General features: G+C 39.3%; 7 protein-coding genes and 5 non-coding genes across 13 annotated transcripts in view; 8 read left to right on the top strand and 4 right to left on the bottom strand.

Moving 5' to 3' along the window:
• Nucleotides 1-3,993: 3,993 nt before the first annotated feature.
• On the bottom strand, nt 3,994-13,896 carry dcun1d1 (DCN1, defective in cullin neddylation 1, domain containing 1 (S. cerevisiae)). The gene is made up of 7 exons (XM_056264058.1): nt 13,803-13,896; nt 12,949-13,162; nt 11,998-12,166; nt 11,782-11,912; nt 11,609-11,691; nt 10,865-10,961; nt 3,994-4,844 (listed from the first exon to the last, which is right to left on the bottom strand). The coding sequence occupies exons 1-7, from the start codon at nt 13,878-13,880 to the stop codon at nt 4,768-4,770; spliced, it is 849 nt and encodes a 282-aa protein (XP_056120033.1). The 5' UTR covers nt 13,881-13,896; the 3' UTR covers nt 3,994-4,767.
• Nucleotides 13,897-16,407: 2,511 nt separating this feature from the next.
• Nucleotides 16,408-33,857, top strand: eif4a2 (eukaryotic translation initiation factor 4A, isoform 2). The gene is made up of 11 exons (XM_056264066.1): nt 16,408-16,508; nt 20,648-20,705; nt 23,920-24,052; nt 24,422-24,561; nt 25,058-25,226; nt 25,444-25,553; nt 26,745-26,888; nt 27,178-27,315; nt 27,558-27,647; nt 33,017-33,096; nt 33,185-33,857. The coding sequence occupies exons 1-11, from the start codon at nt 16,480-16,482 to the stop codon at nt 33,327-33,329; spliced, it is 1,236 nt and encodes a 411-aa protein (XP_056120041.1). The 5' UTR covers nt 16,408-16,479; the 3' UTR covers nt 33,330-33,857.
• Nucleotides 24,887-24,956, top strand: LOC130102540 (small nucleolar RNA SNORD2). Its single transcript, XR_008809229.1, has one exon. It is a non-coding gene; the product is annotated as a small nucleolar RNA SNORD2 (small nucleolar RNA).
• On the top strand, nt 25,266-25,339 carry LOC130102533 (small nucleolar RNA SNORD2). The gene has a single exon (XR_008809228.1). It is a non-coding gene; the product is annotated as a small nucleolar RNA SNORD2 (small nucleolar RNA).
• LOC130102504 (small nucleolar RNA SNORA81) lies at nt 25,591-25,768 on the top strand. The gene has a single exon (XR_008809224.1). It is a non-coding gene; the product is annotated as a small nucleolar RNA SNORA81 (small nucleolar RNA).
• On the top strand, nt 26,914-27,100 carry LOC130102515 (small nucleolar RNA SNORA81). The gene has a single exon (XR_008809226.1). It is a non-coding gene; the product is annotated as a small nucleolar RNA SNORA81 (small nucleolar RNA).
• Nucleotides 27,416-27,487, top strand: LOC130102526 (small nucleolar RNA SNORD2). The gene has a single exon (XR_008809227.1). It is a non-coding gene; the product is annotated as a small nucleolar RNA SNORD2 (small nucleolar RNA).
• A 2,305-nt stretch (nt 33,858-36,162) lies between the features above and the next one.
• On the bottom strand, nt 36,163-37,599 carry b3gnt5b (UDP-GlcNAc:betaGal beta-1,3-N-acetylglucosaminyltransferase 5b). The gene has a single exon (XM_056264072.1). It carries the CDS (start codon nt 37,391-37,393, stop codon nt 36,263-36,265), a length of 1,131 nt encoding a protein of 376 aa, XP_056120047.1. The 5' UTR covers nt 37,394-37,599; the 3' UTR covers nt 36,163-36,262.
• Nucleotides 37,600-58,989: 21,390 nt separating this feature from the next.
• tbl1xr1b (TBL1X/Y related 1b) lies at nt 58,990-87,860 on the bottom strand. The gene is made up of 16 exons (XM_056264077.1): nt 87,599-87,860; nt 85,486-85,554; nt 83,355-83,455; nt 74,531-74,676; nt 74,234-74,444; nt 71,413-71,545; nt 70,234-70,375; nt 70,039-70,102; nt 69,861-69,958; nt 69,709-69,769; nt 67,470-67,591; nt 66,313-66,387; nt 66,070-66,197; nt 65,780-65,945; nt 63,884-63,985; nt 58,990-59,795 (listed from the first exon to the last, which is right to left on the bottom strand). The coding sequence occupies exons 3-16, from the start codon at nt 83,410-83,412 to the stop codon at nt 59,769-59,771; spliced, it is 1,533 nt and encodes a 510-aa protein (XP_056120052.1). The 5' UTR covers nt 83,413-83,455; nt 85,486-85,554; nt 87,599-87,860; the 3' UTR covers nt 58,990-59,768.
• An 18,666-nt stretch (nt 87,861-106,526) lies between these two features.
• On the top strand, nt 106,527-109,787 carry kcnmb2 (potassium large conductance calcium-activated channel, subfamily M, beta member 2). The gene is made up of 4 exons (XM_056266776.1): nt 106,527-106,620; nt 106,782-106,952; nt 107,061-107,256; nt 109,287-109,787. Exons 1-4 carry the CDS (start codon nt 106,574-106,576, stop codon nt 109,569-109,571), a joined length of 699 nt encoding a protein of 232 aa, XP_056122751.1. The 5' UTR covers nt 106,527-106,573; the 3' UTR covers nt 109,572-109,787.
• Nucleotides 109,788-113,596: 3,809 nt separating this feature from the next.
• kcnmb3 (potassium calcium-activated channel subfamily M regulatory beta subunit 3) lies at nt 113,597-120,330 on the bottom strand. Of its 2 annotated transcripts, none has more exons than XM_056264105.1 (5): nt 120,243-120,330; nt 117,691-117,903; nt 115,095-115,269; nt 114,218-114,244; nt 113,597-114,038 (listed from the first exon to the last, which is right to left on the bottom strand). In XM_056264105.1, exons 1-5 carry the CDS (start codon nt 120,266-120,268, stop codon nt 113,664-113,666), a joined length of 816 nt encoding a protein of 271 aa, XP_056120080.1. In that variant the 5' UTR covers nt 120,269-120,330; the 3' UTR covers nt 113,597-113,663. The 2 variants fall into 2 exon arrangements, with proteins under 2 accessions (XP_056120080.1, XP_056120073.1); XM_056264098.1 differs by lacking the exon at nt 120,243-120,330 and adding an exon at nt 119,649-119,905.
• A 2,366-nt stretch (nt 120,331-122,696) lies between these two features.
• The window catches only part of mfsd8l2 (major facilitator superfamily domain containing 8-like 2), a 20,443-nt gene continuing 9,740 nt past the window's right edge, over nt 122,697-133,399 (top strand). Inside the window, exons 1-7 of the mRNA XM_056264089.1 lie at nt 122,697-122,901; nt 123,077-123,262; nt 123,383-123,445; nt 125,744-125,863; nt 125,931-126,010; nt 130,305-130,602; nt 130,854-130,927. Of these exons, the coding sequence (XP_056120064.1) occupies nt 122,826-122,901; nt 123,077-123,262; nt 123,383-123,445; nt 125,744-125,863; nt 125,931-126,010; nt 130,305-130,602; nt 130,854-130,927 (897 nt within the window). The 5' untranslated portion in view covers nt 122,697-122,825. The remainder of the gene's footprint in view (nt 122,902-123,076; nt 123,263-123,382; nt 123,446-125,743; nt 125,864-125,930; nt 126,011-130,304; nt 130,603-130,853; nt 130,928-133,399) is intronic.

Below are 133,399 nucleotides of genomic sequence, written 5' to 3' on the forward strand. Positions count from 1 at the left end.
TTGGTGAAAAAAATAGTGATGGCAAAATGAGGCTTCCTGAACCACTGAGTCTGAGACCTCACAGCCAAGGGGGTAATCCATCAGCCGGAAGTTGAAGCCTCGCGGGAGCCGCCATTGTAGCAGACCATCACCTGCTGTTAGCATCCCATTGACTCCCATTCATTTTGGTGTCACTTTGACAGCGAATAACTTTACATCTGAGGCGTCCAAAGAATTCATTTGTCCATTATTAATTTCTAAAGAAACACGACAATGTATAAAATCTTCCATTACTTTGTATCTTACGTTATAGCACCGTAGAAGCCGTTTTTTTTTTAAATAGGCTAAAGATTGCGTCATAACCACGGGACTTTCTGTCGCACAATAGAGACATTACCGTATAGACAGGAGGAGAAGCTCGCAGGGAATCTTTAACTGTCTATGAGGCAATCAGGAGGACATGGAGGCACAAAGTCAAGGTAGAAGCCCATAGATAGAGAGTCTATAAAAGCAATGGGACAAAATATTTCAACAACGTTTTTGAGGAATTAGGTGATTCAGATTTGTCTTGGCACAGCTAAGGTTTTCAACTGCCAGACTGTCGTCACGCTTTGAGCCTGCGCAGTCGCTCAGACATCAGACAGGAAGTGCAATAATCGGGCTTCAAGCAAGGGCTTGAAAAATCTTCAAAAATCTTCAAAGGCTTCAAAAATCCATCGACCGGAAGTTGAAGCCGGCTGGGTGCCGCCATGTTGTAGCAGAACTTCACTTGCGTTAGCATTTCCATTGACTCCCATTCATTTTGGCGTCACTTTGACAGCGAATAACTTTAAATCTGAGGCGTTTAAAGACTCCATTTGTCCATTATTTATTTCTAAAGAAACACGACAATGTATAAAGTGCTCCATTACCTTCTATGTTACATTAAGGCCCCGTAGAAACAGATTTAGTAAAAATAGGCTAACGATTGCGTCATAACCACTCGACTCTCTGTCGCGCTGTACAGAAGTTACCGTACAGACAGGAGGAGAAGCTCGCAGGCAATCGGGGGGACGTCCCGTCAAGGGAGAAGCCCATAGATAATGAGTCCATAAAAGCAACGGAATACTTACTCCTTACTTACTCCAAAGAACTCTTTGCTCAAGTTCCCTGTCTCTGCAAGATTAACGTTGGCGATTTTCAAGCACAGCTACTAGAAGATTAACGTCTGTAAGACAGGTTGCTCACGTCATCAAGCTTAGTTTGAGTCGGTTTGAGTCTGCGCGTCAGGAACGGAAGTGCTCAAAAATCGCTAAAAATGGGCTTCAACTGTCTCAACTGAGTTCCAATGAGATGGCTCTGTCCACTTCTTATACTGTCTATGGCTTCAAGTCTTCTCCGTTGAAATCAATGGGGTCGCTCTGTCCATTTCTTTTACTGTCTATGCTCACAGCCCATTGCTTCACCCAAAGGTTCATTACTGGAAGCTTCATTCAGCATTGCTCACTAGTGACACCTAGCTACTGTACAAAAAAGTAACAGCCAAAGTAATTAATTCTGAACCAATGACCTGAGCAGATGACATATGATGTCCGTACACAGACAGGGGAGGATCTCCTCTTTCTTGCTGGCAAATCCAAAAGGGCAATCCAAAACAAAAAGCAGTCCAGTCCAGATCCAAAAATCCAAAGCAATCCAAATAATGTTATCTAATTAATATAACAAGACTATAATATAGCTACTATAATTATTAATAACAATATACTATAAGTATTCTAACCTGATATAATGTAATACAGCCCTAACACATATATGACACAATAACAACAATGCGAGATTTCTCTAACTCTCTGACACTACTCCTGCAACACCCAGAAGGTGGCGCGAGTTTCGGACCCCCTTTATCCGGAAGCGACACTCAGGCCCTGTCCCAAATGGAACCCTAAGCACTCGCGGTCTTCCTCTGAGTCCGCACTTTCGCGACGTAACGCCGCTTTGAATGTCGGGAAGAAGTCTGCTGTGGAGTCCGCATCAGCGTGGGCTCGGCAAAAGTGCGCATCAAGGGCGCAAATCGACCGCAGAGGGGGCGCTCGCGAGCACCCTTCTGAGATCTAAAAATGACAAATGGGACACACTGCGGTCTCACGGACTTAACGGACACGCGCACGCGGCAGCCATTGTAAGTCCACAAGACCGAAAGAGCACATGAAGTGTGCCATTTGGGATTGGGCCGTTTTCGCACAAACCGAGGCCTCGTTTGTCATTAGTCACGTGATTTTCACGTTAACAACACAAGCCTCGAATCGCGGCTTCATCTGGCACGCCCATTTTTTCTCGACACAAGCTCCGACGCCTCGGTTCAAATGTCACATCACTACCACAGTTGGAGCAATCATTAGAAAATGGAAGAAGCTAAACATGACTGTCAATCTCCCTCGGACTGGGGCTCCATGCAAGATCTCACCTCGTGGGGTCTCTATGATCCTAAGAAAGGTGAGAAATCAGCCCAGAACTACACGGGAGGAGCTGGTCAATGACCTGAAAAGAGCTGGGACCGCCGTTTCCAAGGTTACTGTTGGTAATACACTAAGACGTCATGGTTTGAAATCATGCATGGCACGGAAGGTTCCCCTGCTTAAACCAGCACATGTCAAGGCCCGTCTTGAGTTTGCCAATGACCATTTGGATGATCCAGAGGAGTCATGGGAGAAAGTCATGTGGTCAGATGAGACCAAAATAGAACTTTTTGGTCATAATTCCATTCGCCGTGTTTGGAGGAAGAAGAATGATGAGTACCATCCCAAGAACACCATCCCTACTGTGAAGCATAGGGGTGGTAGCATCATGCTTTGGGGGTGTTTTTCTGCACATGGGACAGGGCGACTGCACTGTATTAAGGAGAGGATGACCGGGGCCATGTATTGCGAGATTTTGGGGAACAACCTCCTTCCCTCAGTTAGAGCATTGAAGATGGGTCGAGGCTGGGTCTTCCAACATGACAATGACCCGAAGCACACAGCCAGGATAACCAAGGAGTGGCTCTGTAAGAAGCATATCAAGGTTCTGGCGTGGCCTAGCCAGTCTCCAGACCTAAACCCAATAGAGAATCTTTGGAGGGAGCTCAAACTCCGTGTTTCTCAGCGACAGCCCAGAAACCTGACTGATCTAGAGAAGATCTGTGTGGAGGAGTGGGCCAAAATCCCTCCTGCAGTGTGTGCAAACCTGGTGAAAAACTACACAGGAAACGTTTGACCTCTGTAATTGCAAGGCTCCTGTACCAAATATTAACATTGATTTTCTCAGGTGTTCAAATACTTATTTGCAGCTGTATCATACAAATAAATAGTTAAAAAATCATACATTGTGATTACTGGATATTTTTTTTTAGATTATGTCTCTCACAGTGGACATGCACCTATGATGACAATTTCAGACCCCTCCATGATTTCCAAGTGGGAGAACTTGCAAAATAGCAGGGTGTTCAAATACTTATCTTCCTCACTGTATATAGTCAAACATAAAACAGGTGAAAAAATGTATGAAACAAAAATTATATTTTAAAAAGTGATGTCCAGAGGGGATCTTTGTTTTTAACGACCCTACATTTTATTAGGCCTGACATCACTGTTGACCACTGCTGTATGTGTTATATGTTTTAATGTGATCTTAATACCTAAATACTTTACAAACCCATACACACATGACATATCAAAATAGACACCAATTTAAATCCAGAAATGAGGGCGAGTAAACAGTGTTTTTTGACCTGTATGACTTTCTTTCTTATAAAAGAAAATAAATGACTTTTAATGTTTTTTAATCCATAAAATGAAAGTCAGTTTGGTTACCAACATTCTTTAGAAAAATCTTTTGTTTTAGGGTTAGAAATAAGTCCACAAAAGAATGAAAGCCATACATGTTTTAAACAAAATGAGTGTCAGATGAGTTTTTTTAAGAACTATCTAAGCAATTCAAGGAACGTTAAAGGGAGTTAGGTTGTGTAAAAACATTCGCTGACAACCAGACACAAAAAAATATTTTCAAGGCCATCTGACTTTATTCATCAACTATAACCTGATTTTATTGTATGGATTATGTGACTTATCAAAGTGCTGAATGAACTGCAAACACAGCATATCAATACATCAAATGGAGTCATTAATCAAGAACAACTGAGGTAATGTTCAAATTAATATTATTTCTAGGATTGTAAAATATAATATTCTCAGTTATTATGACCTATCGATTTAATCAAAACCAAACAAGCAAAGTGAAATCACTGTCTGGATATCAACAGAAAAAGTACATTAAGTCACAATAAAACACAAAAAGAAAGCAAATGTGACTGGCTCTCAAGACACCAGCTACTCTGTTTTATAAAAAATAGAGAGAGAACAATCAAAGAACGTTAACGTATAATTTTCATAAAAACCAATTGGAAAGAAACAAACATTCAAAGCAAGAATGCACGTGGAGTATTAAAATGACGATTTTTGACTTTTCCTAACTGTATCTGTGACAGCTTGTTCGACAAACTGCTTCCTCTGGATGAGACCGCTGAAGTCCCAGAGATTGAATAAGATCCTGTATGAAGTCGAAACAAAACAACAAAAATGGCCCCAAAAGATAAAAGCCCAAACCACCATTAGATGACTGAAGAGAAAAGATGCCTTTAATGTCTCTGGTTTGTATAAATGTCTCAGTCCTGAGGGCTTGGAAAAGGCAATGCAGATCTCAGTTCAGTCCTCTGTGCTCCGCAGAAGCTGTTTGTTTTCTGTGAGGTCCAGACGGCCCTCAGAAGGAATGTACTTATACAGCTGTACTTTTGGTGCCAATGTACGGCCGCGCAAACTCCACAAAATCATCAATAAGAACTGGCCATGCTCCTACAAAAAATGGGAAAAATCAGACATATCATTAATAGGAGATTCATATTCATTTGAATTTCTCTCACATGATTAAGATTAGGATTAAAAGAAGCCATAATTATAACACTTTGTCCCCTGGTTTCACAGACAAGGCTTAAAGGGATACTCCACCGTTTTTTCATATTAAACTGTTATTCCCTTAACTAAGACGAGTTGATACATACCTCTGCGTGCACTAAATCGCTCCGTCTTGCGGCGAAACTTTGATAGCACTTAGCTTAGCCCAGTTCATTCATTACGATTCCAAGCAGAGAAGCAACCTCCACGTTTTCCCTATTTACCGTAATACCTCAAATAAAGACCGGTATTCAAATAAACGCCGGGCCTCTGATAGTGGCCGGGGGCGTGGTCAACGCGGACAAATAAAGGCCGGTCTCAAATTAAGGCCGGGGAAAAATTAGTGTACACTCAAAGACGGACTCGCTCAGCGGTTGTCATATCACAACTATTCAGTGTTTTTAACCACATGTTTATTTTAGGTTTCAGACATTTAAATAGATATGATTTATAGCAAAACAATACATTTATAGTTTGTAAAATACACAATGGTGTCTATGGAAGCAGCAATAACAATCCATTCAAATATATTTGGCGACGTGTTTTATTCATATCAGATACACAGTGTAAGTAACTATAAAGTTTACTCTATTCTTCTCCCAGTTCACCGGCCACTTACTTTCATGTATTTCGGGAGAAACTGAAGAATTCACGCGCTGTAACGTAACAAATCCAACAGACAGGAATCTCTGAACTGCGGTGCCCATCTCACGTTACAGATCAAGATAATTTATAAAGGGTTTTAAACGACAAAACAAACTCACTTACATTTGAGGATTTGAGAGTCAGAATAGAAGATAGTTGATGACATGGTAAGCAAGTTTGTTAATATTTAGAAATAAAAGCGCTACATCTGTCATACAGCGCTATTTTGGCTGTGGTGAACACGTGCCAAGCATGACGCGTCACCATGGAAACTTGGCTGGCGGGCGGGCGGGGATCGCGAATTAGAAATAAAGGCCTGCCTCTAATAAAAGCCTGCTTCAAATAAAAGCCGGCTACCATCTGCAGTTCATGTAAATAAAGGCCCCGGTCTTTATTTGAGGAATTACGGTAAATACAGTTACACGTGTAGTGTAACTCGACCAAGAATGGTGACACAAAATAAAACGTTGCGCTTTTCTAAGCGTGTAAAATGAATAACTATAATGTATGGCGGAATACCATAGCAAGTGCTTGGGAGTACTTCGACTCAGCGCATATATATCTATGGACTCGGCGCAGTAATATCATCATTCCGGAGATGGGGGAGAGGATTTTTTTTAGAAGAGTAATGATATTACTGCGCCGAGTCCAGATATATATGCGCCTTTAAAGAGATAGTTCACCCAAAAATTAAAATTCTGTCATTATTTATTCACCCTCATGTCGTTCCAAACCCGTAAGACTTTTGTTCGTCTTCAAAACACAAACGAAGATATTTTTTATAAAATCTGAGAGCTTTCAGTCCCTTCATTGACAGTCTACGCAACTACCACTTTGACGGTTCAGAAAGTTCATAAAGAGATCGTGAAACTAATCCATATGAATTGAGCAGTTTAGCCAAATTTTCTGATGAGACTCGATCACTTTATATGACGAACAGATTGAATTTAGGCTTTTATTCACATATAAACATTGATCAGCAATCATAAACAGAAGCTTAACCGAAACTGCTTGACGTGCGAAAACAAACGTCTTGCAGAAGCTCAAACGTGCTGCGTAACATGAGAATGAACCTCATTGGTTCTTGCAGAAGCTCGAACGTGCTGCGTAACACGAGAATGAACCTCATTGGTTCTTGCAGAAGCTCAAACGTGCTGCGTAACACGAGAATGAACCTCATTGGTTCTTGCTGAAGCTCAAACGTGCTGCGTAACACGAGAATGAACCTCATTGGTTCTTGCTGAAGCTCAAACGTGCTGCGTAACACGAGAATGAACCTCATTGGTTCTTGATAAAGCTCAAACGTGCTGCGTAACACGAGAATGAACCTCATTGGTTCTTGATAAAGCTCAAACGTGCTGCGTAACATGAGAATGAACCTCATTGGTTCTTGATAAAGCTCAAACGTGCTGCGTAACATGAGAATGAACCTCATTGGTTCTTGCTGAAGCTCAAACGTGCTGCGTAACACGAGAATGAACCTCATTGGTTCTTGCTGAAGCTCAAACGTGCTGCGTAACACGAGAATGAACCTCATTGGTTCTTGCTGAAGCTCAAACGTGCTGCGTAACACGAGAATGAACCTCATTGGTTCTTGCAGAAGCTCAAACGTGCTGCGTAACACAAGAGAATGAACCTCATTGGTTCTTGCTGAAGCTCAAACGTGCTGCGTAACACAAGAGAATGAACCTCATTGGTTCTTGCTTAAGCTCAAACGTGCTGCGTAACACGAGAATGAACCTCATTGGTTCTTGCTGAAGCTCAAACGTGCAGTGTAACACAAGAGGATGAGCCTCATTGGTTCTTGCTGAAGCTCAAACGTGCTGTGTAACACGAGAATGAACCTCATTGGTTCTTGCAGAAGCTCAAACGTGCTGTGTAACACGAGAATGAACCTCATTGGTTCTTGCAGAAGCTTAAACGTGCTGTGTAACACAAGAGAATGAACCTCATTGGTTCTTGCTGAAGCTCAAACGTGCAGTGTAACACAAGAGAATGAACCTCATTGGTTCTTGCTGAAGCTCAAACGTGCTGCGTAACATGAGAATGAACCTCATTGGTTCTTGCAGAAGCTCAAACGTGCTGCGTAACACGAGAATGAACCTCATTGGTTCTTGATGAAGCTCAAACGTGCTGCGTAACACGAGAATGAACCTCATTGGTTCTTGCTGAACCTCAAACGTGCTGCGTAACACAAGAGAATGAACCTCATTGGTTCTTGCTGAAGCTCAAACATGCAGCGTAACAAGAGAATGAACCTCATTGGTTCTTGCTGAAGCTCAAACGTGCAGTGTAACACAAGAGGATGAGCCTCATTGGTTCTTGCTGAAGCTCAAACGTGCTGTGTAACACGAGAATTAACCTCATTGTTTCTTGCAGAAGCTCAAACGTGCTGCGTAACACGAGAATGAACCTAATTGGTTCTTGCTGAAGCTCAAACGTGCAGTGTAACACAAGAGGATGAGCCTCATTGGTTCTTGCTGAAGCTCAAACGTGCTGTGTAACACGAGAATGAACCTCATTGGTTCTTGCTGAAGCTCAAACGTGCTGCGTAACACGAGAATGAACCTCATTGGTTCTTGCTGAAGCTCAAACGTGCAGTGTAACACAAGAGGATGAGCCTCATTGGTTCTTGCTGAAGCTCAAACGTGCTGTGTAACACGAGAATGAACCTCATTGGTTCTTGCTGAAGCTCAAACGTGCTGTGTAACACGAGAATGAACCTCATTGGTTCTTGCAGAAGCTCAAACGTGCTGTGTAACACGAGAATGAACCTCATTGGTTCTTGCAGAAGCTCAAACGTGCTGTGTAACACAAGAGAATGAACCTCATTGGTTCTTGCTGAAGCTCAAACGTGCAGTGTAACACAAGAGAATGAACCTCATTGGTTCTTGCAGAAGCTCAAACGTGCTGCGTAACATGAGAATGAACCTCATTGGTTCTTGCTGAAGCTCAAACGTGCTGCGTAACACGAGAATGAACCTCATTGTTTCTTGCTGAAGCTCAAACGTGCAGCGTAACAAGAGAATGAACCTCATTGGTTCTTGCAGAAGCTCAAACGTGCTGTGTAACACGAGAATGAACCTCATTGGTTCTTGCAGAAGCTCAAACGTGCTGTGTAACACGAGAATGAACCTCATTGGTTCTTGCAGAAGCTCAAACGTGCTGCGTAACAAGAATGAACCTCATTGGTTCTTGCAGAAGCTCAAACGTGCTGCGTAACACGAGAATTAACCTCATTGGTTCTTGCAGAAGCTCAAACGTGCTGTGTAACACAAGAGAATGAACCTCATTGGTTCTTGCTGAGGCTCAAACGTGCTGCGTAACATGAGAATGAACCTCATTGGTTCTTGATGAAGCTCAAACGTGCTGCGTAACACAAGAGAATGAACCTCATTGGTTCTTGCTGAAGCTCAAACGTGCTGCGTAACATGAGAATGAACCTCATTGGTTCTTGATGAAGCTCAAACGTGCTGCGTAACACAAGAGAATGAACCTCATTGGTTCTTGCTGAAGCTCAAACGTGCTGCGTAACACGAGAATGAACCTCATTGGTTCTTGATGAAGCTCAAACGTGCTGCGGAACAAAAGAGAATGAACCTCATTGGTTCTTGCTGAAGCTCAAACGTGCTGCGTAACAAAAGAGAATGAACCTCATTGGTTCTTGCAGAAGCTCAAACGTGCTGCGTAACATGAGAATGAACCTCATTGGTTCTTGCTGAAGCTCAAACGTCCTGCGTAACACAAGAGAATGAACCTCATTGGTTCTTGCAGAAGCTCAAACGTGCTGCGTAACACGAGAATGAACCTCATTGGTTCTTGATGAAGCTCAAACGTGCTGCGTAACACGAGAATGAACCTCATTGGTTCTTGCAGAAGCTCAAACGTGCTGCGTAACACGAGAATGAACCTCATTGGTTCTTGCAGAAGCTCAAACGTGCTGCGTAACACGAGAATGAACCTCATTGGTTCTTGCAGAAGCTCAAACGTCCTGCGTAACACAAGAGAATGAACCTCATTGGTTCTTGCAGAAGCTCAAACGTGCTGCGTAACACGAGAATGAACCTCATTGGTTCTTGATGAAGCTCAAACGTCCTGCGTAACACAAGAGAATGAACCTCATTGGTTCTTGCAGAAGCTCAAACGTGCTGCGTAACACGAGAATGAACCTCATTGGTTCTTGATGAAGCTCAAACGTGCTGCGTAACACGAGAATGAACCTCATTGGTTCTTGATGAAGCTCAAACGTGCTGCGTAACATGAGAATGAACCTCATTGGTTCTTGCAGAAGCTCAAACGTGCTGCGTAACATGAGAATGTACCTCATTGGTTCTTGCAGAAGCTCAAACGTGCTGCGTAACACGAGAATGAACCTCATTGGTTCTTGCTGAAGCTCAAACGTGCTGCGTAACACGAGAATGAACCTCATTGGTTCTTGCAGAAGCTCAAACGTGCTGCGTAACACGAGAATGAACCTCATTGGTTCTTGCAGAAGCTCAAACGTGCTGCGTAACACGAGAATGAACCTCATTGGTTCTTGATGAAGCTCAAACGTGCTGCGTAACACGAGAATGAACCTCATTGGTTCTTGATGAAGCTCAAACGTGCTGCGTAACACGAGAATGAACCTCATTGGTTCTTGCTGAAGCTCAAACGTGCTGCGTAACACGAGAATGAACCTCATTGGTTCTTGCAGAAGCTCAAACGTGCTGCGTAACACGAGAATGAACCTCATTGGTTCTTGCAGAAGCTCAAACGTGCTGCGTAACACAAGAATTAACCTCATTGGTTCTTGCAGAAGCTCAAACGTGCTGTGTAACACAAGAATGAACCTCATTGGTTCTTGCAGAAGCTCAAACGTGCTGCGTAACACAAGAATGAACCTCATTGGTTCTTGCAGAAGCTCAAACGTGCTGCGTAACACAAAAATGAACCTCATTGGTTTTTGCTGAAGCTTAAAATAGCATTTTTGGGTGAACTATCTCTCTGAGCCCAGTCCCAGATTAAGTCCCAGATGTTTAAACTGTTTTAACTAAAAGCAACTTGCACTGACATTTCTTAAAATATGTCAGTGCAATTGTTTTGTCTCAAGATCCACACCAGTAATGTTTATTTCTAAGGCATGTTTATAACAGCTACTTAAATGCCCTCACTGAACTAAGGCCTAATCCTAGCTTAATATAAGCCCTGTCTGTGAAACCAGGCCTGTGAATGTAAACTAGTTATCCAAACAAAAGAAAACAGAGATTAAATTAGTGAAAAAAGTTCCAACTAACCCTCCTCATCATAGTTTGACATATCGTCTGTGATCATCGTGCTGAAATCTAACAAAAGGTTCCATGTGTCTTTGGGAATGGATCGCTTATGATGCTCCTGCAAATTGAAAAGCAAAGCACACAAAGAGTTATCATCCAGTTTTTAGTGATTAAACACATTTTATTTTTTTACTAGTAAAGGCTGGAATACACTACACAAATTTTGCCCAGATCTTTGCCCCTATTTTCAGTCTGGACGTGTCAATGGTAGTTGCTGGAAGTCAGAGCCAGTCTGTCTATTTTTGGCAGTCAAGAGTTGAAAGATTTCACAGAAAATTGCATAGTTTTTTTATCTTCAGACTATACATATCGTTTTCAATTGTCTTGTGTCTCCTAGCAATGCAGCGCATGTTTTGTGAGTTTGTTGTGGTGGGAACGACTTGAAAGTCTGGCAGTGTGTGATGCCTTGTGTTTTAAAATCTGTTCAGATAATAAAAGTCGAGTACTGTATTCTAGCCTTTAGACACAATCACAGATGAAACTTTTTTTGTCTAACAATGAATTAATTAATAAATCAAGGTATAATTAAGGAATGTCATTATTGAAATATCCTAATGAACATCATCGTTGTCAATCATTGTTGTGATTTTAGTGCAAGACTATCTATCTAGACTATTTTATTTTTTTAGTTTGGTGATGCCAGTGGGGCAAAAAAATTTCAGGTTTATAAAGTCAACTTACAGCCAGGAACAGAACGATACTCACCAATAAAAATTTGTTCCATAGATCTAGAAATTTAAAACGCCCAGCCAATATTAAATTCCAGTATGCAATTGCCATTTCTAGGTCTAGAGAAAAACAAAACAATAAAACTGAAAAAACACTAGATAACTATGCAAAAAATTAAAGTAACAAATGAGAATGAACCCAAAACATGCCTAAGCCCTTTTGTCCTGGATTCTTAGCAAAGTTGAATGTGAACTGATAGAAGTCTTTAAATTTCCCTTGGTCCTTCAACTCTTGCTCCATCCTAGGCAGCTGTGCTTTGAGTTTCTCTATGCTGTCACACCTTGACAAGACAATGACAAAGTCAATTGATGCAGTGAATGGTAAAAATGATTTAGAGAACATTGATGTGATAAAAAAAGAAATACCCTTGCTCAGCCATTCCCTCCATGAATTCTTGTTTGGAGAACTCGCATTGTGTTGCTGCCCGAAACTTCCAAGCGATTAGCAGTACACTTACACTGGCTGGATCAAGTCCCAAGTCATCACAGAACTGCTGGATTCCATCTATACCGATCTTGTTGTCATCTTGAGGGTCTGTAAAAACGAATACAAGATTAAATACAATACTATATTTACACACGCACAAGTTTGAAAAGTCTCTAAAATTAACTGGTTTCTGTTAAAATGTAATTTATTACCGTAATCAAAGCTGAATTTTCAGCATCATTACCCCAGTCTTCAATGTCACATGATCCTTCAGAAATCATTCTGAGATAATTTCTTATTACCATCAATGTTTTCTGCATATATATATATATATATATATATATATATATATATATATATATATATATATATTTGTAATTTTTGGGGAAATCATGATACAGTGCCATTTTAAATTAAGTAAGTTTTATTCATCAAAGGTTTATATAATTGATTAAAAAATGACAGTAAAGACATTTATGAAATCAATAGATGTTACAAAAAATTTTTGAAATAAATGCTCTTCTTTTGAACTTTCTATTCATCAAATACTGAAAAAAAAAATCAGTTTTCACAAAAATATTAAGCAGCACAATTGTGTTTAATATTGACAATAATAAGAAATGTTTCTTAATCATCAAATCAGCATATTAGAATGATTTCTGAAGGATCATGTGATACTGAAGTGTGAAGACTGACAAATCCAGCTTTGACATCGCAGGAATAAATTACATTTAAAAATAAATTACAAAAGAAACCACTTCATTTAAATTATATTTTTCTAAATATGTAATAATATTTAACAGTATTACTGTTTTTACTGTATTCTTAATCACATAAATGCAGCCTTGGTGATATTAAGAGGCTTTATTCAGAAACATATAAATGCTCACCTCTGTACCGATTGTAGAGCTGTTCTAACTTTTTCCGGTCTAGTGTTCCCTTTAGATTCTGTACGTAGAGGTCAGGATTTTGGAAAAAGTTGTCTGTAGCAACGTCTAGTTTCCAATCATTTTGAGACAAACAATTCAAAGCTGTTTTCTCATTTGACTGGGTAAAGATCATGAACTGGCGAACTTTATCCTTCTGAGAGGATTTCAGCTTGTTCTGTAATAGGGGTAAAGGAGAAGCATAAAGGTAGATTCAGTTAGTTAGATTTTGTATATTAACAGTGAGTAAAACAGCACCATATACTTGTGTACAAACACAATCAGAATCAATGTCACAGTGGCATATGGATCACACATGGCTTATCTTCCCCAACACTTCTATATTTTATCGAGGGTATATAAATAATTTATTTGCTCTACTGACAAGTGTATATAAATACATATATACATATATATACCACGAACACTTCCACGAAAACGCTTGTCTGCTTAACTGCTTTTAAGCAGAATTCCACACTGTTTGCACAAGGTTTGTAAGCGATTAAAAAACTAATAATCCTTTACTGTGGTCCACCAGTCCGGCTTCTCGTTTATTACATGATCTTGACATCCCTGCTGTCCAACAGCTTTGACCTCGCTAGCTTCAAAGCTACCTGCTCTGCAGAGCTGTCTAAAAATTAATTCATCAATAAACCAACTCTCCTGCAAGGTACATTTAAAGGAATGTCGGCGTCAAAATATCATAGTAACTAAACGGGATTCGTAGCAGCGGCTTATAGGTATTTTGTGACTGTAACGCAAAATAGTAAAATAATAGTTTTTTGATTTTTGTATTTTTTTTTTTTTTTTACATTTACCATGTTTGTGATTTCCAGACTCCCTCTTCCGCTATCCCTCTCTACCCCGCAACTACTTCCACTCATGCGCAGTGACATTTGTACCGCAGTCAGCTGTTCGCCATAGAGACACCGCATTGGGTCAGACACCAAATACTGCTTTCATAATCAGAAATCTGCAGAAGTTAAACATAACATCCACTGATGTGAACTGTAATATTATATACAGGCCTAGATAAATAAACAGATTATTTGATATTGTTCTCTAAATAGGCTACTGAACTAAATTCTGAACTTTACTTTCTTTCTTTCTTTCTTTCTTTCTTTCTTTCTTTCTTTCTTTCTTTCTTTCTTTCTTTCCTTTTTTTTTGGAGATATCAGAAATATTAGATTTCATTTTTTGCATTAAAAACATTTACATTTTAAATTAGTTTGAACTTTAATCATTTTGATTTCCATATTTGGAAAAGTTATTAAAAATGAATACAATGTAAAAAAGTAATGAAAGTTTCTATAGTGGCTACATATTTCGATGACTATATTAGTCTTTGTGAGTGCTTAAGCTATACATTTAAATCAGTTTATTCACACATGCAAATATGACCCATCAATCTATGACATATGAAGATTTGTAAAAAAATCTATATTATCCACTAACAAACTGGAAAGGTTTGAAACCTGTGTGTTTCAAGTTTCAGCATTTAAATGTTTCTAATTACTGTTTTCCAAATAACACAAACTATATTACCCAAAACATATTTATCCATAGGCCTATATTTAAATATGGTATGTTCTGGTGACTATAGTTTGTGTTATTTGGAAAACAATACAAATACAAACAATACAAAGTACAATCTGAGCTAAATAACAGTCATATGTTTAAAAATTGTGGAGCAATAATGACCAGTTGGTTGATTTTTTTTTAATCACATCATATGGAACCATTGGTTTATCCCCCTTTTTCCCCACTTCTCTGTTTGGTGGAGTTAAAATAATCCATAAAAGGATGCTTGAATGCAAATTTTCAGCATACAGAGACATTTACAAGTGAAAAATAGGCTATTAAAGTTTTAAAATGGTTCTAGTCAGTTGTTCTATGCATTTGGAGAGAAAAAAATAAAAGGAAAAAAATAATACAAAGAGGACTAAAATAAATAGTTTACTCAAAATTAAAATTGTGTCACAATTTCTCATCCTCTTATGTTTTCCAAAACTTTTCATACAATGAACCGTGAACGTGAATGGTGACTGCGGTTGTTAGTTCCAAAACCCTCCTTTTGTGTCCCACGGAAAAAAAAGAAATTCATACAGGTTTGGAAAATTTTAGGGGGAAATGAATAAATTATCCTCCTGAGACCCAGAAAAAAAAAGTTTTTTGAATTTAGTTTTTTTCCATGTCATCACACTGTTTAGAGCACAATAAACAAATGGTAAAAAAACACATATATAAAATAATATTTTATTCATACGTTATGCTATGTCCTCTGTAGTGGACGCCAGGACTAAGTTGTTTAAAAAATAAAATGACATGAAATTATATGTATAGGCAAAAGCAATGGGATTTTTTTTCAATCACCAATAAATTTTGGGGTTTCAGGATTTTATCAACCAAAATTTGTATAAAGATTATTCTCAACTATGTTATGAAAGAAATAATGGAATGAATTGATACACCATTTTACTTTTTGCAATATGTGGGTAAAATGGCCATAAATTAATATTCCCATTCAATGCAATGTATCTACACACTGTATCTAATTTGCACATTAATGTGTTCTTGGAGCAACATTTAATGAAAAAATAAGTGTAATAATTGGAGTAATAATTGGCAACATTTTAATAATAATATCTAATATTTCATAGGAATATTGATGTATAATTTATTTCCATATTCACTTGTTGTGTCTCCCAGAATGCCTGATAAACATGATTTTAGTCCTGATGTCCTCTACAGTGGACACGTTTGAAATCAATGCCCTGTTCTGTAACAGAAAGTAATTTTTTTATTTGAAACCCCTTAACATTTTCCTGAGATGTTGTTTTATGAAATACAATTTGAAAAAGTAGTCCAATTTAAATATAATTACAATATATTATCATATTTCCATAAGAATGCTACATTTGATCACTAATTTAATGTCAGACATTTTTAAAGACCAAGGAGAAGTTGTTTTCATGGTGAAACCTCCAAACATTTGGTATCTCTCAAAAGTCCTGAATGTGCTCTTTACAGGACACCCAGGTTGTGTCATGTGACATGTATGATGTCAGAGAAATTAACTAAAATATAATGTCCACTACAGTGGACAAAAGTCTATTCTTGGGTCCCAGGAGGATATGACAGAACTTTAATTTTAGAGTGAACTATCCCTTTAAGTCAGTCCCATTTTAAGACCAGAAATGTGGAGACCCCGTAGCGACTCTACTACACCCTATCAATGGTGCAATATCCTTGCGCTTCTCCATATAGTCCCCAATAAACTTCGACATAACACAGATAAACACTTCGAATATTAACACCTATTTAACTCGAATTACCTCTAATGTCGGCGTAAATAAAAAATGTAAATGACGTGTAGCTGATTTAGGGTTCTTACAGTTTCACTGTAAATGTATAAAAGAGGTTCCGGGTAGATAAAATAGCCAGAGATTCACATGATCTTCCTTTCTGAGTGAGTGCCGAAGTCGCGAACGGACCATGTCTAGCGGTTCTGCTGATTACAACAGGTAAACCCCTTATCACACATAGCCTTTATGCATGTTATGTTAATAAATGTGTAAATTGTTAAAATAGAGAGGCTTCGAGCTGGTTATAGCGCTGGTGCTGTGAATTTTAACACGACCCGTGTGATATTAAACAGGCCGCACAGCAAACTAACGTATATCGCCTATGCTACTGTGTGTATTCTCACGTATTGAGTGTTCAGTTCACGTGATTAAAATGGTTATTAATCACACTTAATTGTTGAAGTGTGTATGTATATATTTATATAAGTGCCGTTATTAAGGATCAAAACGACTAACCTTAGCTAGGCTTCACACCCACCCTGAAATCTAACGCGTGGCCTCCATGCTTGAGGCCTTGGGTTCACACTGCCTTCAATTCCTTAAAGGGATACTTCAGCTCTGGGAACATGAATGTGTATTTAATATTGGTCATTTATATAGTAGAAATGTGAAATTATTTTTGAATTTGGAGTTTTCTAGACTGAGAAAAGCCAGAAAATGTATTTTTGACTCATGTGTATGAAAGACAACAACTCCCAGAATGCACTTGGTTTGCTGCCCTTACGAGGCCACTCCCAAACCACGCCTACCGGTTACAGGCGGCAGTATCCGAAAAGTTTGATCCAACTAGGCTTGCTTTGTTACATCGTGACTCTATAAATCGTGAATTAGATACATTTCCATCGAAATGGTGTTAAGTTGCGTTGTACCGGGATGTACAAACAAAACCAGGAAAGGACAAGAAGTAAGTTTCCATCATTTTCCGATAAAACATTTAGAGCGATGTAAACAATGGCTGCGGGCTATCAACCACCCGAAGTTTGGCGAGGACACCGATATGGAAAACCTGAAAACCCGTAGGATTTGCAGTCGCCATTTCAAGCAGGAAGACTACGAAACGAATGTCCTTGGAATTAAGAGAACCACTCTGAAGGACACCGCAATCCCGTCGATATTCAGATTTCCAGATGACGAACAGCCTGGGCCTTCTGGTACTAAACGCATTCGCCTAGAGGTAAGACTCGCTAATACTCGACTCTGTTTCTGATCACACAGTAGCCTACATATAGTGTTGTAGTTGTTAGCAGTAAAACAGGAAAGTTAGCAAAGTGACGTTAGATAGATAATTACATATTAGTTGACTGTTATCAAAGTAAAGCCACAGTTCTGTAAAACTGTGTTAGTCTATTTATGCTAACGTTACCACACAAGCAAGTTGCTGTATGTTTGGAGATGACTGCAGAAACAGATACATTTGCGAGATGAACCCCTGATGTAGTGCAGACTAGAACAAAATAGTGTTAATTAATGTAAGCTTAAAAATAAAATTGACACTTATGTCGGTCAGAAATCTCAATATGTATATGTTAGAGGTATTTCCTTTTTATTTGGGCAACGAAAAAACCTGCATTGTTTTCACTTCAGAATAACTTTAGTTTATTGAAATATTATGTAACGTTATTGAACTTGTCATTTCAGACTCCAATTGCGTCTGCTGCGTTAGTGTCGTTGGAAGAAGAAGAAAAAATCCTGCTGACCTCAACTCCGGTCAAATTTCCGGTCTCAGTCCAAGAACAATTTGTAAGTTTTTGAATAACCAACATACTTCACATCATATTCTTTCTAAATGAATTCTAAAGCAACTGTATGACTTTTTTTTTTTTAATCTTTTTTTTTTTAAAGTCACCATGCCTAAGTACACCTGGGGGCCTCAATACCACCATCAGCAGCATTGAAGCTTTAGGTGAAAATGATGAAAGCTATCAACCTGGGTCAACCTTCACCCTCACATCAACATCATCATCATCAGATGATGAAGGTGAAAAGGACTGGAATGAAAAGAAGATAATTGTCAATGAGTCAAGCCTCATGTCACTCTTCAAATTTTGCCAGATGTGCGGGAATACAATTTCGTCAAAGACTATTGTTGACGTTGGTGCACAGAGGAAGGTAGATTGGACATGTCTTGGGGGCCATACTGGGACCTGGAAATCTTCCCGTGATGTTAGGGGAATGCCAGAGGTGAACCTCCTTGCAGCAGCAGCTGTTCTGTTCAGAGGGGGCACATACATATTTATTTTCGCCTTTGTTTATATTCTGCAGGACATTTTTTGTTTTGTATCTCCTTATTTATTTTAATAATGTACCTTTGACTATGGCAGCAGAATAATTTTTGTGTGAATATTAATAAAAAAAAATTCTTCATCTTACCCTATACTCCTGTGTACACTCAATTTCTATATTATAGACTTGTGGAGGGAGGCTGAATGGTTACTGTCACTGATTTTGCTGTAATTACTTACTGTACACAAACTACCTGGATTATTTCCCTTCTTGGAATTTATTTTGGATTAAAAAAGTTAGCCTAATGAATATTACACAATTTAGACTTTCACATTAAAAAGATTATTCAAGGCAGGACCATGTAGTATAATAGGCAAACACATTCTCTAATGTATCAACTCTAAAGGTTTTTAACAAGAACCACAACCAATGTGAGTTATAAGTTTTAATTGAAAAAATAAATAAATAATAAATCACTTTTACACTCAAAGTTCTTCCAGAGCTTCAGCAGTTTCTATATAGCCACTGTATTGCCCGTCAGGAGCTGGATATCTTCGTCTGATGTCCTGAACAACACAGGTTGGCAAAACAATACGATAGCCTTTCCCCAGTCTCTCGCCTTGCAGGACCCATTCCATGAAGTGACGGTAGGCTGTTAGACGATATTGTCTACAAAACAGTAAACACAACGTTAGCAATGCAAACTATTTTCAAATACAGTATAATTGCTAACGATGTAAATATAACAACAATAGCTCAGCTGACTAACGTTACGTGGGAAGCACGTTGTGATAATACCTGCCTGGTGTCCAAACTCTGTAAGTTATATGTCGTCATAGTAACAAAAAGTAAAAAAACAAAATACTCACTTTACACTTAGCCGTCCGTTTGTCCCTGTGGGCTTTGGCTGGCGTTTCCAATTTATTTTCGGGATCCTGAAATAGGTTTCCAGGACCCCCCTGTCCATATGTGGTTGAAAACTAGGGTGCTCAGTTACGCATGCCGTTTCATCAGCGGATTCAGCGATCTCTTCCAAAAGAAAATGGCATCGCTGAAATTCGCGACAGCAAGGACTCTCTCTCTGATAACATAGGCGCACATCGAGAGCACTGACACCACCAGTCCGCCCCAGCTCGAGTCTGCCCGGGCTCTTCCTCCTGACCGCCAAGCAGGTCTTGCTGCTCTGCTGCAGCAGCTGCTCCGACCGCCTCTTGTTCCTCTATCAACCGCAACTGTTCATCACTGTATTGCGGTTCATACAGGTAGCCGCGAGCATCCGATTCTCTCAAAATATCTTCGAAATCCCCTTCTGCCATTTCTACTTCAAAACTACCTTCCGCCATTGTGATTAATCAAACTTTCTCCACAGAGCAAGAGCCTGTTAGCTTAGCTACAGAAAGATGGCTGACACTATGTTTACGTTCTGTGAGTGAGATCCCGCCCAATATGGGCGTGGTGAAAACATGCGGAACTAGCTGCTCAAACCTGCTGTAGTTTTAAGCCTCTGACCAAAAAATCCTCCGATGACGCAAAATGACGATTTTTGCGTCATCGGAGGATTTTTTCCAGATTAAAAATACATAAATCTCTCATCTCAGGGGGATATGAAGGGGGGAAGCACGGTAATTCGAAAATACTACTGGTTTTCTACTGATACAAAGCTTAATGCTAAATCCTGAAGTAACCCTTTAACATTTTGTCATACGAATCTGTAATGTCGAATGTATTTGTTTTAGCCATTTTATTATCACAATATCAGGAGGTACATAATTGGTAACGCACAACAATTATGGGCTGCTCTTGACGCATTAAAGCTGACGAGTACGGTACTGTAAATAAGACCAAATTTGGGCGTACCTTTTAAGGTAGACCATGAACAAGTCGTTATCACGGAAAACAACCGATTATTCTCTAAAGTAACGTTAGTTATGTATCGTATTGACCGTTAACGGCGAGCCACGTGACGTTTTTGGAACGTGCGCTCAGCGGCGCGCGCGTCTCGTGGAGGTTCGAGTTGTTCAATACTTTCAGCTTCAGTAACCGCTGATAATAATCCAAGTTGTCTTTTCTTTTAGCTCACGAGACCGAGACCATGATGGGCCTGCAGGAATGGAGCCTGATGGTATCATCGAGGTTTGTATAATTTAGTGAAGTCTGGAGGGGTGGGTAAATATCTGGGCTGGCTAATATAAAGCTTTTGAACTAATCGATAACATTTTGCTGCCTTCAAGGGGGGTATGTAGTTCAGCCCAAAAAGAAAATGGTCATAAATTACTCCTGTCATTTCAAACCCATAAGAATTCTTCTAAACAACGATATTTTAATCAAATCTTGAGATTTCTGTTTCTCCATTGAAAGTCCGAAACTGACACTTTTCAAAATGTTCAAAAAGACACCATAGAAGTAATGCAAAATAGAGCGGTTTAATCCGGTCAGAGGAGAAACATTAGCGGCTTTCACACCGGAGGAACCTTTTCATAGGTCCAGGAACTAATGGCGGAAGTACCCACTTTATGACACGTTCCCACCGCAGGAACTGGGAACGAATTTATAGGAACGTCTTTTGGGGGAACTGAATTAGCTCCTACTTCAGAGTAGGGTCAAACCCAGCACTATAGGAACTACCATTGATGTAACTGTATGCTGATTTGTCAAACGTATGCCATACGAAACGGTACCCGCCATTTTTAAAAAGCTAATGTTAACTGCGTTTACCTGTCACCTTTGTCTGTGCAGTTGTGTTCTTGTCTCAGCCTCGATGATATGTAGCACCGCAAGTTGGAGATTTCGTCTCTTAGCTCTCCTTTTCGCTCTTTCCATCACATTACTTGTATGTCTACATTCTATCTCTGTTATCACGAAACACACCACAAAAACACAGCTCTGATCATGACGTCCCGCATCCTCCAGTAGATGTTGTTAAATGCCAAGCTTGTGACGTTTCTGTCCACTGGCCTACGTCACCTCAAGAGTTCCTACTGGCGATCCGAATGCAACCAGGAAAATGGCCCTAGGGGAACATTTAGTTCCTGGGGAACTGCCCTGGTGGCTAGTTCCTATAACTATCTGCTGCGAAAGCCTCTATTGTTGTGACTCTATGAAGTTTTGTTTTTCCCACAACATCTACATTTTCTCTTGCCGTTACATACAAATAACCATTTGATGCATATTGTATGTATTTTACACAAACAGCATTTATTTGACCCAAATTCCAGAATTGTCAGCAAGCTCTCTAGTTTCGAATGGGACACTGCATTTTATTTAAAAGGTTAGTTCACCCACAAATGAAAATTCTGTCAGTAATTACTCACCCTCATGTTGTTCCAAACCCGTAAGACTTTCGTTCATCTTCGGAACACAAATTAAGATTATTTTTATTTTTTTATGAAATCTGAGAGTTGTCTTACTCCCTCATGGGCTGCTAGGTAATTGCATCTGCCGGCCCTGAAAAGTTTAGTAAAGACATTGTTAAAATAGTCCAGGTGACTACAGTGGCTCAACCTTAACAGGGTTTTTTCTGGCTCAAAATGAGGCGGAGGTGGTAAAATTGTAACAGTAGGCGGGTCCGGGGGCATGCCCCCCGGGAGAAAATTTTGTACATTTTAAAGATAAATTCATTAATCTGGTGCACTTTGAGTCACTCAAATCTGTTGTTAAAAATAAATAATAATCCACCTGCCAACCACCCATATTCTTTGATTTAGATATCTACATCTGATCATCACATTACACAATTAAGCATGATAATATGGTAACATATCACACAATTAACATTTATTTAAATTAAAAGTTCTTTTTTTGGCAAAATTACATTTTCTTTATAGCCTAAACAGAGGCTTTAGCCTACTCCCTTTAAACTTATTGTCAATGTTTCATTTTTGAAAACACTCTTATCGGAATAATTTTTTGTACCTTTATAAAGGGCATTTTCCCCCTAATTTTATTTAATGTATGCTCTAAATTTCATTTAAAATTTTTACATTTCATCAATACATTCAATTAAAATAATAAGACACTAGGCTGTTACCAGTCAAATTAAATAATTTACATTGAAAAATTATAACTATTAAATGAGATTATTTTGAATAATTTGAATATACACGGAATGTTGAAAAGAATGATACGTTGAAACTAAACCGCCAGTAGGAGGCAGCAGGCGGCCGTCTTAATTGAGTCATTAATGTAAATGATTCGTTCAAACGGCTGATCGATTCAGAATGAGGCGGTTTAATAATGGGCAATTGAATCTTTGACTCAAGCGATTAGTTCAAAACGCTGAATGATTCAGTAATGAATCATGGATGAGTGTTGCTGTGAGACGCGATATGGTTCTGTTGTTTGGAACTCTTTTCGCTGCTAAAACAGAACAAAAACAGTCTAAAAATGTAAGTAACTTAATTTTAACTATTTGTTTATTGAACTGTTATGAAATTAATATCTCGGTTTCAATCGTGATGGCATTCAGGAAAACAGCACTCTGGTCGTGTGTAGCCTATATATTGTTTCTTAACTATAATTAATGTTATAAATAATTGCGCGAGACTCAACAGCGCAACTTTGTTACCGTCCGTACATTAGGTACCATGATGGGAGTTCCGTGTCTTTATTACACTCATTTAGCTGTCATCCACCCTTGATTGAATGGAATGTTTTTATTACTCGGCCGGCTCGACCCGCGGATTATGATCCGTGCAGCACTATCGCCAAACTACACTGTTAGAGAATGGACAAGCGGGAATCGCGACAGAACGGTCACGGTGGAAAAAGTGTATGAGCACGTGACTGTCTGTCCGAGTTTTGTCGAGAGGCGGAGGCGGCATGAAATTTGACGGAGGCGGCCGCCTCATAATTGTCTATGCAGGAAAAACCCTGCTTAAGTTAATCAAGTGACGAGAATACTTTTTGTACTATTCAACTATTCATTTTCTTCCGTGTGGGCCTTTGACGCGAGTTCACGAGAGCGCAACGACGCATGCACGTAATGCACCGTAATTTCAGACACCGCCTAAAGCACTTGAATGCAACTGACTCATAATTATGACTTCTGGGTAGTAGGGACATTTCTGCAAGAACGTAATGTCAGCAAATATCCTGCTTGTTCCCATTTAAGACTTGTGACCAATTCTTTAATGACCCTGGCCTAAAACAGAAAGTGGGGTCTTAAAGAAAATCCCACTTGTAATCACAATATTGAGGTGCTTTTCATGTGCTCCTATTGTTTAATGTGAATTTTTAAAGGCAGCATATTGCGCCTGTCCTTTCAGGTTACAGTAGGGACAGTGAGCTGTTGGCCTCTTTAGATGTGTGTAATGGCTCAAACTGAAATATCCTTCACATTATTTTACAGAGCAACTGGAACGAGATTACGGACAATTTTGATGACATGAGCCTGAAGGAAACTCTTCTCCGTGGAATTTACGCCTATGGTTTTGAGAAACCCTCGGCAATCCAGCAGAGAGCTATAATCCCTTGCATAAAAGGTACAAACAAGTCCATGAGAATCAATTACACTTGACATTTGCTTAACATGCTTTTTCAAAAAACATTACAATTTGTGTATTGCTCATCTCTTTGTGGTCTAGACCAGTGGTTTTCAAACATGTCCTGTGGACCCCCACCACTGCACTTTTTTTTCTCTCTCTCCCTCCATGTAGCACACCTGATTCAACTCGCCATCTCTATAGTAGAGACTGCAAGACTTGAATCGGGTGTGTCCGATGAGGAAGACAGTGGTGGGGGGTCCCCAGGACAGGTTTAAGAGGCACTGGTCTAGTAGTCAAATTCTAGTGTGCTCAATTGGTGCGTTATGCATTCGTGTGAATCCTTTATATATTTTTTTTCTCCATTAGGTTATGATGTTATCGCTCAAGCCCAGTCAGGGACTGGTAAAACTGCCACGTTTGCCATTTCCATCCTACAGCAGCTGGAGATTGAGCAGAAAGAAACTCAGGCTCTGGTCCTGGCACCAACCCGAGAGCTCGCTCAGCAGGTATGCTGTACCTGAGGTCACCATAAACTTAAGTGTGTCTCAGACCAAGGCGGCATATTCTGGCAGTAGCCCGATTCAAGGTACACTTTTGCTGTTCTTCCTGATACAAAAATCATGAAATGTGGGTTTTTTTATTATTTTAAATTGCACAAATTGATGAACTATTCGGCAGGAAGTATTTTTCTAGCTAGTGCTTCAGTCAGAATAATTCATCAATCTTTCTGTAATGGCCAGGGGTGTTTACTGTAAGTGGTTGGAAATGAGATTTTTAGTTAATGTTGTTAGACTGCCAGGGGATTTCACTGGGAACAAGCTATGGACAAAAGCATGAGATGATGCTATTTCATCTTTCGGGACTGACCTGTTATGGAGATGACCTTTTCAACTGATCATACTTGTCCACTGTTTGGCATTGTTGGTGCACACTGACTGACCTCAGTACAGATATTAAGCGTTTATTTTATTTAAACCCCATCCGTTTTTGTCCACTCGCTAGATTCAGAAGGTTATCCTGGCCTTGGGTGACTACATGGGCGCTTCTTGCCATGCCTGCATTGGAGGCACCAACGTGCGGAACGAAATGCAGAAACTCCAGGCGGAGGCTCCGCACATCGTCGTTGGCACGCCAGGACGAGTGTTTGACATGCTGAACAGGAGGTACCTGTGTAAGTAGCAAATGCTAATTAGGCTAAAACATGCGTGATGTATGAAGTGATGCTTACCATCTTTCGGGACTGACCTATTATGGAGATATTTACAACTTTACAACTGATCATACATTTCACCAACATGGTTGTGAGCCATGTAATGCTTTTATTAAAAGTTTGAATCGCAGAGACAAAAGTTTATTCTTTTCTTCTTTTTTTTTTTTTACATCAACAGCTCCCAAATGGATCAAGATGTTTGTTCTTGATGAAGCAGATGAAATGCTGAGCCGTGGTTTCAAGGATCAAATCTATGAGATTTTCCAGAAATTAAGCACAAACATACAAGTAAGTCAATGCCCTGATGCCCGACTCTGAATGGAGTTCTTCCGCTCAAAAGAACTGTGCTGAAATTGCAGAGTCCAGGTTCTCCTGGTGTATGCAATGATGCTAGCAGAGTATCATGTGGAAGAAGAGCAGTAGCCCTGCGCCGGAAATGAAACTGAGTCGGACCTCTTTCTTAATGTCCAGTGGCTTATGTTTCAAGGTCCAGTGCGACAATACATGCATTTGCAACTGGAAATCATATTAATTTTTTTTTTTTTTTACCACCATGTTGAAAATAATTTTTCTTTATTGCTGATAATAAAATGTACCCATTACCAATTATATTAACCCTCTGGGGTCCTTCGGCCCAAATGGACCCGAAGCATTTAAATATATATATTTTTAAATCATAGCTTAATCGGAACGGTCCGAAATTTGGTGACTTTGTTGGTACTTGGTATATGAACACCCAAAAAAATTGGGGACAGGATTTGAATAGTCTTAAGTGGTTGTAAAAAAAAAAGGCACACTCAGGACCTTCAGGTCCCGCATAGGAAATGAATGGGAAATTGGCAAAAATGTGAAAATACAGAGTTTTTTGTGCGTACAATCTACAAATCAGCCACGATCCAGAAAAAAAGCACACAAGAGTGAAGGGGTGAATCTATAAAACATCAAGAGTGCAAAACAGACACATCCACACACACACACACACACTTTTATACACATACACACTAATAAATTCAGATTACATATGGGTTTTGAATTTTTAAAATGCGCATTTTGTCCACCAGATGGCATCCATCTCATTTCAAAAATTGCTTTCATGAGGCCTAGGCTTGACTCTAAAATGAAATACAGCTTTAAAAAAAAAAAAATCTATCATATTCAATGGGGAAAAAATGGGTCATAATTATTGCATTAATATTAATTATAAATCATTTTTATTTTTGAAATTCTCAAAACACCAAAAAAGAAAAGAGAAAATATTATAAAAAAACAAGTAAAAAAAAAATGATTTTTAAAAAAAATAAATATTAATCCCACCCTTCTGGCCCATTTGGACCCGAAGGTCCTGAGTGTGACTCTGAAATGAAGGACCCCAGGGGGTTAAATGCAGAATAATCTTTCATTTGTTTTGTAATTTATTGCACTGTACTGTGTAGTTTTTTTTTTTTTGTTCATGCTATAACTGCTTGCTTGTGTTGTCAGGTTGTGCTGCTTTCGGCCACCATGCCTGCTGATGTGCTGGAGGTGACCACCAAGTTCATGCGTGAACCTGTTCGCATCCTGGTGAAAAAGGAGGAGCTGACTTTGGAGGGTATTAAGCAGTTTTACATCAATGTAGAACGAGAGGTGAGGCACTGGTTGTCTCTAATGTCCCTTCTTTTAAAAAGCACCATGCTAAAATCACCAGCTCAAGGCCTTCGGGTCTCGCTCTGGTGTTCATGCTAGTACTGGTTAATCACAAAGAAGGTAGAGCAAAAGCACACGGTCGGAAATGAGTCTAGGAAGGACCTCTTTCTTAATGTCCGGTGTCCAAGGTCTCGAGATTTTGTGCCATACACATCATGAACCTCAGGATATTGATGTAGGTTATTCCTTGCACTGTTGCTCTGCTAATGTTAATTCACTACTCCTGTAGGAGTGGAAGTTGGACACACTGTGTGACCTCTACGAGACTCTTACGATCACCCAGGCTGTTATCTTCTTGAACACGAGAAGAAAGGTTGACTGGCTGACAGAGAAGATGCATGCTAGAGATTTCACTGTGTCTGCTCTGGTAGGTCCAAGAAGTACATCCACATATTATGTGCTAATCAAATGCAGTTAATTGTAGGCCAGTGATTTGAGCTAAAAGACATTGTTTAATGCTGGATGAAGTATGAAATGATGTTCATCATCTTTCGGGACTGACCTCTTATGGAGACATTTTTAAACACAACTGATCATACTTATCCAGATCTTGTAACAAGCATGGCATTTATGCTGGCTCGTCCAAGTTACAGTCTTTGTGTCTTCCAGCATGGAGACATGGATCAGAAGGAGCGAGACATAATCATGAGAGAGTTCAGGTCTGGCTCCAGCAGAGTGCTCATAACCACAGATTTGCTGGTGAGTAGGCCTTTTATTTTCACAATTTCTCGTTTGTCAATCTAAGCTTCATGAATTTTGTATACTGGAGTTATTAAAGTATGGTTATGTAAAGATATGATCGGGGCTTGACATTAAGCCTTTTCATGTGCTCGACATTCGTACAAGTAAATCTGTCATTCACTTGTCCGAGTAAAAAAAAAGTTGCTTGTCCGAAAAAATGTAAATATTGTAAATTTATTCTGAAGCAATATTCTCATCAGTGTTCAATCAGCTTTGATATATTTAAATCTACATATTGTCATATATGCACCTTTAAAGGGCATTCCCCCCAATCGTATTAAATGTATGCTTCATCTTGCATTTTTAGTTCCTAAATTTGATCAATTAATTCAATTAGAATACAACACTATAGGGTTGTTACCCTAGGTAGGGCTGATCTAATTAAATCATTTACACTGAAAAATTACAACGGCCTTAAATAATTTAATGTTAAAGGTGCTCTATGTAACTTTTCTACTAAAATGAATCCTTTTTTTATTGCCTGTGTGTGAAGGGGTTGTAATCACACATTTAAATGATCCACTTGTCGAGTTTTGCTATTACCTCTGAAGGCCAGTATTCCTATTTCTATGTGAAGTCTCCGGGTCGGATTTACTGCGAAATCCAACGGATGTGATGTGCATGTGCGCTCCCGAGCCTCTCTCCTTATATACAGTCTATTGTAGACGGTCAGGCAGTTACGTCCGGTTAAAGGCGCTCGTTTTTCAGCTTATATCTCAGTCAACCTTTGATCAATATTCCCAAGACTCTAATCGTTCGTAGTGCTGGACGGGGCCTTTCGAACGAGCCCACCCCCGAGGTCCAACTCGCCCGGCTCCCCGAGTTATAGCCGTTCGAAATCGGGGGTCCCAGCGAACGGCGATCCGGTAGGGGGCGTTCCCCTGGGACCTCCTCCCCCGAATTTGAGCTCTCTGGGTCTTTGCGTTCCAGAGATACGAGCGATTTTCTTCTGAGATCGTGACGTCACCGGCGTCCGCAATTTTGCAGCGCACCCGATGGTTTTCTGCTAATACAGGGTATCCGCGGGGTCTTGAAAAGTATTAAAAGGTGATAAATCAATTTTGGGAAAATTAAGACCCTTAAAAAGTATTAAGTCTTATCACGGCTTTATAAAGTCTTAAATTTTGAAAGTATTTTTTCTAGGGATGCACCGAATATTCGGCCGCCGAAAATAGCCCAAAAGTGCATTTTCGGTTTTCGGCCGAAAGACTTTTATCACCGAAACAATACGGCCGAAATGTTGTGATGACGCAAACAGAAACCGCGACCTGCACGTGCTTGTCTGAAGCAACATGTCTGCGGTGTGAACGAATTTCAGTATATCTGAACATGATCTGAACCCGCGAGGAGACGGAAGCCTTGTTTATACTTTCGCCCGCCTCCGCAGCGCGAGTCTCCACAGTCTCTCCAAACGGTCGAGGCGTTTATACTTGACGCGCTCGCTGTTGTACTATTCTTTGAAACGACAGGGGACGACTCAAGTAACTGTCCTCTAACCATCAGGAATCGGTGAGAAGAAGAAAGATAAACACGTGACAATGTTTATTTTTTAGTACCACCACCAATAGAAAAATAATCATGTAAAACCCAGTAAACCCTGAGATTATTACTTGTGACATTACAACAAAATATGTATAGGAATATGTATTAAATTAACGCTCTCTTAAATATTTTCAAATTTCACTAAACATATTTCATTAAGTTTCGTGTACATTTGTATTAAACATGGACCTTTGTCCATTAAAATGGCTTTTTATGCTAGTGTATGCTCATTTTTAAAATGTAATCAACTAATTTAGACGTGCAAACTGGGTGCTGGTGTGATGAGAAGTTCGTGCTCGGCTTTGTTTTTATGAGAGAACATTTCATTTTAAAACCTTTCTGCAGGCCAGCAGATTATTATTTAATGTACACATGAGTGGGGTCAAGTTAAACATTTTAGTTTGAATTTTATTTTATACTGTGCATTGTGCTAAATAAATATTTGCATAATTTGTAATTGATTTATTCTTTGAAAATGTTAATTTATGCAATTACAATGCCTTTATTTTAGTAAAGTTTGTACGCAGTCATAACCATAAATGCAATGGTACTTATAATTGGCATAATTTCTTTGGGTGTTTCGGTTTTCGTTTTTTCGGCCTTGGGTTCCTCTTTTTCGGTTTTCGGTTTCGGCCAAGAATTTTCATTTCGGTGCATCCCTAATTTTTTTCTGAATTAGCTGTCCAACAGTTTGAGTCCCATGTCCGCATGATTGTTGTTGAGGGTGGAGCAAAGTTTTGTTTTGTTTTTTAATAAACTTTGCTTTGATTTACTATACCAGCCTATTTTTTTTTTTTTTTTTTTTTTTTTTATCAGAGTGGTCTATAGTCTTTATCACAAACTAAAACTGTTAAGTTAAAAGTATCACTGATGTAAATGGTTACAGCTTGAAGTGGCGGTGAGGTATTAAAAAATATTGAGAAGGTCTTAAAAGTCTTGAAAAGGTTATTAAAATTAACTTTAAGATTCCTGCATATACCCTGTAATATCTCCGCGAAAACACCACCAAAAACTATGGAACTTATATGGTTCTTTTCAGCTCAACTAGATGGTCCCAACGAGCTCGGTGCTTGCCGAATTCGTCTAGTATTCGCCGAGATATTTGCTTAACCTGTTAACCGTCACCAGTGCGTGGGCGCTCTGAAGCGTTTTTTTTTTAAATAGTTCAAAGTTACTATCATATTTAATGTGACTAACTTGACAAACTATACATCATTAAAACGATATAAGACTCAAGTTTCAGTATTTGACCACTATTGTATTCTGTGAAACTTATAGTGACAGTTATGTCTTAATTTGTGTCAGGAGTTATGAAATACAAAAATGAGTCGTTACCTTTAATATGAATTATGAGCGTCAGCTGCTCTCATTCAGAAAAAAACTCCCGTGCGATCGTCATGACAGCGATTCACAAAACAACGTCCCTCAGGGCTTTTAGCTCAAACATGTGCAGATTTGGAGAAATATTGATAGATTCTCATAGGTTTACATCAGACTTCTATAGACAGGAATAATATTTATTGAATTTATACCCAAATGCGCCGATGTAATCATTTTGAGCGCTGTATACTCTGATGTACAGTTGTGTTATCCATTCATACTGAAGTCTGAGGGCGCTGTTTGCACAGTAAAGTCCATATATGGATCACATGAAGAAGAGCCATAATCATGTGACATTCAGGAAGTCCTGACACATAAACAAAGCTATCCGAGATCGCTGTAAAGTGCAGATAAAGATGTTTTGAAGACAATAAACATGATTGCAATGATATTTGATTTACCTGTGTTCTTCGAGTCATGTCAGGTATTTTCATAATAATAGATTATATGTATAATGTAATGCTAATCGAGATAGACTTTCAAATTGTGCAGAATACAATAAAATAATATATTTTCTATCTGATTTTTTTATCTGAAGCCAAATCAGATTACAGAAAGTTATTTAAAACACTCGACTTGCGCTATAAAGTAAGTTGGAGCACAAACATAGTTTTATTCTCATAAATTGTCGTGTATTGATGGTGTGCTAAGCTAACATGCTAGCTAGTACTGAGCACCTGCTACCTAACTTCGATGTAATTTTTATGATTTTTTTTTCTAAATAAGAATGCTTACTGAAATGTTTCGTTTTTCAAAAAGGCCATTTGATACAGTTTCACTGTGAAGTGAGAACTTTTATAAAATAAATGAGGGATTGAAACAGTGTGAATTGCTAGTCGTTAGTGATTATAATGCAGACAAAAGAAAAGCATATTTAGAGCAATAAACAGGCTGGAGAGGTGTGAATATGTGCAGGGGAGCCTGAGACTGAATGGGACTCGTTTTTGCATCACAAAACAATAGAGGCAATAGACTGAATAGATGCTTATAAGATGACAATAAACACCAGTCTAATCAAAATAAAGTCATATGACATGATCTTGAAAAACATTGAACTAAATACAGAGTTTTAGACTTATCATCTTCAGATTTTAAATATAACATGGTTAGACATGTGGCTTTAGCTGCAGTGCATTTCTAGATTGCTACAATGCCAACTTCAATTTTATTTTCATGAAGATGTTTCATAAAAATAAATGTATAATAACTTTACAAAACTTTGAAGCTATTTATAACTATTTTTTTTCATTATGACAATAATTAATTCTACATTTACAATAAACTTCCAGGTGTCAGCTTTCAAATGAGATCTTACTTGTGCTTTTAGTACAAAGGGTTCATGAACTGTATCTGTTTCAGTTTGGGAATGCCATATCTGGGGATTTTTCAAAAATGGGCTTGAAGCTTAACAGGTTAATAGACGGTATTGTCTATGAGTTCGAGCGCTCTTGTAAAATTTGGTTGCAATCTGAAACATCACCGCTAGAGGCCGCTAAAAGTTACGTAGAGCACCTTTAAGATGGTTTTAAATATTTTTGAATAAACGAATAAGAAACGTTGGAAAGAATGATATTTTTAAACATGAATCAATGAAACATGGTTGAGTGTTGCTGTGAGATGAGTTACAGTTTTCATGACTGGTGTCTGAAATCAATCTCACGTTTTCAATCGTAATGTTATTCAGGAAAACACAATCCCCAATCCATTCACTTGAAGGCTGGAACGAATGTTATTTACTGAGTTTCTTTGTGCGCTTTGCTCATTTGTTTTCATTTCTCCTCGAGAGGCTGCGTGAGCCTCGGCAGCGCAACTTTGCCACCGTCAGTAATAGGCTACACTTAATATCCAGATCCACTATCGATCGCAACTTACAATAAATGTGTTAAAAACAGAATTATTCTCGTTTTAGTGATTCCCTAGAAGATATGTATATAAATACACTTTTTTTTCTTTTTTCTTTTTTGCCCTTTTAATCGAGCTACTTGTCCGGTCGGGCAAGTAAAATTCTCTTTACGATAACGCTCATAGACACTCGCCCACATTTGCAGCCTCATGCTGTAAATTAGTGGGTGCATTTATTACTCTTGTGTTTTGCCTACCTCCACCATTTTACGCAAGTGCGAGAAGTGCCTATGTGATGAGTGATGTCAGAGAAACGTCAGTAGGCTGTGATCTATTGTGGTCTATTACTGCATCGATGCAACAATTAATTTCAACACCCCTATTACACAGTGATTAATGAAACTACTTGTATGGACAAGTCAAGTGTTCCGTAATGAACATTGAGCAATGTTGCCGTCAACGGAAAAAAAGTTGCCCTGTGTATCATCACCTATAGACTTAAACCTTCAATTAAGAGTTTTGTGCATCTGAAATATTTAGTAATCCTAAAATCTGTTCCATAGGCTCGTGGAATTGATGTTCAACAAGTTTCTCTTGTCATCAACTATGACTTGCCAACAAATAGAGAGAATTACATCCATAGGTGAGTAAACCTGCAGGTGTTGAGATGTTTCTCTCTGGCTGCATTAATGCATTTAATGTTGTTTCTTTCGCTGTAATCGTTCCCTCAGGATTGGCCGTGGAGGTCGCTTTGGCAGAAAAGGCGTAGCCATCAATTTCGTGACTGAAGAAGACAAAAGGATTCTTCGAGACATTGAGACGTTTTACAACACAACTGTTGAGGAGATGCCCATGAACGTCGCCGACCTGATTTAAACTTGGGAGATTTGAATGCAGGGATAGCTGTTGAATGATCACTTCCATTTACGCTTATTTTATCGGAAGACAAAACTTACGAATTCGATACGTGACATTGACACTCTGTGTGGACGGTTGTAGACTCCAACCATATCAGTATTTACTGGTGGTGGCGTTTACAAAACATGGGTTCTTTACATGTGTTCTTTTTCAGGTATTTTTTCCCTAGTACGCTTAAAATGTATGTATTAGATGTTCTTCATCATTTAGTAATTTACTTGTGGACTAAAAGATACAAATGCTGCATTAAGTCTGCTAATTATGTTATTCTAACATATGTGTGCTGTTTAACTGTTCTTCACCTACCTTTTTTAGTAATATAAAGTTTTTTTTGTTTTGTTCTGTGGAATGTATTAATTTAAATGTATATTGTTTATCAAGTAGTTTTTGTGAAGTCCTCTTCAAAGGTGGGTCTCAACGCCTTCACTTGATATTCCATAAAGTGTTTGGCCCATTTTGACAATAAAGAGGATGATTTATTCTGTCCATGAATCGTTGTTCCATGTCTTTTGAGCTAGTTAAACATCTCGCACAGAATCTTGAGATCACTGCTATTTTGAACCTCATTTCTGCTTGGATTAATAGTGGTGCGGGGATGACGTCCCTCCATCGATATGATCGGATGATAATCCCTCCATCACTCTATAGAGGGCTGCTCAACACAAAGATCCACAATCTGTCCCTGAGATGAGATATGTGGAAGCCCGGGAAGTCCACACCTACATTCACTTCCTCATTTGTGGTCGGCTATTTTGGTTAAGTAGGCCTGGTTTCCTGTCAACATGCTTTCGGTTATAAGTTCCAACATGCTCTGAACACTTTCTCAGTCTTTAGGTTTGGAATTGGGGCAGAGCCAAACATGTTCTTGTTGGCCAAAATCCAGAAAGGCGTAAGCATTTTAGCACTTCCAGTTCCATCGTCTCGAAGACTGAAAGAGTTGTCATGAGACTGCGTTGTATGTCCTCCATTTAACTTTTTAATTCTGCTGATTGTATTTAGGCTTAAACTCATAGAAGTTGTTTATTGGTCAAGATTATCATTTTCTGCAATCCAAAAGAAAAAACTATTGGGTTTTTGTGATTGGGTGTATAAAAATACTGTTGGCAATGTATATCTGCATACATCACTCACCTGATAATAATGGGATTTACATTTCTTCAGGAAGTCTTTTGTTCAAGCTGAAACACATCCTGTTGAACACATTTGAATAGCAAATCCGCCCATTTTCCATCTGTGGTTACAGACATGCCGCAAGTCTTGAGTTTTAAGCAAAAGTAGTCCACTACTAGAAGGACAGAAAATTATCTCTGAAATATGAAAAGCATGCATGCAATCAAAACTTACTGTGTTGACACTGACTTTGCCTGCCGCTCACCTCATTCAAATCAAATGCCAGGATTCAGATGGATTGCCCGGATTCATGTTTGCTTGAGGGATTGCAATCAATCTAAATCCATTAATCTTGAAAGGATCCGTTACATACACACCATGATCCCTGCCCGGGATGCAAATATTGTCATTGATAACTATTAACAGTAACACCCCTTATGTGTAATCTGAATTTTACACCAATCCCTTAGTGCCAAAAAATAAACTAAATATTTATACAAGCTGCCCTAGAACACATGAAATAAGCAGCACAGTAATATATTCTGCTCCCTGTAAAGTATGCATAACCACACGTTGGACAAGTAACTGTTTAATGATTAGCAGAAGAATGATGCATGGGAGGACAGACTGGCATCAACCTCAAGAGAGCATAATGTGGCATGATGGAAAGTTTTAGGGGGATTTCTAAGACACTCATGTTGTATAACATCACGTGCGTCTTAGTGCGAGTGAATCACTCGTTTTTATGTCCTGACGAAGCACTTATACTGGGAGGGTCACATCAGGAAAACATCTGTCTGTGATCACAATGCTTTTTTTGTTTTTTGAATGAGACATGCAATTCATTAAATGCAGTCGAGTGTATTAACTTTGTAATCCACTGTTACAACAGAAACTAAATAAAAAAAAACTAGTCGTGAGTAAAACGTGTCACGACAAGTAAAAAAAAAAAAAATGTAACAGACAAATGTATGCAGACAGTTAAGGCAGACGCCTAAGACACAGCGACAGGAAGGACAGAAGATAGTGAGAATGAAATTCACTGTAGAACTTAAAGCACCTGGACCCACACCAGACACTCCCCGCTACTTTTGATGCAGAGACCCCTGATCTGTTCAGGGACTCAATCCATTCTGTTCATCAAATGTCTGTGAAACTTGGTCAGTTTATGTCTGTTGTTGTTGAATATTTTTATGTTCATATTTGCATGTTAAAAAACTAGCTGGAAATAAAAGCATTTGAAATTGAGAGAACATTTTTTTTTTTTTCTGTTTTCAATTAGTCCTGCAACAGACTGGCTATTCATTCAGGCCAGGGATGAAAAAACCCTACAACCCAAAGAATTATAATACTCAACCCATAAAATATTAAATATCTTTATTAGATATTAGATGTCAAATGGACCAATGGAACAGATATATATATATATATACACACACAGGCAGAGTGAAACAACACATATGGATGAAAGCTAAATTAATTTTAATTGCAAGTACCTACAAAAATGCTGAACAGTTTACAGGTAGGGCTTCTGATGACTTTGAGTATAAATATTTAAATATGATATACGTTGCAACACTGTGCTTTCGTTTAATCTTAATTTTCCACTAGTTCATGTTAATTTTAGAAAATTACTTCACCCAACCCCCCCAAACCCCCACCACAAACTTCCTTAACTGACTGGTCCTGTGAAGTACAGCACACAGTTTCTATAGTAACCTGACCACAACATCAGTGCACTTGTTACAAAAGGGTTCTTTTTACTTTTACTTAATGTCATGTTAAAAAAGAGCTGCCTTACATGGGTAAGAATTTGAAATAAACGGTACACATAGGAGCCTCACTTTCATGACAGTGCAGTAGAGCCTCCGAATCAGTCCTGAGGACACCTTAACAACTTCGGCTTCTGTTACACGCTTCCACATTTCACGAATATCGCTGACGTGTCCATGTGAGGTCATCATCTGGTTGTAGATACAACTATGATAAGAAGCTTTTCCTTCTCCCGAGAAGAACAAGTGATCCTTAGGAGAAATGTCCATCACTTTAGCACAGATTCCAAGAAAGACGTCATCAATGTGAAAGGAAGCGTTCATGGTGAGTGAAGCTTGATAGATTCTGGTAGCTACGTCTCTGGAAAGGACATACCCAGATCCAGGGGTGTAATCTGGGTAAGACACCCACGGGTACATGTCCCGGGACACGTAGTATTTGCTCTCTTTGTCTCGGACGGGTGGCGAACCGCGGTGCACCCTTCCTATCCAAAGGTCTTTGGCGTTCCTGCGGCCGATCCCTTGCAAGTAGCGAATTAAGTTGGGAATGTGGACAAAGACGTCGTCGTCTGCAGACATGAGGAACTGGGAATGGTGGCAGTAGTTTTCTTTCCAGCCAAGCTGCAAAAGGAGCTTCAGAGTAAGGTTGTGGAAGGTGTCTTTAAAGTCCTGCTGGATGAGGTCATGATATCTTTGGTCCTCAAAGAACAGTCGCTTCTTAAGTTTGCTTCTGTACTCTGGTTCGGGATGGAGGCCGAGAGCAAACAGCACCCTCACAGTAACACCCAGCGTTCTCTCAATGTACGTCTCATTTCCCCAAGTAGAGCGAATGGCCTGTCTTCTTTCAAAGTTCTCAGAGGAGCTTTTCACAAAGAGCAGGAGCAGAATGTCTTTCTCATCACACTTCCTCTCGTGGTTTATGAGGTATCTGTACTTTAGGGCGTCTTCGGGGTTGACTCTTAAGCTTGCGTTAATGAACGTGAAGCTATTGAGAAGGTGGCGGTAAGAGAAAGACACTACGTGGCTTACAATGTCATTGTCAATTTTCTCCCAGTACACCATGAACAGTAAAGCACTAAAGCACACTGGGATTAGCCGTAGTTGGTATTTTTTGAATCTAGGCATTTTGAGAAACATCATGACTTTGGCTCCAGTTCCGATTCATGAGAGTCATGATGGCCTTCAAAACGTGTCCAAGTCTGGGTTGGAAATCTGAGAAGTAGTTGGATACTGTGATCGCTCAGCTGCCACTGACGTTGAAGCCCTCGTCATGACAAAAGATCAATGAGGTTCGCCCAGTGTGATTGTGGAAGTCTGTAAAAGAAACGTACATGATCAGCTGACTTTCCCTGTACAAGGATGACCAAAATCCCTATTCGGACGGGATTAGTTTTACAAAGGTAGATGAAGTAATGATATTTTACCACAGGACGTCAATGATAATAACGGTCAATTCACACGGGAGAAGATATCTCAGTAAAACTAGCAGTGGAAGGGGTAACGGTCCGGTCGAACGATGTATTAATTAAAAATTAGATCGGATTATGTTGGTAATAGGCACTTAGCTAACGCCAAAATAAGTTGTGTGCCTCTAACAAGTGCTTTCGACCTTCTTTTTGATCTGTATGGTATGTGGAAAACACTTGAGTCAAATGAATGCTTTTTCAAGCGCCTCCATACTTGAAAAACCGAGGAAAACTACTTTTAAACAGGAAATGACGGAATATTTACGTACATATTTACAGCGGGTCTATTCGCACGGGATTAATTTTTCCGGACCTTTTTACAGAAGCTAAAAGTCACCGTAATCTTTACTGACATTGTCCGTAATGTTTACTGAGATGGCACATTCGGATGGGACTAAACTCACTGAGAAGCTCTGGGAATAATTACTTTACCCCACCTCTCCATGGTAAACTAATAGGGAATAAATAGGGATCAAGACGAATAGGGATACAGACGAGACGACAAAGTGGCCGTGATCAATTACAAGAATATCCCAGATGCCTGAACATTCCGTGATGCGTCTCAACTTGCACTGTGGGCAAGTTGAGCCACGTCACAGGGTGTTCAAATACTACTTCTTGTTTTACACCAAATATTACCGTTTTAATCATTACTAGGACATATTGTAATGTCATATAGCTAAACATTATTAAAAATGAATGGGTCTTAAATATGAAAAATAATGTAGAGTAAAAGTCCTGTATAAGAAGATATTTATGAGGGGAAAAAAAGTATTTTCTGTACCATGTTGCTTTGGACCCTATTGACTTATTATATGGACAAAAACATTATTCACAATATATTCTTTCATGTTCCACAGAAGACAGAAAGTCAAAATAATTTGGAAATACATCAGGGTGAGTAAATGACGGAATATTTTTTTGCCAAAACTATCCGTATAAAACTGGCATTGACAAAATGACCGTCGCCTATCCTTAAGTTTCTACCATTAGACATGCCTTCTGCTAAGAATATTCAGATCAGTACAGTTTAACATACTGATTATATAGTATATTAAACTGATTATATTGATTATATATAGCCTAATCAATTATACATAATCTTGGAAAATCAGAAAGAGGAAAAACAGAAACTGAAGAGAGAGAAAAACTTTTTTTTACATGCAAATCCATCACAGTGGTGCTACACAAAGCATTGTCCTTCAACTTTCAGCGGTCATTGGATGCGTTTCATTCAAAGTGAATGGTTTAGCAAGCTTTGGTGGTTATTTCTAATGCATGCCATTTCGAAAAATCCTGTTTTGCATGAATCTAGTCTATCCAACTGTCAACCAAGCAAGGTTTGTTGCAAAAGCCAAGCTCTAAACCCCGACATGTAGCAATCCATATGTCAATCTTTGCTACATTTGAGTAACATGAGAGTAGTCTTGAGTAACCTTTCCATTGAATTGGCAAGTCTATGCTTGCAAGATTTTGCCAGTGTTTGACCTGATGGAAAGAGCAACTACAAAAAGAAGCAGTAGTTACAAATAATAGAAGAATAAATATGAACAACTACTAATAAAAATGCAAATATAATGCAAAGTAAATGCAAATGTGAAGAGAAAAACAGGTATGGCGGCATGGATGAGTATACATGTATTTAAAATATGTAGCCTATTTGAAATACAAAATACTGTTTTGCATTTTGTATTTTAAATATGAAAAAAAATCAAATGTAATGTGTATTGAAAGAAATACATTTAAGTTTAGTATTCTTGTATTTTCAAAATACTTTATTATGGACCTCTTTATTAGGCTGCTGATTTCTTGTATCAACTAGTTCAGGCCCCTAAAAACCCCAACTTTAATGCACATGAACTGCTGCTCTAGGACTTCATCTAGCATTGGGTGAGTGTGCATTTTCAGGATTAAGAAATAAGATAAGGAGAGGATTCAGAATAGGTTTCAGCCTATAGTGATCCTTCACTGAATGGCCAATTTCACATGAATATTTTCAAAATACAAAATATTATATTTATATTCAAATAAAAATAAAAAATGTCCACATCGTTTTTGGTATTTTATTTTTGATCATTTTTAAGTGAGATATTTTGTATCTTTATTTTAAAAACATTTTCATGTATTTATGCCCGTCTCTGTTTTCTGTGAAACAGAAGCAATGTCTTCTCTTTGCGCAGATTCAGAGGTAGTTCAGAACAAGGCAATTTAAAATTGCAGACTATTAAAATGAAAAGAGAAGTGTCAATTGAAGAATGCTTCAGATCCCACCGAATGGTCATTACTGTATATCTCAGTAACTCTGGAAACCCTGGTTCAGATACACAACTTTAACAAGCTTAACTACCAGCATTCACAGCAACAAGATGTTAAAAACAGGATAGGTCACCCAACATTTTTTTAATTTAGGAATGATTTAGTTACCCTAATGTAAACAAAAACAGTTCTTCAAAATGTATTTTGTGTTCCACAGAAGACAGCCATACAGGTTTGAGTAAATGATAGAATAAATATCATTTTGGTGAACCATTCCTTAAATGGGAAATTGACAAGTTACACAACAATTTCGTTGAAAAATGGTGGAAAAAAAAAGGTTAATGCTAAGAACAGGTATAACTTTTAAACAAGAATCATTTTAACTCAAGTGCTCACAGTATATTCACCTGATTTATTGGGTAAAAATGAGAACATAGCACTCTGCCTCATCTATTTTAAACACGAAGTTGTTAATGTAATTCTGGTATCTGAACGCTCATGTCAGTCACATGCAGTGGCCACAAAAAAATATCAGGACACAACATAAAATGCGTAATATTTGCATAAATAACTAAATGTCAAACCAAGTAGCAACTGCAAACATATAGCCTAATGCTGGACCTTTTCCTCAGAACAACCTGCTTCTTTTCTGAGGCTCTGATCTCTTTTTTATTTACAAAGGTTGACTTTTAAGCAAGTGGTTAGTGGATATGAAGTAAGATCTCCTCACGTTCAGCAGAAAGTGTAAAAAACACCCAATTGTCTTCTCTTTGAACAGTAACGTTAACTGTGTTTTATCCGTTTAGACCTTTTTAAAAGTTTGTGTGTGTGTGTGTGTGTGTGTGTGTGTGTGTGTGTGTGTGTGTGTGTGTGTGTGTGTGTGTGTGTGAAATGGTTTAGCTGCTAAATTAAAAGCGTGTTTGTGCTTTATTTCAGTTTTATGTTAGGTTTGACGCGCCATATAATAAGGAATATCACAAGGTAAATGATGACTAATGACAAATTTGTTATTCGGCAAATTATATTTTAAAACAAAACAAAAAATTAAATCATAGAGCATAAGGACTTACCAGGTCGGTTGAGCAGAACGCTGTCCTGGTTTGCTCGTTGACAAACTGTTGCTCTGAGGGAGTTGTCGTAAAGTGATCTTACCACCAGGAGGAATGAGTGTGTTTAAGAAAAGGACACTCCCGAATGTGTTTAAATAAATGTTAAAGGGGACGCGCCACGCGCGTGAAAATAGGCCTACATATTTTGTGTAAAGGCTACAGTTGATCAGTAGTCTCTAACGTTAGTTGATACTGCTCTGAAGCCCTTACACACACAGTAATGCTACATTTGCTTTTATATGGCATATAAAAGCATTTATACTATATGGCATACATATTTCATAGAATTAATAACGTTACCCCTGCAGCAACATATTTTTTAAAATAATTTATTGATAACAAATAATAATCCTTCCGCCAAGTTATTCAGAAAACTTTAGCAGAATGAACACAGAGATGCAACTGATGTAATTAGGTCAGGTGTTAAAACGGGACTAATTATTTAAAACTGAACTTTTAAATGTTAAAGGACGATCGTAATGGACCTTTTTCCACAGACTGTGATGACGCGTTGTAACGGTCATCAGCATCGTAAATCCTCCAAAGTTTTTTTATATTTTCAAATGACAAAAAAATAGTTAACGCTGCTGTGAGGGTGTTTCTTCTAATCGCAGCGGCTGTGGGAGTGACGGTAAAATTGACATCTTTCTCTCTTCCGACTCACATTTTTCTATATATTGTTTCGGCTTACATTTAACCCTCTCTTCACGATTTGTTTTTCTCAATGAAATGATTTGTACTAGGCCTATATTTTAGTTCGATAATGTTTTTATTTAATATTTTGTATTTTTAGGGGATTTTATGGTAGCCTACTTAATTATATTTATGCAGTAGGTAACCTATCCATTTATTAACTTTTTTGAGCATGGACCTGAAAATAAAATTTCCAACTTAAACTGTTTTAAATCTTAAAAGCGCTGAGACAGACTTACGTTTGGTCTCTTTTTAAAGACGGCACTTGGTAGATTATTGGTAGACCCACACATTTTTCCAAAATGGCCGACGGTCGGCAGCGTCTGGCAGATCCAGGTGCGTTTGTGCGCACTAAACCTGTGATTTATCAAACTTCCGATGGCCTAACAATCGTGGAAGATGAACTGTTAAACTTTCTCCTGATTAAGTTGAGAACTCTTGACCAAGATAACATCATTAAGTTGGTTAAATCTAGCTTCAGTCAACAACGCATTGAAGACTCGAAGGCTGTGATGGCAGAGTTGTTTCCTGACAACAAACGCTGGTTCTCCCATAGGGGAGAGAAGAAAGATGAACTGTACATCAAAATGTGCCTGGCTGTCTTCAAAGAGAATGTGGAGTTGCCTAGATTTGTCTCGCACTACATTGACGAACTGCCTCCCGTCTCATTCAAGCATGTGGATGTTTCTGCGCTACTGGGGCAGATTATGCAACTAAACGGCGACATTGAACTTTTGCGGATGTCAATCACCTCGCAGGCGACTGCTTGTGAAAAACTGCTGGGGATATCAGACTCCCTTACCCAACGACTGGCGGCGGTGGAAAATCCTAAAATCAGTGGGGTGGTGAGCAGTGGGAGTGCTGATTTCCCCACTGCAGGACAGCCGGCAGTGTCTACTCCTCGTTGGCCTGACGACGAGGATCCACGGCGTAACAAAGATCCACGACCAAGTAGGCCTGTGGCTCAGATGGAGATGGATATGCCAGAGGATATTTTTCCTATGGACAAAATTCCACAGCGGGAGGGACCCCAGAGATGCTCACAAGTCTCTGAGCTAGAGTCCAAGTCAAGTCTCAAGTCTCTGAGCTAGAGTCCAAGTCAAGTCTCAAGTCTCTGAGCTAGAGTCCAAGTCAAGTCTCAAGTCTCTGAGCTAGAGTCCAAGTCAAGTCTCAAGTCTCTTGTGGTTATAAGTGTTGCATCACGTACAGCGACCCATCCAGGTTGCTTAGAACACTGCATAGCTTTATATAAGGAATTCAAAGCTTGTAATATGTTAGGTTACACTTTATTTCGATAGTCCACTTTAGACATTCTACTAACCATGTACATTTTCAACTACATGTCAACTAACTCTCATTAGAGTATTAGTAGACTGTAGTAGACTGTCAGGTTATGATGTGGGTTCGGGTTTGGAGAACAAGTTGACTTGTAGTTGCCAAGTTACTTATAGTCAGTAGAATATCTGTTGGGGAACCAACAAAACAAGATATTATAATATATAATTAGCAGATATTAAGCAGACAGCCTACTAATACTCTAATGAGAGTTAGTTGACATGCAGCTGCAAAGTTACTTATAGTTAGTAGAATGTATAAAGTGGACTATCAAAATAAAGTGGTACCATATGTTATTATGACTCCTTTATCTATTAGCATACAGTATCAGCTTTGATTTTGGTATATAATCAGTGTAAACAGGCTATTGCAACATGACAAAAACACCAAGAATGCTTTACTTTTAGTTAATTTCTTTATTTTGCCTTGTAGCTTGAACATACCAAGACATAAGACCAAATATAGAAAATGATATAACTCGCAACACTAAAATTGACACACTCCTATTTAGTGCAAAACATCAGTGTAGCTAAATGCAATTAAACTATTGCATCCAAATGAAATTTAACACTACAGTGCACTTCCAAAACATTAAAATGCTCAAAATCTTTAGTGTAAATGTGAAGCAACTGACCAACTTATGGCATGTAACTTGTTAAGAACAAAATGTTTAGAAATAAAAAAATCCAAAGGGTGAGATCAGACTGGTTAACCTTCTCTTCTCTCAACACACTAGGTATGGGCCACAAAACATTTCTGGCTTCTTCTGGCTGCACTGCCTATGCAACTAATCATAGCTTATATACTGTAAGTCAACACATCCCAGACTCTCAAACCAGTGTAACGTTATAACTAAATGAAACAGTAACGTTACATGATCAACAATAAACCTGTTTGTAGACAACGGGGCACGTAAATGATTAACGTTACGTTAATCGACCACCACACGTTTGGCAATTAAACAAACGCTCATTCATATTTCATAAGGAAGACAGTCGGAGTTAACCTCTCGTAACGTTAGGTAGCTAAAGCAATAAGCAAGCTAACGGTAGATGGTCAATGCTGAGCTAAACATGTTTACTCACCTCTCAGGGTGCGGTTTCAGATGCCTGATAAAATTAGATGTGGTTGAGCCAGAATCTTTTATCGTGATACTGCATATTTTGTATTGAGCGCTTCTTTTGAGCGCGTCTTGTTTGAAGTTTTTGAACCCAAAGCTAACGATGAATGGCACAGCAGCGGCCGGTGGAGTCAAACTTTTTGTTTTCTATCCTCTTATGTGCGGTCGCGCGCGCGCTGCCAGCAATAGGCCACGTAGTACGTGGTTACGTAGGCAGGTTATAGGTAACGGAGGGAGGGGGATAACAGCGAGCTCATCAGACGTTTCCTAAAAATAAACATTGTTCACGAGTCCCGCAGCTCGAGTCCGAGTCGAGTCTGAAGTCTTTCGAGGACGAGTCTCAAGTCGAGTCTGAAGTCACTGTGTGTGGGACTTAAGTCGCACTCGAGTCCGAGTCTCAAACTCGAGTCCCCATCTCTGGGACCAACTAGAGGAGCATCAGCCTTGTTGACCTCTGCATGCGAGGAGGAAACTGCCCAGGTAACGGCTAAGAAAAATAGTTGGAGTACTGTGGTGAAAAAGGGCCGCAAACGGTCTGTAAAAATTTATGAAGGGAAACATACACGAAAGATGACTGGTACTGGGACCGCGGTGATAAACAACGATGATCTGTCAACTGTGGGCACGAAGATGGTCAGTGTCTTTGCCACTAAATTTAACGCGAACCTTGAAGCTGATACTCTGCGTCTCTTTCTTCAAGAGCAGATGAAGCGTGAGGTGAAGTGTAGGAAAATAGACATCCCTAACAGCAGATTCAGCTCCTTCTGTGTTACAGCAGAATGGAATGAGTGGAAGGAAATGTATAACCCTGTGTTTTGGCCTGCTGGGTCAGTCATCCGACGTTACTTCGAGCCCCGACGTGCCAAAGGGGTAGGCGGGGCGAATCTACCCAAGTCAACCGGAGAGCAGGTGCTCTCCCATGGAGCACACACGGGTCCGTCGGTCCCTTCACCGATTGCGCGAACCAGCGACTCCGCTGGGATTGACAAAAGTGCATAAATGCGTGTGGTGTCCTACAACTCTCGTGGCCTCCGAGTTGGTCACACGGCAGCTGACAAGGCCAGGCGCCTTGTTGTTGACACTTTGCTGGGTGACAGTGATGTGCTGTGCATTCAGGAGAGCTGGCTGGCCAAACAAGACTTGGACAAACTAAATGTCTTGCACCCCGACTTCCATGGTGCTGGTGAATCAACTACTGACCTCAGCACCAAGATCGTAAAAGGTAGGATTGCTGGAGGTGTGGCGATCTTGTGGAATGTAAAATTTGACTCTATGGTGAAAGTTGTGCGTCTCAACGTGGACTGGGCCATTGGCTTAGAATTTAATTTCAATGGAAAGATTTTTATTATTCTTAATGTATATAGCCTACACCATATCAATCATATGATCATGTGGATGAGTATGTTAGCAGGCTTGCTTGTATTCAGTCTTTCATCGAAGACAACAGCTCAACATGTATCTATGTCTTAGGTGATTTTAATGCTGACTTGGCAGACAGCAAGTCTTTTTTTTATAAATATATGTTGAGATTTTCCAAAGATAGTAACCTTGTTATCTCCAGTAAAACCTTTCTGCCTGATACTAGTTATACATACATTAGTGAAGCTTGGAATACCACTTCATGGCTAGACCATGTTTTATCTACTGCTGATGCTCATGCCTCCTTACAAAGCATTGAGATTTGTTATGGATTAGCTACCACTGACCACATTCCTATAGCTATGGTGATGAATGTGCAAAATGTCCCCAAGGTAGTTAAAAATGAAGAGGCTTATGAGGCCAAAATAAATTGGGGAAAACTATCTGAGGGTGATGTTCTTAAATACTGTTTTAATTCTGATGCTGCTGTGAGTAAATTGCAGCTACCTATGACTGCCATTTGGTGCACCGATATGAATTGTGGGGACACTTCTCACAGGAATGGTTTATGTGATATGTATAATGACATATTGAAAGCCTTAATTGAGGCTAGTGGGTCCCTATTCACGCAGACCAGGAAAACCAGGAATATAAAGCCTGGGTGGAATAATTTTGTGGCAAACCATCATGCTGAAGCCAATATGGCTTACAAAGCCTGGGTTTTAGCTGGGCGGCCCAGACAGGGACCTGAGCTTGAGCATAAAAAGAAAATGAATGCCAAATATAAATATGCATTGCGGTATATAACTAAGCATGAGCAGGCGCTAAGTGCTTCCTCAATGGCTGACTACTTGCTTAAAAATAACATAACTAATTTCTGGAATGAGGTGAAAACCCTTAATAGAACTAAGACCGCTCTCCCATGTAACATTGAGGGGGTGACTGCACCAGAGGACATTGTTGACCTCTGGAGGCATCATTATTCAGCGTTATTCAACTGTATAAAGAGTGAGCCTTATGATGTTGGTGTGATAGATGACAAATATATCTATTTTCATCCAAACGAAGTTGTTAAGGCCATAGGGCAACTTGCTGACAGAAAAGCTTGTGGCATGGATAACATTACATCTGAGCACCTAAAGCTAGCTGGCCCCAGGTTAGCAGTGCTACTGTCTATTTGTTTCTCTGGGCTGCATGGTGTGCCATGGAATATTGCCTGATTCCCTGATGTCAGTCATTCTGGTTCCAGTAATCAAGGACAAAGCTGGTAAGGTTGGTAGTATTGATAATTATAGACCGATAGCCCTTGCCAGCATTATCTCAAAAGTTCTTGAAAGTTTAATTCTTGACAAAATAAGTGACTGTATATCCACCACTGATAATCAGTTCGGCTTTAAGCCCAAACATATAACTGACCAATGTATCTATGCACTGAAAGAGGTTGTTGAGGCATATAGAAGTCAGGGCTCTACTATGCTTTTAGGTTTTATTGATGCGTCCAAGGCGTTTGACCGCATTAATCATTTTAAATTGTTTAATAAACTCATGCACAGGGATGTCCCCAGCAGCCTGGTACGAATCTTAGCCTTTTGGTACTCTAACCAAAGTGTGCGGGTTAAATGGGGGAACACTCTATCTACATTTTTTTATGTTAGTAATGGGGTAAGGCAGGGGGGGATTTTATCTCCAGCCTTATTTAATGCCTACATGGATGACCTGTCCAGGCACTTGGGGACATGCCAAACCGGCTGTATGGTTGGAGAAATGTTGATTAATCATTTCTTGTATGCAGACGACTTAGTCATTCAATCGCCTAGCAGCAGTGGGTTCCAACAGCTACTTAATATCTGTTCTGATTATGGGGTAGAATTTGATATTGAATATAATGCAAAGAAAAGTGTGGTTATGATATGTAGCACAAGAGATGATTTAAACATTAAATTCCCTTCTTTCTATCTATCTGGAGAGGAGCTGGGAGTAGCTAATACCACAAAATATCTGGGGCACATCCTAACAGATACACTGGAGGATGATGCTGATATGAGCAGACAAAGGAGAGTGCTATATGTCCAAGCCAACATGCTGGCTAGAAAATTCCATCATTGCACTACAGATGTCAAAATCAACCTGTTTCGAACTTACTGCTCACCTCTTTACACAGCTCCTCTCTGGGTTAGATATAAGAAGAAGAGCCTGCTGAAGCTAAAAGTAGCCTATAATGACTGTCTCAGGATTCTCTTGAAGAAACCAAGAAGTACCAGGGCAAGCCAGCTGTTCTGTAGGCTGGGTTTGACTACTTTCATGGCCTTGGTGAGAAATCTAACTTTCAAGTTTATGAACAGGCTGGACCGATCCATGAATGAGCTTATTGTTCAGATAGTAGATCCAAGTCGTAGCTCTGTGAGGTACATGTCAAAAATATGGGATCACTGGTATTTGTGCCTTCATTAGCTCTATTCTTCTGTTGTTGCTGTATATAATGTGCATATATGAATGTGTGATGTTTTTATTGATCTGTGTTCAGTATTGTCTTCTGTGGGCCTTGAGCCTGTAATAAAACAAATAATTGATGAAGTGAAAAAAAAGTTTTAAAAAGTGAACTTAAAAAAGTTACAAATATTTACGTTTTTGTTTTGGTTATGAAAAATGCACAAAAATTCAATTTTCAATTTTTATATGAAATATATTTTCCAAAGCACGTTTTACTCAAAAAATGTTAGAAAATCAAAGCCATAAATCTGAACAAGTTGTGTTTCAAATTTGAGGTTGATATCTAAAAAAGAAAGAAAGAAAAAAAAGCTCTTGAAAAAAATATTTTGTTTGGACGCAGTACCAAAACTTTCCACTAGATGAAATTCATTTCCCATTAATTACCAATGCGGTGTGACTATTTTTTTCAGGACCATTACGTTTTCGAATCATGTTCATGTTTGTGTGTGTTTGTTTTCACAGAGCAAGTGCCAAAACTACATTTCCCATGCTGTACAGAAAATGCAAATCAGAGAGTCAAAAAAAAAAAAAAAAAATCACCATGCACCAATCTCTCTAAGCTTGAAGCTCAATAAACTTGAAATATATTGTTTTTATATCAACATTTGTAAATGAGAAGTTTTATATTTCTCCATCATTTTTAATCATTTTAATTAATTAAAAAAAATGCTGTTCGCAATGCCTCATGGGTTTGTAGTTTTTCCCTTCGTTGTACCTTTGTCTTTTGGTCCAATTTTCAACAAAAAAAAACTAGTTTTGCTTCAAATCAAACTTTGTAGTGATTAACCTCGTAGCAGATAGGCTTAGTTCATGGCTTATAACTCTTTTTCAAATCACTATGGGAAAAATACTTCCAGAAGCAGAGCCGCAGAGAAAGCGACTACATCTGTTCTAAACCACTGGCTTCTTGGACTTTATTGCTTCAATAGCCAGCAAACATGAATGTTGCCCTTACATTCCCATATTGTTCCCATTTGTTTTTTTGTTGGGGGGGGGGGGGGGGGGCTAAATAACATTCTAGGTTCCCAGAACGTTGCAGGGAGGTGTCTTTGTATCCTAAAGAAAACCTAAACAGAACTATCTCTAATGGTTATTATTATTATTTTTTTAATAACCACAAACTAACCTTTCTAGATGTTACAGGGTGGGATTTTTTTTGTAACAACCAAAGAGAAGCTACACTTACACGTTCCTGAATGGTTATTTTTAGGTTTTCTTTTAATAACAATAAACTAACATGCACTCCCCAGAACGTTAAAAAGAATGGTTATTTTTATGTTTTTGTTTTTATAACCATAAAAAAACTATGTATATCACTTTTTTCATTCTGACCCAGCTACTCACAGACTGAAGAAACATTTAAAGTCTAAATAATTCATTAAATAATACATTGATTTGTAACATTTTGTTTTGAACAAAGTGTCTTGCTTGTGCTGTTTTGTGTTTCAGCACCCTCTGTGAGCAAGACATTCATATTAGTATAGGCCTGTTATATATGGTTAGCCTATATTACTATATATTATGTATATAAAGGTAAAATTCAAACATCTGAGAAACACAATGAAAATCTGGAATTTGTTTTCAACCTAGAATTTAAAAACAAAAACCAAAGTCGACATAAAATGTAGATTCTCTGCACTACGCAGTTCCCTTTCGAAGGGAACTCAACAATACGTCATCGACGTTATGGGGAACGCCTCAGGCGTGACAGGTGTCTGAAATCAAGTATCAACTCACAGCAATCATGTTGACCGGCGACAGCCCGTGCATCATCAGCTCGAATGATGAGCGCGCAACCTGGATGTATAAAAAGGGTGCCTTGAAACCGTGACAACATCTTTTCGTCTTCAGGGACTGTTTGTCTGTTTTTTTGAGTAGTCAACAAAAAGAAAATGAAGCGTGCAGAGAAGGGGAAAAATACTTTCCGCAAGTGTGCCGACCCGTGTCCTAGATATTTGACACCGGAGGATTCACACGATCTGTGCGTTTTCTGCCTGGGAGAAGAGCACGCGCGGGGAGTTCTCGAGGGAGCTTCCTGCGCAAACTGTCAGCGGTTTTCTCTGAAAACGCTCCGTTCTCGTCTGTCCCACTTCTCGAGGGAAGTGGGCGCGGCATCTGAACCCCGCGGTTTTGGTCCCCGCGGTTTTGGTCCTGCTCGGGCTGAGGCTCGGCGGCGCTTGAGCTCGTGGGGCTCTCAGATGGAGCTGGCAGATCAGCTGGAGAGGGGCGTTAACCTCACGGATGATCTGCCAGCTGACGAGGATGAGTTACAGGTCGATGTAGAAGAGGTTCTTTCTCTTTCTGATGGGTCTGTAACTGGTTCTCTTCAGGTCGGGCAGGAGGTGGGTGTTGATGATGATAGTTTGGTTGAGACCGAACCATCTCAGCCCTCCTGCCCAGTGTACGCTGAGCTGGTGGATGTTATGGGGCGCGCCACCGACAGATTGCAGCTGCAATGGAGGCGCGTCCGGGAGGAACCTGTTCGTGGTATTTTGGACGATCGGTTCCTCCCCACCCGTAAGCCACCGGCTCGGACGAGCCTTCCATTCCTTCCCGATCTCCACTCTGAGATCGAGAAGGCATGGAAGAACCCGTTCTCCGCGCGTCTCTATCTACATCAGCGAGCTAGTTTCGCTGCTGTGGAGGGAGCCGCGGAGCACGGGTATGTGTCGATGCCGCCAGTTGACGAGACGTTGGCTAACTATCTCGCCTCTGGTCGGTCGTCTTCACTAGAAGCTCCGACCCTGCCATCCAAGCCGCTCAGGACAACTTCGCGCTTGAATGGCAGAGCGTACACGGCAGCAGGTCAGGCGGGTGCGGTTCTGCACACCCTCGCGGTCCTTCAGGCCTACCAGGCCGACCTGCTGCGGGACCTCGATCAGGGGGCCGGCCTGTCCCCTGACGCGGTCGCGGAGCTGCGCCGCACCACGGATTTGACTCTCCGGGCCACCAAGCAGTCTGCGGTTTCCATCGGTCGTGCGATGACTGCTATGGTGGCCACGGAGAGGCATCTGTGGCTCAACCAGGCTGACATGGGGGAATAATAAAAAAAAAATTCTCCTCGATTCGCCGGTTTCGCCTTCCGAGCTTTTCGGACCTTCTGTCGAGACAGTGGTCGATAAGTTCAGGGAGGCGAGGGCGCGCTCTGCGGCGTTTAAGAGCTGCATACCGCGGAGGTCCTCGGCCCAGCCCAGGCAGGCGGGAGGGCCTGGTCCGTCGTGGTCTGAGGATCACAGACGGACCCAGAAGGCCAGTGTCGCTTCCCGTGCACCCCCTCCTCCTAGCAGGGGGAGCAGGGCGCGCAGGAGGCGTAACTCCCGCGGGAGGCAGGATCTCAGGGACGTGATCCAGAGTAAGCGTTCTCAGACTGAACGTTAGACATCACCTTCCTGGATCTTGTCTCCTAACCACCATCGCTCCCAGGCCCCTCCTACATCAGGCCTGGGGCGGGGCCCATGATGATTTCAAGAATTCTCTGATGGCCCGCTTCAGCTTGGTTGTTAGGAGCGCCTTCCCTTGGCTTGTGAAACAGTAGAATTCAGGTTTCTGAGTTCCTGTGTCCTGGTGTGCTTCATTTCGCGCGTTGCAGGTTTTTTGTTGAGTGAAAATGTTTTTTCTGCGCAAATAACATTTTTCTCTTCTTTTTCAGAACTGGTCTCCTGTACAGAGCCGGGGACATGTTGGTAAGCAAAGGTAATGTATTGTAAGGTGAGCTGAGCTCCCACATGTTGTGGTCGCCAGGTTACAGGCCTCACCAGGCCTTCCAGGCTATGAGCTTCCATATGTCAGGTCACAGGCCTTATCCAGCCTTCCTGAATATGAGCTCCCACATACTGTGGTTATCAGGTTACAGACCCCACCCGGCCTTCCTGATATGAGCTCCCACATACTGTGGTCGCCAGGTTACAGGCCTCACCGGCCTTCCTGGTTATGAGCTCCCACATACTGGGTTTCAGGTTACAGGCCTTACTAGGCCTTCCTGAATATGAGCTCCCACACACGGTGGTCGCCAGGTTACAGGCCTCGCCAGGCCTTCCTGATAAGAGCTCCCACATACTGTGGTAGCCAGGTTAGAGGCCTCACCGGCCTTCCTGGTTATGAGCTCCCAAATACTGGGTATCAGGTTATAGGCCTTACCAGCCTTCCTGATGAGAGCTCCCACATACTGTGCTCACCAGGTTACAGGCCTCACAGGCCTTCCTGATTTGAGCTCTCACCTTCTGTGCTCGCCAGGTTTCAGGCCTCACCCGGCCTTCCTGGTTATGAGCTCCCACATGCTGTGGTCGCCAGGTTACAGGCCTCATCGGCCTTCCTGATATGAGCTCCCACATACTGTGGTCGCCAGGTTATAGGCCTCACCCGGCCTTCCTGAGTATGAGCTTCCACATGCTGTGGTTGTCAGGTTTCAGGCCTCACCGGCCTTCCTGATATGAGCTCCCACTTACTGTGCTCGCCAGGTTACAGGCCTCACCGGCCTTCCTGATAAGAGCTCCCACATACTGTGGTAGCCAGGTTACAGGCCTCACCGGCCTTCCTGGTTATGAGCTCCCAAATACTGGGTATCAGGTTACAGGCCTTACCAGCCTTCCTGATAAGAGCTCCCACATACTGTGGTCGTCAGGTTACAGGCCTCACTGGCCTTCCTGGTTATGAGCTCCCACATTCAGTGGTCACCAGGCTTCAGGCCTCCTCGGCCTTCCTGGTTATGAGTTGTTACATGTCAGGTTTCAGGCCTCACCAGGCCTTCCTGAATGTGAACTCCCACTCACTGTGGTCGTTAGGGTGTGGTTGTGAGCTTTTGACTATCAGGTTACAGGCCTCATCTGGTCTTCCTGATTATGTTAAAACCATACTTATGGTAAGTCACACGACGGAACGTCTTGTGTACTTTCTAAAATCCATTTTCATGGTAAGGGTCATGCGCTGGATGCTTCGGTCCCTTCCTATGTGGCCCAGACCCAGGTCTTTCACCACGGGTCCCACTCTAGATGCGTCCTGTCGTCAAAGTTTGCTACGACAGACGCCTTTTTCTGATCCAGGCCTTCCTGGATTGGGAATTACTAAGTACATGCACTTTTGTTTCATGTACTTTCTAAAATCCATATTTATGGCCTTTCTGAAAGTAGCCCCCACATGGTGTGGTTGTCAGGTTACAGGCCTTGTCAGGCCTTCCTGATATGAGCTCCCTCCTACTGTGGTTGTCAGGTTACAGGCCTCGCCGGTCTTCCTGGTTTTGAGCTCCCACATTCAGTGGTCACCAGGCTTCAGGCCTCCTCGGCCTTCCTGGTTATGAGTTGTCACATGTCAGGTTTCAGGCCTCACCAGGCCTTCCTGAATGTGAACTCCTACTCACTGTGGTCGCTAGGGTGTGGTTGTGAGCTTTCACATGTCAGGTTGCAGGCCTCATCAGGCCTTCCTGAATGTGATCTCCCACACATTTTGACTATCAGGTTATAGGCCTCATCTGGCCTTCCTGGTCATGTCAAAACCATACTTATGGTAAGTCACATGATGGAACATCTTGTGTACTTTCTAAAATCCATTTTATGGTAAGGGTCATGTGCTGTAGGCTTCAGTCCCTTTCTATGTGGCCCAGACCCAAGTCTTTAACCTCGGGTCCCACTCTAGATGCGTCCTGTCGTTAAAATATGCTACGACAGACGCCTTTCTGGCTAACTTCTTCATTCTGATCCAGGGCTTTTCTGGACTCAGAATAACTAAGTACATGCACTTTTGTTTCATGTACTTTCTAATGTAGCCCCCACGTGGTGTGGTTGTCAGGTTGCAGGCCTTATCAGGCCTTCCTGGTTATGAGCTCCCATATTCTGGGTATCAGGTTATAGGCCTCACCGGCCTTCCTGATATGAGCTGCCACACACTGTGGTCGCCAGGTTACAGGCCTCACCCGGCCTTCCTGGTTATGAGCTCCCACATACTGTGGTCACCAGGTTACAGGCCTCACCGGCCTTTCCTGATGTGAGCTCTCAGGTACTGGAGCTCCCCACATAGAGGGTAATCAGGTCTTTGGCCTCAGCAGACCTTCCTGGTTTTTGATCCCTCTCTTACTTCCTCAGTGTTCAGGAGGAGCACTGGGTAGACCCATGGATTGAGTGGACGACCTCCGTCTTTTCTTGAGGTTGAGTTACACTCTCCGGGTAATCCCGTCTCTGTGATCCGGAACTGAATGATTTCTGCCAGCTTTGCAGGCCTTCAGTTTTGGATGCCTTTCCAAGGCAGTTTCCAGAGGCTCTGTCTCGGACAGACAGGCTATGGCCAGACTGTGCGTCTTAGTATAGATCACCAGGCCAGCCTGGTGGCATGTCAGGAGGCATGCTCTCCTGAATAGTGACTGGCTGGGAATCCCTTGAGTCCCCTAGCCACACTCCCTAGAAGGGACCCCTTCTATTAGGAAGTTGTGGTCCTAAGCCTTTGAGCTGGCCCAGATATACCTCCCATGTACTATGTTCTGGCAGTTTCTCGGTTCATTAGCTTGGGCTATGACCGGTAGGGAGTGCTGTCACTGACAGCCCAACGTGACCTAGGGTGAGTGGTTTTAGTGTCCTTTGTATTACTGGTTCTGACAGTTGTCACTGCCATTGGGCATGCACTCCCCTCAGTATGGCGGCGTGGGTATTTCGTTACCCATAACGTCGATGACGTATTGTTGAGTTCCCTTCGAAAGGGAACGTCTCAGGTTACGACTGTAACCTATGTTCCCTGAGAACAGGGAACGAGACAATACGTCTCCCTGCCATACCTCGGGGCCTGCCTGCAACAGTCCCTTCAGACTAGTGTTGTCACGGTACCAAAATTTCAGTATTCGGTACCAATACCAGTGAAAATCCACGGTTCTCGGTACCAATTTCGGTACCAAAGCTTAATTTAGATAAAATTTACATATATTAAAGTGTATATCACAGTTACAAAGATGGAAACTGTATTAAAAACACTTTACAATAAGATTCTATCTGTTAGATAACATTAGATAAAATGACCTAACAATAAACCATAGTTATATACATAGCAATTATTCCACTTGGGGTTAATTTAAAAATATACTAATACATTTTTAAAATCAAAAGTTTTATCTGTTAACATTATTTAATGCACAATGAATGAAGTGAACAAACATGAACAATCAAGTGTTTGTATTAAATAACATTCACAAACATTAATTAATGTTGTAAAAATATATTGTTCACTCAATGTGTTGATGTTAACACACACATTAAGTAATGTTAATGAATGGTATCTTATTGTAGTGTTACCAAACTATACAGGAGATAAAACATGTTTTATTTGACTTAACTGTAGCCTACTTTTATTTAATCCAAAACTGTCAAAAATGTCACTCTTGCCTGTCTTCAAAACTTGAGAACCCTGTAGCTGATTTCTAATGCAAGGGCTAGAAATCAATTAATTCTTTGCTGATACTTCCTCGTCATCACGGAGAGCGCAGTTTGCACCGCTTTCTCCTTCTCTCCACAAGCGCTCGCTCTCGCGTGTCTCCGCTATGCAACCATAAACAGTGACGCGCCTGGAAAAACAAGCTCGCACGTCGCTTCTATTATGAGCGCGCTTCCCGCGCGCCTACATTTGAAATTTGCACGCGCAAAAAAACGTGCTATGTGAACGTGTGAACGGCCCTTTATGGCAACGTGACATTAGCCTAATTCAACATATTTCCATATGTGGCTCTTTCCTCCTTTCTTGTCAACAAGTGGATTCAGAGCCAACGCATTAGCAGCGCCGCCGGTCGCCATGTCTCAGTGTTTTTATGAAGAGGACGCAACTCTGCACCTTTCGGATAGCGCATCAAGAACCGGATTAACCGGTACTCGGTACCTAGAAAAGCTGGTACCGTAACCGTTAATTTTTTTAAGTACCGAGTTTTTTGACAACACTACTTCAGACGAAAGGATGTTGTCACGGTTTCAAGGCACCCTTTTTATACATCCAGGTTGCGCGCTCATCATTCGAGCTGATGATGCACGGGCTGTCGCCGGTCAACATGATTGCTGTGAGTTGATACTTGATTTCAGACACCTGTCACGCCTGAGGCGTTCCCCATAACGTCGATGACGTATTGTCTCGTTCCCTGTTCTCAGGGAACATAGGTTACAGTCGTAACCTGAGACGATTTCCAGGTCACTAATTAAATAAGCAGATGTGTGACTGATCACATGACTCACTCATAGCCTACAGACGGTTTTTGCTTCCATTGAATCTCAAGCTGGAGAACGGGGTCATCAGGTTTTACAGAAACTTGTATTGTTCATACAGCTTGAGGGAGGCAAACCGTAGGCTGCATAGGCTTCATTTGTGTCAAGTTTTGAATGTTGTTATATGTCTATGTGGTGTTTTTAATATGCTTTAAGACAAACCATGTGCAAATTCATATCAACACCATTGCTGAGTATTGCTGAGTACCAAAGAAAGTCTCAAAAACGTGGGTTGAAATCGCTGGTGTTTCTTTTCACTCACGTACCTAATTTGCATATTCAAGGACCCGCGTATACCAAATGAGTCAAGGCTGGAGTTACATTCAAGCTATTTTAACCCATTTGTTACAATTGTGACCACAATTCTTCCTCACATACTTTAGTGTGGTATTAAAAATGATGAAGCACGTTCATTTATAATGCAAATTTAAGAGTCTACATATTATTGGGTAGTTTGGTCATGTCACCACACACATTTATTTCCTAGTAGGCCTACTGCCATCTTAACACAATGATGATTTTATGTTAAAGCTCAGAAATGACAGCTACGTTTTCTAAGTACATTTTTGAGTAGCTCATACATTTTTTGTACACATCATCATGGAAGGGTTATCTATACAGTATCTAACGAAAGTGAGTACACCCCTCACTTTTCACCAAACATTTTCGTATATTTTCTCAAGGGACAATACTATAGAAATGAAACTTGGATATATTTTAGAGTAGTCAATGTGCTGCTTGTTTAACAGTATATATCTACTGTCCTCTGAAAATAACTCAACATACAGCCATTATTGTCAAAATAGCTGGCAACAAAAGTGAGTACACCCAGCTGTATGTCGTTTAAACATGCAAAGCCACATGTCCTATTCATCATGTTCATGTTTTTGTCTGCTTGACAGGACCATACAAATGTGTGTATCTTGTATCAGAGCAGTTAAAATGTGCGCTTTGAGTACAATTCTCTCATACTGACCACTGGATGTTCAACATGGCACCTCATGGCCTCAATTCTTTGTTAATGGAATAAAACACTCATTTCAACTATTTAACCCAGTCGTTAAACTAATTGCTGAGCTTTGTCATGTTTTAAATGCACCATCAACATCATAGATTTACACTCCCTGTGTTCAACCACCGGTCACATCTGTGACCAGTCATAAAACCATAAACCCATGTTTTCAGCTTTTTACATAATTGACATGGATTGTTTAATATCCTTACAAATACCATACAAATTCATGTTATCTCTGACATGTTTTTCCACAGGACATAAACGTTTAAATATGTAATTTTGGTGATCAAAGATGAGTTTTAAAGGAGTTAAAATTATTAACAAAGGCAGACTTTAATGCTCATTTTCTTAACGACATATAGATTCAAAAGCACAGACAGAGAAACACACTACTATCAAAATATATTTTATTCTGGACTTTTCATTTGATCAGACTCAAATCACAATAGTCAAATCAACATCGCAGTAAGTGATTTCTGCTGGAGAGTGAGCAAAATAGAAAAAAAAAAAGAGAGAAAGAGGGAAAAAGTCGATTAAAGATGATCTAAAGTGAGACAAAAATCACTGAACAAGTATCTGCATGGTCCAAGACGTTCTGATATGCCCATGTACGTGCTTTTGCTGAGCGCTAAAAACAACATTAGAATTACAAAAGATTTTGAAGTACAAAATTTCAAAGGGTTGTGGACACAGCAAGCCGAGTGCTAGGTGTTGAGGACCAAGAGAAGCAAACGCTTGCGCACACACACTGTAAAAGGTAAATCTCTTTCAAATTAAAACATTATAAAATCCCATTCCACTGTCATAGACAATATAATAAATAGCACATTTTCGTACAATCTACTTGTTGATTATATTAGAGCAAGCTTCAAAATACTCATCTCTTTAAAAAAAAAAAAAAACAATTCAGGATATTTTTAGGAGGGGGGTACAGATTATAGTTGATCCATGGGGGGAAAGAAAGGCATTTGTTAGCATTTTGGACTATTATATATGTATATAAAAACAAAAACAAACTATTTCATTAGTTTAAACCAGCCGCCGCCTCATCCTCTAATAATTATCTGGTTCATTCAAGTAAATGTTTAATGTCACTCAAGTAATTTCAGTCCAAAAAGATAAAAGATGTTTTAAGTGCTCATAGGATTTCATGGGAGTAGGTCTAAAGTGCTGAGAGGTGACATGAGTATGCTGGGTAAAAGCTGCTTCTCTGGACTATGACTGTCTAATGGTATTTTACAATGACACGTGACAGCGTCTAGCAAACTCTAAACCAATGCGCCGTTCCCCCGACGAAACCATGCTGCGAGAAATCCAAAAGTCAACAGAGTTTACGTTAAAATCAATCCTTTATAACGGGAGCATCCATACGGACACCTCCATTTACAAACAAGCGAAAAGTTAGCAAAACGGCACCACCTCAACCTGACTTTGGACTGTTGAATTGAAGTCCTCTTTCCCTGCTGACTGACTGAAAGTGAATAAAAACCAAACCGCACCGACCCATAATTCTGTCTCTCGCTTGAAGCCATAAACGAAGGCTGTTACAGTCGCACGCACATACCAAGCTCCAACCTCCATAGAAAAGCAGGAAATGACACCAATACGCAGCACTAAAAGGAGGAACATATTTAAGTGAGCCGTCATCTAGGAGGAAGGTAAGGGAAAAATCGCTGGAATCAACAAAGGGAACGAATAACCTGCTAGCTATGGTTTTCTGTAACAGAGCAGTGAGAGCGAATGTGCCGTTGTGTTTTTAGGGTTGGCCTATCAGACATTTTTAACCGTACAGGCGTTTACCCATTTATGCGCTGCAAGTTCAGTTTTGTCTTATCACAAAGTTGCATAGGTTGTACAAAATAACACAGGGCGTTCGCATTAGAAAATATAGTTGAGTAATTTAATAGGCTTTCTGTACTCGTAGAACTCTTAAAAAAAAAAAAAGAAGAAGAAGAAAGAAAGAATCAAATTATCTCTCAAAAGTTTGGCAGAAAAGGAAAAAAAAAAAATCCTTGAGCAAATTTTTTTTTGGAGAACAGTTTCCAAAAGTCACAGAGCCACTAAACATACAGTGCCAATACTCTGAATTGTCAATATCATACAGCCATGAGTTGGCCATGTTCGGCTCTTTAGCTCATGCAGTTTGGCCTAAACCACCGTTGGAGTGCTGACATGTGCAATATGCGCACGACAGCGGCGTGGACCTCAGCCCTCTGGGTTTGGAATGATCAACACAGGAACTAATGAGGTGTGTGTGTGTGTGTGTGTGCGCACATGCGGTGTCGAGCGAGTCTGTATATAACAGTCCTTGTCTTAAGCGTCACGGGTCCGTGTTGTGATGGAGCTGGTCTGGCACCTCACGCGTGGACTACAGCAGTGGATGATGGGACAGTCGGTAAATTTGGCTATGCACACATTCAAAGTCGGTCCATGGCTTCCCATAGGCAGTGTCATTTCCTTAGGTCTAATACACAAACCTGAGATGGGGGAAGAAAACGTATTATGAACAACGGGCAGTAAAGGTAATTTGCTAAAATATTACTATTGGAATATTTCACTGCAACATTTAACAGGGTATTTAAAGGGGACATGACATGAGAAATCAAATTTGCATTGATCTCTTGTACCATTAAAGCATCCTGCAAGTTTCAGAGCTTACAACATTAACTCATTATAAACAAAGCATTTATTCAGCCAAGCTCTAAAACCCGCAAAATCTGATATTGCAGAATCTGTGACCCAAGGTTTACCAACCTGTGACCATATTCATGTGTTCTATTCAGACCAGACTTTTAATTGACTTCTACTCTGACAAATGTACGCCTAGATGTGCTATTTGCTTTTTTTCCGTTTTCTGCTCAGTGTGGTTTCCTGTCTAATATAACGATCTTGTTTATTGTGAAGTTTCACATGAGATGATTATCTTACTTGGAATTTAAGGTACAGCTGTATTTGCACAATGGAGACGGAAATACTTCTGCTTCTTGGGGCTGGTTCACACAAAGCGTTTTTGATTTGAGAAACGTGAGACGCAGGCAGTGGAATGGGGAAACAGGGCAAGGTCTCGAGATTCACCTTTTAAAAGTTGAACTTATTGTAACTGGAATGCCACGTTTTTAGAAAGTAGCGACGCTGCAAAAGACACGAGCGCAACGGTCATGCATGTCCGTCTAGCGCGTTTACATTAAAAAATTAAGTAGCGCGGTGGAACGGAAAACCGTGATTTTCCGGTAGGCTAAAGGACGAGAGCTTATTGATTATCAAAAATAATCTTTTTTTTTTTTTACGTAAACTGTTGTTAGTTTAGTTTTTCATTTATGTTGAAAATTTGACATCTCTTATTTCAGTTTACGAAAATGCTTTTTGACCAATAGCTTTAGTTTCAGTTTTCGTTTACGAAAAGAACCTTGCGTCACACATGTAAGTACATTTGCATAAGACTAGGGCTGTACGATTTTGGCTAAAATCATAAATCACGATTAATCGGACAAGTTACCTCGATTACGATTATTGAACGATTATTTTAAATTTTTTTCTTTCTCATATGTCACTGGCAAGGCTTATACTGTAAATATGTTCACAGTTATTTTTTCTAATGAAAGAGTTCATAATCCTATCTTTGTGATTCTAAAATAATAAGGAAACACACAGATAGCTATTAATGCTTATTTATTAAATATTTCAAACAATTGAATTAAACAAAGCATACAATGCTTGAAATAAAAACGTCTTATAAAAAAGTAATTTAAGTTTTAATGTAAAAAGAAAGTTCCCTAAAAATGTAGAACTTTGAAAAATAGTTCTTTTTGTAAACAAAATAAATTATTGTAAATATTGCCATCTTAAAAGTAAAATATAACTTGTATTAAACTAAAAAACGAATCCTTTTCATATTGTGTAGCATTTGTAAATGCTTGTGTTATCGAAACCTGCTTTGTGGAGTGGAGGCACTTGTTGCTGGGCGTTTGTCAGTCTCTCTCTCTTTTTGAGCCATGCACATGTAATGTCTCAGCAGCGTCTACAGTTTGCTTATGAGCTGCGATTTCTCTCTCGAGAAACCACGCTTGTGCATTTTTTTCCCTGATTCGATCATAAACACGCTGGCGAACGATCCAGGCATCAGCGCCATCATTACGACGCGGCACTGATTACAGCTTTTGTTCACACAGCGCGCGTTCCGGGACAGAACACGGCAATGTTACTAGAGCCCCAACCCGGCATCAATCCCGGGTCGTGTTTGCGTTCACACAGAAGGCAATTTCCCGACAATTTCCCGGGATCAACGCGCTGTGTGAACAAAAGCTGTAATCAATGCTGCTTCATTGACGCAGACTGGATGGGGCGGAGTCACGTGACTACACACGCGATAATATGTTTTAAGGGGAAAGTACATTAACAGACAGTGGGCGGAAATATTAATAGGATTAAAAAAACGAAATAACCGACATGGTAAAATTACGTCGGTTATAGGCTCTGAATTTCGGTTTCGATTACTTTTCGATTAATCATCCAGCCCTACATAAGACACTGACAAAAGTGACCCGTGTTGGCAAAAGTAGTCGGAATGCGCACAGGCTCATTACAAGCTACAGGCAAAACAAGAGAAGATTTAAAATTTTGGTCGAATTTAAGGTTAAAAAAGAAAAAAAGAGTTTATTAAGCCCTCGTCTAGCCCAATGCTCCAAATAGCGATTAAACGTCTAAAAGTATCTTTATTTGTGTGTTTTCTGAGAGGAGTGTTTTCTCGCTTCTCGACGACTGGCGCTTCCTCTCAGCACAAGTTTGGCATTGTTTAAAAGAGATACTCCACTTTTTTTGGAAATAGGCTGATTTTACAACTCCCCCAGAGTTAAACTGTTGAGTTTTACCGTTTTTGAATCCATTCAGCCGATCTCCGGTTCTGGCGGTACCACTTTTAGCATAGCTTAGCATACATCACTGAAGTGGACAAGACCATTAGCATTTCTAAAAAAAAAATGACCAAAGAGTTTCGATATTTTTCCTATTTAAAACTTGACTCTTCTGTAGTTACATCGTGCACTAAGACCGACGGAAAATGTAAAGTTGCGATTTTCTAGGCTGATATGGCGCAGCGCCTGAAAATAGTTCCGTTGTGTTGACGGAAGGTGGCCTATTTTCAGGCGCTGCGTCATATCATTACGCCTGCTGCTCTCATGGTACGGCAGTAAAGTTTCTTGATTATTACGCAGGAATGAGAGTATAGTTCCTAGCCATATCAGCCTAGAAAATCGCAACTTTACATTTTCCGTCGGTCTTAGTGCACGATGTAACTACAGAAGAGTCAAGTTTTAAATAGAAAAAATATCGAAACTCTTTGGTCATTTTTTTTTTAGAAATGCTAATGGTCTTGTCCACTTCAATGATGTATGCTAAGCTATGCTAAAAGTGGTACCGGCAGAACCGGAGATCGGCTGAATGGATTCAAAAACGGTAAAACTCAACAGTTTAACTCGGAGGGAGTTGTAAAATGAGCCTATTTCCAAAGAAAGTGGAGTATCCCTTTAAAGCGCAGTATTCCAGCTTTGTGAATATTCATGGCGAATTCTCAATGGCATTAGTCTGAACCAATGAAATGTGATTTTCAAACTCATGCTGATGTAAACAAAACGATCTTGCTCGCGCTGACTGACAGATCCGAAGCGTGCGCACAGACGCCTCAGACAGCGCCCGATCCCGATATACACAGAATAACAATAGCCTATTTCAAAATATCTGTGTTGGCGGGTATTTTACGCAAACATTATCTGTTATGTCTTGAGTGAATGTTCAGTTAGCTGTTAGAGAATCTGTTATCTGATGTGTAGAGATCCGTGCGGTACAGTGGGTCTGAATATAGGCTGTCTGTTTCATCAATGTTAATCAAACAATTGTGGTATCATGAAAAAAAAAAAAAAGTTGAATATATATTTTTCCTATAGATATTTGGTTTTGACTTGGTGTGTGCCAAATTGTGTGGTTTTACCAGGGATTTCAAGGCATGATTGCTAGAAGATTTAGTTCTGGAACCTTCAGAACTCGATTTTCTCAAACTTGACTTTGCTGACTATCGACTTCAAATGGGAGTGTCATTTTTTTGTCTGATTCCAATCATACATCATTTTGAAGTTTTTTTTTTTTTTTTACCTCATTGCTACTCATTTTGCCAGCACGGGTCACACATAGTTTTACATCATCACAACATAGGCCACTTAACGGCTAACATTTGCATACCCTGATTGTGATCATCGACGTGTGATGTGGCCTATGGTGTGGTGAATGGCCCTGAAATGCCTATGGTGTCAAAGGATTATATGTTTGTTTGGAGCAATCTGAGGCACAGTGTAAAGGAGAGTTCACAAAGTGAAGCAGCCAACCATATTGTATCTGACAGCAGCTGCATCACAAACTGTAAATAAATGATTTTATTATGCTAATGTTTTCAAAACACATAGTGAGTGGGCGTTGACACTGTTTCCTATCATAACATTTCTGATAGCAAACATATTTATGGCCGTTTACTGCTACTTTAAACAGGGTTCCTACAAGGCTTGCCACAGAAACTCACCGATCCGTCTGATGCACTTGCGCCCACTTTGTCCCCAGTGGAGTTCCAGCATACTTCAAAAATGCCGCCCGTCCCTCTGTAACTGTTGACTAAAGCACCGCTCTGTAGGGGAGAAATCGAGACTCGCGTTAAGAACACCAGCCATGCAATCATCGATCAAAATATCAGCAACGGAAGATTAATGTAAATCTGAAACTAAGTATTTTTCAAGTTTGAATTGATTGACTAGTCTTATGCCTAAACATTAGCAAATAGTGTCTACATAGGATGTGAACCGCTAAGCTGAAGTTGCTATTTTGCTAATATTTTAAGAACAGAATTATAAAAAAAATAAAATAAAAGTAAAGAGATTTTCTTAAGGACATAAGGTGTAATGGCGAACTGTTAAATGTTATCTTTAAATCTCTAAATGAATATCCACTTTCATTCTGTACATTATGTTTCATTTAAATAAAGGTGAAGTAAGTGATTTCAGGTAAACACTATTGATATTTGAAATCACCAAAACAAACACCCTACCTAAAACAAACGCACCCCTACCCAAAAGGAACACACCCACCCTAATCTTGGTTCCTCCAACCCCACATTCACGTACACGTTATGCAACAAGGCAACGACTATGGCGGAATCTGCTTTACCTGCCGCCCGAGGGTATGATGTCATCAATAAGTGAAAGCAATGTGTGTTACTATGATAATTCTGGCCGAATGTCTAATAGTCATTTAGCTCCTCTACTCCTCCTTTGATGGCAAAGTCATCCCTAACATCCCAAATAACAAACACCATTTTCATGAACAGCTCCCTACATGACAGGATAGTCCAAGTAACTAATATATTACAAATGTGACAAGATTAAGGGGTTATAGCGATCACTTAAAGATGAACCCAAAGAAAAAACATATATTAGGAGCATGTTATCTCACTTTTCAGACGCACTTTGGAAGCAGATGCTAATAATAATAATGCACATGAGTGTATTCAAGCAAAAGACAGCATATCTTAGTTCTGTGGAACACAAAACCAATGTAATTCGCCAATCGAGAAGAAATAAAGCCACCTCAGCGTCCGTTTTCAGGCCTTCCCGCTCCTTAGGTGTCTCCAGCGCTGGAAAGCTTCTCTGATATTAACGTGGGAGCGAAGTCTTGCTTGATCGTAACCCTTCTTTTTAAAGATATGTTCCCCTGGTCTTTTCCTCTTTTGTGTTTTCTCTGCCATCTCTTTCTATAATCGTTCTGCTAATGTCTGTCTTGTTCACTGAGCTCTCTCTCTACAAGTTTATGTCCCCGATAACCCATATATAGAAACAATATTTATTTAGTGTTTTATTTCTTCTGTTTTCTGTTATATATATAGGCTATATATATATAATATATTTAGTGTACTGTAACTAAAGTGTCTTTTTTAAATAAAATCTTTGATAGGGTAAACAGACATGTAATTAATATAGCATGTAAAACAAATTCTGACCAATAACAAAAAAAAAACTAAAGAAAATCCTTCTAAACCGCCTGAATAAAAAAATATTACTATTGTAGTGTAGTAGTTTACTTATAACAACAACATATTAACAACAGGCAAAATGAATTTACAAAGTTTAATGTTTTCAAATGGAGAACATAAAGGACAGGGGAATCCATCAACTCCCCATAAATATAATCATTGATTGTTGTAAAATACGCAAACATTGTCCATCTCAATTGGCCTGTTATCAAAATTATGAGAGCCCTGTTTTTAATCTATGCGTTTACACTGAACTTCTCACACAGAGATGATAACTAATTTCTACAGAGCTGTAATTATTTAGATGTTTATTAGCTAAATAAATGTTTTTTTTTATTACTAGATACTAAAAGATCTTTAGCAACGAGTAAGCGTTGGATAAACAGCCTATAGTACCTGCGTGTTCCAGATATGGACACACTTGTCGAAGGAGCCGCTGGCCAGGTGCCGCCCGTCTGGGCTGAATGCCACACTGTAGACGGGCTCCTGGTGTTTGGTCAGCGTGTGGATGCAGGCGCCGCGCTCTGCGTCCCACAGACGCACCGTTGAATCAAACGACGCGCTGTGGGCAGAAAATTAGAAAATGCTTAATGCGTATAAATACATACACATCTGAAAATGCAGACAGATTTTAAATTTAGCCAATCAATCAAAATGATTTTTAAAAAAGGACTGGTTTTATGCACCTGGCCAGCATGAGGTTGGCATTGGGGTTGTTGGTTTCAGGGCCAGTCGGGCTCCATTTGATGGTGTAGATCTCCTTACTGTGGGCTTGAAGGTCATGAACACAAGTGTCCTGTTTCATGCTCCAGAGCTAATGTTCAATACACAACATTATTATAATACACACTCCCAATTGACAAAGCATAAACAGTGGAAAACGGCCAAATCATCAAAATAGAGATCATGGCAGGTTGTTTGTAGCTCACTTTTAACGTCATGTCATCAGAGCAGGAGGCCAAGAGATTCCCTGTCGGATCCCATTTGATTGCATTGACTTCATTCTGAGGATAAGGAGTTCAAATAATCAGTGATGCAATCAGTTAAGCATGGTTATTATTACACGGCTCTGTGGAATACTTGATTCTGATTGGTCAATTGCGCCACGTTACTCCCTGATAACAACCGCTGAAACGGGCTCATCCGGGTTGCTGAAGTCAGCAGCGCTACACGCTTGCTAGGAACGCTTTTTTCTACGTGGAAGTTTTGCGTTTTTTTTTTCAAATACTTTTTCAAATGCGTAGCTTGAATGCAGTGCAAGTCGCTTTGGATAAAAGTGTCTGCCAGATGCAGAAATCTAAATGCATTTCAATATTAAATTCTCAAAAATGTTATTAAAAAAAAACCTATGGGATTTTAGGTTTACTTCATATTTCATACACAGGAGAAACTGTTGCAAATGTGTATCAAAATGCTTTATGGTTCCCAAAAAATATTAAGCAGCACAACGGTTTTCAACATTGTTAATAATCATACATGTTTCTTGAGCATCAAATCAGCATAAATTTGAGGTACATTTATTTTAATCATCATTGTAAGGCATTTCATGATGTATTATTTCAACCGTAATAAAATTGTTCTTCGAATAATTCTAACTTTCAAATAAAATCAAATATCATTTTACGTAGATAGATTTAAAGGGAACAGATAATATGTATTTTTATACATGACGCCTGCTTTGTTTTTGCCGTCATCATTATATTCATTCAAAATGTCATTGACATATTTGCATACATTATATTAAAAGAAACCAAACGTGAATAATAAATGTATACATTTTAATATTTATTTATATAAATTTCAAATTAGGATTGAAACTCTTTTCCTAAATTAAACCATTTGGTGTCCAGAACAAAGGAAAATCAACAGAAATGTTTTAAATATGATACATAAACATGCATTTTTGCTAAAAGTTCAATCATTTGATTTCAAACCATTCAGTTTTCCTGACTTGTTTCATATGTCAGGCTTTACAAAGTTAAGATGTAACTTAGTATTCCAGGACACCAAACAGTCAATGCAAAAAGTAGAATAATTGATATACACTTTATTGGAAATAGTAGAATATCTGATGTAAGTGGCTTACTGTGTGGCCCTTGAATGTTTTGACTGGTCTGTCCTGGCCCAGTTTACACACGTGAATGCACATGTCCGTGCTGCAGGAGGCAAACGTGTTGTTGCTCTGCCAGTCTACGTCCAGCGCCGGAGCTGCAGGTGACAAATGCAAACCACATCATTCTCAATGATTCTTTTGAAATTAGCTTACATACAACTGACACATTTGGATGACACGACCATCCCAGGTGGGGGTTTAAGGGTGTTCTCACTGTTCACACTTGGCATGTTTGTTTCGATTAAAACGAACCCCCGGTCCGCTTCGAATGAAATATGTACACAAATACACTCGCCTAAAGGATTATTAGGAACACCATACTAATACTGTGTTTGACCCCCTTTCGCCTTCAGAACTGCCTTAATTCTACGTGGCATTGATTCAACAAGGTGCTGAAAGCATTCTTTAGAAATGTTGGCCCATATTGATAGGATAGCATCTTGCAGTTGATGGAGATTTGTGGGATGCACATCCAGGGCACGAAGCTCCCGTTCCACCACATCCCAAAGATGCTCTATTGGGTTGAGATCTGGTGACTGTGGGGGCCATTTTAGTACAGTGAACTCATTGTCATGTTCAAGAAACCAATTTGAAATGATTCGAGCTTTGTGACATGGTGCATTATCCTGCTGGAAGTAGCCATCAGAGGATGGGTACATGATGGCCATAAAGGGATGGACATGGTCAGAAACAATGCTCAGGTAGGCCGTGGCATTTAAACGATGCCCAATTGGCACTAAGGGGCCTAAAGTGTGCCAAGAGAAAAATCCCCCATTACACCACCACCACCAGCCTGCACAGTGGTAACAAGGCATGATGGATCCATGTTCTCATTCTGTTTACGCCAAATTCTGACTCTACCATCTGAATGTCTCAACAGAAATCGAGACTCATCAGACCAGGCAACATTTTTCCAGTCTTCAACTGTCCAATTTTGGTGAGCGCTTACAAATTGTAGCCTTTTTTTCCTATTTGTAGTGGAGATGAGTGGTACCCGGTGGGGTCTTCTGCTGTTGTAGCCCATCCGCCTCAAGGTTGTGCGTGTTGTGGCTTCACAAATGCTTTTCTGCATACCTTATGGTTATTTCAGTCAAAGTTGCTCTTCTAACAGCTTGAATCAGTCGGCCCATTCTCCTCTGACCTCTAGCATCAACAAGGCATTTTCGCCCACAGGACTGCCGCATACTGGATGTTTTCCCTTTTCACACCATTCTTTGTAAACCCTAGAAATGGTTGTGCGTGAAAATCCCAGTAACTGAGCAGATTGTGAAATACTCAGACCGGCCCGTCTGGCACCAACAACCATGCCACGCTCAAAATTGCTTAAATCACCTTTCTTTCCCATTCTGACATTCAGTTTGGAGTTCAGGAGATTGTCTTGACCAGGACCACACCCCTAAATGCATTGAAGCAACTGCCATGTGATTGGTTGATTAGATAATTGCATTAATGAGAAATTGAACAGGTGTTCCTAATAATCCTTTAAGTGAGTGTATAACACAACACGGACCAAAGACATGTAAACGAACCAAAAACAGGAAGATGAGACCCTAAAAAGTACAGAAGGCTCAAGCAAACGTTTTTTTTCTCATCATAGTTGTGATGTTGGCCATCACAGTTCACTACAGGCATCAGAACCGGGTCTCCTCACAGCAGATATTCCTTTGTGTGTGTGACAGGGATTCCTGCCGCTGTTTTGACTCCTTTACTCATTTTATAAGCTCTTCACGGGCTCTCAGCTGGTCAAAATACCATCATATGTGCACACACACACACACACACATACACACACACAACGAGCGCATTTATCCCAACACACAGCATTGTTTTGGATGTTCTGTCACGAAATGGGCAATACATTATAAAAGCTGAGCAATCAGGTTGTGAATGTATCCCTATGCCTTTAGGTTTGGTGTTAATAATGCCGATCTGAATGCTAAGCGGACCAGGACTAAATGTTGTTTTGTGCCAAATGAACCGAACTACAAGTGTGAATACACCCTAAGAAAACCCAAACTGCTCTTCGCCCCAAAACTCTCTCTCTGAAGGTCCTTCAGGTCACATTACAACTGATATGGCTGCAAAATCCTGTCATGTATAGTTTTATTAATGTGCATTGATTGGCGCAGTGTTTTCCCCCTGTATTAGCAAGAACGTCGAGGTCCGTCGAGGGAAAATGAATGTCCTGCTTGTGGTCCTTTTCTTTACTCACCAGAATGGAATGGAAATTGCTGTTTGGCCTCTCCTGTGTGTGCGTCCCAAATAATGGTGGTCTGAAAGTTGCACATTCCCATTAGCATCTCAACTTCATCACATCAGCTTATCAAGACAGAATATGATTACAAGCATACAATTATACTGTACCTTATCAACACCAGCGCTGAGAATGAAATTTCCTTTCTTGTTCCACTTTAAAGCAAATATGGGACCTTTGTGCTGCCCCAGTGTACTGGCAAGATTACCTACCAGTTATGGAACACTGATTAGATGAACAGGATTTTGAAGTTTAATTGATGTTAGCGATAGAGTTAATGAAGCTCACCATCTTTAGTCCATATCCTTGCAAAGCCATCATAGGATCCTGTCGCTAGGAGTGTACCTTCACTCTGCCCAACATCAAAGAGAGAGAGAGAAAAATATGAATTTGAATAAATTGTTTTGTCTGTGTAGTGTGTGTGGTGAGAGGCTCATGCAAGCAGGGTTACTATGATTCATAAGCGCTAGTCCCAGCACTCACATTCCAGTCCAGTGAGGTGACGTCTTTGTTACTGGGTACGTCCTGCCCCCCCTCCCGAATGCAGTGGCGCAGCACCAGCTGAGTGGATCCTCCCGCGCTGCTCTCACTCAGGTTCCAGATCCGTGCAGTCGAGTCTCCCGAGCTGATGGCAACAACCAAACGCAGAGAGAATGAACCCATTTGAAAAGTATTACGCAGAGACATGCAAAGCAATAAATTGTTTCAAAATTCACAGGTTTAACCCTTAAACGCATACCTCGGGTCTTTACTGACCCGGGACGTCATTCACTACCCTCCCCCTCATTCATTTTTTAAAGTTAGACATGAACCTTCTTGGTATTTCTCAAATCCATTAAGGTATGTAATAGTTTAAGTATATATTTTTCTGCTCATCAATTGAGTCTCACAGTAAGTGCAATTCACCTTTATTCCCCAAGATGGCAATGTCTGACAAAGATGGCGTAATAATCTATCAAAATATTGATTTTGAAGACAGAAAATGATAGTTTTGAGAATATGGTTGAGATGACGGACATGAGCCCGATGCTGAATGTACTGGGGAAATGAGCTCAGACCAAGTTCCAAAACTTAATGAAATATCCTTTATTTTATTCTTTTGCAATTGCTAATAAAGCATCAAGAGAGATTTGTAATATTGCGGCAGATAGAGAGCCACCTGTGTTAGATATAGTGGTAACACTTGACAACAAGGTTCATTAGTTAACATTAGTTAATGTATTAGCTAACATGAACTACCAATAAGCAATACATTTGTTACATTATTTATAAATCTTTGTTAATGTTAGTTAATAAAAATCCAGCCGTTCATTGTTTGTACATGTTAGTTCACAGTGCATTAACTAATGTTAACAAATACAACCTTTGATTTTAATAATGTATTAGTAAATGTTGAAATTAATATTTACTATGATGAATAAATGCTGTAGAAGTATTGTTCATTCTTAGTTCATGTTAACTAAGGTAGTGAACCTTGTTGTAAAGTGTTACCGATATAGTTATAGAGATATATATTAGATATAGATCCAGAGATATATATTAGATATAGATCCAGGTTGCTAAAGACCCGGTTATGGAATAATAATTGGTACCATTTCACTGCTTAACCATGTATGCATGAAATGGTTAAGCAGTGAAGTCTGGCTTTAGCTAGATACTGACCCAGAGGCCAGCAGGTCGCTGACAGGGTTCCAAGCACAGATGAAGACCTCAGACTCGTGGCCCCGCAGCACCATGGCTTTACTGGCCGGGATCTCCACTGCCTGGTCCACCTCCATCATGTCTGAGTGGTGGTCTGTCAAAGGAAGAGGCAGAGACACTTTCAGCGCTATGTGACATTCATCCTAAACACAACCAATACCATCATTCATTTATGTAAACGAGCAGCCATGGTGCAGCTTTTTGTGTTCCACAGAAGAAAGGAAGTCACACAGGGTTGGAAGAACGTTATAGTCTTCTTAAAAACCTTGTGTTGCCAAATGTATTCAGCCAGGTTAGATTGTAACAGCCAGTTCGCAACAAACAAGGTGCTTACCTCGTGAAATATTCACATGGTTTGTATAGTCTAAGACTCTTTCACCCCCAGTATTTCATTTCAGCGTTCAAGGGAAAAATCTAAATGTGATAACTGGAGTGAAGAGACTGTTTTATTCAGGTCAGTGTAGTTACTGTTAACTAAATCTACCAAAATAGTTCTCTTTAATTAAAAAAAACTGAAATAAAGCACAATATAAATGTTAGATTAAAAACCTATTCTTATTTACGAATGTTTTCTTGGCAACTAACTGAAATAAAATAAATAGAAGATATAGTGATATAGTGAACAAAGACAAAAGCACATATCAAAATAGCCAATACTTAAATTATAACTGAAAATATAAAAATAAAAGCTAAAATCGAAATATGAAAAAAATAAAAGACTAAATAATACTAAAATAACACTGGTTGAGGTCAGAAACTGATAAACTGATGGTGCAGTCAGGAATATAAACATGACAAGATGTTCATTTAATTAGGTCACATGCTGTGTTCCTCCAATCAATGATATTGACACAGCAAATATGCAAAGAACATTAACCTGGGGTTTACAAACGTGCAGTGTGAAACCTCAAAACGTGAAAATCCAGGATTAATTCCAAACCCTAAAATTTACTTTATTGTGTTAGTCCACTTTAGACACCCTACTAACTATAACAGGGTATATACAGAAATTCTTAAAATGAATTTAATACCTTTTATAATACCTTCACAATATTTTTTTATACCAGCACGACTTCAAGGTGCAACTGTACTGGCGTAAAGAGAAAAGTAAAGTAATGAAATATCTTGGAAAACTTTCCAAGCATTTCCCCATAATGTCCAGGGTTTTTCCTTAGTCAAAATTGGTCTTCGGTGGTGGCCGACAGACACTGTTATCCTCTCTTGCCCTCTTTTTTTTTTTTTTTAAAGCTTTGATTTTACCACTTGATTTCATAGCTTTGTAACATAAAATCCTTCTTTGCTGGACCTGATAATTGTTTTGGTATATAATCATATCAATATCAAAAAGTAGAATAAAAACTAAGCATTGAAAAGTTAATTTGAACTAAGTCTAATTTTCTACCATATACAGTAAAATTGAATAGAATTAGCTGCCAGATAAAATTATTACTATTTTTTAATTAAATTTAAAAAATTGCTGCTAGATAACAACTTGCTTTGCACTCTTTTTTCTGGTTTCACCTCACTCCAGTCTAAACTAAATTATTATTAATGCTGTAGACATGCAGTTTATTAATAGTTCATGTTAACTAAATTTTAATAAATGGAACCATATTGTGTTACTGATTCAGAAGTCCCGTGAGGACAGATCAGTCGTTTTAACCATTCATTAAAGTGACGCGTCATTAGCGGACGTGTACGCATTGTGTGGTTATCCCATCAGTTAGGACATCGCATAAAATTTGTGTCACCAAATAGGTTTTTTTAGGATAGATTTTTTTTGTTTATTGAAAGTGTGGTTATGTCACCTGAATGTGGGGAACGCCTTTCAGAGAAGATAAGGCAACGTTTTTTAGCACAATTCACACACAGATGGAAATAAATTTCCAATTGCGCCACGTGAAACTTCGGTCTTCGGACCTTTTACCATTGTGCTAATTGATTTTGATTAACATGAGCGAGGGAGAGAGAGCAAGAGTGAATTGAGTGCGCGCGCGCAGCCGGGGCGCTCTCTCTCTGTTCCTTCTTTCAGTTAACATGCACCCTGTCACAAGCGCAGCAGTCAGTCGTCTACATTAGGCTACTCACCGATCAAATATGGCTTTGGCGGCCGACTGATGACTGAAATAGAAGCGAACTCGCGAACAGGTTGGGCAGCAAGCCAGCCGGGTACCCAGTTTGTTTCAGCAAACACCACGTCACATGATATCGCTCAGGTCCTACTCGCAACATATAAATAAATCCACGCGAATTTTAGGAATTTTAGAACAAAGTCCTGCACTTAACACAAATTGAAACTCATAGGCCTAGTTGGATGGGGGTTCGAAAATGTAATACCTTGTCAGATGACGTTTATTACTTTTTAATGCCCTTAATTTTGGCTAATTTCATTTACTACCTTTTAACACTTTTTACAACCCTGCGGACACCCTAAGTAACTTTGCAACTACATGTCAACTAACTCTCATTAGAGTATTAGTAGACTGGTAGGGTTAGAATAAGTTGACAATGCATTTGTAAAGTTACTTATAGTCAGTAGAATGTCTGTTGGGAATCATCAAAATAAAGTGTTAGCAGATATTAAGCAGACAGTCATACAAATGACTGGTAGGTGACACCTAGTTACCAATGTTACTTTTAGTTAGCAGAATGTCTATCGAAATAAAGTGTTAGCCAATTTATTTTTTGTGACCTCGGTCACAGATCGAGCTGTTTTACCGTCTTAATGGTATTTCTTTATGACAGTTCTGTTTTGACAGTACTATGCAGGCTGTGAGCTTACTAGACAGCGTGTGGGATCCGTTCTCCTCTCCATTAGCCGTGTTCTCTCCGTTCTTGGCGGCGGAGGCCGTCGTGCCGCTGGAGGCGGCGGCAGCTTGTTGTTGAGCCAGCTTATCCTTATAAACCTGCTGCCTCGTCTGCACCACGTCTGGCATCACCGCATCAATCAACGACAGCGACTCGATCGGCCGCCCATCGAACAGCGTGCCGTCCTGAGAGCACAATCATGTCAGATCGAGCATCTTCTCGTATGTGTAACGGGGAAGCTGAGAAATGTGGTACTGATACCAGTGCTGACCTCATTGATGCTGACTTCAGCCTCCACGTACTGCAGGCCTTTCTGGAGGATGGAGATGAGGGCAGCAGGGGGCACCAGAGCTCCGTTGATGTTGGACTGGCTGATGTGGCTCTCTATACCAAAGGTGAACGCCGAGTGGGAGAAGCCTGCAGGGGAAAAGAAGACCGTCTTGTTACCATTTAGGAACAAGTATTTTTGGATAGTGAGGGCAAAAGTATTGGTACTTTGGTACCAAGTCAACAAAGACATCATAAAAATGTTACATAATCGATAAGCCTTTTTCTGCATTACTGACCCGATATGGTTGACTAACAGGCGTCTGATTTCAAACTGGGGTTATTACATTTAATCATTTAGCAGACGGTTTTATCCAAACAAAGCGACTTACAATTGAGAAATACAACAAGCGGTTCATCTAAAGAAGCAAACACTTAAAGGTGGGGTATGTGATTCTCTTTTTTGTAAATTTTTTCAAAATAACTTGAAATCCTATTCCTAACCCACTTACTGAGTTAGAAGCACTGAAACGAAAATTAAGCAATTTAATCATCTGTGGAACGGGCAGGACTCGAAAAAATCCAGCCAATCATTTCCAAGACCACCAGAATCATTGGACAGTAAGTCCGTCAATCAAACGGTTGTACCACACCCCCCTCCCCCCAGCGTGCGTGACCCCCGTCGTGCGCATACTCAAAGTTTGTGACGCATGCGCATCTCGTCAGTAAAGCCGGTTCCATGATTAGTAGTAAATCGTCATTACAATCTCTCGCGCATCTGAGTTTTCGCTCGTGCATGATTGCGCGTCCATGTACTTCGAATGGGTGGAGTCAGAGCCGGCGTTGGAGGAAAGAAGGTAGGACCATTTGAATTGTATATTTTCAAAATCTGCCGGTCGTTTTCCAAATCACATACCCCACCTTTAACCCTCTGGGGTTGTTCGTTTAACAGTCACACTTGGGGTGTTCGGGTCCAAATGGACCCAAAGGGCAAGATTCATATTTAAAAAAAAATCATAATTTTTTTTTTTTACTTTTTTTTAATACTTTTTTTTCTTTTCTTTTTTGGTGTTTTGAGATATTTTATGATTTATAATTAATATTTATGCAATAATTATGACCCATTTTTCCCATTGAACATAATAGATATTTTTTTTTTTTTATCAAAGCTGTATTACATTTTAGAGTGAAGCCTAGGCCTCATGAAAGCAATTTTTGAAAAAATATAGATGCCATCTGGTGGACACACTGAGCATTTTTATCACGCAATAGCACATTTTTACCACTAGTGGATTTACAGCTCTCTGTAGAAAGGCTTGCAAATTCTAGTGATTTTTGCACATATTTGCCTATTTTTTTTTAGTTTGTTGATTTTAAAATATAATAACATATTCTCAAAGACTATTTTTGTCTTTTTTTTTTTGTTTGGTTGGTTTAAATGGTAATTTGAAGTGCCAGTTTAACTTTATAATACAGATTATTATAAATATATAATACAGTATGTGTGTGTGTGTGTGTGTGTCTGTTTTGCACTCTTGATGTTTTAGAGATTCACCCCTTCACTGTTGAGTCCTTTTTTCTGCATCCTGGCTGATTTGTAGATTGTATGCACAAAAAAACTCTTGTGTTTTCATATTTTTGACAATTTCCCATTCATTTCCTATGGGGGTCATTTTTGACCAAAGAGCAGAAGTGTGACGACCACTTAGCATGCTTGGATCATGACCTCAATATTTTTTGTGTGTTCACATACCGAATACCATAAAAGTCACCTAGTTTTGTAACATTCTGATGAAGCTGTGATTTTTAAAAATTCAAAACAGATTGATGTAATCTGAATTTATTACTGTGTATGTGTATAAAAGTGTGTTTGTGTGTGTGTGTGTGTGTGTGTGTGTGTCTGTTTTGCACTCTTGATGTTTTATAGATTCTCCCCTTCACTGTTGAGTCCTTTTTTCTGGATCGTGGCGGATTTGTAGATTGTACACACAAAAAAACTCTGTATTGTCACATTTTTGCCAATTTCCCATTCATTTCCTATGGCGGGTCCATTTGGACCCGAAGGTCCTGAGTGTGACTATTTTTTTTACAGCCACTTAGACTATTCAAATCCTGTCCCCAATTTTTTTGGGTGTTCATATACCAAGTACCAACAAAGTCACCAAATTTCGGACCATTCCGATGAAGCTGTGATTTTTAACATTTTTTATTTGAATGATTCGGGTCCATTTGGGCCAAACAACCCCAGAGGGTTAAGAGAAGCGCTTTTAGATAGTTCACCCAAAAATAAAAATTCTGTCATCATTTACTTCCCCTCATGTCGTTCCAAACCCGTAAGACTTTCATTCATCATCTGAACACAAATAAAGATCTTTTTGATGAAATCAGAGATTTCTGTCCCTCCGTTGACAGCAACGCAACTGAAACGCAACTGACGCTTCAAAAAGTTCATAGAGTAGGGCTGGGCGATAAAACGGTATCGGTATTTATCGACGGTACTCTTACAGTTTTAGAGGTTTGTATTGTCCTAGGGGTGTAACGATACACGTATTTGTATTGAACCGTTCGGTACGCATTACAAACCGAACTATTTGTTGGACCCTTTTTCCTGACGGTGCTGGCGCGACCACCACAACGTTGCCCAACATCAAATGGCAAACGTAATGAAAGCAGAACGAAACTGCGCTACTCATTATTTTGTACTTCACGGATCGTTCATCAGTTTGGACCAATGCAGCGCGAGCCGATCTTTATCAAGCGACAGCGTTAAGAGATCCAGTAAAGGAAGCATTTGAATTCGCCACTGAAGAAATAACATCGCTGCGAGATCTAGTGAGAAGCATTCACATTTCTCCGTTATTAACGGATCAAACAGCGCTGACGTGGAAACCAGGAGAAACATTGTGCCATGAATGAACAAGTTATAGGCTTTAAGTCCACAGATCAGCAACATTCACCATGGATTTAATGTAGTAACACTGACTGTAACTATGGAAGTTTGGAAGGAATAGTCAAATGCTTAAGTACGTCACACATCTTTTTCCAGCACTTCAAAACGCCAAAAATTTCATATTTAATGATGTAGGAAAACCCACACTTATTTGTAAAAAAAAGATCAAGGAAATTTCTTTGGCATTTCTTTCTTTTTGCTGTATCGAAAACGTAGCGAACCCTGACACCCTGTCGTATCGAACCGAAGCGTGAAATTTGTGAACCATTACACCCCTACTTATTACAGATGTTGATCTACGTTTACACTTTTACATTGCACATGACATGTGTAAGAAGATATTTTTGTTTACATTTTATTCTTGACTGCTAAAACTAATATAATTAGTTTGCCTTAATAATGTGGATAAAAAAGAAACAGAATTAATTTAGGCTTTTATTCACATATAAACATTCATCAACTCAGGTAACATCAACATCTTAGTAAATGGAAGCTCAAGCAGGTTCGCTTGACGTGTGAGAACCAATGAGGTTCATTCTCGTGTTACGCAGCACGTTTGAGCTTCAGCAAGAACCAATGAGGTTCATTCCCGTGTTACGCATCACGTTTGAGCTTCTGCAAGAACCAATGAGGTTCATTCTCATGTTACGCAGCACGTTTGAGCTTCCACAAGAACCGATGAGGTTCATTCTCGTGTTACGCAGCACGTTTGAGCTTCAGCAAGAACCAATGAGGTTCATTCTCATGTTACGCAGCACGTTTGAGCTTCAGCAAGAACCAATGAGGTTCATTCTCATGTTACGCAGCACGTTTGAGCTTCCACAAGAACCAATGAGATTCATTCCCGTGTTACACAGCACGTTTGAGCTTCTGCAAGAACCAATGAGGTTCATTCTCATGTTACGCAGCACGTTTGAGCTTCTGCAAGAACCAATGAGGTTCATTCTCATGTTACGCAGCACGTTTGAGCTTCTGCAAGAACCAATGAGGTTCATTCTCATGTTACGCAGCACGTTTGAGCTTCTGCAAGAACCAATGAGGTTCATTCTCATGTTACGCAGCACGTTTGAGCTTCAGCAAGAACCAATGAGATTCATTCCCGTGTTACACAGCACGTTTGAGCTTCTGCAAGAACCAATGAGGTTCATTCTCATGTTACGCAGCACGTTTGAGCTTCTGCAAGAACCAATGAGGTTCATTCTCATGTTACGCAGCACGTTTGAGCTTCTGCAAGAACCAATGAGGTTCATTCTCATGTTACGCAGCACGTTTGAGCTTCTGCAAGAACCAATGAGGTTCATTCTCATGTTACGCAGCACGTTTGAGCTTCTGCAAGAACCAATGAGGTTCATTCTCATGTTACGCAGCACGTTTGAGCTTCTGCAAGAACCAATGAGGTTCATTCTCATGTTACGCAGCACGTTTGAGCTTCTGCAAGAACCAATGAGGTTCATTCTCATGTTACGCAGCACGTTTGAGCTTCTGCAAGAACCAATGAGGTTCATTCTCGTGTTACGCAGCACGTTTGAGCTTCTGCAAGAACCAATGAGGTTCATTCTCATGTTACGCAGCACGTTTGAGCTTCTGCAAGAACCAATGAGGTTCATTCTCATGTTACGCAGCACGTTTGAGCTTCTGCAAGAACCAATGAGGTTCATTCTCATGTTACGCAGCACGTTTGAGCTTCTGCAAGAACCAATGAGGTTCATTCTCATGTTACGCAGCACGTTTGAGCTTCTGCAAGAACCAATGAGGTTCATTCTCGTGTTACGCAGCACGTTTGAGCTTCTGCAAGAACCAATGAGGTTCATTCTCGTGTTACGCAGCACGTTTGAGCTTCAGCAAGAACCAATGAGGTTCATTCTCGTGTTACGCAGCACGTTTGAGCTTCAGCAAGAACCAATGAGGTTCATTCTCATGTTACGCAGCACGTTTGAGCTTCTGCAAGAACCAATGAGGTTCATTCTCATGTTACGCAGCACGTTTGAGCTTCAGCAAGAGGTTTGATCTTGTGCATCTAGCAGGTTCAGTTTACCTTCTGTTTACTTCTGCTTATGTTCGCTGATCAATGTTTAAATGTAAAATCCTAAATTCAAGCTGTTCATCATATAAAGCAATCGAGTCTCTTCAGAAAATTTGGACTAAACCGCTCAATTCATATGGATTCGTTTTATGATCTCTTTATGAACTTCATCAAACATGAGCATCAAAGTGGTAGCTGTGTAGATGCCAATGGAGAGACAGAAAGCTCTCAGATTTCATCAAAAATATCTTCATTTGTGTTTCGAAGATGAATGAAAGTCTTACAGGTTTGGAACAACATGAGGGAGTGTAAATGATGACAGAATTTACATTTTTGGGTGAAATATTTCTAATACAAAGTTTTAGCCATCATTCAGGAGAGTAAAAGCTAGAATAAAAGTTTTTTTCAGCTGGCTGCAGTTAAGTGTAGTGTTGTCACGATACTAGAATTTCTAACTTCGATACGATACCTTGAAAAATATCGATATTCGATACCATTTTCGATACCACAGAGAGAAAAACTGCCACAATATTAAGGGATATTTTTTTTAATTTAAAGCTATATAACAAGTCTAGAACATGACAATGAGGTATATTTTACATGAACAAAAATGTCCTGAGTTCTATTTGTTAATATTTTTTAATTGGACCAGAGCTTACATGATCCGTTGTATTTTTATTACCTACTGTTATCAAAGATTAAAATATACTGTTACAAAAAAGCACTTAAAAGTATCAAATTGGAGGATAGAGTGTCAGTAATGTATAAATAATAAGATTAAACATTCAATTTTAAGTTAAAGGGGTGGTTCGGAATTTTGGACATCGGGCCTCATTTACAAGTGAACCTTAGTGTTATTTATCAGTAGAGACATTTAAAAAAAAAAAAATCAACCAGTCGTCCCAGTTGCGTAGTTGGCCGGTGCTAGGCTAGCGCGAATCAATGGTACCAGTTTTAGCCTGCCATTAAAACAGTTTTACCCACTCCACAGTACACTAAAAGCACATCATTTATAACGCCAGACTATCGATGTAAATGTCTGTTGATAGAATAATGTTAGAAATCAAACTACTCAATGTAGTTTGACATATCAAAATATATTTCAATGATCGCATTACATTTACAGGAACTAGTTTCTCAGCAGCGGCGGAATTTTACTTTGCTCCGGGAGTAGTACTGTGCCGGAAAGTAAACACAACAGAATCGCACTACGGAACGCCAAGTTAGCTAGTAGTAGCCTCGATTTTGAAACATTCGATCAGAATTGAAAGAATTGGCAAAATGGTTATTCACTGTATTTTTAAAAATTGTACAAATAAAAAAAAAAGATGGTCAACAAAAAGTTTCCACAGATTTCCAGTAAGAGATCCAGAAAGGAACCAACTGTGGCTTCTTGCTGCAGGCTTGGATAAGGAGACACCGACAGAGACACTACTAAAGGCCCGAATTTGTAGCGATCATTTTAGATCAGACGACTTTGTACAAAGTGATCGAAACGATAAAAAGTCACTGAGTTTGAATGCAGTTCCAGCCGTCTTTCCCGATGCACCAACAGCTACAGATGATGAACAGGTAATAACTTTTGTTAGGCTATTCTAACCTCTAGCTAATGAAGCTAGTCTTTCATAACTGATAGATCGACACTGACAACGTTTGTGGAGATAACGTTACAGTTCAATGCATTGTGGAGAGTGACACTATAGTGTAACTAACGGTATAACGTTAGTTATTTTATGAATTGGTCCAACAGTCTGTCAAACATTGTAGGGCTATTGTCTTTACAATCGACTAAAGTTGTTTATTTGTCTTTATGTAATGTGTAGCAATACATTATATTTAAATATATATATCCGGCTCATACATGTATGGTTCGTTGAATAACACACATTCCTCATCTTCATCGTCTTCAAAGTCGAAACATTGTCATGGCTTTCAAACGTGGCCATAATTATATGTCTTGTTGCTTTATTCTTGAAATAAGCTCTGTTTCTGTAGTGATGACGAGTGTCAGCGGCAGGTAAATACACTTGCGTGATTGTCATGTGGACCGGCTCTATCGGTTGCCTAGGTAACATATCACTCCGCCGCTGCTGTAGACTATGCTGATAAATACAGGGAACAAAGTATATTGCAATGCGATGAAAGGGTAGTTTGATTTCTAACATTATTCTCTCAACAGACATTTACATCGATAGTCTGGCGTTATAAATGATGTGCTTTTAGTTTACTGTGGAGTGGGTAAAACTGTTTTAATGGCAGGCTAAAACTGGTACCATTGATTCGCGCTAGCCTAGCACCGGCCAACTACGCAACTGGGACGACTGGATGATTTTTTTTTTTTAAATGTCTCTACTGATAAATAACACTAAGGCTCACTTGTAAATGAGGCCCGATGTCCAAAATTCCGAACCACCCCTTTAAAGGCATTTCATTATTGAATTCAGAGATGCCGTTGTCTAGCTGTTTAGTTTAATTAATATCTGTGTAATCAAATTGATGATAATCGCTAATGAAGGCAAATTGCAGAATTAAATAATAATTTTTTAATAAAGTTAAATAGGCACCAGTTAATTTACATTTGACCACAGTTACAATATTTACTTGTCTAAGATTCCTCAGTCAGATTATGTTAACTTAAAGAATTACGGTGAAAAAACGAGACAACACAGACTCATATCAACAACAATACTACCATCTTGGTTAATGTTTCAGAAAAGTTCAAATGAGAAGAGTTACAGTGTTTCCTTTAGGATTTTTTTTAGCAGTGGGGGCAGGGTCTGTCCAAACAACAAACACCCCTGATCCTGAGCATATGCTGCTAAATGGTACCCCTGGAGCTTGTTTTCACCTATACAATAATTTTAAAAAATGAGTGATGTGAGGGATTATTGATAGTCAAACAATCTTTTGGGTGCCCGCAGCCCGCTCGCGGTGTGTAGCGCGTGTCTGCGCTATTCTCCGACTCCGACATGCCCGCTCGCGGAGTGTTTTTTTACGCGTGTGCGCGCTATTCTCCGACATGCCCGCTCGTGGTGTTCTTTATCAATCAACCAAAGCCGGTCGCGGGGGCGCCGCACTCGCCATCTTTCCATTCACTTCACTTTTGCTATTTAACCAGAGCGAATGAGACGAGTGCGTCACGTGTGGTGTTTGTCAACGCACCTTTGGAGAGAAGTGAAAGTGACCGCTCGGCTAGTATCGATACTTCTGGAAATTAGTATTGGTACCGTTCAGATATTTCAGTATCGATATTTATCGAAATATCGATATTTTTGACAACACTAGTTAAGTGCTCACAGTTTTACCTATTATCGATAGGTAAAACCATAAAAAAAATCTTAACATTTTATTTCAGCTAGTTGCAAAAAGTAACTAAATTACCTAAAACTAATAAATAACAATTTATATAAACTAACACACAAATCTAATAAATAATACAAATTACTAATAAAACTATAATAGTATATAAATTATATTACAATAACAGTATCAAATGTGTATTTGTTAAATTGTTAAAATAGTTTGTATAAATGGCACTGGTATTAGTTCTGATAACTGACATTTAATTTGGTTTATTAAACCTTACTCTTAAAGAACAGCACATAAAACACTACATTTTTGCATTTCCTGAAGAAAATGTGGATGATATTTCCTAAGATGCTGCCAGGGAGTTGCTATTGTCCTGAGTGTTTTTATGGTGCACTGGCCGGTTGTTAGGTGGTTAAACCATTAATTAGTTCTTTGGAAATAAACATGACAGGACAAAACAAAAAAAACTACCCCTGCATGCGATATGAAACAGGATATTACACAGAGCTGTTAACTGAAGTGAAGAGGGTCGATGCACATACACACCTGACTCTTGCAGGTATCTGTACACCAGGAAATTGACCTCATCACTGCTAACGCTCATTTTGGATCCTGGGTGAACCAAGAGGTCAGGGCGAGAGTGGAGCCTGGAATAACAAGACATGTTTTCTGTTACTGTTCTTCACAAACAGCATATAGAGCATCAGAACAACTCTGGACACAGTATACACCACTGTTCAAAAGGGTTATTTAAAAAAAAGAAAAGAAATTACGGTACTTTCATTCAGAAGGAATTAATTAAATTGATCAAAAGTGACAAAAACCACTGCAAAAAAAAAAGTACAGTTAAGTAAATGCTGTTCTTCTGAACTCTGTTCATCAGAGAACCTTGAAGTAAAAATGTATCATGGTTTCAACAAAAATATTAGGCAGCACAACTGTCTTCAACATCAATAAGAAGAAAATTATATTCTAAAGCAATTTTAAAAACATTCATCATTTATTAACAAAAAAAGTCATGCACATTACTTAAATTCATTGCATGTAAGGTTGAATACATTTTCACATTTATGTTTTTATTTATTATCGATAATTTTGTGAATTTAATTTGACCAGCTGCTTTTTAACTGTTTTGATAAGGTAAAAAGCAATATATATATATATATATATATATATATATATATATAACGATTGTTTTGTGTAAAATGAAGACCGATTCTTCTACGATTCTGAAGGGGAAACTAGAGGTTCTGACAAAATGTTAATTAAAAATATATTAATTTGAACTAAATTTTTTTTAATTATTTGAATTTCTCATTCATAAAGACTTGTTTCTTTATTGGACGAATCTGCGTTTGTGAATAAATCTTTTAAATGAATGATTCAATGACAAACAGTTTTGTAAACACTAACTTGTCGCCTACTCCTGTTGTAACGATAAGCAATACAATACTTATAAGTGTCCAAACTATAAACTTTTATCCCGTTATTTGAATGTTTGTATTGTAACACACAAATAATGATGCTGTGTGGTTGAAAGGACTGTTTGTGAAGCTGCTTCATACTGTACATTTACATGGCAGCTGCTCTCTCCGGATCAGCGCCAGTGCAGTAATGACCACAGAGAGTCAGGGCCTCGGTTTAACGTCTCATCTTTATTGACAGTATAGTGTCCCAGTCACTATACTGGGGCGTTAGGACCCACACAGACCACAGGGTGAGCACAGACCTGCTCTTGGTCTCCTTAAACAATATCTTTTTAAGCAAAGAGAAAACTGAACCTAAACTTCTTGACTGAACTTTCTCACAGAAGCCCCTTTGAGCCCTGGGGAAATTTTCCATCCGTTTGCTCACCGCTGGAAAGAACAGGTTAAGAAGCTACACTGTAGGGACTGATGTTGTGATGGGAAACAAGAGCTAAAGAGTTAGTGTTAAACAAGAGGAAATGATCCAGGTGTACTCATTCATTCAGCTGCTTATTTCGGTCTTTAAGCCTCCTTCACAGTCTTATAAGCCTTCAAGTATAACAGCAACCCATCATATGATAAGAATCCCTGTTGTTTATGAGTGTCAACAGGTTGCCAATTCACAACCAAATAAAACAGGCTTATACGACTTAATGAAATGCCTCTTAAGCAGTGTAAGATCAGACTGGCTAAACGACTTTACTCTACACTAAATTCTCTTATCCTACACTCATAATAAATCACACAATCCAGTACATTCGTTTTCTGAAGAAAAACAACAACAATTTGATGACCTGATCGTTCCGCATGCCTAAAGATCCTTCATCTCAACAGCAACAGCAGTTAGAGCCGGGTCACACAGAACACGCTTCCTACTTTTCCATTGTTTTTCAATGTAAACATGTTCCAGACTGTTGCGCTCGCGTCTCACGTCTTTCGCAGTGTCTCGCGCATATTACACGCCGTTCTAAAAATGAGGCGCTCAAGTTCAAATAAATTAAACTTACATTTTTTTTTTTTTTTTTTACTGTCTCAAGACTTTGCCTTTTTTTAACTTCACTCACCTGCAAAAATGTGTTCTGTGTGTGAAGGGCTTTTGCAAGCTATTTTTTAAATGCGATGTAGGATATTTCAGACTTCATACTGTTTTCAATTTTTGGAGGGTAAAATTTAAGACATTGATGATTTAGAAGGATGTGGCACTGACTCACCATGATACCAACCAAGTGATATTTAGATGTTCATACTCTTGCCATCCAGGGGAGCACAGGCAAATCTGCCTGTCAATAAAACATTGCATTAGTTATAATCAGATTTACAGTCAGCCTTTTCCCCCCTCTATAATTAGTCAATAGTTTAACAGAATACAAGTGTAAAATAAATGCTTGTTGAAAAAGCAACAATTTAGACTTGACTAAGACCAATTTTTTTTTCAATTGCCCCAGAAATGTGGCAACTTTCCAGGTTTGGTAATAACTTTAACATTCCCGGAAATAACCTAATGATCCACAACTATCCTATTCATGTTTCAAAGCACAAGCAGAAGGTAGACCATAACATTTGAGAGAGTACCCCAATTACAGTCATTAATTATCAATGCTCTGAAAGGCCATGATCTTTCTAAATATGGCACCACTGTCATTGCCAACATCTACACATGATGATAATGTGCATTTTATTCTAAATTCTAATCTTATTTTATTTATTTGCATGTTTAACTTTTAAACCGGACCCCAGTTTGAAAAACCCTGGTTTAGTGTACAATGCCCCAGTTTTTTCTCTGTAACCATTCACAAAGTCGGCATGTGTATGATGCCCAGTGTTGCCAGACGTATGATAATTATTGTATTTGTACGATAATTTTGACCTCTGTACGATCAATAATGAAAAAATCCCCATAATGTACGATAATTTCAGAATTTTGTGACACTTCAAATGACGGTCGTTGTAATCACAGAGCTTCTATACTCATTGATCTAGCTGTGGATCCTACGCCTACCATCATGATTGTGAGGAGAACGTGAACGTGGTGTTACGCATGTCTTCCATCTTTATGTCTTCTCGGCCAATCATCGTGGAGAATGACTCTCTCTCTCACAAGCTAATGTTCAAAAAGTTGTTGGTCTAGATAAAGAGCTGTATTCTGAAATTTTGACTTGTGTATGATAATTTTCTTCCAAATACGATAATTTTGAGCTTCTGGTAACATACTTGGACCAATCTGGCAACACTGATGATGCCTAGCGTTTTAAAATCCGTTCGGATTTAAAGCAGTTGTGCATTGTATGAAGAAAGACAAGTTCATCTGTTACAAAGCATCTCTTACTGAGGACACACAATCCCCCCTTTTGACTATAAGCTAACATGAATTTTTCAAGATTTACACAATTCATTTAACAGGAAAATTCCATTCAATTGAATTACCCTTGTATACTACCGGTATTCATATTATGAATTCATTTTAAATAAGTACAAAAAAACACAGCATAATAAAACAGTTTGTAAAAATATTAATGGAACAAGGGAATGGACCATTTAGTTTGTAATTCGTATTCATAAATAAAATCAAAATAATTTTAAATTTAAGTTTAAGAAATATATATATATATATATATATATATATATATATATATATAAAGTTATTACTCATTTAAAATTATTAATTCATAATATGAAAGTACTACTTGATGGAATTTTACTAATTATTTTAGTGCATTCACGTCTTTGTGAATGCACGTAATTGTGTATTCTCAGTAAAATACACAATTACCTTTCCAGAGTACGTATAACAAGCCATTTAATTAAAGTAATTAAATGCCTAATGTTATGGCCATATTTACATCGCAAAAAAATATCTAATCTGAACATCTGTCACGCTAACACTCAACCGGAAGCGCAATTAGATGTCATTCGATTTTGAGCTTACGGCTAAATGCCCCTCTATGCTAAATGCGCATCGTCGTGGGCAAACGTCACCGGAAACAACAAGACTCCCCAAACAAGTGCAAAAATGAGCGATTCTAGTTTCAGCACGTGGCTGCTTCCATAGCAACGCAGCTAACTAATCGGTTAAAAGCAAGCAAGTTGTTGTCAACGTCCATCTCGCGTGCACTGCAGTGCACACACAGCGCGAGGAACCTGAGCGCCCATCCCCCACCGCGCGCGGCCACACGCCATGCACTTTCACTCTGCAAAATGAACACTTTTAACGAGTTATAAGCGCACTCCAGCTATCTAAAACGCGAACGGAGACAATAACCGTCAGTCCGTGCATAACTAGGTGCTGAGGTGTGTTATAATGGGCGAATGAGAGGCTCTTCTTACTCGTGCCGATGCTTCCACTCTCACCAACCGCTAGCTTCTGAAGCTAAAGTGCTGAACAAATGTGCCACAGCGCCGACGCAAATCCGGCAGAAGGGTATTCCTCGACCTTTCCACTCCGCAATCTTACTTCTGTCCTGGAATAATATCTATTTTCCTGTGGTCTGTATTAAATATAAAGGAATAGAAGAAACATTTAGCAGCTTATGGCCAGCCAAGCGCTTCAGAGGAAGCCGACGGCCTCAGACTAGCAGTAGGGCGGAGACTTTCCACGCGAAAATGAGGTAGCAGTTTCGTGGGGCCTCCTTCCAATAAAAAAACAACAACTGAATAATAAAAAAATAAAAAAAACACCCCTCAATTATATCAAAATTATGTAACGTTATTAAACTAGTTTTAAATGTGAGATTATGATTGTGAAAGAGAAATGTTTTGCGTACATCAGTTTAGTTATTTGGTTGTATTAAAATATAATTGGAGACATGTGAGATTAGAATTACACATTTTATTTCGAAAGCAATTTCCAAAAAAATATATATATATATATTACAAAACCGTATAATAAAAAACCGGGCTCATGATAAACAGCACATTTGACCGCTGGGACAGACCTGTATTTTGCCTGGCTGGGCACTGCCTGCGATTTCGCCACACCCACAATCTCCTCCGCTCAGCCGTTCAATAACAGACTGACATCATTGGTTTGCGTTTTGCGTATTACACTGCTATTTTCAATCTACCTTAAGTATTGTAAAAGCATCGCAGTTGTCTTGTGACTTACAGTCAGCATGTGCCTATTAGAACTGTTACCCATAAATTGCAGCAAAAATGATTTTTTCAGCTGCAGACTCTCAAAAACCAACTACTGCCTTTATCATCATAATCACATTGTACATGTAGCCTATTAGATTGTTCTTCATTATGTATCCATAAAGGTTTGTTTTATATTAGCCTATTGTTATTTTATATGTATTTATTATAAATCACCTTATTTTAATAACATTTATTGTATATTTCTTTGTCTTATTACTTGTTTTGTGTATAACGCTTTGGGAATATTGTATTTGTATACAATCCTGCCGATAAAACACGTTAAATTGAAAATCACACACACACACACTTGAACACGTGGTCTACGGGGAAACAAAGACCATCATTGTACATATATTACTTTTTTTCTTCATAATGTATTCATAAATGTCTGTTTTATATTAGCCTATTGGTATTTTATATTTAATAAAAAATGTAATAACATTTTTATTACTGTACAAACTGTATCGCCTATTCTATCCCCTACCCCTAAACCTACCCATCACAGAGAACTTTCTGCATTTTTACTTTTTCAAAAAACACTATGAATTATAAGCTGTTTTCCTTATGGGGACCAACAAAAAAAAGTCCACAAGAACAAGGATTTCGGATATTGCAATCTTTTGGTCCCCATAATGTATGGTTTACCAGCCCACACACACGCACACACACACATTTCCATATAACACCTGGCCTAATTTAACAGAATTAAAGCTTTTTTCCCCTCTTCATTTGAGAGATGATGACACAACTTTGTAACATCTTTAACCATCTTTGTTTGCTGGTAAGATGTTAAAGGATGGGACTGAGGAGGACGAGGTTAACTCTCAACCCATGAGATAAACCACCAGCACACGTGCTCTCCAAGTGAATTATAACCTGACAGATCATAATCCATATATCATTGGTTGTGGTTGCTCCAAAATTTGTTCTTATATAGCTATAATGAGAGCAGTGTATGAGCATTATATATAAGGAACACATTTCTGGACAGGACACTAAAATTTAGTTTGGGTATACTTGGTGAAGTCACGTTGGTTCACTTATAAAATTATGTATACAAGGCAGAAATCCATGCAATAACCTGATAGTGTGATATTGGACATCTTTGGTTATAACCGTGACGCTGGAGAAAAGCATCTTAAATGCTGAATGTCACAGTGCCAAGCGAGCAATGATTGGATTATTGGATTTTATACAGATATTAATTTGTTATCTCATTAGCATGCAAAGCACTCAGTCATTTGTTGTGAATATTAAAAAAATTTGCTTCAAAAAGGACGAAAAAATTATATTTGCCCCTTTTTCTTCAGAGTAGCTTAATGTGCCAATAATTCTGTCATTGATGATTGCCATGAATTTATGTCCCCAGCAATTGTGTCATTTGTTTGTAGTTTTTCAACGCTTCAATGCCAGCTTTATACAAAGATTGGATACAAACAGACAAATAAAAATGTTTCCTGTATCCTTGGCAACAGCACTGGCGCTGGCTGTAAATGAGGCAATCAAATTAATGCTGGAACATAAAGCAGGGAGAAAGAGAGTAAAAACTGGAACACTCAGAGCCAGGCACGATTATCATTTTTACACCAAATTTAGCATGCATGGAGTGAAACATTACACTTTTGGATGAGATTCTCCGTAACCGGTCTATCAAACCACAAATTGACAGTTTAATTAGAATTGGAAGCAAAGCATTTTGGCTGTCTTACACTTTTTTCCCTAATTACTAAGACCTTCGTGATTCAGTTGGAGAACTGTTTTGGCCAACAAATAGTGAGCAGGAGGAATGTTTTTTGGGAAAATATTCTGTAAAAAGAATTTAATTTAGAACAAAAATATCTACATTTACATTCATGCATTTAGCGGATGCTTTTATCCAAGGCGACTTACAAGAGAGGAACAAAAGCAATTCATTAAGGAGGCAACAATATTCGTAATATACAACGCCAAGTTTATTGTACGACAATATTAGGAAGCAAGCCAGAGAGATTTACAGAGAAGGAAAGTGTGTGTGTGTGTGTTGGATTAAGGGGGTGGTTAAGTGCTTGTGGAAGAGGTCTGTCTTCAGCTGCTTCTTGAAAGATGTGATGGTCTCAGCAGTTCGGATGGAGGTTGGCAGCTCATTTCAGAGGAACAGAGAGGGTGAAACTTTTGGAGAGTGACTTTTAGCCTCGTTGTGAAGGAACGACAAGGCATCACTCATTCAGTGACTTTAGCTGGTGGGCGGGAGCGTACATTTGTAGGAGTGTATTGAGGTTGGGAGGTGCTTTTCCAGTGGAAGTTCTGAAAGTCAGTGTCAAAACTTTACATTTGATTCTGGCTGCAATGGAGCCAGTGGAGTGAGATCAGGAGTGATATATTTTTGGTCGGATCATCTGCAGATGCTCAGGCCCTGTTTACACCTGGTGTTTAGATGCGTTTTGGTCGATCGGATCACAAGTGTATGACGCTAAATACAGGTGTAAACGGGGTCTAAAACGTTTTGAGCTTGTCCACTTTTTCGACCAATTCCAGAAGTAGTCGAAAGCACATTCGACCGGATTGCTTTCGTAGTGTAAACGCTCATGTGGTCGAATGTGTTCGAACAGCCACAAGACCATCTACTCTCCACCGACTGACCTTGTGCGTAAATATTATGGGGAGAGCGCAAGCCAGACGGGATTTAAACCTTGTCGGCTGAAACCCCAAGTTTGTTTTAAAGATAAAAAACGCACCAAGCACAATGTTCACACACACTCACCGTGTTCAGCTTTGAAAGCTGCTGCTCTCTGTATGTTTTAAAACATTTTTCCCCCCGGTTGTTCAAATATATATCAATTGCGTGAGCTTAGTTCATCCATTAAATTGAAAGATCTGAAAAAGTCAACTTACCTGCCCTTAGACCCTTCCCTCGAAGAAATCAGGACTGAAGTGTTTGAAAGTGGACAAAAGAGACGGATTAAAACACCAGGTGTAAACGGGAATGTGTCTCCCTCGTCTACCTGTGATCCGATCGACCAAAACGCATCTTAATACCAGGCGTAAACAGGGCCTTAGTTGTTCTGGCTGGAAGGGCTGCCAGGAGAGTGGTGCAGTAGTCCAGTCTTTAAAATGACAAGAGCTTGGACAAGAATTTGCACCGCATACTCTGACTTGAATGGTCTGATTTTCCTGATGTTGTACAGTGTGATCCTGAAAGACCAGGCTGGTTTTGAAATATGGGTGGAAAAGTTCAGTTGGTCATTAAACATTGCAAACATCTGCATTGCAATAGTTATAGGAAAAGCCATATGCCTTTATGATCGTGCCCAGTGAGGTTGTGATGGAGAAAAGAAGAGGAACGAACACTGAACCTTGAGGCACCCCGGTGATTAGCTGATGTGACTCAGACATCCCTCCTCTCCATTAAAACCTTGAAAGATCTGCCTGTGAGGTAAGACTAAAGGCACCGAAGTACCATACTACATGTGATGCCCAAGTCGAGCAAGTTGGAGTTTGCTCTTGCCAGCCGTACAGTTTCAGCAAGGGAGGTCTCTGGAGTTTACACTTTTGAAGCCAGACTGCATGGTTGTTGTCGAGGAGGTTGTTCTGTGAGCAAAAGGCCAAAGAGCTTATTGAACACAACTCTTTCAAGAGTGGCTTACAATGCATCAAAATGAATGGCTTACCTTTCACACTTTCCCATCAAATGATCGTGAGTGTCATCTTCTCAGTTCTCACGCATGCATCGTGGCGCTCTCGTGAACTCACGTCAGAGGCCCACACAGAAGAAAATGAAAAGTTGAATAAAGTCGTTATTTTTGTTTGTTTTTTGCGCACAAAATGTATTGATGTATGTATTGATTAACTTAAGGTTGAATCACTGTAGTCACTTGGACTATTTTAACGATGTCTTGACTAACTTTCCTGTGCTGGCAGATGCAAACCTATAGCAGCCTAAGGAGTGAGACAGCTCTCAGATTTCATCAAAAATATCTTAATTTGTGTTGCGAAGATGAACGAAAGTCTTACAGGGTTGGAACAACATGAGGGTGAGTAATTACTGACAGAATTTTCATTTTTGAGTGAACTAACCCTTTAATTTACTTACTTTTCATGTTTTATTAAACAATACAAATTATACTGTATGTTACACGCAGTAATATAACTCTGTTAACCCTGCAATAAAAATATATTACTTGCATTGATCTGGCAGGCAGCCAAGTTACGAAGGAAGTGTGGAATGTGTGCGCATGGAGGTTAGTTGTGGGTAAGTGAGACTTATGAGAACTGGTTGTGCCTTATTAGTGGAATAGCTGGCAAAGTCACCAGCAGTCAGGGAAGAGGTGGGAGGAGGAGGTGGATGGGGAAGATTTCTGTGAATATTTCAAGGTGTCTGAGGTGTTGCTGATTTTGTTTTGGTAGTAAAAGACCTTACCAAAAGAAACACTAAAGGAGAAAGAAGAAAATAATACTTGCTCAGGTTAGCTATATGAAAAATTCAGATGAGAAGCACGATCATTTGAAGTGTTATAATCCAAGCACGTCTGTGTCAGGCCCATGTGGCATTATGCCGCATTGCATAAACCCCAGATTTAATGCACCACCAAGCTGTGAAACTGCTCAATCCATCTAAATGTGACTTCAGTTTTGATCATGGAAAGGTCATCGGTCTTAGCGGCGAAGTCTGAGTCTGGCATTACAATAGCCACTAGATGGATGGTTTCCAGAGCTGTGTGTTCCCAAGATTACAGTGTTGTGAAACTTTTGCATAATATGCACCATTAACCTGAAATATTATTTCTGAGTAATGAATAGTATGAGGAGATGGCACACTTGAATAGCAGTGCATTCATAACTCGCAGCGCTCCAGAAATACCCTTAGATACAGATTGCATACCCAGCATGTCTCTATATATAAAAACAAAAGTCTGTAATTGCTGCAGCTGGAAGGCTTTTAGTGCTAGGCCAACAACAACAACTTATACTGGGATTTGATTTCCTCCAGAGGGTCAGATTGGACTCAAAACCACATTTCAACACATTAGAACCGATTTTATCAGTTCTCCGATTAATGTTTTGCCCTAAGAATTCAATTTAGGTTTAAGATAATAATGATGACTTTAGGGATGGTGAATTGGAAAAAAGCTCCACCCAAATATAGAATGACCACACAGAGGTAACACACACTTCTTAGTCACAGATACGAACTCCAACAGAGACACCCAGTGGTACAAACGGGCATCATGCCTATTTAACCACTCCGTCTCTCTCTGACTCATAAATTGAAACTATGTCCAAGAATAATGTATTCTATAACTGATAATAATATACCAAAATGTTAAAAGAAGAAAGAAATTAACGCTTTTATTCCACAAGGATGCATTCAATGGATCAAAGTGATTTCTTTTTCAAATAAATGTTTTTTTGAGAAATCAAAGAATACCAAAAAATGTACCATGGTTTCCACAAAATATTAAAATAACCACCACAACTGTTTTCAACAGATTATTAACTATTCTGAGGTTATACAATTGCATTTTTTTGTAGCTGACCGAAACGCAATGATCCAGAAGACCCAATCAGCGAGCGAATGTGGGCAGCCACGCCTTCGTTTTCAAAAGTCTTTTGCTGCGTCCCAATTCGCCTACTTATACTACGCCCTAAAAGTATGTACTTTTTTTGTGAAGAAAAAGTACATACTTTTGAGTGTGTAGCAAAAGAGAGTGGCGTCATGCCCATTCAAAGTGCATGGCACATGCCCCCTCAGATTTTTCCTCCCTGATAATTTTTTATTTCTTCAGTCTTGTTATAATCAGATTCAGCACGTTGTTCGTCTTCAATCCGCAGCGGCGCCGAGCAGAGCGCACGTCAGAAACAGGACAGGGTGTGTGTGTGTGAGTTCATCTGAGCCGCATTGGTCTGTCACTGCTCGTCAATGTCAGAAAATTTGAGATGACCAATGAAATCAAAGTAGGCGGGCTTTATGTTCACAGAAGCGAATTTTAGCAGTGAGACTCGACGCTTCAGTGTACAGTCAAGTGCGAGATGTAAGTAGCTAAACTAAACATTTCATATTTGACAGTTTTTTTAGTTCATAAATGTTAAACGAATGACAAAAATAATCAGGCACACGAATATACTTTTGTCTAATTTCGCCATTTTGAACTGAAAATAGGCCTATAACGCGACTCGTAATGTAGGCTAATAATTAGTTTACTGTCATTGTGAGGGGAAAAGCCGTTTTCATTGTTAGGCACAAGATTAATAATGAATGTGTACATATTGAGAATTAATATAGTACAATTTGTAGCCTTAAGTAAAGTAAAAAAGCTCAGCTTTAGGAGGGGAAGACAAGATCAGGAGACTGAGAGAAAAAGAAAGAGTGATGAATAAGAGGTGAGAGCAGGTATTGACAAATAATCTACTGTCCGCTGACATGGTTTTAAGGCTATTTCTTATCCTTTTTTTTGGCCTTCAAACGTCTTGAAATGCACATATCAGAGAAATAAAAAATTTGAACCCCCTACCCACCTCAAATTTAGGACCTCTGTGATTATAAAGCCCTGTCTACGGCCCTGTATAAGATCAATAATGAATGTGTACTGTGAATGAATTTAATAAACTTAGTTAGGCTACCTAGCTTTCCTAGTAGCTTTCAGTAAATGAACTCGTCTGAGAAAATGATTCATAAATCAACCTATCAGTTGACCCTATGTTTACTTTCTTCACTGACAGACAAAAATGAAAAGCCTATCAGTCAAAGCTCAACTTTTGGAGGGTAAGAGACAGGGCAAGAGAAAAACAAAGAGAAAAAGTGTGATGGAGATGAGAGAAAAATAATCAGCTGCGTGACATGGTTTTAAAGCTGTTTGTATCCAGTTTTTTTGGCCTTCAAAACATCTTATAATGCACATATAAGATACACATATACTTTAACTTAGTCCTCAGATAGAGGAGGGTTGCTGCTAGCTCCGTTAAGGTATTTCTGTCCCTCCCAAACTGCATTGAAATAGTATGTTTCGCTGCCAGAATTAAAAAAATTTCAGAGGGAGAAACCCCCTGACCCCTCCTAACATGATCCATATCACCCGTCAGAAAACAATTGCAACGTCTCAGATTGTGCCCCCCCAGAATTTTGGCTTGCATGACGCCCCTGCTTTGGGACATACTACTTCGTCATCTTTAACGGACAGATCTGTCGCGTGCATCCTCACCGTAAACTGCCCTGTCAACCACTCGTCACAGTTAAAATCCTCCATTCAATCTAATATAACTTCTTACCATTTCGGAGAGAATTGTTGTTGCACGTTCATCTGCCAGTCATGGGTCTTTCATGCGGAGACTCTCATCATTTCATGTGTTTGGCTCTCATTTCATGTGTTTGGAATTTGAATATAATAATGCATTTAAAAGTTAATGGCTAAACGTATCTTTGCAAAAGTTCACAATGCTGCTGCAGATGCAATATAATGTGGACAACATTGAATAAATACATTTTCATCAGGTTAGATACTGATAATTAATCACTCAAACCCCTTTATCTAAACCTCTCTACATAACCGTCGGACTCGCGCGCCCCTCCATGTCTGTAGTTTTTGAACACTTTTCATTCGTGTTTGTAGTTCTAACCGAATCCTCGTCCAACGCGCGATGGGTTGTGGGCAATATCAGCCGTTAGAGTGCGCATCGATCTGCACTTCGGATTCTGACCGGATATAGTAGACCATCCGGGTCTCTTTGGGACACTCATTTCAACATACTACGATTTGGGACGTACTAATTCTATTTTCGAATACTATTTAGGACGGATAGTATGCGAATTGGGACGCAGCATTTGGCTTAATCTGAAATCGCCCCCTAAACCCTCAATCACTATTCCCCACGTTAGTCCACTAATACAGTTCACTTGAAGGAGTGAATAAAAACGAGTAAGCGAATTCGGACAGCCGTTGAGCGTACATCGGCTGTACACTTGATATTACAGTGCAATGTGGGATTGGAATGACTGCACTCGGTAACGTCCACTATAGTTTCGGACACCACTACAAATGGCTGTCCCCTCAAATAATGCCCTATTTGAGGGTATAGGGGGTGATTTCGGATTCAGCCACCGGTTTAATCCATTTACACTGAAACGCAACCCCTTAGTTTTCAAACTAAAACGGGGTCTGCAGCGTTTCCAAAAGTCTCAGTTTAGTGTGAACGCCAGGCGTAACCGTAGCAAGAGTTATGCGTTTTAAAACGAAAATGTAATAGTGTAAACATGGCCTTAGCTTAGAATTCTCAGATATATTCACCAATGAAATGCAATTAATACATTTTTAAGTGTGACTTAAGTGCTGTTTTGGGGCCACAGTAAATGGGCTAAATCAATTGACATGTCCATGTTTTGAAATGTATAGTATGTTGGGATGATGAGACAGGCCGTTCTAAAGACCTTTCAGCCCTTCTGAACACTTGTCCATGGTGCTATAATAATCCAACACAAGGGAGAAAATACTACCTGGAACATTCTTGGAAAAGGGCAGGCAGATTTCTCAGAGGGCTAAATAGACACATGAACAGAGGAAAATGAAACAAACACATTGTCAGCAACAGGTGTAAATGTCCACCGGGGATCTGCTCAACACAAGGGTGCGTGACTGGTCTGATTGTCAAATAAAAGATTGGGGATTTCTAAATTTGATGTAATCTAGAATATAATGTGGATGCAGTACTTTCCCCCAAAAGAACTAGTCAGCCTCAGCAGAGTATACAGAGATGAAGTTGAGTCAAAGATAGCATCATTTTGAGAAATGGGCTCTTTGCAGAAATAAAAAACCCCAGACTATGAAAAGATTTGACTCCACTCCATGAAAGTGTGTAAAGTGTTAAATGGATTTCAGAATTTAAAAGAGACCATCAAAAAGTCCAATTATCGTCTCTATGTGCATTCACATGGACAAACTGCACAGAGATAAAAGTGGTGTGTCTTGCACTTACAGCAGTTCTGGCTTCTTCTCATCAGTTTGCCCTTGGGACAAAATGATCTATCTGTTATCTTTCAGATATGTAGAGAATTTTAGTCAGCAAAGAAACCCTGCTGTCTCTCAGAGGTTAAAATAAAACTATGTTTGACATGTGTGATCCTTTGCTGAAATGCTTGCCACCTAATATTTCACCTAAAAAAGTTGTACATAAGAGTAGCCTCAAACTAGAGTTTGTTCAATTGTCACCGCTGCAATATGTGTGTGGTTGGTTATATTTAATGCATTGTTATGTGCTTGCTAGGGTGTTCTGAAGAGTTCTGAAATTCGTATGTCTGACCAATTAACAGAAAAGGAATGAATGTCTACTGAAATTTCTCGGAAAGATATTTTTACAGTGTTTCGTCAGCAGAACAATCCAAAAACACATTTAATAACAACGAAGAATACAATGAATAAATTAAGAGATGCATGTCAATCCCTCACAGCCTTGCTTTTATTCCCATTAAAAATCTAAGATGGCGCAGCTGTGAATAAGGTCTAGCGCTCTGTTTATAAGCGTGTGCTGCAGTTTGTCATTCATCAGCTGGAAAAAAGAAATTCTGAAAGTGATTCCAGTATTGTTATCGTTATAATTGGTGTTGACTTCCCTATTCTCATAGAATTAGAATGACTATTAAAACTTTAGTTAGAGTTGTCATTATTGTTATCGTCCTTGGTGTGAACGGGCATTAAATCTTAAGCCTGGAACACACCAAGCCGACGGTCGGCCGTCGGGCAGTTTTTGTGCGTCGGCCGACTGAGTTTCCTCGGTGTGTTCCGCACGGTTCCGTGCCGTCGGCTGAAATTGGTCCTCGTCGGCTTTGTTTCGGCCGATTCGACATGTTGAATCGGCGTCGGGCCGTCGGTGAAAGAGGGAACTATGATTGGCTGTTCAGCTTAGTGAAAGAGTCATGCACGAGAATAATAGCAAACCAGCGAGCAAAGAAGTCAAAACTCTACAGATAGAAGGCTGTTCTTATGTTACGTCATCTTACCTGGGTGTTCCTTGGCGAATATTTCAATATTAACACGAGCGGAGTGGAATAAAGAAAGTGTTTAGCAGGATTGATATTCAAAACGGTAAGCACGCACTGCTTTGTTTATGGTATGTGTATATCTGCAGCCGGCAGCGTCGGTTTCCCCTTTTTGAATGACGAATATAGAGAATATATCTGCAGAAATAGACAGTTGTCTCATTTACACGCAGGCGCAGAACGCGCATTCTACCTGACAGTCGGCTGTAGTTCTCTCGGTGTGTTCAAGTGCAGCTTTTTACCCCGACGAGAGGCAACGAGAGGCGACAACACAGTCGGCTTTCATCGGCGCTAGTTCGTCGGCGTCGGCTTGGTGTGTTCCAGGCTTTACGGTCAGTTTTCTCTTTCAGTTCAACTACTGTCATGGCGGAGCTACAACTGTCTTGCTGAGCAAATTAGATACAAATATTTTACGTAAAATATCTGCAGTGCGTTCTTACAAAACGTGTGCTCAGCCTTCTACACAGCATTACACATTTTTAACCATTATTTGAGGGTAAGAAAACATATATGATACCAGTCATGTCAGATGTTATTGCTAATGTGTTATTTTTGTATTCCAGTTAGAAATGCACTTGTGTAACCAGTCCTACTCAACCTGCTCTGAGCGGGATTCGAACCGTGTTCTCTGGCGCGGGAGCGGGCGCACTAACAAGGACACTAAAGACCACAGTCTCTAGCGTCTCTAGCAGAGAGCCTCTTGAGATCAGGGGAGTGAGGTTTAGGGAAGTAAGTGTAACAGATGTAGGCCAGTGAGATATGTGTGTCTAAACCTCACTCCCCTACATCTGTTACACTCACTTCCCTAAACCTCACTACCATCCGGGTCAACGGCACCAAATGTAACTGGTCTTACTAAACCCTCTTGAGATCAGGGGAGTGAGGTTTAGGGAAGTAAGTGTAACAGATGTAGGCCAGTGAGATATGTGTGTCTAAACCTCACTCCCCTACATCTGTTACACTCACTTCCCTAAACCTCACTACCATCCGGGTCAACGGCACCAAATGTAACTGGTCTTACTAAACCCTCTTGAGATCAGGGGAGTGAGGTTTGCACGCACAGCTCTTACTGGCCTACGACAGTCACACGTGCATGAAATAGCTGCCGAGTGTGATGGTCAAATGAAAATGCAACAGGAACAGCTCCTCAGCGTGCAAAGAATCATTGGGTTTTATGGTGTAAAAATGCTTTGTTTCTGCCCTCAGATTTAGGGGAAGAAATCACTAATCTTAACTATGAGTAATCGTAGTAGTGATGCTTGATTTAGTAAACACCATAAATCATGTATGCAAGCTCAATGACAGTGGTTTGACGAAAAGTGGCGCATGGTTATTTCTGTTCAGTTCTTCACCTCCATGCTGGAAAGGGGCAAGGTCAGGGTGTCGGGCCGGCTAGGAAGGACTCATTCCACACATCATTTGGCAGGAAATTGCTGCCCTACACAGTTTCACACTGGCACACAGCCCACAAAGCCACAAATCTGCCAGCAGCATTATCGGGTATTTTAAAAACCCTTACGGGTCTCAAGAGGAGCAAGAGAAGGCTGACGGTTATTGACTCAACATGCTTTCTTGAAATTCCATTGCTCTACTTTGGATCCAAACTATCAATACAGGTATGTAGAGACCTTGGCCTTGCAAGAGATATAAACGGAAAGCTTTAAATATATTGATTGATTAGTAAGATAGAGCATGCTGGGTTTGAATGCTTCTCTGCCTTCTGATAAGTGCTCAGAGGATAGCAGAGCAAATGGAGGGAAAATGTTTCAGGAATACATTCACTGATGTGCCTTCTTTGATTCAAGATGTCTTGGAGTTAAAATCAACTGCTCTACAAAGCCATGTCAAGTGAGACATGAAAAAATACAATAGAAAGCCAATAAGTTGCTGTCCGTTGACGTGAATGAAAAGCATATTTTATTTGTGAATTCCCAAGAATAAAGGCCTTTGTGTGCATTGATTTTGAAATCCATTTATCAAATGGATACAACGATTTAGACAGTTTTAATCAACCAAAAACCTTTATCGATTAGATGCGATTGAAAAGGCATATTCATTCTCAACAGGAACTTGTAAAATTATTTGTACGTCCCTCATTGCTGAGTGCATTCAATCATCTCCTCACTTAAAAATCATGTGACATTGGACAAAAGGAAAAAGCTTTAGCATCCCCCCCAAAAATAGACTCATTCTCCTTGTTTCAGGAATAAAGATTTGGGCTATTTTCCAAACCCAGGGTCAGTGAATCAATAATGCATTTACTCCGCTTTATGTTTGGCATCGTTCTGCATTTAGCAAAAGCATGTTGTGCTTAAGAAACAGTTGACATTGTCGATACAGCATATGTGAGTGTGTACTTGTAATAATAATGCAGTTCTCTTCATGCCCTGATGCTCTTAATAATGGCAAGGCAATTTTGAAAGTGGGGCTCTATCAACCGTCAACTCCAGTTCTGACCCCTTAATGACCCACTCATCATAGCTGTTTATTACAGCACTCAAGCTTTGTTTGAATATGCATAGGCTACCTCCAAATATGTTTCGGGAGCATTATTGAGCATTCTAATCATGCTTGTGCACATATATAGTGCTATTATTTTGAAAGTTCTTTAGAAAATTACCAATTTTCTATTGTCCAATTTTGGTGAGCCCGTGTGAATTGTAGCCTCAGTTTCCTGACAGGAGTGTCACCGGTGTGTCTGAGATGCTCTTCTGCAGACCTCGGTTGTAACAAGTGTTTATTTGAGTTTCTGTTGCCTTTCTATCAGCTCAAACCAATCTGGTCATTCTCCTCTGACCTCTGGCATCAACCAGGCATTTTCTCCCACAGAACTGCCGCTCACTGGATATTTTCTCTTTTTCTGACAGTTCTCTGTAAACCCTAGAGATGGTTGTGTGTGAAAATCCCAGTAGATCAGCAGTTTCTGAAATACTCAGACCAGCCTTTCTGGCACCAACAACCATGCCACGTTCAAAGTCACTTAAATCACCTTTCTTTCCATATTCTGATGCTCAGTTTAAACTTTGAACAGCAGGTCGTCTTGTCCAAGGCTGTGTTCAAAATCACTATTCCCTAGATTACTCCACTAATATAGTTCACTTGAGGGAGTAAATGAAAATGGACAAGGGCTGCCACTTTTGCCTAGTTCGTGCTTGCTGTTTAATAATTATTTTAAACTTAGCAACTTGGCAGCTCCAGTAATAAGATGAAAAGATTTATCTTGAACTCTGTCCCTTGGCCTATTTAACTGTATTGAGAATGAGGACATGCGTCACGGTAGCTTGCTGTCACGTGACGAATTGAGGCCGCCCACCATTTTGGGAGGACACGCTATTGGTTGCCAGGGGCAACAGTGTAAGAGCGATACAGAGACGGATACAAATTGAAACGGATATACGGATCGAAATTACAAGAAATTATATAAATAATATATATATATATATATATATTATATAATATATACATATATAAATAAATATATATAATATATAAATTAAGAAGAAATGGAGAAGAATGCGGCAAAAGAAAAGGGTCCTTACAGGGAGAAACTTACTATCAATGCCAAACAGAGGTAGTGCTAACTTATTTGGAGAAATTGGCTGATATTAAAAACGTCGACCCATACGAGCTGCCTGCAGCTGAATGGAACAGAGACCTAGACTCTTTACCACCTTGTACGTATATGGAAATAGTTAATTACTTGGTTTTTGGCATCAGTTATTACACTATGCTAGAATTCAAAAGCCTGAAATCCTTGGAAAGTTACGAGACATTCTGCTGCGGCTGGGTGCGCGACTTGGTCATCTACAAGCCCCCAAACTGTGAAAACACTGTTGTACTGGCAAAGGTAAGTTGCTTCACTTTTTGTCAAGTCACTTTTATTTATATAGTGCTTTTTACAATCCAGATTGCATCAAAGCAGCTTAATAATAGGAAAATAACAAAGTTTGTTTCTGCTGTACAGGAGCTCTGAATCAAACAGTGATGAAATTCAGTTCAAAGGAAGTAGTGTCAATTGGGGCTGTAACAATATTGTGTCACAATATATCGCAATACAAAAATGCAACAATATATCGTGGATAGAGACAGTAGTGTGTATAGTTCACCCAAAATTAAAATTACTGTGTGAAAAAAAAAAAACAAGTTTACAGTTTTAGTGTCAGTACTACATTAAACTTCTATAAACTCTCATCGAGTCGGAGATGCGGTCGAAAGTAATGTCCTTTCTTCTAACAGCTGCAACCCAAGAAATCCAACGTCTCTTTGTCACATCGGAGACATGCTCTCCTTCATGCTTTTTCCATTTAGGAAAACGAAAAAAATTTAACAAATGGTTGCTACAGTTCCCACGACGATCGTGTGAGACACTGGAGCAGTTTTTTACACAGCAGTGTTTTCCAGGCATTCTAACACTGCGACAACCTCCTCTACTACCAAGGGGGTAATCCATCGACCGGAAGTTGAAGCCGGCCGGGTGCCGCCATGTTGTAGCAGAACTTCACTTGCGTTAGCATTTCCATTGACTCCCATTCATTTTGGCGTCACTTTGACAGCGAATAACTTTACATCTGAGGCGTTTAAAGACTCCATTTGTCCATTATTTATTTCTAAAGAAACACGACAATGTATAAAGTGCTCCATTACCTTCTATGTTACATTATGGCCCCGTAGAAACAGTTTTAGTAAAAATAGGCTAACGATTGCGTCATAACCACTCGACTCTCTGTCGCGCTGTACAGAAATTACCGTACAGACAGGAGGAGAAGCTCGCAGGCAATCGGGGGGACGCCCTGTCAAGGGAGAAGCCCATAGATAATGAGTCCATAAAAGCAACGGAATACTTACTCCTGCTCACTCACGATAAAGAACTCTTTGCTCAAGTTCCCCGTCTTTGCAAGATTAACGTTGGCAATTTTCACGCACAGCTACTAGAAGAGTAACGTCTGTCAGACAGGTTGCTCACGTCATCAAGCTTAGTTTGAGTCGGTTTGAGTCTGCGCGTCAGGAACGGAAGTGCTCAGAAATCGCTAAAAATGGGCTTCAACTGTCTCAACTGAGTTCCAATGAGATGGCTCTGTCCATTTCTTATACTGTCTATGTCTACTACCAATATAAACAATAAGCATTGCTAGCGGGTGTCCTCCCAAAATGGCGGAAAGCTGTCTCCGGGGGGCGGGGCGCTGTGTCGTGACGACATCTCCTCATTCTCAATAGTTGGCTATTTTGGACACAGCCCATGTCTAATGCATTGAGTTGCTGCCATGTGATTGGCTGATGAGATATTTGCTTTAATGAGCAGTTGAACAGGGGCATGTTCAAGATCACAACGGTGCGTAACGTTTTGCTACGGTTTCCAGGTTGAACGTCATGTTTCCTGGAAACGGCGTGCACCGGTGTGCAACGGGGTTTGAGATGCGTTTTCTCTTGTTTGGTGGGCGTGTCAGAACTGCAGTCCAATCAGCAGCAACATGTATAAAGCACACGGTATTAAAGAGAACTCGCACAATGGAAGTAATTTACAAATGTGTTCGATACGCAACAACTAAGGATATCAGAAGACATGTTTGTCATAAGTATTATTGTAAAAATATAGGATATCAACATAATGATGTAGTTGTTTATATTTTTAGCTTCATTGCAAGTGTGTGACATTTGGTATAGAAATGAACAATGCATGTAAAGTGCTTTTCCTAAAAATGAGAAAGAAAATACAGGGTATTAATAAAACATTATGAACAACAAGAATGTGAGGCTAAATAGATGCGTTTTAGTCTTTATTAGGTAAGATGTGCTTCCATTTCAGTTTCCACAAATCCCTTCACTCGATTGGGATGTTCTCTTGTGTTCTGGGCGGCAAGTGCAGTAACTGTAACATCGGGCATATTTTGTAGTATTAAACATAATTTATACCGACTTCATCAGGCTCCGAAAATTCTTCACAAAGAACACAAAAAGCCTTCTCAGCTGCCGCAACTCTTGCGTCATCACAACAGTGCGTTCAACGCATCACCGTTTCTGTTTAAAAAACGTTCTGCAACGTTTTGTCGGCGCTGAACGCAGCCCAGGTGTACCCAATAAAGTGGCCAGTGAGTGTATTTGCTGTATGAATGATGGTTTTTTTTTTTTTAACAGTAGCCTATTACATTTAGCCTACTTTACAGACTTTATGGTAACACTTTAGAATACGGTTCCTTCGTTAATGAATAACTACACAGGAAAAAATGAGTAACACAATATTAACAATCTAGTAACTACTATTAACTAACAAGAAATTCTGATTAACGAACTAGTGAGTAACAGCGCACAGATGAAAGTGGTAGTTCACTATTAACTAATTGATAACTACTTTTTTTTAATGCTTCCCAGAGAACTACTGAAGAAGATTAATAGTTAATGCAAAACTAATCAATAACTAATGCAGGACAAATGACTAGCACTAGGCCTACATTAACATTAATAACTGCTGTAAACAAATACACAAGGTTTATCAATATGTAATAGCATAGCAGACTTATGATTTGGGAAATAATTAGCCTATGCTCTCTCCTAGAGAACTATTTATCAACTGAATAATTTTAAAGAAATGGCTTTTTAAATGCAGTTGTCGGGACCTTACTTGTCCTGTAGTGATTCAATGCCTGTCCAGAGGAATGCCAGAAAATTGGCCAGAGTCACGGTGACGGCTGGAACATATTGAGTTATCGGCCATCCAAATACCATATACAGTGATTTTATTATTTAACCTATACCTCGCAAAAAATAAAAAGATTTTATTAATGTCTCCTACCTCATACGTGTGTGCAAATATCTTGTGAAGGATTAGAAGATTCTACACTTTAGGATTGGCTTTTCATGTAAGAATCATGATAACTAACTAGTAATGACTCAAGTGTTACTACATACTTCTAAAGGAATGACTAATTATTTGGATCCGTATTCTAAAGTGAAGATCATGGTAACTGACTAGTAATTACTCAAGTGTTACTACATACTTCTAAAGGAATGACTAATTATTTGGATCCGTATTCTAAAGTGAAGATCATGGTAACTAACTAGTAATTACTCAAGTGTTACTACATACTTCTATGGGAATTACTATCTAAAACTTCACCAAAAACCTCAAAAGCTTAAAATAATTAGTAATTCCTTTAGAAGTATGTAGTAACACTTGAGTAATTACTAGTTAGTTACCGTGATCTTCACTTTAGAATACGGATCCAAATAATTAGTCATTCCTTTAGAAGTATGTAGTAACACTTGAGTCATTACTAGTTAGTTACCATGATTCTTACAGTAGTTCTCTGGGAAGCATAAAAAAAAGTAGTTATTGATTAGTTAATAGTGAACTACCACTTTCATCTGTGCGCTGTTACTTACTAATTTGTTAATCAGAATTTCTTGTTAGTTAATAGTAGTTACTAGATTGTTAAAATTGTGTTACTCATTTGTTCCTGTGTAGTTATTCATTAACGAAGGAACCGTATTCTAAAGTGTTACCGACTTTATATATACAAGTACGGTCTGTGAATATTCTTATATAATAATCTACATAAAATTTCAATTTAGGTTAAACTTACTGCACTTACTGCAGTTTTATGAATTTCTTTGAATTTCAGTCCATACTCCAATATAAATCTGCATCCTGTCAATTCACTTCCATTCTTGAATTTAAAAGGCAGGATATGACATACTAGATGCTCAGCAACTGGGTAGGTTTCAGTTTTCTGAAAAAGTTAGTGTTGAAGGGGATCAGAAGAATATCTATATACAAAGCATTTTGTTTTCAAACTAGATTTTAATGGACGTAGACTAACTGAAACAAACCAAACACTTGATATTGCAAAAGCATTGTTCTTACCATAAGATCCTCAAGCTTTCTTAAGGCCATCAGCTTTATTCATAAACTGCACTTGCAGAGTTATGGACCATCATTCTTTGCTGCTTTGTATCACTGAAGTGCTCTGTCAGTGAATAGTTAATATATTCTTCACATAGTAAAAGCATTGTAAAATCAATACTTCTGGCTTCTGTACACAAAATGAAAAACTATGGTCAGATAGTTTTATAAGAGGACTGAAATGGAAATTATACAAGGATTTCTCTGTTTTTAGGACTTTCCGGAACTCAGATCTTCCAGATCTTACTGACAGGCATCAGACAAGATGTTCTTTGTGAAGGGGGTCAAAACAACACAAGCCACTCAACAAAGGTGTACATCTGTTTACCACTTGCTCTACCTGCCTCTATATGTAGGCTACCTACAATTAATGTAATTTTGGTGATTGTTATTCGTGTCATCATGTGTGGCCAATCAGCACCCAGAACTGGAACTATATGTTTGATAAATTAGACTGGGACATCTTTTCCCAGGGTAATTCATAAGAGATTGTGGGGATATGAGCTAAAGGACAGAAAAAGGACAGAAACAGCTCTAAAGGCCGGGGAGGACAGGGCCATTCTGTTGGGTTTGGGTATGGTGTTCAGCTCAGTCATGATGTACTTTGTGATCTGTATCACCATGGTGCGCGCGCATGCAGACAGGTAGTGTTATCACGACTGCTTCAATAATATTTAGCCCTGAACTATACAATTATGTTTTTGGAACCTTTAAGTGTGTCTCAAGAGTTTTCTTTCTGTTGTAAAATGCAGTGTATTGACAGATGAGACCACCTGTATTGTGCTTAACTCCACTCTTACGAAGGATATCAATTGTTCGTACAACTGTGGCTCTGACTGCTGGAGAAGCTCTGAGTTCCCCTGTCTACAGGTCTACGTCAGCCTGAACGCCACCGGCCGTATCGGGCTGCTCTTTCACAATGAGGAGATGCTGGACGTCAGTTCTGAGGTGAATCTTTCAACTGTGGTTTCTCAAACAGCAATGAGATTCAATTTAAATCGAATGGAGAATTTTCAAAGGTGAAAGAATTCATTCATTTTTGCATGTTAGGTGTGCTGACATTGGATTTGCTGCATCCCAAATCACATACTCTCTTGAGTAGGTAGGCTACTTATGTGGAATAAATAATTACCTCACAACTGCTAAAAAAGTACATTATATTTAGTAGGAATGTGTGTAGTATGAATGTAATCTGGACGCACTACATTCACCATGTTGTCATTATCATGTGACCTACCAGTGTCAGTTATGTCACTTCACTGTCATTCATAAATCCTCTTCTGTGGCCTCATGGGATATTGTAAAGTGTCCATCGTATGCACACTTCAGAATCTCGCTGAAAGTAGTAGGCCATCTGGGGTCTTTTTGCCTACTCTTTTATGAGTACTGTGAATTCGGACATACTTCTTTTGTCACATACTGTTTTTCACCTACTATAGTAGGGAAGTATGTGATTTCAGATGCAGCCACTGATATTACAAAATGGTGGAAGCAGAATCTTTAAATGAAACTCCTGAGCTTTGAGCAACTTCTTATGTCGGGTACACATTGATTTTGGGCTGTCCCAGACGAAAGACGGCCAATCATGACGATTTATGTGGTCATGGCTCCTAAACATTGGTCCTACGTCGTAGAGAGTCACGGTCTTGCGACCATCAACGCGACATGACTCTAAAACTTAAAACTTCTGTACTTACCTCAAGCTCCATTTAAAAAATATAAACTATCTACTGTGGGTGGAAGGGCTTTTAGTGTTGTCGGCCCTAAGCTGTGGTATAAGCTGCCATCTGATCTTCGTGCCACCCCTAACCTACAGACCTTCAAATCTCAGCTTAAAACTCATATATTCACCATGCTCAGTAAATAACTGTTTTTCATTCTATCTCTCTGTCCTCCACTTTTTCACTTCTTTGTTACATGCTTTCTCTATCAAAATGTATGTTTTCTTTGCCTATCTAATCTATTTCTTTATTGTCTCCATCTGCTTTTCTGCTTGTTTAATTGCTATAACTAGCAGATTGCCTGTCTCTTGTCTGTCAACTGTTTGTATTATTTTGTGAAGCGACCTTGGGTTCTTGAAAGGCGCTATAAAAAATTATTTAATAAACTGCTCAGTATAATTGCTCAAATGATCATTAATTATTTAATTATTTAATTAATTATTTTAATTATTATTAAAAATACAGTAAAAACAGTAATATTATTTTTTACAATATTATCAACATGAAATTCATGCTGGTTTTGTCACGGACTTTCAGTTATCTTGCTCTTAGTTTCATTCTCATGGACTCTTATTTACACGACAACGATACTGCATACAAACGACACCATTGTCAAACGATGATGATCCCCATTCACACGGATCTGAGAAAACGACTAAAAACTTGCACTTTAAAACCCGTTTTCAAAACTTTGCATTTTCAGGCACCCAAAACGCCATTATCGTGTAACTGAACAGCCAAAGCGCTTAATAAGTTTTACCTTTTAGTTAAAAACGGTGTCGTGTAAACAGCCCTTAAGTTCCTGTTGTCCTTTGTTTAGTTTCCCGCCACTTATTAGTTACTATGGAGATTCATTAATCATCACAGGTGTTTGTCATTAGTTCCCATTTGCTTTGTATGCAGTCTTTTCAGTGTTCCTTTGTCTGTTCACGTTAATGCATCTGTTGAGTTTATTCGCCTGTATGATTTGGATGTACCTTCTGAGTGTGTGATTAAAGACTTTTAGTCTGATCTTCCTCTTCATCGTCCGTTTGCTGCAACCCACCTTGACAGGCTTATGCTGGATTTTTCAGCAGGAAATGTCTCACTGACCAGAAACATTTGAATGGTAGTGTGGATATTTAAATGTGCACATTTGGATATATTTTAAGTAAATAATTGTCTTTAGATACAAAACTGGAAAATAACATTAATAAATAATAACTCGTGGCTTTGTTTTCACCGTTTAAAGTAGATTTTTAATTAATTTTTCCACAGTGTTTTTATGTGCCAAAATGCCAGAAGGACCACAGCGTCCTGCGTGTTATGGTCCAGAATATTTCAGAACATCTGAAGACGCACCAGCAGGTAACATGTTTCCACGACTCCAGCGAGCATCAGGCCAGTATCCTTCTGAACCGTCCGCATGGCAGCAGTGCAGTTTTCCACTCTCTCTTCTGGCCTTCCTGTATGTGTTCTGGAGGAACCCTCATCATACTCATGGTCAAGCTCACTCAATACCTTTCCATACTGTGTGAACAAATTGGCAAAGCGCCAAAGTGAAAGGGGCGCAGTCATTTAAAGACTTGGTGAAGTGAATGGATGAGCTTTAATTTCTCTTTGAAAGGGTTTTTAGTCTCCTGCTGTTGACTGGATTGACTGGAAATTGATATGTTAGTCTTCCATGGCTAAGCTATATTGTAACCACAAATCATATCTCTGAAGCGCTATTCCAGATGGAGCTAGTGCTGTTCAGATAAGGACTTTTTAATAGTGCAATATAATATAAACATTAAATATCTAACCTTTCTGTCACTGTTCAGTTGATTACCCTCTCAGTGTATTTAAAGGATTAGTTCACTTTCAAATAAAAATTTCCTAATAATTTACTCACCCGCATGTCATCCAAGATGTCCATGTCTTTCTTTCTTCAGTCGAAATGAAATTAAGGTTTTTGAGGAAAACATTCCAGGATATTTTTCCATATAATGGATTTCCAACGTGATGACGTAATGCGTAGCGCATCTCAGAGATCATACAAGGCCATTTGTGGTTAAAAAGTATATATTTAATTTTTTTTTAGAAAATGACCGATCGTTTCGCTAGGTCAAGTCATCTTTATTTATATAGCGCTTTTTACAATACAGATTATCAAAGCAGCTTTACAGTGATAACATAAATAAATACAAGAAGTTTGTTTCTAGAATAAAATTGCTTCATCGTCCACCTGAAGTAAGCGAGATCAAAAATATTGTTGAATAATTAAATGTCCCCAACTAAGCAAGCCAAAAGCCAAGGCGGCAGTGGCAAGGAACCAAAACTCCCTCAGGTGACAGAATGGAGAAAAAAACCTTGGGAGAACCCAGGCTCAGTCGGGGGCCAGTTCTCCTCTAGCCAACGAATGGACAGTGTATGATTATGATTCAGGCAACATTACAGGTCAGAAGTTAGATTGGATCAGAACATTCACAATATTATACAGTTCCATCTGGTTGGAGGTCGGAGTCATCATGCCAGTATGGAGATGAGTTTGTAGAGGTGTGCATGAGGCCTTCACAGGGCTGATGAGGCTGGCATTTCAGTGATGTGTTGTGGTCGTGTCCAGGCGCAGGTTCACCATCTGATCTGGATCAGGCCCGGGTCCGGCTGACTTCAGTAAACCTCGGAATAAATGAAAAGACTGACATTAGCGTAGATGCCATTCTTCTTAAGATGTAACGAGTACATTGAGTGTTTTGGGAAGTGTCCCCGGTTCCGGCTGACCTAATCTATGCAGCCTAATAATCATTTAACTGATTTGAATAATAGAAATGTATAATGTTCTATGTGAATGCCAGGTAAACTTTTTAGTCTAGATTTGAACTGACAGAGTGTGTCTGCTTCCCGGACAATGTTAGGGAGACTGTTCCAAAGTTTAGGTGCTAAATAGGAAAAGGATCTACCACCAGCAGTCGATTTTGATATTCTAGGTATTATCAACTGGCCAGAATTTTGAGATCGCAATAGACGTGAAGGATTATAATGCGTTAAGAGCTCGCTCAAGTACTGCAGAGCTAAACAATTTAGTGCTTTGTAAGTAGACAGCAATATTTTTTTTTAATTTATACGCTGTTTGAAATGGAGACAATGCAGTGTTGACAGAACCGGCTAATATGGTCATACTTCCTGGTTCTAGTAAGACCAGCTGTAGTTTGTTTATTAAGCGTGCAGGGCAACCACCCATAAGAGCATTGCAATAATCTAGCCTTGAGGTCATGAATGCATGAACTAACTGTTCCACATTTTTCATTGAAAGCATATGTCGTAATTTAGATATATGTAGCAAATTATGAAATATTAATATTCAATCATAACTTGTTATAATTGATTATGAATATTTGGATCAGTTAATCGGGTTAACTTGATGTACGTAGCTACATTAACATTACAACCAATTACTCGGTTCATCTCGTGAACACTCAATATTGGTTATTAATTGATTAATAGAAATGTAAATTTTCCGGGGCATGGGAAATGTCTTTCTTATTAAATTCTACTAAGAGCAAGTAGTCAAGATCTATGATTAGTGACTCCAGATATGAGCTTGAGACACGGACAACCTTACGTGTGATATGAAAAAGACTTTATTAACTAGACTAAACATTTAAACTACTCTAACATACACATACATACATGCATACAGTTTACCAAGGGAAAGAGAGCTGAAGCAGAATACAGGAGAGCAAGAAGTTATAGCATTATTTGATGTTCAGCAGATCAACAGCCTGAGCAAACCATCAGTTTAGTTCTAACACGCCCTTCTTAAAAAGGGGTAAGGATACTTAATGTATCAAATAATGAGACTAAGTTTGATACTTGCATGTCTCGTCTATTTGATTTAAACTGTCCTGATGCAATTTGTTGAGGCTCCACTTGATCTTTGCTGATGTGGTCTTGATGAGAGAGAACCAGTGGGAGTTAGAGAATCTTTGGTGAATGGAAAGACAAGGCCGCAGCCTGGCGCAAGCTTGGGTTCCTTGGGGGGACTTCTAGTTCAGCCTCATGCTGGTGAACAATGGATTGGTGTTCCATCTGCCCAGTGAGGGAAATCACCAGCCCCACTCCAGACCCAGAGCCCAGCCAGCCACCACCCACACACTGCACGGAGAAAACGCCAGAGCCCAATGCAGACAGTGAGCCCAACCCTGCCGTGATGCACGGGCCAGTAAAGAGGACTGAGCCAACCATTGCCCCGGAGTCCGAGCCCCACAGAAAAGCTGACCAGGTGTGTGAGTATATGAGGGCATGGAGTATATGAGGGCATGGAGGAAAGCTCAGTCAAAATCCTCGCAGCTGAGAGTGAACTGCAGCTGGCCTCTGCATTGTTTGAGGAAATGGAAGAGGATATTTCCCTGGTTCTCTATCATCCCTGCTTGTCCCACCCAGCTCTAAGTCTCATGTGTCTCCGCTGGTTCCTCCCAGCTCAAAGTCTCTTGAGTCTCCATAATTCCCACCCAGCCTCCTCTTCCAAAGGCAGGCAGTCGACCCCTCCTCTGCTGGTTCCTGTCTGCTTCTCAGTTCCTCCATTATTAACTCCAATATGCTGTGTGGATGCCACTTGGATCTTCCGGTCACCATCTCTGCCTTGGAAAGAGGATCTCTTCCGGTCACCAGCTCCGCCTTGGAAAGAGGATCCCCTGGCTCTGCCTCCAGCTATCGAGTCCATCGCTCCATCTCGGATAGTCAATCTGTCGGCTCCACCTTGGCTCTTCCCTCCCTTGGCTTCACCTGGGACCATCGTCCTTACGGCTCTACTGGGCTCTCTCGTCCCTCCGGCTTAGCCTTGGTCAGATGTCGCTCTGCCTTTGCCACGGACTTACGGGCCTTCAGCTACGTCAGCTTCGTCCCTCCACCCCTTCGGTTTCGTCGGGCTCTGCCTTCCCTCTGGCTCCGCCTCAGTCTTCTGGCACCGTGGCTCCACCTCGGCTATGTGGTCTGGGTTCCCGTCTGACTCCTCCTGCTCCTGGCTCCTCCCACTGTCATCACAACCCTGGTCTCTCCCAGCGCCTCTGGGTTCCTGTTCCCGTTTGTCTGTTCATAATTTGTTTCTTCGGTTGTTAATTATTCCACACCTGTTTCTGTTCATTTGATTACCCTCGCTGTGTATTTAAGCCCTGGGTTCTTTCTGTTCAGTGTTTAGTCTCGTTTGCGTTTCATGTGGTTGTTATACCATTCTCATGCATTTTCCTAGTGGTATCTTGACTATTTGATTGTACTCCATTTGTCGTGCGTTCATTACTACAGCCACATACTGTGACACGTACAAATGAAATAATATCAGCTGCCCTGATTTCAGAGAGACCTCAGAGGCAGCACAACAGTTTAATGATCTATAGCAAAAAAGAATGACGTTTGGTGATAACTAAGCGAATATTGAATTACTAGTAATTTCTCGCCAGAAATGACATCAAAAGTGATAAACGTTTGTCAAGAACATACTTTTCACAGAAACTGACCACCAACTGCAACTTTTAGATGCCATCTTTATTTGACTTTAATGAACAATCACAATGTATAAAAACTTTGGCTATATTTAGGGCATAAGGCACTAAGACTGAATGATGAGTTAAGTCATTATAACTACTTACTTGACCATTACAGTAGAGGCACATTATACTATTTTCTAACTTGGTCATGCTGCTCCACGTTGCCCCCAGGCCTGCATCTTAAGAGCCGGTAGATCCTTCCCTCTGCCAGTTTACTGCCGGGTAACTCCTCTCTACTGATCTCAGTGCAGAGGAAAGCAAGATGCTGGTTGAGTTTCACCAGCCCCACCAGGAGGATTCCACCAAACAACATGAGGCTGGGCCACAGCAGGTAATAGAAGGCCATTTGAATGGAGTATTTCCTCCTCAAGATGGCGTCATCTGGGTATATGGCACTGAGAAAGCATGTCATGTTTTCCCCTTGTGTACTTAACGCTTGTTTGATGTTACTGGCCTCAGCCTCTTGTTCTGTCTTGTTTCGTTGGCATTTCGGAGTGTAGAAGCACTGAGGTAAAAGATTATGGCAAACTGAATATTTCAGATATTTACACTACATGGACACTCACTGTTTTGATTGATATGTTTTAAAACTTGATATATTTTTATCCATAAATTGGAACAGTATACATTATTTTAAAATAACTGATATTACTGTAATAATCATTTTAATTTTGAAAGTCTTACCGCTCCATTACTTTTCTCCATAATTCCCTGTTCAAAAAAGTAATAAAAGAATAATTTTAAAAGAATAGAGTATTTGTTGTAAAATACAGTATTTTGACTCATTGAAATAAGTCAAAAATCACACTATTAAAATGTCTTAATTAAAATAAATTGTTTACATGAAAATCATCATACATTTTAACGTCAGTAGTGTTACAACAAAATAAAAACACAGAATTTTATGAAATACATATGTATTACTTCACTAGTCACAATGAATCATTTTTTTTTAAAGGTTATGTTATATTAAGCTTGTTGGCATTTACAATTAAGATATTCAAAATCAACAATAAGATGTTTTAATCAATATTTTTTAATGAAATATACTGTAGAAGTTAATACATTGTTAAAATATTGTTGTTATTATTATTAAGTATTATTATTAATTTTTATTGTGACCTTGAATAAAATAAAAAAAGTTAAATGCCAATGCCACCGTAATTGTATAAGAAGAGTTCAGTTTAGCCCAAAATTTTAATTTTATCATTTCAGCTTTGTGTGAGCAACAGACTTAAGTATAAGTTGTTGTCAAATCTCTTTTTCAGTTGCACAAATTTGTGAAGATATCGAATGCCAATTGGTTCTTGTGTGTCATCATTTTAATTTGCACACAGTAATTGCAAATGAGATTTGATAGATACAGCAGAGGAGAAGGTTTTTCAGCAAATAATAGTTTTTAAAAAACTTATCTCCTTGTACTTTAATAGGGCTTTCTTTTTGGAGCTTGGCAGTAAAATCATAGTCCATAAAACCAGAGGAATGAAAATAATATAGAATTTGGAATGACAGGATGATTAAATCCTCCACTCAGTTAAATAACACTGAGTGACAACTGTACCTTTGACCTGGATTTCACAGCCTCTTCATCGTAGTAAAGTCGAAGTGTTTTTTCAGGGGACGAAATGATTACCAAAACACGCAGGCATTTAAAGCTGACAATGACACGGCAGTCCATCACTTCATCCAGCAAATCAATCTGAACTAATGAGCAGTTGGCAGAATTTTTCCAGTCGCTGTTGGAAAGATAAACGTGAATTATTAAGTGCAATGCTTACAATGTAAAAACGTAATAAGGTAAGCACTATATAAATTTTTTTTGTAAAAACCTATTAATTGGTTAACAGTAAGTTCCATTATACAGGGAAAAGCTTTAATTGATCTAACTTTACATTTCATGTAATGTTACAGTAAAACACTGTTAAATGTACTGTTTTTGGAAGTAAAACAATAACAAATCTTATAATTTACAGTGAAAAGCCGTAAACTGCCATTCCCAGAATTCCTTTGTGATACTTCACATTTTATATTTTTTTATTTATTTGAATAATTATGTTTATGCTTAGTGTTTTGTTTTCAGTTATGTGCATTAGGGTTTTATGTTACATCGTATGTTGTGAAATTAATGTTTGCATTATTTAAGTGTTGTGTGTTACATGGTGGTATTTTGTATTGTGTGTTTGGCAATGTGCACCTTCTATCTATTAGTATTTAGCTCAGCTTGAGGAAAAGCTGCTTGTGATGAACTTTGGTCCATAGGTTTCGTTTATTGCCCTCCCCAACTATCATTGGGTCTTGAAGTAGGGGTATCGCTCTCCTTTGGATACGTGCTCTGCTATTAGTTAACTATAGCAGGATTTGAGTTGAGTGATAGAGCACTGCTACTTGGGCGGAGTGATTAGCGCAACACTGAGCGAACTCTCTGCTCCTCACCACCGGGCTTCGCAGGTGCTGCGAGCAAATCACTCCACCCAAGTAGCAGTGCTTCGCCTTCTGAGAATATAGTTCCCAGTATGTATACGGTTAAAAGATGCATGTGTCTCATATGACCTTGTTATTTGTACACCCTGTGACTATACAAACCACAACATATAAATAGGAAAATGTTTGGCGTTATTTTGTCACTTATTGGGAGCAGTATGCTAGGTGGAGCCATTTATTTCCAGTGTTTGTGCTAAGCTAGGCTAGCGGTGGGTGCGTCAGACAGAGTTACAGCACGCACGGAGATGAAAAGGGTATGGACTTATCTAACTCTGGGGGATACGGTGAATAAGCTAAAGTCCCAAAAAGTCGTCGTGTTCCTGGCAGGCTTCAGCTGTTTTCCCCCAGTTAAACTGGGTTCTTGAAGTAGAACCTAAGCTCCCTTGCGGTTCCCTGGGGTTTGAGTGTTTGAGTGATAAGAGTGGCGGGCACACTTTACCATGCCCTGCTCTCATTCTCCCTCCTTTCCTGAATAGGAGTAAAGATTAGGCTCCCCTTGAAAGGGCAGCAATAGTGAAGGTTGTAACCTGAAGGGCTAATTTCTAAGGTTTTAGCACTTTGGAGGCTCCCTTTCTTAATCTGCTCTTAAGAAAGGCTCCCTCTGTTGCGTTTACATCCCTCTCCAATGGTTGGAGTTTGATGTGGGAATATTGCTCCCCTTTTGGGCTAGTGCCAAAAGAGATATACGAGGCACTAATAGTGGGGGATCTTAGGAAGAGTACCTTTACTCATGGCAGGGTATATGAGCTGCTCTCTCACTCAGATACATTGGAGTTTTTAAGCAAGGCCTAGCTCCCCTGTGGCTTCCTTGGGGTCTAGAGTCTGGGTACTTAAAATTATTTGGCAGTGGCACACTGCTTATGCCTTTTGCGAAATTTGCGCCCTGAGGGTTGACCTGCTTTGACTCCAGGTGATCTGTAGTTTATCTGTAGTCCCCTTTGTTTACATTATAGCAACTACATAAAGCGTATAATTGAGCTTTAATGGAAAAAACTACTACAAATAAAAAGACATTCTTACAAGTTGTGATCCCTAAACGAAAAAATGGGAATGGCTACGTCTTTCAGGAGAAGCTTTTGTGCGCATATCCTGCATTGTAGGCTATGTCTGTCTTTCTGCTGTAAAAAGTGCAGTGCACAGACAAACGTTGTCCTAAAACCTTAGGACAAACTTTTTCCGGGGTGTGGAAAAAATAGCGGCAATTTTTGCAAAATAGCGGCAATTTTTGCATATCCCATGGACGGGGATTATTTAAATGAGGAATATGACTTCATAAGATTCGGAAAAAGTGAGTTGTAGTCCAAATGAGCCGATCGTTGTAGTTCTTGAAAAGTGGATTCTGTTAAATAAAATATCACCCTTTGGAGTGGACTTTGAGCTCTGTAACCTTGCAGGTCTTTTTAATCCTCAAACAACATTACACACTAACTAAAGTTGAAAAAGTGAAAAACATAAAAGGGCCTTTAAGAAAAGAAGAAACTGGAGGACTTTCTAGGCAGCTCACTATGTTATGACAAAATATTTCATATTTATTTAAAGTGATCACATTTCATTGTAGTGATTATTAGCAAAAGCTGTTTTTATCGCAAAGTTCATCAACATGAACATTACAACATGAAAAGTATCCTTTTCTAATAAGGCAATACAAGCAGTCTACCTGAAGACCTGCTACTAACCTATGGAGACATGGTTTCACCATCGCGATTCCCACCAGAAAATACATGAGGATTGAGAAGACCATCATGGTGATGCCCAAGAGGATGGTTCTGTCTTCACCCACACTGGACTCTGGGATTTGAGCTCTGGCTTTCTCATTACATCTCAGCTCCCTTTCTTTCCTCCAGTTCCCTCCAGTTTCATGCAGTTGGCCTTGCTGGTGGAAGGCATCCCTGAGAAACAGTTAAAGGAATAATTCACCCAGAAATTATTTACCCAACTTTATTTCTTAACAAACCTATATGGTGTTATTTTTTTCCATGGAATACAAAAGGAGAATTTCTGAGGAATCTTCAGAATTTCATGAAAATTCTGTAAATCTCCCTAAAATAACAAAGAAAAGGTTCTTATGGTTTCAAAAATGAACATTACTCCTCAGCTTAAAAATTAGCAATTTCGCTATGGGTGTGTAATTTACAAACAAAACGTCAAAGTATCATTAAGCAATACCACAGGCTTTATTTTACGAGATCTTTATTTTAAATCGAAAAATATATTCATATCAGACTGCAACTTCAACTAATGGAAAAGCCACCATATCCTCATTTAATTTAATTTCATTTCCAAACAATTAAGAACCCCACTGAGTTTCATTGTGTGGGGTTAAAAAACACAAATATCACCCTTGTGAAAAAGAAGTACACCATAAGCATACTTCTAAAAAGACCATCATTATGGAAACCATATACTTTAAAAGAATATATGTAACTGACTATAGTTACTTACACTGAATTTAATGTTTTACAACACTTAATTGTATGTTACAATTCAATTAACATGTATTATAATTTAAATTTATATTAAATGCAATTAGTTGAATTTAAGAGTGCTTTTGACCCACTACAGAAGGACTTAAGTACATTTTTATATGTAATTTCATAATTCTATGGCTCATGTGTAATGTTGAATGTACTGAAAAGCATTTATGGTAAACTTAAATATACTTTAATGTAATTTCTATTGAAACTATAATTTATTTGCAATTGTTATATATTTGTAATTTCACATTTGTAATGATAAATCAGCTATTTAGTACATTTAAAACACATTCACTTTAAATATTATATCAAATAACACACTACAGTAAAATTATAATCAAGTCCTTTACATGTGCTTTAGTAGTCAACACATCAACATTAGTGTACTTTAAAGCACAACAAAAGATTATTAAAACAATGATTTGAAATGTACTTTAAAGTAAACTTTTAATTTGCCATTTTTACAAGTGCCCTTTTAAAAGTGTACTTAAGTGTGTTAAGAAACGGCATGAAAGTACACTCTTTAAGTTTTTATTTCATTAATATTATCTGCAAGTCCAGTTTAAAAAAGAAACTTTAAGATTTGAAGTACTCTACAAGTGCACTTCAATAAAATTAAGCACACTTCTTTTTTTTACAAAGGCATAAGTGTTGAAACTGTCACGAATGGTTGTAATGAGCGCAAGACGAAGGAATAGGCATATCACTAATAAAGTCTTTAATTAAATCAAAAATAATCATTCAAGCACAACCACGTTAACATTGACATTGGACATTTGACGTTAAACAAACTGAATGAACAGATGTAAATCATTCGAAAACCATGGAGAACAGAACACACTGAAAACTAAACCAAAACTGTGCAAATACGTTGAACAACATGAGGGTGAGTAAATATAGACATTTCATTTCATTAAGTTCATTTCGTGTGAACTATTAGATTTTAGTGACTTTCTACTTAATTTGATATTCAATACAATAAGTGGTGGAGACAAAAATTGTTTCCAAAAAATGTTCTAACAACATATCCAACTCAAGGACTTGTTGCTGCTATTGTCATATTTGGAATAACTTCATGCAAAATACTTTTGTTTCTCATATATAGTGTCACAACTGGACAATTAGCTGTAATAAAATGTGGATCTGATCTCCATACGTACCGAATGTTTCGTCGCCGCGCGCCCTGCAGAGTGATGTTAACAGGAACACTGAAAGACCCTCGGGGGGAATGATTCAGCAGCATTTCTATCTCATCAAGTATCCCTTAACTGGGTAACAGCACTAAATTAACACAACACCGACCCCACTTTGACAAGGTCAATGTACTATACATCTGGACACGGAACCACCGTTCTGCCTAGCCGTCAGACGTGTAGGGCACAATAGAGTGCACTTAAGGGATTGTTTTCTTCTCATCCAGATGAGATCAGTGGAATATATTTCCTCTGCCTGAACAGGGATGCCACAGAGGGTTTCTATGGGAACCCCTACAGCCAGACCATAATTGTGTCCTATGGGATTGTAACTAAGCACTCATGACAGTTTTTTTTTTCTTCTATTTTTACATATGACCTGGACACAACTATGAAGTAAAACTGCATTTTTAAAAAACTGCATAGAATAAAATAAATAAATAATAAAAAAACATTATGCAAAGTGTCCAGATCCGAAGCCTGTCAGCAGAAACCCACATAATTATGTTTACTTTACTGAAACACAGATTCTAATGGTGTAAGTTTCAAACGACGTCTTACCTCAAGAGATGCGTTCTTCTTTTCATTATATGGCCTTTCGTAGCTATTAAACTAGACTCTGATAAAACTGATTCACGACACCAACTGACAAAACTCACAACTTTTAGCTTCATGAGCACAACAGTGCGTCAATAATTAATGCGTTTTTAATCCAAAATAACATAAATTTTTAATGAATGAGGTTTTATGATTGTATATACAAATGCATTCAATTTTTATCAAAACAACATTGTGCACCTGGTCCTCATCTGCTGAGGGTGTACTGTTGCTTAAAAAATATATATTTTTGAGATGATGACCTGAGAAGATTACACTTTTTTTCGTATTTACTGCTGCTTTGTAGCTGAATTGAACTCATAATTGATCAACTTTATTGAACCGAACTGAATCAACACTGCACTTGTCAGGGAGAGACACGGATTCAGTTGCAGGTTGCACAAAAGTGTATTTTAGGACCGTTTACACGACACCGTTTTCAACTAAAAACATAAAAGATTCGAAGTGCGAGTTTTTGAAAATGATACCGTTATCTTCTCCGTGTAAACTACAAAAACGCGAAATTGTGAAAACGGTGACGTCATGCGCTTGCATATTAAGTGTTCTGTCTAAAGGCGCGTAGTGTTTCTTTACAAAGTGACATCGCCACCTACTGGCCTGGCATGAATAATACAGCTTTTTAGTAATTTTCACAAAACGCGAAGGAAAAACGTTTCCGTATTTCTATAACTTACCTTTTAAAGCTGATTTACAGTGGAATTGAATTCTGTTTATCATTAATCATTATTTTCCTGTTTATCACTATCTGTATTAAACTATCTGTATTGTATAAAGCACTATATAAAAAAGGTGAATTGACTCGTTTTTAGATACAAAAATACAAAGATAACATTTTATAATGTTTCTAGGTCATTAGCAAATATTACATAATGCTTGACAGACACATTAGCATACGTTTAAAACTAAGTATTTATTACAGAAATAAGATACACACTACATTACTCTTTTACTCACTAATCTTTTAATGGTCTTAACCATATTAATCACACATCACTAATTAGGAAATTAGAAAACATGTAACTACGGCACCTTAAAATAAAGTGTTACCATTGTCTTGAAAAATAACATCGGATCATTCCTCTTTCGATAAAAACATTTCATTTGTGGGAAGCAAGCCATTCTGCATTATTCTCTCGTACTCCAAAGCATTAAATGAGTTTTCCCAGTGAAGCAGCTCATCAATGCTCATCTGAAAAGACTCCTCACACACTGACACTCTTCCTTCATGCTTCACTGTGGCAGAGATGCTTTTATTATTATATTTCTCAGCAGATGTTAGAAGACGCCGCTCTGGAGCATCACCGTGTTTCATTGGGATTCATCGCTCCACACAAACTTCCAATATTCTGCCAAATTCCAAATGCAAATTCTGAGACAGCAAAAACCGTTTTTTAAGTAGTGCATTTGCTTAAATATAGCTAACTTCCTGATCAATAGTTTCTGGTTAATACAATTAAAAGCTTATAGGGTGTAACAATATATCATGTCACAATATATCGCAACACAAAAATGCAGCAATATGTGTCGTGGATAGTGATAATATGTAGTGTGTATAGTTAAAAAAATTAAGTATTCAGATTTTTAATGTCAGTACTACACTAAACTACTATAATGTTGAATATAATGTATAATAATGCAATTGGGGAAAACTGTATTTGTGGGTCCTGATAATGCCAAATGTCTGTTACCAGTAAAAAGTGCAAGCATATTCGTCTAAAATAATTCTGTATTTTCAGCTTCAGAATCATGAATATTTGTATTCTGGTGTCACCATTGTCCTGTGCATTGGGTTTCCAGCACCAAGTCCAAGCCTATTCATTTACACCCCCAATGTAATATCAAATTTAGCATTTTAATCAACAGTACATTTCTTGTTAACCTTTTATAATATGTCTTGCAGTATCGCAATAATATTGTATCGTGAGTTCAGTATCGTGAAATATATCGAATTGTGACTGTGTTTTTTTTGGCCCAGGAGTGTAGATTGTCAGGAATGAACTGCAATCCTGTTATAAAGAAGTGAAGATACAGCTTTAAGGGAGTAGAATTACAGTCCACTTCACCTGAACACTATAAATAATGGATACAAGCTCACAGGTAATACTAGATCTCTGATGCTTCAGTGTACAGAGACTGTTGGAAGAGCCTGAGCACTGTTTATCTGCAATGCTGCATCAATGAAGAAATTATAGGGCATTTATAGTCGCCTCGTGACAGGGACCCGAATGATCATATTCAAGGAAGGGATCCACTGAGCGTCAAACAGCATGTTTGCGTAAAATCATCCAAAAAATATTCCCTATAGCTTTTCCTAAACTCGCCGGCACCACATGGCTTATACTTTGTCTTTTGCTGATTGATGCATTTGCTATGATCTACAAAAAAAAGAGAAATAGCCGCACAGTAAGACGAGCGGTTACATACCAGAGTCAGTAATGGAGAACACCATCCCTCTCATTACAATAATTGGACCATGAGGAAGAGGAATGATCAAGTGCTGTGAAAATAACCTAGAGAAACACTACAATGGATTACAGACAAAAAAGAAAACTGTCTTTTCTCACTATTGGATTGATATTTCTTTTGAGTGGTGTAGAATATGGTAAGTGGCCAAGAATTATTTTCCTTTCCTTTTTATTTCCTTTCTGCAGCAAATAACTTGTTTGAATCAATAGTGCAAGAAAGCATTACAATATTAATGTGTTAATGGTGAATGTATTGAAAGTTTATGCAGTTGATGTGCAAAATACAGTCTTCTCTCTCTCTATCTCTTTCAGCTGTCATTCTTCCCACTATATGGCGATATCTGCAGATATTAGAGGCACCACCTTATTTTCTTGGCTTGGGTCTATCCGCGTTCAGCTTCAGTGGGCTGGTTTCAGGTCCAGTGTTTGGTCACTGGTCAGACAAGACCAGAACTACAAAGACCATCATTCTCTTCTCCAATGTGTTTGAAATTGTGGGTCAGTATACCTAAGAATAGAGATGGTTTTAAAATATATCAAATAACCCTTGTTCTTGTGCAGTTATGATCTCCTGATGATGTTGTTTGACTTGCTCATTGCAACCCATTTGTCTTACAGGAAACTTCATGTATTTCATGGGATATTCAAAATGGCTCCTGCTGTCCAGCCGTCTTGTTGCAGGTGAGGATATTTTGAAGCTGCACTGTTCTATCAGTTACAATAAACTTTGTGAGATTCTGTGCTCCTGTGGTGTAAACCATCAACATTAATGAGATTTTAAGACATCCAACAGATACTGACAGAGAGACTGTTCTTTTTGATTGATGACTCTCATTAGATTGTAATTTCTGCAATGCAGAATTGAATCATTCTGACCAGACACAATGAGTTGTTTATAACAAGTTTATTACTTGTTTATAAAATTATAGAGGACATATATATATATATCCTCTACCTCCCCCAGCGCCACCTGCCTATATATATATATATATATATATATATATATATATATATATATACACTCACCTAAAGGATTATTAGGAACACCTGTTCAATTTCTCATTAATGCAATTATCTAATCAACCAATCACATGGCAGTTGCTTCAATGCATTTAGGGGTGTGGTCCTGGTCAAGACAATCTCCTGAACTCCAAACTGAATGTCAGAATGGGAAAGAAAGGTGATTTAAGCAATTTTGAGCGTGGCATGGTTGTTGGTGCCAGACGGGCCGGTCTGAGTATTTCACAATCTGCTCAGTTACTGGGATTTTCACGCACAACCATTTCTAGGGTTTACAAAGAATGCTGTGAAAAGGGAAAAACATCCAGTATGCGGCAGTCCTGTGGGCGAAAATGCCTTGTTGATGCTAGAGGTCAGAGGAGATTGGGCCGACTGATTCAAGCTGATAGAAGAGCAACTTTGACTGAAATGACCACTCATTACAACCGAGGTATGCAGCAAAGCATTTGTGAAGCCACAACACGCACAACCTTGAGGCAGATGGGCTACAACAGCAGAAGACCCCACTGGGTACCACTCATCTCCACTACAAATAGGAAAAAGAGGCTACAATTTGCAAGAGCTCACCAAAATTGGACAGTTGAAGAATGGAAAAATGTTGCCTGGTCTGATGAGTCTTGATTTCTGTTGAGACATTCAGATGGTAGAGTCAGAATTTGGTGTAAACAGAATGAGAACATGGATCCATCATGCCTTGTTACCACTGTGCAGGCTGGTGGTGGTGGTGTAATGGTGTGGGGGATGTTTTCTTGGCACACTTTAGGCCCCTTAGTGCCAATTGGGCATCGTTTAAATGCCACGGCCTACCTAAGCATTGTTTCTGACCATGTCCATCCCTTTATGGCCACCATGTACCCATCTTCTGATGGCTACTTCCAGCAGGATAATGCAGCATGTCACAAAGCTCGAATCATTTCAAATTGGTTCCATGAACATGACAATGAGTTCACTGTACTAAAATGGCCCCCACAGTCACCAGATCTCAACCCAATAGAGCATCTTTGGGATGTGGTGGAACGGGAGCTTCGTGCCCTGGATGTGCATCCCACAAATCTCCATCAACTGCAAGATGCTATCCTATCAATATGGGCCAACATTTCTAAAGAATGCTTTCAGCACCTTGTTGAATCAATTGCACGTAGAATTAAGGCAGTTCTGAAGGCGAAAGGGGGTCAAACACAGTATTAGTATGGTGTTCCTAATAATCCTTTAGGTGAGTGTATACATATATAGGCAGGTGGAGCTGGGGGAGGTAGAAGGTCTATTTAAATGCTGACCAAGCCAATCTGATTGTACCGTGTACCAAATGACATGATGCTTATAAACTGACTTTAGTTACAGCACACAGTATTCACAGTAACTTTTTCGGAGTATCTATTTGCAAGTGTAAAGTGCCTGTCCTGTTGGCAAAGGCTATTTACACTAACCCTGCCCACCAATATCTTGTTGGGCCACACAAGATTTAAAAAGACGCACGCTTCTCAGTGTCTAAAGTGGGGTAGGCTATAGGCAGAATGGCACGGAGAAGTAGCTTTTGACACGTTTGGCCCGAGTTCAAACCCGCCTTTTATCAAACTCCTCATCTCCGTTTTCTCATCACATATCAGATCAGAAAGGCATTTATTTTAAATAAAAATGAAGAAAATATTTGAAAAGTGGAAATAAAGTGCCCAAAGAGTGTTTAATAATAAAGCATTTATTATCTTCCCAATAAGGCGGCATCCATTTAATAATTTTAATAGTAATTTACACTCTATGTTATTATTGCATCCTGTTAATGTACAACAATACTGAGGTGCAAATAGTATATGCCACTATTTATAAGTATAAAAAGCATCTACAACTATTTGCACTTATTGCAAAGAACTGCTACTTTTAAATAGGCTAGTGTAAATAGAATATATCGCTAATGTTTTTTCCCGTTATGGACTTCTGGATTACACTGCATCCTTCCATCAGGTATTGGAGCAGGAGCTGGTTCCTCCATTTTTGGGTTCCTTACACGCACTACCCTCCCCGATGAGCGAGCTAGAGTCTTTGCTGCTGTCATGGCATGTCGTCAGGCTGGACTTCTGATTGGTGAGTCAGTGTTCCACCATGCAATAAGTGGCCATAATACATATACAATATGCATTTTTACTTGCAGGTCCTGCATTCAATATCTTTCTAAGGTTGTGTGATTTCAAATTGGGTCCATTCATTGTAAATAAGTACACCTCACCTGGGGTAAGTATGTTTTGGCTCATTTCCTATACAATTTACATTCTAAATACACACATGCATACGCACACACACACACATACACACGCGCGTTCCACATGATGATGGATGCACAGAGCCGGCCGAGCCGTTGCAATTGCAAAGGGCCCCGTGGCCAGCAGAGGGCCCCCTAGAGTCACTGCTAGTGGGGGGGGGGGGAAATCGCACAACGAAAGTAACATAAAATAAATAAATAAAAAGAAATGGATCTACAGCGCTCTTTATCAGGCATCATGATAAGCACAGAGTTGTTATTTATTTAGTTCTGTATTATGGCAAATCAACCGGGAGCTCCCCGCGAAGGCGCGCGCGCGTCACACTACACGCGACTTTGTCGCTGGCGATGAGGTCGCTAGTGGGCGTTCCCACTACTGGTTGACTAGTATGACATCCAAAAGACAGCGAATCAGCTTTCTTGCCATCCATCACTGCAGGCCCAGGGGCTGAGGAGAAGGATCACGTGTGCTCCACTCCTATTGGTTGTCGCTCGCGAAAATCGCTCTTCATTTGCATAAAGTTAAAAATTTCTCAACTTTGTCGCGTCGCTAGACACGCCCCATCTAGTCGCCAACGGTCGCTGTCGCGCGTGTCGCCGGAAGTCGCCCGCTCACCATTGAAATGAATGGTATCGCGTCGCTTGGTCGCGCTATGATGTCACTCGTTGTCACTTGGTCAGTCAGTTAGCGACTCCAACGAATCGACGATGTCTGACAAGAAAACGAAAATATCTTTCTGGCCAAGAAAAACGACAAAAAAGAGCCTGGAAGAAGAGAAGAAGCAAGAAGATAAAGGTACGTAAGCCTGTAGGCTTAATTTTCCGATTTCTGTAATATGGATAATCTGCACTAAAAGTCTTAACATTAGCCTAAATCGTGCTTGTATTAATTTTCTACAGTTGTTTAACTTACATAATAACATGCTGCATAAAATTGGTTTAGTATTAGGCCTATACCATTTGCTGTGGTGTTACTGTTAAAGCATTTAACAGAACAATATGAACCCAGTTTGGATTCTACAAGGGCTATCATTAGTTTACTCCTTATGTCCCCTTAGGAGCACTATTATGGCTCGTTTCCACTGAGCGGTACGGTACGGTACAGTTCGGTTCGGTACGCAATTATTTGCGTTTCCACTGTCAAAAGTTGTGAATGGTACCAAAAAGCCGAACCGTACCGTACCACTTTTTGGGTACCCTTCCGTTGGGGTACCTAGCACAGTGGTACGGTACTAAAGGGTGGAGCTAGACTCACTGCAGAACGCTGATTGGTTGACAGAGTATCGTCACTTGCGCGTGCTACAAGGGCATTAGCAGCATACAGTTGAAATATAATACTACTGTTATTGTGTCACGAAATGTAGTTTTAAGAGTTTTTCAGGCGAGAAAGTAGTTTTTTAAAGCTCAAATCTGTGGTTTATTTATAGATTTATGATAATTTGAAGATCCATTCCAAGCAATTACCGGACGCTCGGCGCTCGTGCACCCCGCCTGGAGCAGCCTTTCCCCGGCTAGCCGTTCTGATGTTTGCCGCTGACTCTGACGTCTCTGTAGTGGTTAAACATGAGATGTAATTCGTATTGTACAGACATAACAGGCGATCTTTGGTCTCGTGAATCTATAATTCGTTCCCTGGCCAATAGTTTTGGCAGAAGGCTAAGTGAAGTTTCATATATTTGAGCGCTGAATTTGTATATTTGACTGAATTGTTTGCTTTGTGATTAAAGCTTTACTGTATATATTTTTGTACCTTTTACTTATACTTTTATAATGGCTATTATTATAAAACTGAAATTCACCAAAAATAGATAGTTTTGTCATTTATTTTATTTTATTACAAGATCATCTGTAATGTTGTTTATTGCAACATTTGTACCAATGCAATATGCAATTCATTGCCTGGAATATGTTTAATATTTTTAAATTTAAACGAAAAGAGGCAGGGTTGTGTTTTATATTTAGTTTTGTTATAAATATAACGTTACATACATGCAGTGAATATAATCAATAGGCTATGCGTTGCCTGAACCACATTTGTGTGCTTATAATGTTTACAATGTATTTAAATTAAATCGAAAAGAAGCAGAGTGGTGTTTTATAACATATTTCGTTTTATTGTTGCCTAAAATGTACATAACCGGAGTAGCAGAGCGAGCTGAGTGGCGCTTTCAAGAACGCGCTGTTCCATCAGCAGAATTACTGGACTCGCGTCCTCGGGATCATTCTCCTGAGTCGGACTTTGCGTGGCTACTTGCATGAGAAACGCCTAATGCCAGCGCTTGTTTCTTGTGACAAACATGCCGAGAAGCAAGATCAAGATCTGCTGTCTGTCATCCATTGTTGTTTACTATGTCGCTTTTGTTCGCGCGAAAATGACGTCGATCGCTTCTCTCCGGCAAACACCACGCCTATCAAGTAAGGGTACTGTTGGCAGTGGAAACGCTAGCCGGATCATGGTTTAGCGACCCGACCCGAACCGTACCGTACTGAACCGTACCGTACCACTCAGTGGAAACGAGGCATATGCTGCCAGTAAGCAAAGCTCCAGCTGTTGGTGAGTATAAAGGGGCTGTAAAATGATAACCTTCTGCATTTAAAAAATTAAGTCTAACTTTATGTATAATTATTTTCTTTATTTGGATTGGATTTTAATAGTTATATTGAAATGTTACCTTATTCTTAATATTGTTGATCTTCTTTGTGGTGTTTTAGATGTTATTGTTAATTTTGTTTATTTGAAAAATCTATTTATTATTTTATAGAATATTATATTTAAATGTTATTCTATTTGCTCTATTTAATTTAAATTTTATATATATATATATGTGTGTGCTGTAGTTTGTGACTCTTAAACTCTGGTGTCAATAAAAATGTATCATTGTTCAGTGATAATCACTTTATCTGTCTTTTTATTCAGCAAGTTAATCAGTGTGTGTGTGTGTGTCTTGCACTGCCATTCAGCTCAGTGGTATCATAATTTTCCTGTTAGAGATCAAACATAGTATATACAGTATAATATAGTATGGTATAGTTATAAGGTAGTCATTGCTTTTCTTTAGGCCTTAAAACGGTCAAAGGGGCCTCCAACCAAATTTTGATTAGGGCCCCCAAAGGTCTAGGGCCGGCTCTGTGGATGCAGCTTGTAATGTGAATGTAGTAACTCTGCACATTTCAGATGTCTTCCTAATGAAACACACATGATTCCACTCTTCAAGTCATTAGTTGAAGATCCAAGGCCTGAAATGGTTGCATCAGATCAAGAGAGAGAGACATCCAAAGTGTAGTAGTGCTAGGGGGCTCAATGGGAACAGGGCTGGGAAACACACATCCTGTCAGAGGATCTCATAAAATAAGAGCATGTCCGGTGGATATTTCAATTCACTTGGAGAAAATGAAGCACTTTTTAAGCATGATTAATTTTTTTCTTTGTGACATTATTTTCATGACAAGTGTCCTCCTACATTTGTATTACTGTGATGCTAAAAATGTCATTCTCAAATACGCGGCAACACCTCACAATAAGATTTCATTAGTTAACGTTAGTTAATGATTTATGTCACAATAATTGTTAGTGCATAACTAATTTTAACAAATGCAACCTTATCATAAAGTGGGTAACACTATTAGTTAACTAAATACTTCTGAAGCATTTATTCATCTATGTTAATTTAAACATGTTTTTGACACTTTAATACAAAAGTTGTATCTTTTAATATTATGGACCTGAGCTATCATGAACTTACAATGAAAAGTATTTTTATTAACTAACTTTAACAAGGTTAATAAATACTGGAACTAATGTATTGCATTGTGAGTTAATGCATCAACTGATGTAAACTAACAACGCTATCTTAGAACCAATTCGTATGAATTCGTACGAGTCAGTAAAAGGTGGCTAATTCGTACGACCTCACTCGTAGGAATTCGTACGATTCGTCTAAACCCCAGTGACGGGTAGGTTTAGGGGCGGGGTCAGGGGTAGGTCATTCTTACGAATTCATACGGATTGGGCAACTCGTAAAATATGTACGATTTAGCAAAAATCGTACGAATTTGTACGGTTGAGGTCCATAATAAATAAATTAAAATAAAACAGACAGGAATCTAATGAGAAACAAAAATGAAATCTCAATAGTGTTCTTTGTGAGATTCATCAGTAAGTTAGTCATTTACTTCTATCTTATTTCAACATTTGTATTTGCCATTTTTCAGTTCTTTTAAGTAAGTTGACTTTAATTCAAGCTGCCATGTGCTCTTTTGACCCAGCTCTTCATGTGCGGGATGTGGCTGCTTATGCAGTTTGCAGTGATGTTCCTTTACTGGGACATCCCACCACTGGACTCCTTTCCTGAGCAGCACACGCCCCTCAGAGAGGTCAGAGGTGAAGAAGATGAGCCCCTCATGAGCCTGGAAGATGAAGACTGGGCTTCAGCAGTGGACTCGAATGGCCCGGTCAATCCAGAACAGACCGAGACCCAGCTCTCATCCGAACTCCCACCATCTCCTCCTGATTCGCCACCTCCAGATCCCTCTGACCCCTTTCAAAACTTCAGTGCCAGTCGAGGTGAAGCCCAGAGTTTAATGTTAAATTAAAGTGCTTTTTTAGCAGTGCAGTTTAAGTTGGTGTGGCATTGATTCCTTCTTCGTTGCATCTGAGGTGCTAATCTGAGTGTAGCGGTCTGAAAACGCCTTATTGATCACTTCATTCTGTCTTTGCTCTATGATTGCAGTGTGAGTGTGTGTGTGTGGTATCTCTATTTTATTCAATCCTGTCTTGGCAGCCTGAGATCTATAACTCTCTCTCTCTCTGTGTAGAGTTTCTGAGGGAGGAGGTGGTGGTTCTCCTCACTGCTCAGTTCATCACTCTCTTCAATCAGACAGCACTCGAGGTAAAAGTCATCATTTTCAGGGTTGGCACCAGTGGCGGTCCTGGTCCACTTGTACGCTAAAATACACTACACGACTTTTTCAAATCTGAACCGATTTTAAAACACTATAGGCTTCATATACTTGCCGACTTTGTAAATGGCTACAGAGGAAAAACCTCACACACGACTGAGCATCACACACTACCAGACTTTCAAGTCGGTCCGAACATGACAAACTCATGAAACATGCACTTCGTTATGGAGACAGTGGACAAATGGAATCAATATGTGTATAAAATCGGGTCGAATTATCAAACATGTTTAATATTCTCAAAATAGTGGACAGATTCATAGTCGGAAGATAAAAAAATCAGAGTCTGTGCCCATAATGCACTATAATTTTCTTAAATTGTGCCAACTCAAATCTGCAAACTGGCTCTAACTTTCGAGACCTAGCCTCAACACGTCCAGACTGTAAATCAAGGCAAAAGTATATTCCAGCCTTCAGTAATTATGTTGGCTTATCAAAGCCAACCTTCTGATCTGGTGTTTAAGCAGCTTATTTTTCTTTTAAAGGGGTCATATAATGGTACATGCACTTTTACAAGTTGATTGTACTGAAATGTGTGTTGGCAGTGCCTGTACACAACCATCATAAAATGATAAAAATCCATCCAGTGTTTTTGTTTTAATCTCCTTATATGTTTTCCCCTGCCTCAAATTGAGCCGTTCGATTTTGTGACGTCACAAGCTCGGAAGCCCCTCCCACGATTGTTGATTGACAGCATCGTTTCAACACAGACCCGCCCTCGCTCGTGAGGGAGCTGTCAATCATTGTCTGCGCGGACCGGCGCGGTCATTGTTGATATGCTGGAGCACTGTCTATGAGCAGAATGGCGTCTAAGCGATTGTGTTGTTCTGTTCTTGGGTGTAATAACGAACACAGCAGTCATTTTAATGTTCCTAAATCCGAACTGCTGAAGATGCAGTGGCTGAGTTTGTTTTCGAAGGGAATATTCCCCACGAGCAACGTCAATGCTTTCATGTTTGCGCGAATCATTTCTCACCAGACTGCTTTATAAACGAGGGTCAGTATGAGCTGGTTTTGCTAAGAAGCTGCTCATGAAAAAAGGATCGGTACCAACTATTCGTGTTCCTGCTGAACCTCTAGAACAGGGGTCTCAAACTCAACTTAACTGGGGGCCGCTGGAGGTAGAGTCTGGGTCAGGCTGGGCCGCATCAAGTATTCCACAAAAAAATAGTATTCAAGTATTCCAAAAAAGGAGCACAACTGATCCAATCTTCTCAATATTTATTATTAACGTTTCTTCTGAACTGTTCCTCTGAATTTGAACATTCCTTTCTGTACATGATTGGTTCTTCATGAGCTGTCCTTCTGACAGTTGAAGTTCATTTTTACAAACTTTCTTTGTCTATAACACATATTTGTGATATTTATATTTGCTTATGTCCTTATTATTTTCTTTATACAACACATTAATGATATTGAATGTTTTTTTTTTTTTTTGGAAGGCACATTTCCTTTTATTATACTTAGAAAAACAATTATTGCTTTTGAAATACAAATATTTGCAGTCATGTCTGCCCGTCTTATTGAATTCTTTCTACACATGTATAGTGTCTCAAATTACTGACTGCACAAATCAAAGCAAACCTTCTTATGAACCTGTTGGACACATATTACAAGCTCAAAATGATTATTCTCACATTGTTTTACAGCAGGGGTCTCCAACACGTCGCTCGCGAGCTATCAGTAGCTCGTGGCCTGATTGGTGGCAGCTCGCCAAGGGGCCGTTCACATATCGCGCTCACATATTTTGCGCGCTCAAGTTCGTTATTTCAAATGTAGGTGCGCGGCAAGCGCGCTCATAATTGAAGCGACGCGCTCATTTTTTCCAGGCGCAGTATGTTTGTACTTCGCGGTTGTCTATCTATGACAACTATTGACAACAAACCCACCGTGTCACGAGACTATCTATGGTAGCCCATAAGGGATAAATTTTTATTTTTTATTTTTTTTAAACGCGGCACATGCAACGACGGGCCGCACTAACATTAAACTTTAATGTCAAGTAGGGGGCCACAAAATATCACCGCGAGTTTGAGACCACTGCTCTAGAACAACTTAAGTGAGTGTAATGTTTTATTAAACTTTATATTAATATTTATATTAATCTTTGCAAATCGCTAGCTGCACGCTTCACAATGAATGCGTCTAAGGTTTACACTCAGGGTACATTACGGCATGTTTTCTATGTATGATGTTCTCAATATAATTTATAATCCCATGTTTATACTGAACAATGCGTTATGGTTATTGTGTTATTGTGTTACAAACGGTGTACGCACAGAACAGAGAGGCGGGGTGAGCAAAGCTCATTATCATTTAAAGTCATATGCACTGAAACGGCGTGCTGAAAACAGAGCTGTTTTTGACCAAGTAAAATAAGTGTTTTCTTACAATACTAATGA

Source organism: Rhinichthys klamathensis, unplaced genomic scaffold (assembly GCF_029890125.1).
Source record: "Rhinichthys klamathensis goyatoka isolate OS25496 unplaced genomic scaffold, OSU_Roscu_1.1 h1tg000011l_1, whole genome shotgun sequence".
Classification (NCBI taxonomy): domain Eukaryota; kingdom Metazoa; phylum Chordata; class Actinopteri; order Cypriniformes; family Leuciscidae; genus Rhinichthys; species Rhinichthys klamathensis.

Excerpts from the sequence above, each read along its gene's own strand:
- dcun1d1 (XM_056264058.1), bottom strand. The coding sequence starts at position 13,880 with ATGTCACTGCGCATGAGTGGAAGTAGTTGCGGGGTAGAGAGGGATAGC. Across the intron at positions 13,163-13,802 it reads GTCTGGAAATCACAAACATG|AACAAGCTGAAATCCTCTCA; the intron begins GTAAATGTAAAA and ends CCCCTATTACAG. Across the intron at positions 10,962-11,608 it reads TATGGAACAAATTTTTATTG|GAGCATCATAAGCGATCCAT; the intron begins GTGAGTATCGTT and ends TTCAATTTGCAG.
- eif4a2 (XM_056264066.1), top strand. The coding sequence starts at position 16,480 with ATGTCTAGCGGTTCTGCTGATTACAACAG. Across the intron at positions 27,316-27,557 it reads ATTTCACTGTGTCTGCTCTG|CATGGAGACATGGATCAGAA; the intron begins GTAGGTCCAAGA and ends TGTGTCTTCCAG. Across the intron at positions 33,097-33,184 it reads AGAGAGAATTACATCCATAG|GATTGGCCGTGGAGGTCGCT; the intron begins GTGAGTAAACCT and ends TCGTTCCCTCAG.
- b3gnt5b (XM_056264072.1), bottom strand. The coding sequence starts at position 37,393 with ATGATGTTTCTCAAAATGCCTAGATTCAAAAAATACCAACTACGGCTA.
- tbl1xr1b (XM_056264077.1), bottom strand. The coding sequence starts at position 83,412 with ATGAGCGTTAGCAGTGATGAGGTCAATTTCCTGGTGTACAGATACCTG. Across the intron at positions 69,959-70,038 it reads AAGGATATGGACTAAAGATG|GTAATCTTGCCAGTACACTG; the intron begins GTGAGCTTCATT and ends CATAACTGGTAG. Across the intron at positions 66,388-67,469 it reads AAACATTCAAGGGCCACACA|AATGAAGTCAATGCAATCAA; the intron begins GTAAGCCACTTA and ends CCTTATCCTCAG.
- kcnmb2 (XM_056266776.1), top strand. The coding sequence starts at position 106,574 with ATGTTCTTTGTGAAGGGGGTCAAAACAACACAAGCCACTCAACAAAG. Across the intron at positions 106,953-107,060 it reads GTGCGCGCGCATGCAGACAG|TGTATTGACAGATGAGACCA; the intron begins GTAGTGTTATCA and ends TGTAAAATGCAG. Across the intron at positions 107,257-109,286 it reads TGCTGGACGTCAGTTCTGAG|TGTTTTTATGTGCCAAAATG; the intron begins GTGAATCTTTCA and ends ATTTTTCCACAG.
- kcnmb3 (XM_056264098.1), bottom strand. The coding sequence starts at position 119,731 with ATGCTGCTGAATCATTCCCCCCGAGGGTCTTTCAGTGTTCCTGTTAAC. Across the intron at positions 117,904-119,648 it reads GCGCGGCGACGAAACATTCG|GGATGCCTTCCACCAGCAAG; the intron begins GTACGTATGGAG and ends ACTGTTTCTCAG. Across the intron at positions 114,245-115,094 it reads CTGTGAAATCCAGGTCAAAG|GGAATTATGGAGAAAAGTAA; the intron begins GTACAGTTGTCA and ends TTTTTTGAACAG.